This window comes from Myotis daubentonii, chromosome 11, assembly GCF_963259705.1.
Source record: "Myotis daubentonii chromosome 11, mMyoDau2.1, whole genome shotgun sequence".
Classification (NCBI taxonomy): domain Eukaryota; kingdom Metazoa; phylum Chordata; class Mammalia; order Chiroptera; family Vespertilionidae; genus Myotis; species Myotis daubentonii.
The window spans coordinates 6,729,152-6,855,708 of record NC_081850.1 but is presented as its reverse complement, the minus strand read 5'-3'; the positions used below and the strand labels follow the sequence as shown (position 1 = coordinate 6,855,708).

Genomic DNA, 126,557 nt, shown 5'->3' with positions numbered 1-126,557 from the left:
GGCAGCTGGCCAAGGCCACCCAAAAGCTAGTGTCAACTGAAGAAACTGACCACCGATGCTCGTGGCGAAAGAACAGGGGGTTCAGGTAACCCCCTCCAACCTTTCTGTTGCTATGCTGGCGCTTGTCAGCTGCCAGGTAGGTATGGCTGCAGCAGAAACTTACTGGACTTATGTTCCAGACCCCCCTGTGGTCAATCCAGCCATCTGGACCGGAGAATCAGTGCCAATGTTTACTAAGAACACCAATATGGTCGGGGGGCAGCTCCGACAGGCATAGAACTCCTTCTTCCCAAGGTGATTACTCTTATAATGGCTTCAGCGGGGAGCTCCCTATTTGTTTATCTAAAAGGGGGACTTCAGGATGTTTGCAGCTTGGCCAAGAAAATAAGACGTCCTATGGAGGCACAAACATTGCTAACATTGCAGGCCCTTGGGATATGGGAAAATATGTTCAGACAGTTACTACACTAGGATTTCCTAAGGCCACCCGATGGCTGTCTGATCAGCATCCCCCGCTCCCCTCCTGCCCTAATAGCACCACTACTGAGCTGGGAGCATTTCCTCAATGGCAAGATTGTGCCAACCCTGTGCCAGTGAGACATATTTCTGGCTCTGACTTGTATGTATTGGATTGGACCCACAGGCTTGATGCTAAATATCCCTATCACCAGCCTATGTCACCAGGAGGTTTTGTAGGTAACGCCCTGGCCACGAAAACAGGTTTGCAGAAAGATCTGTGGCGTGTAGCCGCTGCCCTTGACTTTCTTAATTTTACTGGCTCTTTCTTAGCTACTACTACAGGAGCATGTACATCGAGCCCTTGCTATGGCTCACGAGCCTGTGTCCAGTCCCCATATGTATTGATAACTGGAAATGTGAACATCACCAGATTGGACACCCATTATGTTGTCCAATGCCATTACTGTAACCTTACCAGCTGTGTTTCCAGGCATAACTTGAATGAAGATATATTAATTTTAAAGCACCCTTCTTTTATTATGCTTCCTACCAACATAAGAGGAAAATGGTATCATGATGCAGGCCTTCAGGCATTGCAGGAATTACACAATCAGCTGTCCCGGGAAAAGGATGCTTTGGGACTTATTATTTTTGGTATTGTTACCATAGTTACTGTCACTGCATCTGCTGTAACTGCATCTTTTGCATTGACCCAAAGCATCCAGAACGCAAAGTTTGTCAATAAATTGGCTCAGAACACCTCGGCTACATTTCATGATCAAGAAGATATAGACAAAAGGCTAGAAACAAAGCTAAATGCTTTGGAAGCTGTAGTGATAGGACGAGGTAATCAATGAGAAATTATCAAGATTAGACAGCAGCTGCAATGCCATGCTGCTTTTACATATATTTGTGTGACTTCAGCCCGCTATAACAGTTCTCTATGGGATTGGAATAAAATCAAGATGCACCTACAGGGAATATGGCATCATAATAATATCAGTATAGACCTAGCGCAGCTACACAAACGTGCAAGCCATTCAGAATAGTCATGATGAAATTATATCTCTGGCAAAACTGGCGAAAGAACTGCTGGATGATTTAAAAGAATTTAATCCATGGAATATGTTAAAAAACACTGCCTGGTACCTAATTGGATTCCTTTGTGTACTACTAATCTTATCCTGCTTTTTTTCAGTCATCAGCAAGCTCCTGCGATCTCAAGCCCGAAGGCTCCAACTAGATGTCCACAAGCTACATTTAAAAATGAAAACGGGGGAAATATCAATCACAACAGGAGCTCCTTTGTCTTCCTGCTGTATGCTTCCTAGCTACGTTAAATAAAAGTCCAACAAGTTTTCACAGGTTTCCTTGTGCTTTTAAAATATTAGCGATCCTTTGAGTTATTTGGCTAAATGAACACAATGATTACACTGTAATCATAATATCTGCAGGATTTCAGAAGTGTCCGTACCGCTACGCTCCGTTAAAGACAAGAACACCCAAGAGGAGTACATTAAAACCGGGCTGCATGCTATCTTCCAGAAACACACCCAAAACATAAGGTTGAAACTGAAATGAGAAAAAACATTGCATATATCTATGGAACACCAACCAAAAGAAAAAAGGCACAGCTTTATCAATATCAATCACAACAGGCATTAAAGCACATTAGTATTACTAGAAATATAGATTAGTCCGTTCATCAGGAAGATACAGCAGTTCTAACCCTGGATGACCCATAAAACAGGGTTACATAGGCCTGCACAGGCAGCTGAGAAACACACCATCAGAATTGGCCAACAATTTTTAACTTCTTTTAAAGGTTTTCATTTTTAATTGTATTAGAAATGTGAAATTTAAAAATAAAAATAAAGAACATGCCGAGACCGGTTTGGCTCAGTGGATAGAGCGTCGGCCTGCAGACTGAGGGGTCCCAGGTTCGATTCCGGTCGGGGGCATGTACCTGGGTTGTGGGCACATCCCCACTGGGGGATGTGCAGGAGGTGGCTGATCCATGTTTCTCTCTCATCGATGTTTCTGACTCTCTATCTCTCTCCCTTCCTCTCTGTAAAAACTCAATAAAATATAAAAAAATAAAAATAAATAAATAAAAATAAATAGAACAAAAAATTAAAAAATTAGTAGAAAAGCTGAAGAATAAAATTAATGAAATCCTTTTGTAAACAGGAAAGTCAAAGAAATAGAAATTATGAGGGGGAAAAAAGCTAATAGGGGATGAATAATAGAAGTTCCAGAAATAATATTACCCAACATCTGAATAATTAGAGTTCCGAAAGAAGAGAGTAAATGGAGGAGGAATGTGAACTTCCTGGGAGGGGCGACTCCACTGTGTCCCCCACCACTCAGCCTCTCGGTATTTCTGCTCATTTTCAGATATAGCTGCTGCCCCTTCCCAGTGATTTTGTGAACTAGATGGTAAGCATTGATAAATGTGTTTCGTGCTAAAGTTTTCTTTTTTAATATATTTTTATTGATTTTAGAGAGGAAAGGCGAGGGAGAGAGAGATAGAAACATCAATGATGAGATAGAATCATTGATCAGCTGCCCTCTACTGGGAATTGAGCCTACAACCCAGGCATGTGCCCTTGACCATAATTGAACCAGCAACCCTTCAGTCTGCAGGCAATGCTCTATCCACTGAGCCAAACCGGCTAGGACCGTGCTAAATTTTTTAAACATAGTAAGAGAATGTTTAAAAAAAAAAAAAAAGTATGTAGAACACATCTGAAAACATAGGGAGTGGGAGAAGGGTCCCACTGAGTTCTTTTTCCCCACGGCTTATAAAGGCTGCAGTTCCTGTGTCCCGATATCCCGACTGGTCAATGTTCCCCTTCGAATTGGTTACTACAGTGATTCCTAAGGCCCTCCTTCCTCAGAGTCCTTCCATTCCTCTGGGCTTCTAGAATAGATGGCCTATTAGAATATTGAGTCCTTCTAGAGGCTCAGGGTTGAGAGGATAGTGTTTCTGATGTGAAGTGGTGGTAAGTGCATGGTCCACCTGTCCATCTTGTCTGCGACTGCTCGCGGACCTTGTGTAGGTCACCTATACAAGGATGGCAGGCATCCTTGCATGTTTTTTACTTTTTTATACTTATTTCAGATGGGAAGTGTTTTCTACACTACAAAAAGACAGTCCATTAGGATGTATCCTCAAGAATTGGGATAAGTTTGACCCACAAACCTTAAAAAGAAAACGCCTGATTTTTTTCTGCACTATAGAAGGTCTCAAATTTAGTAAAATAAAGCCTGTTAACTACTCTAAATTAACCACCATTAAACAAGGGGATAACAAAACCCCTCGGCCTTTTTGGAAGGCTCACGAAGGCTTTTGGAAAGGTGAGCCACTTCTCATAAATTAAGGGGTGCTTCTGGGACTTTCTGTACCGTGTAGAGGAAAGACTAGTTCAAGGGGAGGCGCCCCACCTCACCTTAGGTGGCCCTTGGCCTGAGCCCACCTCTTCATGGATGCTGTAGAATGGCCCTGAGACAGTTTTTCTTTGAAAAATGGTGAAAATGACACAAGGAGAATGCAAGACAATCGGGCAAGCCACATGGCCAAAATGGTCCATTGGAAAATGCTAAGGTTCTGGGGAGGGCCAGTCCCAAACCTGGGACAAGAGACATTGCTTTTAATGGAGTGCTTTGCAGAGTGTCTGTGGATTGTGCACACCTGTAAATATTGTGTCTGAGAGTGTTTCTGTTAATGTTTCATGTTGATGTTTGAATCAGCCTGTTTAAAGACGGGGAACATCCCAATTTGCCGGGGCTCAGCTGCTTGTGGACAGGAGGAACACATGGCGGGGTTTGAACGTGAGCATCTCTTTATCTGCTGCGACGTACCTAGGCTGCCAGCTAGGTACGAAGATGGCTCTTCGGCGTCTTTATGAAGATAGAAAGCTCTCTGCCTCTGCACTGTGTAGGGCTGTGTGTCACTCAGAACCAAAGGTTGTTCTGCTGGGTTAACATTTGAAGATTCTGAAGCTAATTTGAAAGTGTAAGTTTGTGAATGTGAGGCTTTTTGCAGGATCAGGAAGCCATGGGAAAGGAACCACTTACCCCAGCTGCGCCCTAAAGGCTGAGAAAAAGATCTCTTTCTTGGCTTCCCAGGCATGCCTGTAACAGCTTCAGCCTCTGCGGATGGTTTGCCAAGGTTTGGGAGGAGTACACGGAAGGTGGCTCCAGCATCGAGCAGGAAATTAATTTCCTTGCCCCCCAACTGTCAGGCTTACCCAGGGCTCCTGGGTGGAGGTGGCGGTCCTCTGATGAACCAAATTGAGAGACCCCGAGTCCCATCAGTCCTGTTGAGCCAACTGGTCGTCAGCCCCGCCCCAAGGGACCTCAGTCTCCAGGGGTGGTCCGACTTCCAGTGGTTTCCTTGGCAGGCAGGACACGGCTTCAGGAGTCCACCACGCCCCTTGGGCAACTCCGGCGCATAAGTCCAACCTGTCTACAGTTGTAGCAGGTGACCGGGACTGACCCTTTGCCTCTGGGCTCTGACTGGGGGTCCTTGCCTTGCCTAAGCGTGGCACTAAGAGCCTTGGCTTTAGCCTGGCTTCCCATTTCTCCTTTTTCCCCATTCTGGTCTCTATTATAGAACACAGAGGTGGTAACTTTCGGGAGATTTTTAAAGTACTCGGGACCAATAGCCAATTCTTGCAACCTCCTGATGTCTGGGATAGCCTGAGTGATACATTTGTCCTTTAAAATTAGTTGTCCCAATTCTGAATCTGTGGTAATGTTGGTGCGCTTAACCAAAAGCCTTTCCAAATTTCAAATGGAATGGGAAATAAAATCTGGCGAAAATGAGACTTTTCAGAATGTTCCCGAGAGGGTGCGAGCATTTTACAGAATCACAATGAAGGCGAGAAGCGAGGTACCCAGTAATTAATGAGATAACTTAACAGCTTGTCTGGCTCTAATGCTGAATTCTCTGAAAAGGCTAAAACTTCTACAGGGTGGAAAACAGTTAGTTGGCTCTCCTTTCTTAACTCTTGCCTAGGAATTTTTTTCCCCAGGACCCTTACCATAAGGGCGTGTACAAATGGTGACTTAGGATCTTAAGCTTAGTGGGTCCTGGACCGCGGAGGCAGCGGTCTTGGCTGGATACTATTTGACCTGACTGAGATAGCAAGCAGAAGAAAAGGCAGATGATTCTCCAATTAAAACCTGCTTGGGATCTGGGCCAGAGGAGTCGACATATGTAGTGGGTCAGAAATGTGCTGTTCTTGGAACCATATCTCAGTTTCTCTCCCAGCTGTCTCAGACAGCCGCGAGGACCAAGGATGCTGGGTGACCAAACCTTGTATGCATCCCCTGGACGGGGCAGACTTTAATTACATGTGTTGTTAAAACCCTATTGAGGCGGTCTGCACACCATGGAGAGATTCGCTCCCAGCACCTCCGCTGTGGTTCTTACGTAAGAACATCCGAGAATCCCAGACCGGTGGTAGAATCGCCTCTCTGATCCTCGGAGCTGGGCAGAGACCCAAGCACTCATTTAGTCTATGGCCGGGCTTTGACTTGCAACTGGCGGAAGCATAATGCTCTAACCCGACGGGGCACCAGTGTATCCTTTCATAGGAGGCTTTCTCTTCTAGCGGCAATTGTCCTAGTGACCTTTACTTGACTGACCCATGCCCGCTTTGGTTTTGGCCCTGGAGAATTCATCCAGAAAGAAGCAGTGAGAGCCCGAACTGGTTTTGCTCAGTGGATAGAGCATCGGCCTGCAGATTCAAGGGTCCCGGGTTCGATTCTGGTCAAGGGCTTGTACCAGGGTTGCGGGCACATCCCTAGTAGGGGGTGTGCACGAGGCAGCTGATCGATGTTTCTCTCTCGTTGATGTTTCTAACTCTCTATCCCTTTCCCTTCCTCTCTGTAAAAAAGCAATAAAATATATTTTTAAAAAAAGCAGTGAGAGAGATGTCTGCTTTTTAGACGGCAGCCAAGTTTAAGTTACTGGTGGGCGGCCTTCTGCCTCCAAAATCATGCCAGAAACAGAAAAGAGACAGAATCCGTGGCTACTCACCATTCGAAGTGAAGAGTGTTGACTGACTTAGGGAGAAATCCCCAGCCAACACGCCATCTGATACCGAATTTTTGGACTGGAACCCGGATTCTTTGTCCACCGGAATCAAAGAATGAGTCCACAGACAGAAAGTGGTATAGCAAAGATGGAAATTTATTGAAGAACAAGTACAGACTCCCTGTAGGGAGGGGGGGAAAGGGTCCCAATAAGTCCCTTTTCTCTATGGCTTATAAAGGCTGCAGTTCCGGTGTCCCGATATCCCGACTGGTCAATGTTCCTCTTCAAATTGGTTACTACAGTGATTCCTAAGGCCCTCCTTCCTCAGAGTCCTTCCATTCCTCTGGGCTTCTAGAATAGATGGCCTATTAGAATATTGAGTCCTTCTAGAGGTTCAGGGTTGAGAGGATAGTGTTTCTGATGTGAAGTGGTGGTAAGTGCATGGTCCACCTGTCCATCTTGTCTGCGACTGCTCGCGGACCTTGTGTAGGTCACCTATACAAGGATGGCAGGCATCCTTGCATGTTTTTTATTTTTTTTATACTTATTTCAGATGGGAAGTGTTTTCTACACTACAAAAAGACAGTCCATTAGGATGTATCCTCAAGAATTGGGATAAGTTTGACCCACAAACCTTAAAAAGAAAACGCCTGATTTTTTTCTGCACTATAGAAGGTCTCAAATTTAGTAAAATAAAGCCTGTTAACTACTCTAAATTAACCACCATTAAACAAGGGGATAACAAAACCCCTCGGCCTTTTTGGAAGGCTCACGAAGGCTTTTGGAAAGGTGAGCCACTTCTCATAAATTAAGGGGTGCTTCTGGGACTTTCTGTACCGTGTAGAGGAAAGACTAGTTCAAGGGGAGGCGCCCCACCTCACCTTAGGTGGCCCTTGGCCTGAGCCCACCTCTTCATGGATGCTGTAGAATGGCCCTGAGACGGTTTTTCTTTGAAAAATAGTGAAAATGACACAAGGAGAATGCAAGACAATCGGGCAAGCCACATGGCCAAAATGGTCCATTGGAAAATGCTAAGGTTCTGGGGAGGGCCAGTCCCAAACCTGGGACAAGAGACATTGCTTTTAATGGAGTGCTTTGCAGAGTGTCTGTGGATTGTGCACACCTGTAAATATTGTGTCTGAGAGTGTTTCTGTTAATGTTTCATGTTGATGTTTGAATCAGCCTGTTTAAAGACGGGGAACATCCCAATTTGCCGGGGCTCAGCTGCTTGTGGACAGGAGGAACACATGGCGGGGTTTGAACGTGAGCGTCTCTTTATCTGCTGCGACGTACCTAGGCTGCCAGCTTGGATGGCTCTTCGGCGTCTTTATGAAGATAGAAAGCTCTCTGCCTCTGCACCGTGTAGGGCTGTGTGTCACTCAGAACCAAAGGTTGTTCTGCTGGGTTAACATTTAAAGATTCTGAAGCTAATTTGAAAGTGTAAGTTTGTGAATGTGAGGCTTTTTGCAGGATCAGGAAGCCATGGGAAAGGAACCACTTACCCCAGCTGCGCCCTAAAGGCTGAGAAAAAGATCTCTTTCTTGGCTTCCCAGGCATGCCTGTAACAGCTTCAGCCTCTGCGGATGGTTTGCCAAGGTTTGGGAGGAGTACACGGAAGGTGGCTCCAGCATCGAGCAGGAAATTAATTTCCTTGCCCCCCAACTGTCAGGCTTACCCAGGGCTCCTGGGTGGAGGTGGCGGTCCTCTGATGAACCAAATTGAGAGACCCCGAGCCCCATCAGTCCTGTTGAGCCAACTGGTCATCAGCCCTGCCCCAAAGGACCTCAGTCTCCAGGGGTGGTCTGACTTCCAGTGGTTTCCTTGGCAGGCAGGACAGGGCTTCAGGAGTCCACCACGCCCCTTGGGCAACTCCGGCGCATAAGTCCAACCTGTCTACAGTTGTAGCAGGTGACCGGGACTGACCCTTTGCCTCTGGGCTCTGACTGGGGGTCCTTGCCTTGCCTAAGCGTGGCACTAAGAGCCTTGGCTTTAGCCTGGCTTCCCATTTCTCCTTTTTCCCCATTCTGGTCTCTATTATAGAACACAGAGGTGGTAACTTTCGGGAGATTTTTAAAGTACTCGGGACCAATAGCCAATTCTTGCAACCTCCTGATGTCTGGGATAGCCTGAGTGATACATTTGTCCTTTAAAATTAGTTGTCCCAATTCTGAATCTGTGGTAATGTTGGTGCGCTTAACCAAAAGCCTTTCCAAATTTCAAATGGAATGGGAAATAAAATCTGGCGAAAATGAGACTTTTCAGAATGTTCCCGAGAGGGTGCGAGCATTTTACAGAATCACAATGAAGGCGAGAAGCGAGGTACCCAGTAATTAATGAGATAACTTAACAGCTTGTCTGGCTCTAATGCTGAATTCTCTGAAAAGGCTAAAACTTCTACAGGGTGGAAAACAGTTAGTTGGCTCTCCTTTCTTAACTCTTGCCTAGGAATTTTTTTCCCCAGGACCCTTACCATAAGGGCGTGTACAAATGGTGACTTAGGATCTTAAGCTTAGTGGGTCCTGGACCGCGGAGGCAGCGGTCTTGGCTGGATACTATTTGACCTGACTGAGATAGCAAGCAGAAGAAAAGGCAGATGATTCTCCAATTAAAACCTGCTTGGGATCTGGGCCAGAGGAGTCGACATATGTAGTGGGTCAGAAATGTGCTGTTCTTGGAACCATATCTCAGTTTCTCTCCCAGCTGTCTCAGACAGCCGCGAGGACCAAGGATGCTGGGTGACCAAACCTTGTATGCATCCCCTGGACGGGGCAGACTTTAATTACATGTGTTGTTAAAACCCTATTGAGGCGGTCTGCACACCATGGAGAGATTCGCTCCCAGCACCTCCGCTGTGGTTCTTACGTAAGAACATCCGAGAATCCCAGACCGGGGGTAGAATCGCCTCTCTGATCCTCGGAGCTGGGCAGAGACCCAAGCACTCATTTAGTCTATGGCCGGGCTTTGACTTGCAACTGGCGGAAGCATAATGCTCTAACCCGACGGGGCACCAGTGTATCCTTTCATAGGAGGCTTTTTCTTCTAGCGGCAATTGTCCTAGTGACCTTTACTTGACTGACCCATGCCCGCTTTGGTTTTGGCCCTGGAGAATTCATCCAGAAAGAAGCAGTGAGAGCCCGAACTGGTTTGGCTCAGTGGATAGAGCATCGGCCTGCAGATTCAAGGGTCCCGGGTTCGATTCTGGTCAAGGGCTTGTACCAGGGTTGCGGGCACATCCCTAGTAGGGGGTGTGCACGAGGCAGCTGATCGATGTTTCTCTCTCATTGATGTTTCTAACTCTCTATCCCTTTCCCTTCCTCTCTGTAAAAAATCAATAAAATATATTTTTAAAAAAAGAAGCAGTGAGAGAGATGTCTGCTTTTTAGACGGCAGCCAAGTTTAAGTTACTGGTGGGCGGCCTTCTGCCTCCAAAATCATACCAGAAACAGAAAAGAGACAGAATCCGTGGCTACTCACCATTCGAAGTGAAGAGTGTTGACTGACTTAGGGAGAAATCCCCAGCCAACACACCATCTGATACCGAATTTTTGGACCGGAACCCGGATTCTTTGTCCACCGGAATCAAAGAATGAGTCCACAGACAGAAAGTGGTATAGCAAAGATGGAAATTTATTGAAGAACAAGTACAGACTCCCTGTAGGGAGGGGGGGAAAGGGTCCCAATAAGTCCCTTTTCTCTATGGCTTATAAAGGCTGCAGTTCCTGTGTCCCGATATCCCCTCTGATTGGTCAATATTCCCCTTCGAATTGGTTACTATACTGGTTGCTAACCAGCCGTGGGCAAACTACCGCCCCGGGGCCGGATCCTGCCCGTTTGAAATGAATAAAACTAAAAAAAAACCCAAACCGTACCCTTTTATGTAATGATGTTTACTTTGAATTTATATTAGTTCACACAAACACTCCACCCATGCTTTTGTTCCGGCCCTCCGGTCCAGTTTAAGAACCCATTGTGGCCCTCGAGTCAAAAAGTTTGCCCACCCCTGGCTAAGGCCCTCCTTCCTCACAGTCCTTCCATTCCTCTGGGCTTTCTTCTTTTCCATCTGAATGAAGGGCTTCCTTCTGTTTATTTTGTAAATATAGACCTTTAACTGGCTACTTCCAGGTCCCTTGTCTTATGTAAATGCCAATGTTGCTCCCCTGTCTTATGGACGTGTGACTGCACCTGCTTCCTTGTTATGGAAATGTACCTTCTCCCAGTCTGCAGCCCCGCGCTTTTCCATGGACCCCAATTCTAAAAAACCCTACGCTTGCCTCTGTTCCCCCCAAATTCCTGCTTCAATAGCAGGGCTGGCGGGGCCCAGGCAGGGGGGCGGGGCTCCGGCCTCGGGGGCTGGGCCGCGGGGAGGGGGGGGCCGCGGGCGCCGCCGGGAGGGGACCGGAGTCCGGAGTGCGATCCGGTGCCCCCACGGGTGAGGGTCCGGGAGGGGGTCGGGAGCTGGGCGGCGCTAAGGGGAGGGACCCGACGGTCGGATAGGACTGTCTAGACCCCCGTGAAAGGGGCGGGCTGTCCGGGGCGGGGTCAGAGGTTGCAAGTCTGGGGGTGCATCCGGCCGCCGGTCGAGAGTCGGGTGTCGAGGCCACGGACACCTGAGCAACACGAAGAACCCGAGGAAGCGGCGGAAGGCGGGCGGGAAGAGCCGCGAGGAGGCGACTGCCATCTTAACCAAGGGCGCGGGCAAGAGCCGGTCGCACACGTGGATGAGCGGCTGGGGTTTGGGCTGCGGGTGCGGGGCCCGCGCGCGGGGGCAGGGCCGCCGCTGGGTCCGGGCGTCGCGCCCTCCCGGCCCGCGGGCCCCCGAAGGCGCCTCCCGGCCGCCACCGGCGTCCTCTCCGCCGCCGCCATCCGCCTCCGCCGCCCGGCTGACGCCAGCGAGTCGCAGCGCCGGTGAGGGCGGCCCTTCTCCGCCCGCGAGGAGCGTGGGAATGAGGCGGGGGGGGGGGGGTGAGGAGGCTGCGTCTGCCCGGTGTTTTGCATACTGCACCCACAATACCCCGCGGCTCTAGGACGTGCTTGGACGTTAAAACTAGTCAATAGATGAGGGATTTACGTGATGAAAGACGCCTGAAGTAAGCGCAACGGTAGGAGATGTTCTCTGATGTGGCGCCGTAAGAAGCCAGGTCAAATGGAAGCGTAAACTATTATCGCTGTAACTGTAAAGGGAATTTAACTTTTGGTCTTTAAATGCTGTGCGTGCGGAGACGCTGCTGTGCTCTGTACAAATCTGGTCGGGTGCCTGGCGACAGCGATGCTTTCTCTAAGCTCACAGGCTCATTGGCCATGGCTAGGTGAGGGGCACACATGCCGTCGCACGTTGTCGCGGCCCCGCCTCCTCCCTCGTGGCTTGATTTGGACGGAGAGTGGCTTGGTTTGCACTGAAGGTGAGGGCAGCCCGGCCTGAGGGTAGGTAGGGTGGTTTGCTGAGCCGAATTTTGGAGTTTTCTCATCTGTGACACCTGCCTTTATTTCTCCCAAGGGATTTTTTTATTTTCGTCATCCTCCCCAACAGCCCCCTCCACACTCAAGATTGGCTGTGAAAGGCGGACCGCCCGCCTCTCCGGGCGCTGCGGGAGGAGGAGTCTGGCCGCTGGGCTCTGGAATCCCTCCGCGCCCGGGGTAGGGCCTGGCTGCGTGGCCAGCAGCGGGCGGAGGGGTGGGGCCGGGCGGCAACCGACCCGGGGGAGGTCGTGGGAGCGGAAGGCCTCACCGCCTGGCTCTTTCCTCCTTTCCCCGTGGTCTGGTGGTCGGCTCCCCACCGGCGCTGGGGCCGGGGATCCATCCGGCCCGGGCCGGTCAGGGGGGCGGGGCCTGCGTCGGCCCGCCGCTGGCCCCATGAGGCACGCCCGGCAGTGCTGCTGGCGGCCTCGGGCATCGGCTCCCTGGCCCACAGTGGGTGCCCAGCGCAGGCTGCCACCCGCCCGCTGCCCCCCGGGCCGGGCCCACGTGGGCCGCGTGGACCCCCGGCCCCAGTGCGGCAGCGGCGGCAGCGGAGTGGGGCGCATGCCCTAGCCCGGGGAGGCCGCCTTGCTGCAGTGCGCCGGCCTCGTGGGCCGGGCCTGCTCCGAGCGGATGCTGCTCTTCCGGAGCTGGGCCGCCCATAGGCCGGCTGCGAGTGCTGTGCGGAAGGGCCATCCTGCCTTGCGGCGTGTTCCAGCGACAGCAGCGGGAGCCCTGCGAGGACTGCGCCCTCCATCTTGCCTTGGGTCCTCCATTTTGGGACAGAGCCATGTGCTTCTTCCCAGAAGACACCGCTGCTAGCCACACCCAGGATTTCTCTGGACTAACCAATAATAATCGAGGGAAGTGCACGCCATCACTATGACCACATCCTGTACCGACTCGCGCCTGGCCAACCGGCGGGGCCCACAGTGCCCTCTCCTGCCCTCACTCCCCCCCCCCCATAAAACCCCCTGTCCCATCAGGCCTCCCTCTCTCGGCCACTGGACTTTCCGCTGTGTCGGTGGGTCTGGTGAACGGGGAGCGCAAACCGGCTTGCATTAAAAGGACTCTTTGCTTTTGCATCGGACTGATTGGCTCCCTGGGGGTCTTGGGAACCTTGAAATCTGGGCACAACAGCTGCATGGACCCTCAGCAGCCGCCCTGAAGGAGGACACCTCCGTCTGCTGAAAATGGCTCTAGGGAAATGAGCACACAAGGGGGCGTCTGCTCTGCTTCCTCATGTTGAGCGCCCAGCCTCAGGGAGGCACATGGGGCCTCCGACAAAGGCCAGGACATGGCAGCTTGTGGGGCGGCTGTTCTCAGGGAATCGTGTGCTAAGGGAGGAGACTTCAGCTGGCACCCACAGGTTGAGGAAAGCCTTCCACACCTACCTGTCGGGTGTCATAATCCTGGAGCCCCACAGACCCACACCTGCGCTCCCACAACCAGGAGGCTACAGTCCTTCTCTTCCTGTGCTCTGCGTGGTGCCTGCATTCAGTAGGTGCTCAAAAATGCACTCTCTTGGAATTATTATGGATCACCTCCCCCATCCCGACGACCCCCAGATCACTTGTTAGTTGCAAAGGGGGAAAAATAAAATTTTCCAATGGAGAGGCCAGGCCCACTTTATCCCCTTGCCCTGGGGCAGGCGCTGGGGGTCTCTGATATGTCCAGCAAGGCCCAATGCGCATGGGCTCCTGAGCAGGGACATTTAGCCAGTCTGGCCAAGAAGGAGAATGTTAAACTCAGTTTATTGTTATTAATATAACGTACGCTGTAAAAGCCCCACGTGCCGGCGGCTGCTGGATCCAGCAGCGCAGTCTAGAGCTCACGCCCACTTAATAGACACACGAGACCCATGATGCCAGTGCAACTTCACCAGGAGTGAAAACGGTGGCCGGCCTCTGGACAGCGCCTGGCCGCCTTGGAGAGTCGCCGTCAAGAAAAAGAACAAGTGGGGAAAGACGGTTCTAACCCTAAACCACAAGAGATGGAGGAGGATTGAAGGCCTCGCCGTCCTGGGAACAGCAGGGAAGTTAGAAGCTTGGCTGGATTTGGGAGGATGCTGGGGGGCTGTGTGTAGGTGGGGGGCGTGGGGGTGTAGCTGGTTTGGGGCATGTTGAGAGGTAAACTGGGACTGGAGAGGGGGCACTGAGCTGATGGCCCTCCAGCAGGGGCTGGAAGGACAACAGTGCAGGAACCAGGTGGAGAATGTCAGGCAGAGGGCAGAGCTGAAGCAAAGGCCCTGCGGCAGAGCCAGGAGAAGGCCCGCTGCCCTGAGCAGAGCAGGTGGCCTAGCGGACGCCTTGTTGGGGGTCAGTGGGGCTCTGAGGCGCATTGTGAGCAACAGAGGGTCCTGACCCAGTTAACAGGCTGAGATTGTTACTTTTGTCGTTTCTGCTGCATCATGCTTGTGTTGTCTGAAGTGTCCAGAGGCACATAATGCCTTTTTGCAGAGAGCAAGGGGAGCGCCTGAACCCCCAGGAGGCGCCCACAGCCTCTGCTGAAGGGCCCAGTCCTGGGTCGCACCCTGACCCCCTGGGGTCCGGCTAGGAGCCCAGACACTGCAGGGAGAGGATTGCCATAAGGGGGCTGCCGGAAAGGGGCGCCAGGGCCATCTGCTCCTGCAGCCCCCCCCCCCCCCCCACCTCGTGCCAGACACCAAGACCCTGGGCTCTCACCCGGCTGCGTGGCTCAGTGGTTGAGAGTCAACGTATGAGCCAGGAGGTCAGTGTTCGATTCCCGGTCAGGGCACATGCCCAGGTTTCAAGCTGGATCCCCAGTGTGGGGCTCGCAGGAGGCAGCCAATCAATGATTCTCTCTCATCATTGATGTTTCTCTCTCTCTCCTACTCTCTTCCACTCTGAAATCAATACAAATATATATTTTAAAAATATCTCTGGGTTCAGACTCCTGCCCAGGACCTGAGACCCCTGCAACCACTGGTCCTCCAGCCCCTGCAGTCTCCCCAGGGGTCAGCCTGGTTCGATCAGTGAGTGCTGTGGGCTCAGGGCACAGAGTAGTTGCAGAAGCTGGAGACCTCCCGGCCAGGTTCCCTGACTGAGGCCAAAATCCCTAAGGTTTTGACCTGTGTTCCCTCAACAGCCTTTACCTCAGGGTGACCCAGATGAATTGGCAGATGTCAGCCCGAAGGGAGTAGGCGCTTTACAGACGGGAGAGGGAGGCACGGAAAGGTGGGGCATGATTGTGGAAGGCCACACAGCCAGGTGGGCAGTCATACTGGGGACCCGGCTCCAAGGCTGGGACACTGAAGTCAGAGAACTAACTACACAGAATCATGTAATTCTATCTGTATGAAAAAAAAAAAAAATTTAAATTAAATGAATAAAATGCTACATACATATAAATTAGTAAATAGAACTTCAAGCAGTTACCCAGTGAAACTGACATTCTCATCCTAACCGGTTTGGCTCGGTGGATAGAGCGTTGGCCTGCGGATTAAAGGGTCCCAGGTGCGATTCCAGTCAAGGGCATGTATCTTGGTTGCCAGCACATCCCCAGTAGGGGATGTGCAGGAGGCAGCTGATTGATGTTTCTCTCTCATCGATGTTTCTAACCTTCTATCCCTCTCCCTTCCTCTCTGTAAGAAAATCAATAAGATATATTTTTAAAAAAGAAACTGGCATTCTCTTTCATGCATTAGTGGTGGTAGATTAAACTGGCAAAACTTGGTTAAGATGCACAGCATGCAAGCAGGTGAGTGCTGAGGGCTGGGGATAGAAGTGGAGGTTGACTACAAATGGAATGAGGGGTTGTTGGGGGGGGGTGATGGAAAGGCTCTAAAACTGGATTGTGGTGATGGTTGCATGACTCTAAAAATTCACCAAAAAATCATTAAATTATACACTTTACAACTGGAACATTTTATAGTATTTTAATAAAACCTCAATAACTCTGTTTGTTTGTTTGAATTGGGAGGCTTGGATGTAAACCCAGTCCATCTGAGGCCAGAAGGTACCATCACAACAGAAGAGTACACCACAGTTAGAAAATCCCCATCATCTAGGCCAGTGGTCATCAAACTGCGGCTCGCGAGCCACATGCGGCTCTTTGGCCCCTTGAGTGTGGCTCTTCCACAAAATACCACATGCGGGCGTGCACGTACAGTGCAATCGAAACTTCATGGCCCATGTGCAGAAGTCGGTATTTTGTGAAAGAGCCACACTCAAGGGGCCAAAGAGCCGTGTGTGGCTCGCGAGCCGCAGTTTGCCGACCACTGATCTAGGCCGTAGCAATATCCTCGGTTGGTTTCCCAGATAAAATACACACGTACTGCCGGGGTTCTTGTCTCAGCATCAAGAAGGGTTCAGGAATCTGGAAAAGGGGTTGTGCGTAGATGACATAGGAATCTAGGGACTAATGAAGAGTCCGGAGACGAGATATAATTTTGAAAGGCATTGGGGGTCAGAGGACCTTCAGCTAAAGGAACTGAAGAATCCCTCCTTGTCTAGGACCCTTGCTTTTATTAACACAATTTGTTCTAAGGCAAGGTGGAGATAATAATACACCTCAAAGGGTAAGGTTTCAAAGGGTACAGGGTCCATTGTCAGGGGAATAGCCTACAGCTGTTCAGGTGTTTGGCCAGTAGGAGGCAATAACATGTAGGTTAAGATGCCCTTTAACTGTCTGGCAGCCACAGTTTCCTATTCAGGTTTGGGGAAATGCCTTTAGCCGTTCCCAATAGGTGACTACATGTGTGACTCAACCCTGTTGAGTCCCCAAGTCTCATCAACCTTTTGATGAAACTCTTGAAATGATGACATGCTGGGACTGGTCTCCGGCAAAGTACTAGACCATCCCATTCAAAACTACATCCACGGGAACACTACCCACCCCCATCTCTTCAGGCCAATACCCCAAGTCTGAGAGGAAAATGCACAAGGACTCAGCCGAAAGGGCTTGTCCTAAACAAAAATCCCCAAGTCCCTGGGAACGTCTTTACAATTCACCCTCAAGTAATTTTTAGTACCACAAAAGCCAACTTTCCGGAACAGTCTTCCATCAGCACACCATGAGGGCTGAGAGCGCAGAGAGAGGCGCCTGAGGAAGTACCTCATTGGAGCTGCCAGTGCTCTCTCCATGGAGTCAGGACACGTGACTTCCCCTGCACCGAGATGTGAGCATAGGCATGGAGTCCCGACAAGGGACACCCACCCAGACCTCGGTGTTCAGAGTGGTTATCCTATCACCTCGTTCTACATCATGGCTCCATTACAGAGGCGTGACTGATGCCCAGTGGCGACCTCAAGTCTCCAGCACCCCCAGGCATCACCCATTGCACCCACCCTACACCACAGTATGGGTCTTTCGGGTGTGGTCAGACCACATACAGGTAAGGCTGGCCCCCATCTCAAATCACATTGTTAGACTCTCCGGTATGACCCACAGTCCCCAAGCAAACAATGACATTTCATCAGGCCTAACATGCCAAGGGATTAGGATTATCTCCCAGAAGCCCAGGGCCAAGCCAGACATCTTTTTGGATAAGAGGTTAAATTCTTTACTGCACAGACTGCACCTTCTGGGAAAAGCCTCTGACCTGCTCCTGTATGTGCCAGGCTGGGTAGCAGCCTCGCCTGGTCTTGTCTGCTTGCCTCTCCCCAGCATGGAGCCTCTGCCCTACCATCAAGTTGGGGTGAGGCCCTAGCCGGCTTGGCTCAGTGGATAAAGCGTTGCCCTGCGGACTCAAGGGTCAAGGGCATATGCCTGGGTTACGGGCTCGATCCCCAGTGGGGGGTGTGCAGGAGGCAGCCAATCAATGATTCTCTATCATCATTAATGTTTCTATCTCTCTCTTCCTCTCTGAAATCAATAAAAATATATATAAAAAAACGTTGGAGTGAGGGTGACTGGGAACCCAGTATTCTTGGCCTCCGGCCCCTGGGGGAGAGCCTCCATCCTATGGGCAGGGCTTGGTGGAGGGTGGCCCTATCCTTAAGCGCACGCACCAGTAATTGATCCTCTTCAATGTGAAAATGAGAGATGCTGGTGGCCTGCCCTCCTACTCAGCTATGGTGACACTCCATTGGGAGCTGGGAAGAGAGTGAGCCCCGCCTTCTTGGCCACACCCACCTGGGATGGAGCGTCCATCAAGCTGGGTAGGGGCTGGGGCAAGACTCAAATGCCACAGCCTCTCACTCTTCTTACCGAGTTTTACCAGGTTTTCTTTTTCTTTTTTTAAATGTTTTTTTTTTCCCTGCATCTTTTTAAATAAAATATATTTTATTGATTTTTTACAGAGAGGAAGGGAGAGGGATAGAGAGTTAGAAACATTGATGAGAGAGAAACATCAATCAGTTGCCTCCTGCACACCCCCTACTGGGGATGTGCCGGCAACCAAGGTACATGCCCTTGACCGGAATCGCACCTGGGACCCTTCAGTCCACAGGCTGATGCTCTGTCCCTTGAGCCAAACTGGTTAGGGCATGGTTTTTTTGAATCAATGTCCTCCATTTGCTACCTTAGGACAATTTCAAGAGACTAAATTTTTTATAGTCATCTTTGGTTTTGCTGGTTTCCCTGGGAAGTGGGTTCACAGAGCTCCTCATGCAGTCATCCCACTCCCATCGACTCGTAGCTTACGCTCCAGGCAGCAGGCGCAGAACCTGAAGGATCAAGTTCTGTGCAGTGACACTGAGGATCCACATCTCTGTTCTGATCTCTGAACGAGGAGGCAGTGGAGCCTACCTGCTCTGATGGCAGTGCTGAAAGCTTCGGGAAGCTTATGGTGAACACGCTCCATCTCAAGATACTTGTGAACACTGGTTTAAATGCTTTAAAAGTGATGGTTTCGATGTGAAAGACAAAGAACATCCAGGTCAACCGAAAAAGTTTGAAGACCAACAATTATAAGCATTATTGGATGAAGATGAGTGTCAAACTCAAAAACAACTTGCAGAAAGATTAAACGTTGCTCAGCAAACAATTTATGATCATTTACAAGCAATGGGAAAGATTTTAAAGGAAGGAAAATGGGTGCCACATCAACTGAACCAAAGACAAATGGAAAACCAAAAAGTCATCAGTAAAATGTTGCTTCAACAGCACAAAAGAAAGTCTTTTTTTGCATCGAATTGTGACTGGCAATGAAAGTGGATTTATTTTGACAATCCCAAATGCACAAAATCATGGGTTGATCCAGGTCAACCATCAACATCGACTGCAAGGCCAAATCGCTTCAGAAAGAAGACAGTGCTCTGTGTTTGGTGGGGTCAGGAAGGTGTAGTGTATTATGAGCTTCTAAAACCAGGTGAAACCGTTAATAGTGATCACTACCAACAACAAATAATCAATTTAATCCACGCTTTGATTGTGAAACAACCAGAATGGGCCAGAAGACATGGCAAAGTAATTTTGCTTCATGATGACACACCATCATACACTTCAAAACCAGTTAAAGACTCGTTAAAAGATCTTGCCTGGGAAGTATGAACCCACCCGCTGTATTCACCAGACCTTGCTCCTTCAGATTACCACTTGTTCGGATCGATGGCACATGCACTTTCTGAGCAGCACTTCAGAACGTACGAAGAGGGACTAAAGAGAAACACTACAGCACAGAAGATTGGGATCTTAAGCCAGCCAAAGGAACACTTCACTTTTTCATTTTTATTTTATTTTTTATTACTTGGTTATCTCTTTTTTGTTTGTTTGTTTTGTTTTTTTTGTTCCTGTTTTTGTTTGTTGCTTTATTTTCTATTTCTTTTCACATTATCTTTCCACCACTCTATTTTATTTTATTTTTATTTGCTATTTTTATACCATTTTTGAAATCAAATTTTTTATAAATTTATTATTATTTTTTCTCATTCTCTTTCCTATTATCCATCCATCCCCTTTCTACTTTCTCTATACTGAACTGAGATCCTCCCCATATTCATTCAACTTTTAACCTTATCTTCTATATATGAGCTCAGCATCTACAGATTCTGCCCCCTCCTCTTTCCTGGGGGTTTGGTGTTTGTATTTTTTTATTTTTACTTTTTATTTTTAGTATTACTATTATTTTTGTTTGTTTTGTTTGTTTGTTTATGTATTGGTTCTGTGGTGCTATATATATATATATATATATATATATATATATATATATATATGATATCCTTTTCTTCCTTCTTCTTTTCTCTTCTATCTTTTTCACTCTCTTCGATATCACTTATGTTCTCTTTTCTCGCCCCAATCCTCTTTCCTCAGGTGGTCACTGATAATAGGGTTATTATTGTTGTGAGTGCATTCGTGCTTTGGTCCCTTTGTGTTGTGTCTTGTCAAAGTGAATTTTATCCTGTCTGGCCAGATGTTAGAGAGTCAGCTCATAACCAGACACCTGGAGAGGAAACTCCATCCACAAACGGGTCAATAACACCTCAGACCCAACTACAGAGGCAGGAAGAAGGTGGCAGTGAGGGAGAGAGTGAGAGTCAGTGAGGGACCAAAAGAGGAGTGTGTGGTCATGTGGGATGTGTATGTGTGTATGTGAGTGAGGCACAGCTAGATCCCGCAGGACCTTCGGGGTCAGGCTAAACGGGCTCGCCTAACTAGGCAGCCTCTGCTACCGTGTAAGCAGTTCCAGGAGGCTGGTTCGTCCTCAGAAGCCTAGTGTTTATAAAGGGAGAGCTGCTGTAACTGGGAGCCAGGCCCCACCCCCACCCAGGGTGCCCTCAGATAACACCTGGGACTCTACAGACACCCCTGCCAGGGACCTGCTACCTCAGCTGGGGTCCCACGATCAACGAATCTCCAGCCACCCTGGGCGCAGGCTCCTGTGAGTTCTGAAGCGTGCTCCCCCCTGACCAGCCCAACGCCTTAGCCCGGGGCACTGCAACCATGCAAGCAGCAGACACGTGAGCAGCCCACTCCAGTCCAAGGAGCAGCACCCCATGAGCAGCCTGTCCCAGGCCTAAGAGCAGAAGCCTCACGTGGCCTACCCCAGTCCAAGGAGCAGCAGCTGTCAGCTGTGTGAGCAGCCCACTCCGTCATCCAAGGAGCAGCAACCACGTGAACATCCTGCCCCGTCTGAGGAGCGGCAGCCACACGAGCAGCCTGCCCACAATTGAGGAGCGGCAGCCCCACGCAGCCCGCCCCCATCCGAGGAGCAACAGCTGCACGAACAGACAGACCGACCACACCTGAGGAGCAGCAGCCCTGCGCAGCCTACACTGGTCCAAGGAGCAGCAGCCACATGCAATCTGCACCTGTCCGACGAGCAGCAGCTGGGTGAGCATCCCTCCCCCATCTGAGGAGCAGCAGCCACACGTGCAGCTCACTCCCACCTGAGGAGCAGCAGCCATGCAAGCGGCCCTCCCCACATCTGAGAAGCAACAGCTGCACGAGCAGCCCGCACTCATATGAGGAGCAGCAGCCCTGTAAGCAACCTGCCCCTGTCCAAAGAGCGGCAGCCTCACGAGCAGCCTGCCCCATCTGAGGAACAGCAGCAGCATGCAGCCAGCCCCGATCCAAGGAGCAGAAGCCACGTGAACAGCCCGCTCCTGTCTAAGGAGCAGCAGCCATGCTCAGCCCACCCGACCTGAATAGCAGCAGCCTCGTGATCAGCCCACCCCTGTCCAAGGAACAGCAGCTGTGCGAGCAGTCTCACCTACCAGCCAGAGGAGACACCACTGCTGCGAACAGCACCCACCAGAGGAGCCACTGCCAACTGAGGAACAGCCACTACTGCAACAACCAGAGGGGAAACTGCAGCCCAAGGAACCACTGCCACCCAAGGAGCAGCCCCTGCATGACTTGACATCTAGATCAGTGGGTGAGACCAAAAATGGGTTGACAAAGAAACCCCTAAAGGAAAGAAAATGAGAAATTGTCAGAAAAGTGGCTAAGTAAAACAGAGGCATGCAATATGTCAGAAAAAGAATTCAGAATAAGGGTCCTAGGGTGCATAAACCGGTTGGAGGAAAAAATCAACATCATATGTAAGAATCAAGAAGAAATGGATGAAAAAAATCAATAACTTATGTAAGAATCAAGAAGAAATAAAGAGTGATATAGCTGCAATAAAAAACACCATGGAAAGTTTCAAAAGTAGGCTAGGAGAAGCAGAGGACCGAATTAGAAGACAGGGAAGTAAAACACACCCAAACTGAACTGCAATTGGAAAAAAAAATTAAAAGACAGGAGGAGAGCCTAAGGGAGCTATGGAACAACATGAAACGAAGCAACATACAAATAATAGAGGTGCCAGAACAGGAAGAGGAACAAGGATTAGAAAACCTATTTGAAGAAATAATATCAGAAAACTTCCCTGATGTGGGGAAGAAAAAGTAACACAAGCACAGAGAGTCCTAAGCAAGATGAACCCGAAAAGACCCACACCAAAACACATCATAATTACCATGGCAAATATTCAGGACAAAGAGAGAATCTTAAAGGCTGCAAGAGAGAGACAGAAAGTTACATACAAGGGATCTCCCATTAGATTATCAAACGATTTCTCAACAGAAACACATCAGGCCAGAAAAGAATGGACGGAAATTTACAAAGTGTTGCAAAGCAAAGGACTGAATCCAAGAATACTCTATCCAGCAAGGCTATCATTCAAAATTGGATGGGAAATAAGAAGCTTCACAAACAAAAAAAGGTTAAGGGAGTTTATCACCACCAAGCCAGCAATGCAAGAAATGCTAAAGGGACTGGTGTAAAAAGAAGAAATAAAAAGCTAAGAAAGAAAACAGCCACAAAAAATAGAAATGGCTACAAACAAGTACCTTTCAATAATAACTTTAAGTGTAAATGGACTAAATGCTCCAATCAAAAGACATCGAGTGGCTGAATGGATAAAAAAACATGACCCATATTATTTGCTGTCTACAAGAGACCCACCTCAGAACAAAGGACTAACACAGACTGAAAGTGAAGGGATAGAAAAGTATCTTTCAGGCAAATGGAAATGAAAAAAAAAAAAGCTGGGGTAGCAATACTTATATCGGGCAAAATAGACCTCTAAGTGAAGGCCATAACAAGAGATAAAGAAGGCCACTTCATAATACTAAAGGGATCAATACAACAAGAGGATATAACTCTGATAAACATATATGCACCCAATGTAAGAGCACCCAAATACATAAAAAAACTCCTGGAAGATAGCAAGGGAGAGATCAACAACAATACTATCATAGTAGGGGACTATAATACACCACTGACATCACTGGATAAATCCTCTCGACAAAAATTTGGCAAAGAAACAGCAATCCTAAATGACTCACTAGATCAGATGGACTTAATTGACATCTTCAGAACATTTCACCCCAAAGCCACGGAATATACGTTCTTCTCAAGTGCACATGGGACATTTTCAAAAATAGATCACATATTGGGTCACAAGCAAAGTCTCCCCAAACTCAAGAAGATTGAAATCATACCAAGCATCTTCTCAGACCACAATGGCATAGTATTAGAAATAAACTACAGTAAAAACAATTGGAAACACTCAAACACTTGGAAGCTAAATAGCATGTTATTAAATATTGATTGGGTTACCAACGAGGTCAAAGAAGAAATTAAAAACATCCTGGAAACTAATGACAATGAAAACACAACAATCCAAAACCTATGGGACACAATGAAAGCAGTCCTGAGAGGGAAGTTTATAGCTCTACAGGCCTACCTCAAAAAACAAGAAAAAAATGGTAGTAAATCATCTAACTCTACAACTCAAAGAATTAGAAAGAGAGCAACAAGAAAAGCCCAGAGTGTGCAGAAGGAAGGAGATAATAAAGATCACAGCAGAAATAAATGACATAGAGACAAAAAAAAAACAAACAACAATACATAAGATCAATGAAACTGAGAGCTGGTTCTTTGAGAGGATAAACAAGATTGATGAACCTCTAGCCAGGCTCACCAAGAAGCAAAGAGAGAGGACCCAAATAAACAAAATCAGAAATGACAGAGGTGAAATAACAACAGACCCCACAGAAATGCAACTGATTGTTAAAAAATACTATGAACAACTCTACTCCAACAAACCAGAAAACCTGGAGGAAATGGACATATTCCTAGAAAAATACAACCTTCCAAAACTCAATCGGGAAGAATCTAACAATCTCAATTGGCTGATAACTATGGAAGAAATTGAAGCAGTCATCAAAAAGCTTCCAGCAAACAAAAGCCCAGGACCAGACGGCTTCACAGGGGAGTTTTACCAAACATTCAAGGAAGAACTAAAACCTATCTTCCTCAGACTATTCCAAAAAATTCAAGAGGAAGGAACACTTCCAAGCTCATTCTATGAAGCCAGCATCACCCTCATACCAAAACCAGATAAAGACAACACAATGAAAGAGAATTACAGGCCAATATCCCTTATGAACATAGATGCCAAAATCCTCAACAAAATCTTAGCAAATCGGATCCAGCAGTACATCAGAAAGATCATACACCATGACCAAGTAGGATTTATCCCAGGGATGCAAGGATGGTACAATATGCGCAAATCAATAAACGTGATACATCACATAAACAAATTGAAAGAAAAAAAACACATGGTCATATCAATTGATGCAGAAAAAGCACTTGACAAAATCCAACACCCATTTCTGATAAAAACTCTCAGCAAGGTGGGCATAGAAGGATCATACCTCAACATAATAAAAGCCATATATGACAAAGCCAAGAGACATATGAAAACATGCTCAATGTCACTAATCATCTGAGAGATGCAAATCAAAACAACAATGAGGTATCATCTCACACCTGTCAGAATGGCTATCATCAACAAATCATCAAATGACAAGTGCTGGAGAGGATGCGGAGAAAAGAGAACACTCATGCACTGCTGGTTGGAATGCAGACTGGTGCAGCCACTATGGAAAATGGGGGGTAGGGGAGGCTGGGGGAATGTGGGGGGGGGGGAGGAGATATTGGTAATACTTTTTGTAATACTTTAAGCAATTAAAATAATAATAATAATAAAATAATAATAATATTGAATGTAAACTATAATTGAAAAATAAAATAGAATCCTGCAAAAAAAAAAAAAAAGTACTAAGTCGAAAATTGGGTCTCTGAATGGTTTGCCTCAAAACAAGAAAAGTTCTATTGGGACGGTATCCACAAGTTACCTGAAAGATGGGGGAAATGTGTAGCTAGCAATGGACATTACTTTGAATAAAGCACTGTTGATATTTTTCTTGAAATTATCATGTTTTGATTACAAAATCCACATTACTAACCGATACACCTGGTAATTTCATGCAACTAAAGCTTTCTCCTGTGGGAGCCTCCAGAAATTTTTTTCCAAAGGTACCCTAAACGAAGGAGAAAGGCAATCCATGCATTTCTCTGATAACAATATCTATGCTGACGTTTTTCACAGTAAATTACGTTCACTCTAACGAATGACCTTCAGCCATAAAATATTGTTACAAGTCCCTGACCGGGAATATGCACAGTCAGGTTTCACTTTATAAAAAGACTAGAGGCCCAGTGCACAAATTCGTACACATCAAAAGGAAATTAATTAGAAGAAATATTTTACATGCCAGGGAGGGCCCACGGGAGGTTGGCTCCAGGGCACGTTTAGCCTGTCTCACCCAGTCCCGATCAGCGGGACCCCAGCAGAACCTAACCTACAGGTTGGAGCGTCTGCCCCCTGGTGGTCAGTGTGCGTCACAGCGACTGGTCGAGCAAAGGATTCAACAGTCTACCACAGGGGTGGGCAAACTTTTTGACTTGAGGGCCACAATGGGTTCTTAAACTGGACTGGAGGGCTGGAACAAAAGCATGGATGGAGTGTTTGTGTGAACTAATATAAATTCAAAGTAAACATCATTACATAAAAGGGTACGGTCTTTTTTTTTTTTAGTTTTACTCAAACTATTTTTTAGTTTGCCCACGTCTGGTCTACCAAATGGTTGGACACTTAGCATATTAGGCTTTTATATATATATATAAACTAGAGGCCCAGTGCACAAAATTCGTGCAATGGAGCGAGGGGGTCCCTCACCCTGGTCGGCACCCTCTCCAATCTGGGACCCCTCGGGGCTGCTGGCACCTAACCGCTCACCTGCCTGCTGGCCTGATCCCCCTAACTGCTTTCCCCTGTTGGCCTGATTTCTCTAACTGCTCTCCCCTGATGGTCTGATCCCCCTAACTGCTCTCCCCTGCCATCCTGATCCTCCTAACTGCTCTTCCCTGCCTGCCTGATCCTCCTAACTGCTCTCCCCTGCCATCCTGATCCTCCTAACTGCTCTCCCCTGCCATCCTGATCCTCCTAACTGCTCTCCCCTGCCTGCCTGATCACCTCTAACCGCCTCTGCCTCAGCCCTGCCACTATGGCTTTGTCTGGAAGGATGTCCGGAATGTCGTCTGAAAGATGTTCAGTCTAATTATCATATTACCTTTTTATTAGTATAGACTAGGGGCCCGGTGCACGAAATTCGTGCACTGGGTGTGTGTATGTGGGGGGGGGGGGAGTGTCCCTCAGCCCAGCCTGCCCCCTCTCACAAACTGGGAGCCCTCAGGCGTTGACCCCCATCACCCTCCGATCGCCTGATCGGCCCCTTGCCCAGGCCTGACGCCTCCGCCAGAGGTGTCAGGCTTGGACAGGGGACCCCCATCTCCCCCTGATCACTGGCTCTGGCCCCCGCCCAGGCCTGAGGCCTCTGGCCCAGGAATCATGCCTGGGCAGGGGACCCCCATCTCCCTTTGATCGCTTGCTCCACCCCCCGCCCAAGCCTGACGCCTCTGACCCAGGCTTCAGGCCTGGGCAAGGGGACCATCATATCCCCCCAATCCCCGGCTCCGCCCCCCGCCCAGGCCTGATGCCTCGGCCAGAGGAGTTGACCCTCATCACCCTCCGATCACCAATCACCGGATCGGCCCCTTGACCAGGCCTGAGGCCTCTGGCAGAGGTGTCAGGCCTGGGCAGGGGACCCCCAGCTCCCCGCGGTTGAAGGCTCCGCCCCTCCCCAGGCCTAATGCCTCTGGCCTAGGCGTCCAGCCCGGGCAGCGGGGACCCGCAGCTGCAGCAGCCCCATGATCGTGGGCTCCGCTTTAGGCCCAGGCAAGGGACCCCTAGCTCCTGGGACTGCCAGCTTCGACTGTGCCCAGCTCCCATCGCTGGCTCCACCCCTACTTCCTGCTATCACTGGCCAGGGCGGAAAAGGCACCTGATTCTCCGATCATGGCTGGGGGGCAGGGCAAAGGCGGCCCCAGGGCCGCCTTTGTCCTGTCCCCCAGCTCTTAGCTCCCCCCTGGGTTTCCGATCACTGTCAGTGGCAGGGGGCTTCTTCCTGCTTTCCCTTTCACCTCCCTGCATTGTGCCTACATATGCAAATTAACCGCCATCTTGTTGGCAGTTAACTGCCAATCTTAGTTGGCAGTTAACTGCCAATCTTAGTTGGCAGTTAATTTGCATATAGTCCTGATTAGCCAATGAAAAGGGTATCGTCGTACGCCAATTACCATTTTTCTCTTTTATTAGATAGGATGCCACCTTGCCTAAAAATGCAGGTTGTTAGCAGGTTTTCCTATCATGAAAGGGGAGCCCGCAGTAGCATCCTGGGTTCTGACTAGGGCTTATGCACTAATGCTTTATCTCAGCAGATGAGATTCCTAGAAGAAGACTCTTGGATGTACCTTGAACATTTCTATCGATTTTGCCAAATCATCCTCCAAAAATGTTGAACCACTTTAAACTCCCACCAGCACCCATGCGTGTGCCCTCTGTCCTACTTTGATGCCAGTATCATTGATTTCCCCCTAGAAGCATCCCTCCCCTCAGCTGGGACTGCTTGGCACTTGAGCCAAACTCACTGTTCAGCCCGGGACTTGATTTCCAGAGACAGAATTATGGAGGAGGAAAAATAGTTTTCCTCTACCCTTCTGAGTTCTTGGCGGAGGCCCTTGTCATGAAAGACAGATTACCAAGAGAAAAACCAAAGTTCATTAACATGTGTACCTCGTGTATATGTGGGAGATCCCAGAGAAAAATGAATAACTTCCCAAAGTGGCTTAGAATCCAGATTTAAATACCTTCTTTCTAGGGAGAGGGGACGGGAGATGTAGGCCTCTTAGAGGAGAGTACATGATTTTTAGGAAAGATGAATGGGGGGGGCGGGGGGGGGGAGAGAGTTTGTAACAAAGTTTGGGTGTGATGTCAACTTCTAGTCTCCTGTCCTGTGACAGGAGTCAGTCTTCACTGGCTGATGGCACTTTTCCCATCAAGGGAACCTTTTGGGGGGGTCCGATTTTAGGCAGAGCAGGAGACCAGTGAAAACCTCTCCTTGCATTTGCTGTTTTTCAAGCATCGGCAGGTCAAGATCATCAATATAACAACATGGCATATGTTGGGGTGGCCTGTTCTCTGACCTTCAGAATAAACCCCACAAAAGCCTCTCCGCCGCCGCCATCCGCCTCCGCCGCCGGCTTACGCCAGCGAGTCGCAGCGCCGGCAAGAGCGGCCCTTCTCCGCCCACCCGCCAGGAGCGTGGGGATGCGGCGGGGGGCGGGGCTGCGTCTGCCCGGTGTTTTGCATACTGCACCCACAATGCCCCGCGGCTCTAGGACGTGCTTGGACGGTAAAACTAGTCTATAGATGAGGGATTTACGTGATGAAAGACACCTGAAGTAAGCGCAACGGTAGGAGATGTTGTATGATGTGGCGCCGTAAGAAGCCAGGTCAAATAGAAGCGTAAACTATATCGCTGTAACTTTAAAGGGAACGTTTCTCTTCGCTTTTAAATCCGTAGCCTAGCGCAAACTGGAGTCAGTGCTCTTTGCAAATCTTTGCGGGTTCCGCCCGGCGCTCCCTGACGCCTCATGACCGTGGCCAGCTTGGCCAGGCCCATTGGTGCGCGCATGGGCCCCATCTGGCGTCATAGGGTGTCGTGGCGCCCCGCCTCTCCCCTCAAAGCTTGATTTGGCGTTAGGGCGGCTATGCCAGGTGCCAGGGGTGCCAGGCTCGGAACCAGCAACTCGCCGGCTGGGGACGGTCACTCTGAACCCCGGCGCGAGGGAAGAGTGGTTTGCTGAGCCGCGATTTTCTTCTCGTCTTTAGGTTTTTGCCATCCCTCCCGGCTGTCTCCTTCCTCTATAAAGCGTGCTATGTACTGAAGCTGGGTCGGCGTAGCCATGGCGGCTCGTGTCCTTTCCTCCTGTGTCCGCCGCCTGCCCGCGGCCTTGGCGTCGCTGCCCCGGCTTCCCGCGCTGGCCGCCGCCCGGCCGCTCAGCACCACGCTGCGCCCCGCGGAGACCCAGTCGAGGCCCCGTGCTCCGGGCTCGGCGCTCGCGCAGGGTTTGAAATTCCTGATATAGATGCGGAGAAATTGATGTGTCCACAAGAAATTGTAGATTACATTGCAGATAAGAAGGATGTGTATAAATAAAGTATCAGACCCCTTTTCTTCACCAAGAAGACAGAGGCGAGTGTCTGGCCGAGAAAACCAGTTTTGGCATCATTGCTGACATCAACAGAGCAATTCTGTTTAAACTTGTATTTAAATTGTCTAAGTTTCTGTGCCCTTTGAAAATAAATCTACAAAACAAAAAAAAGAAAAAAAAAAGTGTGCTATGTACTTAGCATGCCTACACCCCAACATTCATTCTATGCCACGCGCTTCCACTGCCCCCACACGCTCCAACATTCTAGGCAGGGCCTGGCCGCATGGAGCGCACCAGGCAGGAGCCGAGACAGGGGCCATGGGGCCAGGACCCTCAGCAGCCGCCCTGAAGGACGATGGACACCTCCGTCTGCTGGAAATGAGCACACAGTGCCAGTGCTGGTCACACAGGCAGGGTCCCTGCCCTCACAGAACTTGGGCACCAGCATGGACACGGGCTAACACGCAAGGGGGCGTCTGCTCTGCTTCCTCATGTTGAGCGCCCAGCCTCAGGGAGGCACATGGGGCCTCCGACAAAGGCCAGGACATGGCAGCTTGTGGGGCGGCTGTTCTCAATGAATCGTGTGCTAAGGGAGGAGACTTCAGCTGGCACCCACAGGTTGAGGAAAGCCTTCCACACCTACCTGTCGGGTGTCATAATCCTGGAGCCCCACAGCCTGAGTGGGCATACAGACCCACACCTGCGCTCCCACAACCAGGAGGCTACAGTCCTTCTCTTCCTGTGCTCTGCGTGGTGCCTGCATTCAGTAGGTGCTCAAAAATGAACTCTCTTGAAATTATTATGGACCACCTCCCCCTCCCCATGACCCCCAGATCACTTGTTAGTTGCAAAGGGGGAAAAATAAAATTTTCCAATGGAGAGGCCAGGCCCACTTTATCCCCTTGCCCTGGGGCAGGCGCTGGGGGTCTCTGATATGTCCAGCAAGGCCCAATGCGCATGGGCTCCTGAGCAGGGACATTTAGCCAGTCTGGCCAAGAAGGAGAATGTTAAACTCACTTTATTGTTATTAATATAACGTACGCTGGATCCAGCAGCGCAGTCTAGAGCTCACTCCCACTTAATAGACACACGAGACCCGTGATGCCAGTGCAACTTCACCAGGAGTGAAAACGGTGGCCGGCCTCTGGACAGCGCCTGGCCGCCTTGGAGAGTCGCCGTCAAGAAAAAGAACAAGTGGGGAAAGACGGTTCTAACCCTAAACCACAAGAGATGGAGGAGGATTGAAGGCCTCGCCGTCCTGGGAACAGCAGGGAAATTAGAAGCTTGGCTGGATTTGGGAGGATGCTGGGGGGCTGTGTGTAGGTGGGGGGCGTGGGGGTGTAGCTGGTTTGGGGTACCGGGAACCAATTCCAGCATGTTCAGCATGGCTGCATCTGGGAATGGCTTAAGGCATTTCCCCAAACTTGAATAGGAAACTGATTGTGGCTGACAGACAGCTAAAAGGCATCTTAATCTACATGTTATTGCCTCCTACTGGCCAAACACCTGAACAGCCGTAGGCTAATTTCCCCATTCTGACCATGGACCCTGTACCCTTTGAAGTGTATATCTCTGCCTCGCCTCAGGACAAATTGTGTTAATAAAAAGCATAGGGAGAACCTAAGACCTTAGACTTAAGACCTTAGAACTTAGCTCCTTTAGCTAAGCTCCTCTGACCCCCAATGCCTTTCAAAATTATATTTCGTCTCTGGACTCTTTTTATATATATATATATATATATATATATATATATATATATATATATATATATATATATATATATTTTATTGATTTTTTACAGAGAGAAAGGGAGAGAGATAGAGAGCTAGAAACATCGATGAGAGAGAAACATCGATCAGCTGCCTCCTGCACATCTCCTACTGGGGATGTGACCGCAACCCAGGTACATGCCCTTGACCGGAATCGAACCTGGGACCTTTCAGTCCGCAGGCCGACGCTCCATCCACTGAGCCAAACCGGTTCTGGCTCTGGACTCTTTATTAGTCTCCGGATTCCTATGTCATCTACGCAGAACCCATTCTCCAAATTCCTGAACCCTTCGTGGTGCTGGGACAAGAACCCCGGCATTGGGGCATGTTGAGAAGTAAACTGGGACTGGAGAGGGGGCACTGAGCCGATGGCCCTCCAGCAGGGGCTGGGAGGAGGACAGTGCAGGAACCAGGTGGAGAATGTCAGGCAGAGGGCAGAGCTGAAGCAAAGGCCCTGCGGCAGAGCCAGGAGAAGGCCCACTGCCCTGAGCAGAGCAGGTGGCCTAGCGGACGCCTTGTGGGGGGTCAGTGGGGCTCTGGGGCGCACTGTGAGCAACAGAGGGTCCTGACCCAGTTAACAGGCTGAGATTGTTACTTTTGTCGTTTCTGCTGCATCATGCTTGTGTTGTCTGAAGTGTCCAGAGGCACATAATGCCTTTTTGCAGAGAGCAAGGGGAGCGCCTGAACCCCCAGGAGGCGCCCACAGCCTCTGCTGAAGGGCCCAGTCCTGGGTCGCACCCTGACCCTCTGGGGTCCGGCTAGGAGCCCAGACACTGCAGGGAGAGGATTGCCATAGAGGGGGCTGCCGGAAAGGGGCGCCAAGCCATCTGCTCCTGCAGCCTCCCCCCCCACACACACACACCTCGTGCCAGACACCAAGACCCCTGGGCTCTTGTTGCTCAGACTGAGGCCTGCCCTGCACCCCGACCCCAGCTTGTGATGGAAGAATAATAATAACTCACATCCACTAGGGGGCCTTCCCACACCCCGGGCCGGCAGCCAGACAGGCTTAGGGAAGGAAACAGGCCTCTGGTTAAAGTGCACATGGTCTGACTGTCACCGCCCCTGAACACGCCTGGGGGGAGACGAGGAGAGAGGTGACCCAGTGAGACATCACAGGGCACGCGAGATCTTGTGGTGTGTTCCACCGGGTTGTTCTGTACCTTTCCCCAGCACAGGCCTTAAAAGGAAGGTCACCCCCCAGGCAGAGTGAAGAACTGACCCTTTTCCTGCCTGCCCACCGTAATGTCACACAGAGCAGGAGGCGTGCGTATGGATTATTGTTTATTTCACTTTGACGATTGGGAAAACACCAACATGGAAGACGGAATCGAAGCTAACAGGTGTCTGTACCGGCAGTTAATTGGGTAATTTTGTGAAAATAAAGATGCGCCTGTTTAAACCGAACAGCACTCAGTCACCGCCTGGGCTGGGACCTTGGCCATGAAGGCCGAGGTGCTGGTGAGAAAGCCATCGCCCTCCCAGCACCTTGCACCTCGCAGGCACCTGCAGCCCCGGGGCAGCAGAGCGGCCGCACCCCGTGGGACAGCCGGTTACCCACTGGCTTATTCCGAGATTCCCTTTCGGCCGGCGAGGCTTTGCCGGGACGCAGTTCTCCGGCCACGTGGCTCGCTTGGCAGCGCGCGAGGTAGGTTCTCTTTGCGTTTTGCAGATGTTCCTCTCCTTGCTTTGACCAGAGGCCAGCCCACGTCCAAGGTCGGAACAACCCCTCAGCCGCCAGGCTGCCGGAGTCTAACTCTTCAAATCCGGGGGGATGTTTTCTTCGTCCACAGGCTGTTTCGGCTTCAACTGGCTGCTCAGGGTTAAGAAGGAGTAGCGCAGGCCCCCCGCCATGCTGAGAGGAGGAGAGAGGGGACGATAAAGAACCCCGGCAGCTGCCCCACCTCTGTACGCAGTCAGCTTCCTCGGAAGGGAGCTAGCGAGCCCGGTGTTATCCCTGTTTGTAGGTTACTTGGTGAGAATTACCCCTCTTATTTCAGAAATCTTTGAGGGCAGAAAAAAAAAAAGAGCAGATCAAATCTAACACAGAACTTGGTTGAGAAAATAAGCACTTGGTTATTACTGAATAAACTATACATTCTTATCCTAAAATAGCGCCCCATGTCTGGGACCCCAAAATGCCCTTTAAAAGTATTTTGGTCTTCCCTCCCGCTATCCTCAGCATGTGGCGCTTTGACGTGCACGAGTTTAACGAGGCCACTGCACCAGAGGGAGACAGACGGGGGCTCTTCCTGTAGGAAGGCACGTGGATTAAAGCTGACCTCAGCCCTGGAATGTTCATTACTCCTGACACACGAGGGGAAACAGATGAACTGAGTGGTTTAAGTGAAATTATCTTAGAAATGGGCATGTCAAAACACTACTCCTTCACTTATAACACACTAGAGGCCCAGTGCACAAAATTCATGCATGGGCGGGGGGAGGGGGTGTCCCTCAGCTCGGCCTGTGCCCTCTCGCAATCCAAGACCCCTCGGGTAGGGTCCCTAGACCTGGCTGGCATCAGGGCCTATCGGGGCTTTCCTCCCCCCGGTTGCTGGCAGCTGGCCCTGCCTCCACCACTGCCACTGCCTGCTATCTGTGCGGTGCTGCATGCCCCTCCCCACCATTGGTCGCCTCCCTCTCTGGGCAAAAGGCGTGGTGTGCAATCGCTTGGCTGGCCTGGGCCTCCCTCTGTGGGGCAATTGCTGGCTGGCCCCACACACCCACCACAGTGTTGCTGGCCGGTAGCCTGGGCCTCCCTCTGTGGGGCAATAGATCACGGGGCTCTGCGATCGATTGCCCAGCAGCGGGAGGCCGCACCCACTCAGCCGTGGATCCGCGATTGATGGCTGCACAGAGGGTGGCCTGGGCCTCCCTCTGCGGGGCGATCGTGAGGCGATGGTGGGGCCCCTCAACCAATCACATCACATCCACCTTGGCTGGCCTGGAGCCAGTGCGTGTCATAGCGTGGTCGTCCAGACGGTCGTTCTGCTGTTCAGTCGTTCGGTCAATTTGCATATTATGCTTTTATTATTATATATTAGTCAGACTTTTACAAATTCATATTTTGCAAAAATGAGTTCACTTAAAAACCCCACTTACCAAATATTTAACCCTATGAAGTTTAACACAGAGAAAACGTAGTCTCCACCGACTAACATCCCAATGTAGGCAATGGATACGTTCTGCAGGGAAAGAGACAGTCAGTCATTTTTAAAGTGAAGAATTTAGGGGGAAAATACATGGGGAAATGTCCATGGTGAAATCTGAAACTAAGTCTTTTAGTTGCTTTGCACATAGTAGGTGCTCACAGAATGTTGGATGAATGAATAAAAATCCATTGCAGATAAAAAAAAAAATGAAGTGAACTATGGCATGGCAATCACAGAAGATGGCATTAATCATGCTTCACACACAGGAAGCAGAGGTAAGAGTTGGGTAATAACCAACTTTCCAGACCCCATCTCTCTACCATCACTGGGTCGTGAACTTTCATTATATCGACCCTAAACTTGAACGGAGCAGAGACGTCTCATCAATTCCAGGCCGCGCTCTGCCCCGCGTATCCCAGGAGGCCTCTGGGCAGCCTGCGGACAGCCTCCCAGGCCCAGGCAGCTTCCCCACCTAGTCCACGTGAGTAGGAAGACAAAGCAACGTGGAAGCGAACGCAGACCCCTGCCCACTTCATCCATGTGTGCCCTCAGCTGCCTGCACACACACACACACACACACACACACACACACACACACACACACACACGCCCAGGGCCCACGTGAGCGGGGCAACTTGTCACTGAGCAGCCCTCTTCACAAGGGTTCCCTTTCTTCGCCGGCAGATCCTCCCAGGAAACCAACGTGAAGATGGCAGGGCGTCTCGGTGAGCACGGGAGGTTGGCCATGTTTCAGCTTTTGACTCCATTTCCCAGACCATGCCCCTGCACGACCCCCAATTAAAACATCATAATGTGCCCTAGCCGGTTTGGCTCAGTGGATAGAGCGTCGGCCTGTGGACTCAGGGGTCCCAAGTTCGATTCTGGTTAAGGGCATGTACCTTGGTTGCGGGCACATACCCAGTGGGGAGTGTGCAGAAGGCAGCTGATCGATGTTTCTCTCTCATCGATGTTTCTGACTCTCTATCCCTCTCCCTTCCTCTCTGTAAAAAATCAATAAAATATATATATATATTTTTTAAATATATTTTATTGATTTTTCACAGAGAGGAAGGGAGAGAGATAGAGAGAGTTAGAAACATCGATGAGAGAGAAACATCGATCAGCTGCCTCTTGCACATCCCCCACCGGGGATGTGCCCGCAACCCAGGTACATGCCCTTGACCGGAATCGAACCCGGGACCTCTCAGTCCACAGGCTGACGCTCTATCCACTGAGCCAAACCGGTTTTGGCAATAAAATATATTTTTTTAAAAAAATAAAACATCATAATGTGCCTCCCCTTTTCCAATGAACTAGTCCTCCCTCCGTTTTCTGGGTTAGAAGACGGAGGAAGTGATCGCCCAGGCACAGGTGGAAATGTCACAGCCTCCCTTCTTACTCCATTAATAACAATAAAATCAAACTCGGTTTCGACGGCGAAGACTGGGCTCCCGGGAAGTCCCGATTCCACTCCACATCCCCGGCTTCACCCCTTACCTTGATGGCTCCCACCACGGCGGTGGTCAGCGCCGAGTTGTAGTGGCTGCACAGCACGGTGGAGTACATCAGCAGGAACCTGCGAGGGAGCGACACCTGAGCACTGAGAACCACGGGCTGCCTCAGTCGGCGAGTGACCCCGCGGGCACTTTAATGGGCTTTAGAACCTACATATTAAAACGTCTTTTTAACTCTGCCCTTTCACAGGAGAAGGGTCCATCATGCATTTGCCAGACTTCCTACCTTAAGTGCCTTTTTCATGTTGTCTGTCTCTTTCCCACTCGTTTCCTCAGAAAGGGGGTAAGAACAAGGAGATTTTTTTAAACGATCTGAAATCTTTTGTTTGCCAGCTACACTACAGCACTGGGCTTTAATCCCCTCTGTGCATCAGAATCACCTGGTGCACTTTTTTGTTGTTGTTAAGCCTCACCCGAGGATATTTTTTCCATTGATTTGTTGTTTTAGAGAGAGTAGAAGGGAGGAAGGGAGAGAGAGGGAGAGAGAGGGAGAGAGAGAGACAGAGAGATAGAAACATCGATGTGAGAGAGACACATTGATTAGCTGCCTCCTGCACATGCCCCGACCGGGGCAGGGATAGAACCTGCAACCCAGGCATGTGCCCTTGACTGGGAATTGAACCTGAGCGCCTCCAGTGCACAGCCCGCACTCTAACCCCTGGCCGCCAGCCAGGCACCTGGTGCCCTTTTCCACACAGTGGTGCCTGGCAGAGCCCTCCTTCCAGTGGGGCGGGGGGCCCGCAGGCAGTCTCGGCTCCGTGAGGAAGCCCACCAGCAGCCAGCGCTGAGAAGCACAGGTGTCAGGAGGGAAAATCGGCAAGTAGCTGCTGGCTTTGGACAAAGGCGATGGACCTGAATGGGTGTCCATGTCAGTGACGCCCCTGCGCCTGTTACCAAAGTTAACGCGACAGGCAGTCGACCCTGTCAGTACTTCATACCCACTTGTCAATAAAATGACCACAGACTGTGCCCAGGCACCAGACAGGAGAATATATCCGCCCAGGAGAGAATCTACAACCCAGCCACAGGGACAGGAAGAAAGAGATTTGTTTCAACCAAGGAGTCAAGGAAACTGGCTTCAACCCAAGTGGGGTGCAACATACCACCCACTTGAATTGGGTGATTAAATGCTGACAGAGATCACAATCAACATGGGGCGGGGGTTGGGGGGAGAGAACAACACTGGATTTTAAAGCCAAATCCCAGTTGGAAGGCAGGAGCAGAGGGAACCCTAAGACAGGACTCAGCCAGTGCGCCTGGAGGATAAATCCTGCGGGAAGTCAGCGCTCAGTCTCCAGTCCAGGCCCAGATCTCTCACTGCTAGTGAGAATCAGAACAGTAATGGCGTTTGGCCTGAGATGTTTATTATTTTACTAGAGGCCCACTCACAAAAATTTGTGCACTCAGGGGAGTCCCTCAGCCCAGCCTATGCCCTATTGCAGTCTGGGACCCCTCAGAGGATGTCCATCTGCTGGCTTAGGCCTGCTCCCTGGGGAATTGGGCCTGAGCTGGCAGTCAGACATCCCTCTGGCAGCCCGGCAGACCTCGGGGGATGTCCACTTGCCAGCGGGGAGCAGACCTAAGCTGCAGTCAGACATCCTTAGTGCTGCTGAGGAGACGGGAGAGGCTCCCACCACCACTGCTGTACTGGCAGCCATCAGCCTGGCTTGTGGCTGAGCAAAGCTTCCCCTGTGGGAGTGCACTGACCACCAGGGGACAGCTCCTGCATTGAGCATCTGCCCCCTGGTGGTCAGTGTGTGTCATAGTGACCAGTCATTCCCAGTTGTTCTGCTGTCAGGGTCAGTTTGCATATTACCCTTTTATTATATAGGATAGAGGACTGGTGCACGTGTGGGGGCCAGCTGGTTTGCCCTGAAGGGTGTCCCGGATCAGGGTAGGGGTCCCGCTGGGGTGCCTGGCCAGCCTGGGTGAGGGGCTGAGGGCTGTTTGCAGGCTGGCCACACATTCTTTAGGGCGAGGGGTCCCCACTGGGGTGCCTGGCCAGTCTGGATGAGGGGCTGAGGGCCGTTTTCAGGCTGGCCAAGCCCCCTGGCGACAGAAGCTCCCAGCCTCTCCTTTTTTTCTTTTCTTTTTTTATTCTGGAATTTATTTACCTTCTATAATTGAAACTTTGTAGCCTTGAGTAGAGCTCAGAGCCAGCCAGGGCAGGCAGGAAGCTTGGCTTCCTCCATCACTGGGGCAACCAGGCCTCCTGCTTGCTCCAGCTCCGTGGCTGCCAGCCGCCATCTTGGTTGGGTTAATTTGCATATAGTCACTCTGATTGGCTGGTGGGCGTGGCTTAAGGCATAGCAGACGTAAGGTCAATTTGCATGTTTGTCTTTTATTAGTGTAGATTAGCAGGGGTGGTAGAGAACAAAGATTAAAGTACATCACGCGTTAACATAAGGCTGAGGAACAGACGCAATTACAATCTTCAATTTTGTAATTCTCAGGAAAATGTCTGTTATCGAGGTAATTGCAATAATTTCACAAGTGAGAGAAGCTGCCATCTTGGCCTGTGTGGCTTTAATTTGAAATGTGCAGCTGACAGACTTGCAGGTTTCATCTGAAAGGAGTCGGGGAATCTGAGTAAATTGGTACGCGCTACTCGCATGTTGAAAAGAAGCTGATTTACGACATTTTCGACTTTGGTTTCTCAGGTTTCAAAGGGCTGCTTTGCTGTGCAAAGCCACCAGGTCCGTCAGCTTTGCCAGGGCCGCATTAGGGCCTGAAAGTACTGGGGGGAAATCAGGTAAAGCAGATTGTAAATGCAGTTCTAAAAGGTTAAATACCTTTTAATTCACTAAGTTGTAAATGGAACTAATTTACAGTAAATTGTTTAGGAGATTTGAATCAGTTAAACTTTAGAAAACAAACCATTAATCAAATAATGAAAGTAAAATTATGTTCATGCAGAAATTACTGGCTTTATAAATAGAGCAGCAGTATTTATATATGAAAGGCTTAACGAAATCTCCGTTTTAATTTTTACATTTTTAATAAATTCAGCATTTAATGTAGAGCCCTGAGGAACTGTGAATAATACTGCTCATGCATAAAATGAAAAGATTAAAAAGCGCAGCCTTTGTGAGTGGCGGCTCTGCTGGGCCCGGGGGTAAGAGACAGTGCCCCCAGCACCTGCTCTGCAGGAGCTCGGAGTCTGCATCAGAGAGAGCAGCCCAGGGCAGGGGACCACCCCACTCGGACACAGGAAAGCGTCCGGCAGGCTTCCGCACCGGCACTGCGGCCTCACACCAGGGCCAGCATGGACGTCCTTTAGTTTTATTTTCACTTTGGTTCCTACCCCAGGGGTCTGGTCGCGCATTTTCTCCATCCCACATCTTAGTGAAACCACCTGGGCTGTGTTCAGAATCACGGACACCTTGGAGCTAAGACTCCAACGTCCATCTACCACGAGTGTGGGCAACCAGGATACTCACTGGCCAGCTGGGGAGGAGCCCCCTCGCTAACATCCTGGGCATTGGCGGGGGTGGGGGGGGTGGGGGAATGGAGGGGTGGGGGAATGGAGGGGTGGGGGGGTGGGGGGGGCCTGAATTAGCCAGCAGATCTTGGTAACAGATGGCATCTCCACAGAAAGGCTGCACTTCTTAGTGTAACCACTAGGTGTCCCCAAAGAGGATAAATATAAAACCACTGAGATCAAAGTAGTGTTGTTTTTTTTCCTAAGAAGCATAATGTATTTCTATATGCAAATAAGTACCTGTGCAATCCTTTGGTAAAGACCCAGGTTCTAAACTAAAAGAACTTCTATTAATTCAGTCCAAAGGAAACCACACCACTTTTAACACCAAAAAGCCGACCTGCATATGACAGTTTTGATTTGGGCACCTGTGGATGAATAAAATGCAAAGATATTGAAAAGCACTGCAAATACTCAGCAGCTTTTTCCCATTCTGCATTTTTTAAATTGCATATCATCTGTGTCCATTTGAAAAATAATAGCAGATCTATACTAATAAAAGGGTAATATGCTAATTAGACTGGGAGACCTTCCCGGAGACCTTCCAGACAAAGCCATGGTGGCGGGGCTGAGGCAGAGGAGGCTAGGGGCAATCAGGCCAGGAAGGGAGGGCAGTTGGAGGTGATCAGGCTGGTCGGGGGTGGGGGGGGGCAGTTGGGGGCAAGCAGGCTGGCGGGGGGGGGGGGCAGTTGGGGGCAAGCAGGCCAGTGGGAGGGGGCAGTTGGAGGTGAGAAGGCCAGTAGGGGAGGAAGTTGGGGGTGAGCAGGCTATCAGGCAGAGTGGTTAGGGGCAATCAGGCAGGCAGGCAGGTGAGCGGTTAGGAACCAGCAGTCCCTGATTGCAAGAGGGATGTCTGACTGCCAGCAGTCAGACATCCCCCAAGGGTTCCCAGATTGGAGAGGGTGCAGGCCAGGCTGAGGGACCCCCGCCCCCCCCCCCCCCCCCGCACGAATTTCATGCACCAGTCACTAGTATATGATATACATCTATTTAGATAGCAGATGCCAGCTATGCCCAGGGGATAGAGGTGCCCATGTGGACAATCCTGGACCAGAACCCCTGCTCAAAGGTTTCTTCCTGTTTCTGCAAATGACACACATACACAAATATTTACCCAAGCCTGCCTGGCACGCTGGCGGCAGTCACAAACAGAACTTAAATGGCCTCATTTACAACCTGCTCTGGTTACCATCCCATGCACAAGCGTATATAGAAATTCAAAACAGATGTTCAGATACTAAAAGGCACTTGAACACTCCTGCACCGACCACAATGGTACCCAGAACATTGCTGTTCTATAATTCCAGGTTTCAAAGAATGTCAACAATTCTCATCTTGCCATCTCTGGTAGGACTCTCCAACCCCAGGCTTCCGTGATGTGTGAGGACGCTGGTCATGGGATGAATAGGGCCCGTCTTCCTAGGGCAGTGATGGCGAACCTTTTGAGCTCGGCGTGTCAGCATTTTGAAAAACCCTAACTTAACTCTGGTGCCGTGTCACATGTAGAAATTTTTGATATTTGCAACCATAGTAAAACAAAGATGTATATTTTTGATATTTATTTTATATATTTAAATGCCATTCAACAAAGAAAAATCAACCAAAAAAATGAGTACGCGTGTCATAGGTTCGCCATCACTGTAGAGCATCGATCATACACTAAGATTTGTTTGCTGGGGAATTATGTCAATATCTGCAAACCTCAAAGCTCTGTCATCCCTTCGCCCAGCAATCCACAGTGTCCTGTTTCTCTCGTGTGCCGCATCTCGCCAGTATCAATGACGGTTCAAAGAACAGAATACTTTTTATCCCCCGAGTAGGGAAACTTGATGCTTTTGTGTTTTTATTAAGGAATACATTACTGCTTCCGTGGGATTAAAGGGCCTGTTACTGGGGCAGAAACATATTAGGATAATTGTCCTCGGGCCTGGGGGCGGGTGCCCGTGGCTGGTATCAATGAATCGGGACCTGTCATTTCTCAGCGAGATTAAGAAGACCGGCAGGACCAGCTGTTAAAACCCAGCTCCTCAGCTCACTTCCCATCTGTGTTTTACCAACTTCGCGCCCACAGCCCGCTTATCTTCCTGACACACCTTCACTCCGTCACACGCTTTGTTCACAAACTCCTGATTACAAACAGCATTTCTTAACGCTGAGTCCTTCACCACTTCGCCAAAGAAAAGCCCCTCTTCTTCACCATTCCATTGGCTTTCAAATCACATTTTTAAAGTGTTATAATTTTTTAAATTTATTTTCAACTTGGAATAGAGGCTCGGTGGTTGAAAAGTTTGAAATGCAAACTTGAAAGCAGTGACTATACGTAGGAGGCTGAGGGTCTGAGGCCTCTGGGGTCTGGGGTGGACGCCCCTTGAGCAGGGACCTGAGAGAAGGGACAGCCCGAGCCCAGCGCCAGTTGTTCTGAAACCCAAGGACGTTCTCAGAGCTCACACTGGTTGCTACTACAGCGAAGAAGCAATGGGCCCATCCCAGTGTCCTTTAAATGGGAAACTGCAGAAAGTTCTGGAAAACCCTCCAGGCCAAAATAGAAGCTTCTCTCTAGAGCAGCTTCAGAATGAACACTGAACCCTGGAGTAAAGTGTACACCACAGAAGAAAACTCTCAAATCCATGCTAAGGTGGACCCAAATCTATCCGGAATGAACAAAGGACAGCAAGCCCTGGCCACGTGGTGCAGTTGGTTGGAGCGTCGTCCCATAGGTTGCAGGTCTGATTTCTGGGCAGGACACCTACCTAGGTTGTGGGTTTGATCCCCGGTTGGGGTGGGTACAGGAGGCAACCGATCGATATTTCTCTCTCTTTCCTTTCCTCTCTCTAAAATCAATAAAAATATATTCTCAGGTGAGAATTAGAGAGAGAGAGAGAGAGAGAGAGAGAGAGAGAGGGAGGACAGCCAAACTGAACAGGCTGGCCTCAAGAAACAGAAATATTAACAATATATAATACATATTGAGCATTTCTATATGTGTCTAGCACTGCTCTAAGTGCTCTTTGCTCATTCAGTTCACAGAAGCCCACCTTATAAATCAGATACTTTAGCAGCTAAAGTTTAGCTCATTGTTCCCAGTTTAGAGGTAAGAAAACTGAGGCTCAACAAGGTTAAATAATTTAACCAAGAACCATCCTATATAATAAAAGCCTAGGTGGTGTCATGTGCAATGTCATCACAAGATGGCCACCGCAAGATGGCTGGCAGGGGAGGGCAGTTGGGGGCAACCAGGCCTGTAGGGGAGAGCAGTTGGGTGTGACCAGGCCAGCAGGGGAGGACAGTTGGGGGTGAGATCAGGCCAACAGGGGAGGGCAATTAGGGGTGACCAGGCCTGCAGGAAAGGGCAGTTGGGGGAGATCAGGCTGGCAAGGGAGGGCAGTAGGGGGCAATCAGGCCAGCAGGGGAGGGCAGTTGGGGATGATCGGGATGGCAGGGGAGCAGTTAGGTGTCAACCAGGCCAGCAGGGGAGCAGTTAGGGGGCAATCAGGCTGGCAGGCAGAAGTGGTTAGGGGCAATCAGGCAGGCAAGCGAGAGGTTAGGAGCCAGCAATCGCAGATTGTGAGAGGGATGTCCAACTGCTGGTTTAGGCCCGATCCCTGGTATTGGGCCTAAACCAGCAATAGGACATCCCCTAAGGGGTCCCAGATTGGAGAGGGTGCAGGCCGGGCTGAGAACACCCTTCCCCCACCCCGTGCATGAATTTTGTGCACCAGGCCTCTAGTTGATAATAAGTGGCAAAGCCACAACTGAAACACAGACCATCTGATTCCACAGTTCAGACACTTAGCTGGTGGAATGATGTGATGATTTTAGTGTCCTCAAAAGACCTACTTAAAAAACTGAGACCTGGAAACCAAGATGGTGGCATAGGTAAACACCGGAGTTTGCTGCCTCGAACAACCACTTCAAAAATACAACTAAAAGACGGAATGGACATCATCCAGAACCACAGGAAGACTGGCTGAATGGAAATTCTACAACTAGAAGGAAAGAGAAAAGCATACCGAGACTCAGAGGAAGCGCAGTGCGGAAGTAAAATACTAAGATGCGGAGGTGCATGCGGAGCTGGCTGGTGGCTGAAGGCGTGGTTGTCGTTTTCAATCGGGAGGGAGTCTCAGGCTCTGAGCTCCAGTTCCAGGTGAGTCTCTAGGGACCCAGACTCATACGGGAGAAGCAGGACTGTCTGGCATCGGTCGGAACTCGAGGGCAGCTTTCTCTCGAAGGGGCTTGCAGCAATTGCCGAGACACTGAGAAGGGGGGGTCTCTGAGAGCAGCCATAACTGCTAGCCCTGCCCTGTTGATCCCATGGGACCCGTCCCACCCAAGCCCTGCAGGGAGGCTTTTGCTGGATAGCCTCAGGCAGAGGCTAGATAAGCACCTCCCTAGAGATCCAGAAGCCAGTGTACCCAGAGGTCAGAGTGGGACCATTCAGTTTGCAACTCCGTGGAACCATAAAGGACACACTCAGGGGGCAGACTCAGTGAGCACCAAAGCCCCATTGAAGCAAGTCTTGCCCCATAAGGGTGTCTCCAGCACAGAAGTTCTCCCACTGCAGACACAGCTGATTCTCACAGCCAATTGGCCTGGAGGTCAATTCCTCCCAGTGATACCTACAACAATCAAGGCTTAACTACAACAAGACTGTGCACAAAGATCACAAGGGGATGCACCAAAAGTGTCCTCCTCAGGTAATTGGGGGGCTGAACCACTGGGCCCTAGAGAACACTTAGCACAGAAAACCACTTTATCAACACAGGGAAGCATAAAAAATGCATAGACAAAGAAAAAGGACACAAATGACAGAAATGGAGGAAAGCAAACTACTGGATATAGAGTTCAAAACCACACTTTTAAGGTTTTTCAAGAATTTTCTAGAAACTGCCGATAAACTTAATGAGACCTACAAGAAATCTAATGAGACCCTGGAGGTTGTGATATAGGACCAACTGGAAATTAAGCATGCACTGACTGAAATAAAGAATATTATATAGACTCCCAACAGCAGACTAGAGGATCGCAAGAATCAAGTCAATGATTTGAAATACGAAGAAGCAAAAAACACCCAACCAGAAAAGCAAAATGAAAAAAGAATCCAAAAATACAAAGATAGTGTAAGGAGCCTCTGGGACAGCTTCAAGTGTATCAACATCAGAATTATAGGGGTGCCAGAAGAAGAGAGAGGGCAAGATATTGAAAACCTATTTGAAGAAATAATGACAGAAAACTTCCCCTACCTGGTGAAAGAAATAGACTTACAAGTCCAGGAAGCGCAGAGAACCCCAAACAAAAGGAATCCAAAGAGGACCACACCAAGACACATCATCATTAAAATGCCAAGAGCAAAAGACAAAGAGAGAATCTTAAAAGCAGCAAGAGAAAGAAAGTCAGTTACCTACAAGGGAGTACCCATATGACTGTCAGCTGATTTCTCTACAGAAACTTTGCAGGCCAGAAGGGAGTGGTAAGAAATATTCAAAGTGATGAATGCCAAGAACCTACAACCAAGATTACTTTATCTAGCAAAGCTATCATTCAGAATGAAGGGCAGATAAAGAGCTTCACAGATAAGGAAAAGCTAAAGGAGTTCATCACCACCAAACCAGGATTATATGAAATGCTGAAAGGTATCCTTTAAGAAGAGGAAGAAGAAGAAAAAGGTAAAGATACAAATTATGAACAACAAATACACATCTATCAACAAGTGAATCTGAAAATCAAGTGAATAATCTGATGAACAGAATGAACTGGTGATTATAATAGAATCAGGGGCATAGAAAGGGAATGGACTGGCTATTCTTGAGGGGGAAAGGAATGAGGGAGATGCGGGATGAGACTGGACAACAATCGTGCACCTATGGATGAGGACAGTGGGTGGGGAGTGAGGGCGGAGGGTGGGGTGGGAACTGGGTGGAGGGGAGTTATGGGGGGTAAAAGGAGGAACAAATGTAATAATCTGAACAATAAAGATTTAATTAAATTAAAAAAAAACCTGAGACCTACCAAGTTTTCATCCTTAAAGTTGGGTGAAATCCAAAATGTTAATGATTTCATCATTTTTACTAATTTATTTATAATTACTATGCTTTAGGACATTTCATTTGCAAAGTGAGTACTGATAAAATAGTATATTAAAAACTTTTAACAGGAGAGTATTTGTTTTCTAAAAAGCACATTATTAAATGGGGGGGGGGGTATATGGAACTGTACACAGATGGGGTCAAGCCCCAGAGAGTGACAGCTCCCACCCAGCTCCACAGGCCACAGCACTTACAGGACAGCTCCCCCCGAGGGCTCACTTCTTGATTCCCTTCATGGAATGGTTACATAGTAAAGTTCAAGTGAAAAAAAGTCTCTCTTCAAGTTTATAATAACACTAGAAGCCCAGTGCATGACATTCGTGCACAGGGGGAGGGGAGGGTGCCCCAGCCCGGTCTGCGCCCTCTTGCAGTCCAGGACCCCTTGGGGGATGTCCAACTGCTGGCTTCATGTCAAACTAAGTGTCGGAAATCAATAGGCAACATCATGTTTGGAATAGAATGTGGCATGTGACATGGGTCCCAGTCCACCCCTCTGCTACAGGGGTCCTTTCCAGAGAAAAGTGGAGAAGCCCAAACAAAGGAATTTTGACAGAACAGAGAGAATGTATATTTTTTTATATTACCTGTCAAGAGATGCCATAGACCAAAGCTTGTACTTATCTATGATTTCTTACCCCAAAAAACAGGAAAGAAGAAACTGTATGATAAATAGGACATTCTTCCATTGGTTGAATTCAGTAGCCTGAAGGAAACGAATGATGAGATTAATAACATTACAGTTTAGAGCTACTGGTTTTACCAAATCATTCATTTTATTTATTACAGGAATCAATTTCCCGAAGAGAAAATTTGTATTTTTTTAAATCCTAGGCAGTACCAATTATGTGAGATTGGGCAAAATACTTTTCTTCTCTAAAACCTCAGGTTCATTTTACAAAATAAGGATTATTTTCTTAAAACTTCCTCAAAAAATCGACCTGAGGATTTAATAAAATTGTTTAGAACCTTGCGGGTGACAAGAACAAAATGGTAGCTATGTTGCTATGGTTATCATTAAATCCACTAAAATTGTAGTCACAAAATCAGGTTAGGTTTGCTTTCTATAAAATAACCTTAGAAGAAAGTTTATTATAAAATTAATAATACTGGCATTAGCCCTAATCGGTTTGGCTCAGTGGATAGAGCGTCAGCCTGCAGACTGAAAGGTCCCAGGTTCGATTCCAGTCAAGGGCATGTACCTTGGTTGCGGGCACATCCCCAGTAGGGAGTGTGCAGGAGGCAGCTGATGGACATTTCTCTCTCATCGATGTTTCTGACTCTCCATCCCTATCCCTTCCTCTCTGTAAAAAATCAATAAAATATATTTAAAAAAATAATACTGGCATTAATTATTAATTATGAACTTAAGAAAACTTTAAGTTTTCAAGAACTTGCAAATACTTAGGAAGTATCATAAACAAGTAAACAATTATTTGCTATTTATGAAGCAATAAATAGCTTTGGTGGAGGAGCCAGTAGACAGAGAAGTTTAGGACTCGCTTTCTGCTCTTAGTCCCTAGCTGAGAAAATAAAATCAAACCTCTTGAAATGACAGGTGACAATAAAAAGGAGTATTTATTCATGATTTGTCTCTTGCCCGCCTCCCAAAATAATTTTAAGGTGACTCAAGACTATACGTAAGTATTGCTGAATAACATGATTAAATGTAAGTTCTATTCACTTTCTGTTAAGCAATACTGTTAGCCAAGTTCTAATAATTTTATGTTCAAAATTATTTAAATCCTTAAGTTTATAATTCAAATTGTTTAAACCAATTAAGTAGAATTCTCTCCTCTGATTACTACAACCTTGTCATACTTCACTGTCATCATTTCATTAGTGGTGCTTTGCCCACCTCTTTTATCAAAAAGACACATACACTCTGGCCCGTTTGGCTCAGCAGTTAGCACTTCAGCGTGAGGACCAAGGATCGGGAGTTTGATTCCTGGTCAAGGGCATGTACCAGGTTGCAGGGTTCCCAGCCACAGTCAGTGCACGATCAATGTCTCTCTCAAGTCAATGTCTTTCTCTCTCCTCCCCCCATCCAACCCCCGCCTTCCCCTCTCTTTCACTGTCTCTGGAAATCAATGGAAAAGATATCCTTGGGTGAGGATTAAAAAAAAAAAAAAAGACACACATTAAATGTTGATAATTTCTGAAACTGGTTGCTGGGTACATGGGGATTGTTACACTGTTCTCTCTCCTTCTGCATAGGTTGGAAAGTCTCCATCTTAAAACTTTTTTCAAAAAACAAAAATGCTTACTTGTGAAAGAAAAGTATGCAATGAGTACAAACCTGTCATACTGACTGGCAAGCCCCAGGCCAATCAAGGGGCAGGAGCATCCCCATGGCTGACGCCAGGACTAAGGTCAAAACCAAACAGAAACCACGGGAGGCTCTGTGTCTGAAAGTCAGATAAATGGGGAGCAGGAGGAAGCCACACTCCCCCAACTGAAGCACTGACCTCCCCGAAGATGGCAGGCGTGTGCGAACAGTGAGTGGAAGCTCTCTGTTCCTGACGCCACTTAACCAGGGGCGACGGGGGAAGGTTCCTGAGTCACGAGGCGGGGTGCTTTGCCCCTGGAAGTTGGACAGGCTTTAGCTTTGTCTCTCATGATGACGAGGCCGTGTGGGTGGCATTTAAAAAAAATAAGGTAGCATGACGTTTATTTAAACACAGAAAATAATTCAGGAGTAACAATAGAGCACTTCTTCCTTTATACTTATTACTAGAGGCCCGGTGCACAAAAATTTGTGCACTCGGGGGGGGGGGGTCCCCTCAGCCCGGACTGTGCCCTCTCGCAGTCTGGGACCCCTCGGGAGATAATGACCTGCTGGCTTAGGCCTGCTCCCGGGTGGCAGAGGGCAGGCCCAATCCCTAGGTGCAGCCCCTGGTCGGGCTCAGAGCAGGGCCGATTGGGGAGTTGGGGCGCCACCCCCTGTCATGCACAGAGCATGGCGGATCGGGAGGTTGTGATGCCACCCTCAGTCACGCTCAGGGTAGGGCCGATTGGGGGGTTGGGGCACCGCCCCCTGTCACACTCAAGGTAGGGTCGATGGGGAGGTTGCGGTGCCACCCCCTGTCACACACAGAGCAGGGCCAATCAGAGGGCTGGGGCGCTGCCCCCTGTCACGCACAGAGCAGGGCCAATCAGGGGGTTGGGGAGCTCCCCCCTGTCACGCACAGAGCAGGGTCGATCAGGGGGTTGGGGAGCTCCCCCCTGTCACGCATAGAGCAGGCCCATCAGGGGGTTGGGGAGCTCCCCCGTGTCACGCACAGAGCAGGGCGGATCAGGGGGTTAGGGCACCACCCTCTATCACCCACAGAGCAGGGCTGATCAGGGGGTTGGGGCGCCGCCACTGTCACACTCAGGGCAGGGCCGATGGGGAGGTTGGGGCGCTGCAGCCTGTCACACACAGAGCTGCAGGGTGATCAGGGGGTTGGGGAGCTCCCCCCTATCAGGCACAGAGCAGGGCTGATCAGGGGGTTGGGGCGCCTTCCCCTATTATGAACAGAGCAGGGCGGATAGGGAGGTTGTGGCCCCGCCCCCTGTCACACACAGAGCCGCAGGGCAATCAGGGAGTTTGGGCACTGCCCCCTGTCATGCTGATCCGGGTGCCAGGAGGCCTCGCGGCTCCGCTGATCCCAGTGCTGGGAGGCATATTACCCTTTTACTATATAGAATAGAGGCCTGGTGCATGGGTGGGGGCTAGCTGGTTTGCCCTGAAGGGTGTCCTGGATCAGGGTGGGGGTCCCCACTGGGGTGCCTGGCCAGCCTGGATGAGGGGCTGAGGGCTGTTTTCAGGCTGGGACTGAAGCTCCCAACTGCTCCATTTTTTCTTTTTTTCTTTTTTATTCTGGGCCAGCTTTAGCCTGGCTCCAGCTCTGAGGCTTCAGCTGCTGAAAGCAGGTATCTGGTTTGTTTGCGTTCTATAATCGAAACAATGTATAACTCCAGCTCTGAGATCCTGGCCGGCTGAAAGCTGGTTTCTGGGGTTTTGTTTAGCTTCTATATTTGTTACAATGTTTCTTAAACTGCAGGCTCAGAGGCCAGCAAGGCAGGCGGGGAACGTTGGAGTCCTCCGTCACTGAAGCAAGCAAGCCTCATGTTCATTTTAAGCTGCCTGGCTGCCAGCTGCCATCTTGGCTGGCAGTTAATTTGCATATCACCCTGATTAGCCAATGGGAAGGGTAGCGGTCGTATGCCAATTACCATGTTTCTCTTTTATTAGATAGGAGGATTACTGTAAAAATGTGTTGGTGTATGAATCCTTTCCATTTTGCATTTAAGGACTTTCTAATCATAAAAAAGGCATACTTGTAGTTCATCAACTGTAACACACTCAATGTTCTTTGGCACATTGCCAGGCATAGAAACAGCCGCAGGAATGTGAATTACAGCCTGGGGAATATAGTCAATAATACTGTGATCACTACATATGGTGTCAGGGTCACGGATGCCGGAGTTACCCAGGTGATCACTTCTTAAGTCATATCAACGTAAGTGTCTGATCAATACACTGTACGCCTGAAACTAATACAACACTGTGTGTCAACTAGGATTTTAAATTTTTAAAATAATTTTTAAAAATAAATAAGTACTTTGACTCAAATGACTAAAGAAAGTTCACCCACTGAGTGTTTTCACAGAGGCCCCATCTGTGAGCAATCGCTGCTATTGGCAGACCAGCTGCCTGTGAAGTGCGGCCCAGGAGGGACCCCCACGCAGCGGCTCCCCCCACACACACACACCACTGCCCCCCTCCAGTCAGCCAGGAAAACCGACTCCGCAAGGGCTCCTGCCACCAACAACAGAAGCTGACATTTAGTCTGATTCACGAATCGACTCCTGGTGCAAACCACACTTGGCCAGCGAAGCGCAGTGCCCTACTGCAGACTAACACCTCTGCACAGAAAGTGCTTCTCCCTGGTGTCTGGTGCACAATCTGACACGGAGGCAGCCCCGGTGAAGATGACCCCTGGGGAGAAGCTGTCCTGATTCAACTGTGGGCGAGGAAAAGGCCCTCCACCCGCAAGGCCCTTCCGGGGGCTCCTGATCACACGGACGGAGGCGGGCGGGCAGGAGGAAGTGGCGTGTCATCACATGCTGTTTAGCCGGTTTGCTCACGGGTACCTAAAATTCCGTGTCTGGTCACCATGCCATTCATGACATTGTTCCCACGGGAAGTATGCTTTTAGTTTCAATCAGCTGTTGAACGAGTTTCTAGGAATTTCTAGATTTCTACTTCAAGGAAGAAACCCAGGCCTTATCTGCAACAGCCCTGAAACGCCACCTGTCAGCACAGGGGGACTCAGGGACTTCGAAGGAAAACTCAGTCCCGTGGCGATGACATGGGACAAGCGGTGAGGGCACTGCACCGAGGCTCATAGTCTCGCCTTGTCCGTGGCTCCAAGCCTGCGGATGGCGCTGAAGAGGGACTGCTTTCAGCCGTCCTGCCTGCTCCTCCGAGGGGGTGCGTGCTGGCACCCACACTGAGCCCCGCATGAAAGCTGGTGCTGCTGGGCAGTTCTCCATAGAAAACACGGACGCGGCTGTTGACTCCAGGGGCGCCGCTGCCAAGCCCACCTGCTGCCCCCTGGTTTTCCGAGAGGAATTGTGCAAGTGAGACAGTTCAGCTTCAGAAACAACGATCAGCCCTGCATCAGCCCAGGAGGCCCCGGAGCCGCAGCCTTCAAACCCGGGAAGGACAGCAGATGGGGCTGCCTCAGCCTGAGTGCTCCCCACCGCGCTGACCCCAACTCCAGGATCGCTGCCCGGCCGCTCGGACGCCCAGGCCCAGCAGCGCGAGGGTTGACGCCGCAGCAGGGCGTGGCACCTAGTGTTCCACTTGAACTTAAACATCTGCCTAAGATGCCAGCAACGGTCCTGGAGGCGGCGTGGCTGGCAGGGCGGCATTCCTGCGCTGCTGGTGCCCACACGCCCCCCAAGAGCCGGCCCCCACTCTCTCCAGCTGGGCCCCCTGCATTCCCACTGACCCACCCCGTGTTTGTCCCTCGCTGGTGCGCAGCGCCTACGGGAGGGGGCAGGGCCGACAGCGAAAGAAAAGTACCTTCTCAAGATTTACACACAGAGCCTGGGGTAAGGGGACAAAGGGCTCGATGTCTGGAACTTGCTTTAAAACATTCCAGGGGTGGGAGTGGGGCACAGGGGCGGGGCGCCAGGTGAATGGAAAGGGGCCAGCAGCGTGGAAGCTGGGCGGGCCCGGAGTTCACTGAGTTATTCTCTCTCCTTTGTCCAGGTTTTAAAATGCCCATGACCAAGGTAATACATAAATAAGCTCACTTTTAACGCCAAAATTCCCTTCCCCAGGCGCCCCACACCAGCAGGGGCAGCGAGACCCACCCTCGGACTCTCGTGGGGCTTCCCCCAAAGCCTCCAGCCACCTGCCGGGCCCAGGAAAGGGCATGACTGGGATGCCGGCCATCCCGCGCTCATGGAATCCCGCAAGCTGTCCCCTTTGACTTCAGCGGCACCGGAGGCTCCACACGGACACCGCCGGCGGGGGGCTCACCTGCCGGAGGTCCCCGGTGGAGGCGCTGAGGATGAGGGCCGGGACGATCATGAAGCAGGCGTTGTAGAAGAGCACTCCGTACTGGCCCAGCTCCTGCGGCAACGGAAACTCCGCTCAGCAGCCGGCCCATCGCTACCGCGAGCCTGTGCGGTTAGCAGGTGCACCCTGACCAGCTCTGGAGCGGACTATTTCCAGCACATTTCTGACATAAAGTGCTCCCCTTCAAGTGCACGTCATCTCAGAATAAACATTTGTTTCACACGAAAAGGACAAATAAAACGGAGGGAGATGGATGACCTCCAAGGTTCCACCCTTCTCTGACATTCCAACTTTTTTTAAAGCAAGCTATTAAAAATTGGAACTCGGGCCCTAACCGGTTTGGCTCAGCCGATAGAGCGTGGGCCTGCGGACTCAAGGATCCCAGGTTCGATTCCCGTCAGGGGCATGTACCTTGGTTGCAGGCACATCCCCAGTGGGGGGCGTACAAGAGGCAGCTGATCGATGTTTCTAACTCTCTATCCCTCTTCCCTCCTCTCTGTAAAAAATCAATAAAACATATTAAAAAAAAAAAGGAACTCTGGGGCAAAATAAAGAACATTAAAAAATGTTAATATATTGCCCTAGCCAGTTTGGCTCAGTGAATAAAGCATCGGCCTGCGGACTGAAGGGTCCCGGATTCGATTCCGGTCAGGGGCACATGCCCGGGTTGCTGGCTCGATCCCTAGTAAGGGGCGTGCAGGAGGCAGCCAATCAATGATTCTCTCTCATCATTGATGTTTCTATCTCTCTCTCCTCCCTTCCTCTCTGAAATCAATAAGAAAGGAGGGAGGGAAGGAAGGAAGGAATGAAGGAAGGGAGGGAGGGAAAAAGAAAGAAAGAAAGAGAGAGAGAGAGAGAGAGAGAGAGAGAGAGAGAGAGAGAGAGAAAATTGTTCCAGCTTTGGCCCTGTGAGCTCTTAAAAAAAAAAAAAGTTAATATAAACAGAACTCCTTAGAAACATCTGTTCTTCCCATTGAAGAACCGCAGGTTAAGATACCAGGTATCTCATGTCCCAATCTCCCATAAATTTACTTCATTAAAGTGGCTCCACCACTTCTCCACCACTTTCCATACAGGGTGACATACTGTGATTCTCAAAAGGCAGCAAGCCTGCTTTGTAAAACTGCCACCATCAGCTGTGCAGAGAAAGGCAGTGCCGTGAACACAGCCCGCGAATGAGCCTGTCATCAGAGCAGCCCCCTCCCGCGACACAAAGAACTTGGAACAAAGGAACGCATGTCTGGCTCATCCTCAGAGTTTCCAGAACAGCTGGGTGGGGAGAGCGCTGGGGCCTCCACGGGGGCAGCAACTCAGAAGAAAAGCTCATCTGCCCACCCGCCCCTCGGGACTGCGGACAGGACTTAGCCACTGCCTCGCCCACAGAGGAGGGAACGGAGGTTTGAGGAAGTTAGGCTGGTAGTCACAATGGCCCGGGAAGCAGCAGGCTTCACTGTGGCCCTCATCCCAGACTCTCCCGCTGGAGGTGCTCTCAGTCTCCCTGTCGCAGAGGATGATGGGGAAAAGCTGCTTTTAACTTCAATTTGCCTTTCAAAACAATCCCTTTTATATATTCTGACTTTGCTTCAAAAGAGTGGCATCTTTTCCTGTCCAATCTAATTTTCAACCAGAACTTTGCAAGGCGATGAGTCACAAGAAACTATATGGACAAGATCACTGAAAAGAAATGAGGGACATTGTGTAAATTACATTACTTGCCAACTTTACAACTCATTTTCTGTTTTCACGTAAGGTCAGGGGCCAGATGACCCAGCCTGAGACGCAGGAGGGAGAGACGGTACCTGCGGGTCCATTTTCTGCTTCGTGTAGACCCCATTGGCTGCCGTGAAGATGTCATTCAGGAGCACAAACACGTAGCCTTCCAAGTTAAAGGCCAGGTCGGAACTGGGAGGGAGAGAGAGGAGGGTGGTTCAGAAGCTCACAGCTTGGCCCCCACGGCCGCCTGGTCCATCTTTCCCTGACAGATCCGCGGTGATGCTAGGAATTACCCCCCTCCCCCGCCCCCCGCGGTGAACGCCCACTGCTCTGCTTGGCCTCCAGACAAACAAACCCAGGCCATCAGGCGGCTTCGCCTCCATCGCGAATGGCTTACACCCAGAGGACATTAACGGTCCTGTAACTGCAAAGCCCTTTCTTTTGCTGACGGACCAGCTGGCATGTCTGCTGAGCCCAGCTTTTCTAAGGGGAATGACTCTCCCACACACCCAGCGGCCGTGGCTTATGGTAGCGAACAGGCCCATCCCTGGGTCCAGCCGTGGGGACAGCTGGGCAGTGACTGGGGCAAGAGGAGTCGCTGGAGAAACTGACGCCTCCATCTGGTGCCCAGTCACACACCGCACCCCCAGCACCTTGTCCGTCCAAAAGGCCAAGCAGGGGCCCATGCTCTCTCTGCGGCTCCTCTGAGGCCCCCCCTCCTCCCACTCGTTTGAAGATCTTCTCCTTCATTCCCACTTTAAATAGGTGAGACGAGCATGAAAATGTGTGGGGGCGTGTGGCGTAGGGAAGAGAGAACAGCAGCTCAGCCAGGCTGCCATTTGTCCCGCTGCCCTGGACCTTGCAGGCGGCATCAGACCCATTCCTAAGTCACAGACAGACACTGCCCAGGAGGCCCTCTGCCCTCTCACGGTCGGTGACTGGGGCCTGCGAATGTGACTGGCAATGGACAGGTGAGCAGCAGAACTGGGTATGCAAATTGTAGTCATATTTTATGTGTACAGAGTCCACAGAGACGAAGTAGAAGTCCATGAAGCTGTGGACTCGGGGGCTTATAAAGCATTTAAACAAAGAAGAGGGTTTGGGTTTGGAGGAACAAACACATTGCAGGAAAGGGACCGGGCCACCCCTGGGGAAGCTGAGGAGGAGCAGGGTTGGTTATTGAGGGAGGTCTGTCATGCTGACTCCTCACTGCCCGAGGCAATAACTGCCTTCCTGTTCCTGGGGGAGGACCGGGCACCCCACCAGGAAACGTGTAGGCAGAAAGGGGAGGGCAGAGAATTCCTACACCTGTTGACTCTCCACCGCCTTCCGCTCAAAATAATGCTTATGCCAAAGTGGCCTACTTTGGAGCAGCATACCCTGATGCCCTCCAACATCAAAACAAGATGATTTCTAACCAAAGAGGAGGGAGAAGAGAGGGGCCAAAACTGCACCAACATACGAACACAAATTAAACTAGATTTTGCTTGAAGCTTCCACTGGCATTAGCATCTACAAATATATTTGTGAGAAAGTAAATTCATTTTAGATCACCGTAAATCAGAATTCTCTGGCTCAGTCACAGAAATAGTCTCTCTCAAAATAAGGGTTCAAACCTCCCGCCTGCGCACATTTGGCTCAGTGTTTAAAAGGTGGCCGTTCCCTAACTTGGCAGAGTTGAATGAGCAAAAAGCCAGGCTTCTCCGAGGGAGGGAGGGAGGGAGGGAGGGAGGGAGGGAGGGAGGGAGGAAGGGAGGGAGGGAGGTGGAGCTCAGGTCCTCAGGAGCTGAGGGATCCCCGGAGTTCTCAGATCTCTCGGGGACTGGGGGTGGGGGCGTAGTTCCGAACGTCATCTGTTTAGGCCAGTAGTAAAAGCACAGAGGTTTGAGAAGAATTTACTTGTTTATAAATGCGCAGATTCATGGTTAACCCTTGTGGCTCATGTAGGGCTGTTCACACACATTCTATTTCAACTTCTTCTGGACATGTGCCTCGATTTGGCAAATAAAATGTCAGAGGAATTAACTCATCACTGTGGGCCAAAGTGTGCAGAGTTGGTGCACCGTCCCCCACGGGCCCTCTCCTGGCCCAGGGGAGGCAGGGTCCCTCAACCTGGATCCCTGAAGCTACATTGAGCAGAGCACACACAGCATGAACTGGTGTTGGTTCGCAGCGTGCGGGAGCAGACTCTGTGAGGGATGCTAAACCACCGATCTGAGATGTGGGGACTGTTTGTTACAGCAGCATGAGTTGGCTGATCCAACTACATCCATCCTAGGATTACTTGCATTTGGATGAGTTAATCTCAGTGAGAGGGAGAAGGTGGGGTCTCAGCTGGCCTACAGCTCAGAACTGCACTTGTCACCCACCAGGATGGTATCCAGCCTGCGGGTGCTGAGAAGGGGGGAAATCGAGACTCATGTTCCCAGCTGGCTCCCAGGTTGTGTTGGACATTTGGGAAGCACGCCACCCTTCCCGCTCATTAGGGTGCCACGCAGATTAACGATGAGCTGAATTTCCACAAAGTGGTTCTGGAATGTGCTTCCCTGCATGCAGCACCCGAAGTGCCATTCCTCACCACGGGCTCACAGACATTCTTACAAACCAGTTTCTGTAAAAGTCTTCCACTGGCTCTAGGTCAGCGGTTTCACACCGAGCTCTGAGACCCAGAAAGGGAGGCTGCGTGGAGACCCCGGAGCACTGTGGGAGGAGGGCACGCTAACAGAGCACACCCCTTTCTTAGCTACTTGACTCGTCTTATTTTGTTTGAGCAAAAGTCTTCACAATTAAGATGGGCTTTCAAATGCCAACGTGGAGTTCTCACTCCTGGTCTTGCATATCAGGGAGTGAGATCGGAGGCATGCCTGGCACTGGCTCCGGTCTCAAACATACCTAAGCTTTTCATGAGAGGTTCTGCCCTTGGAATACTGACTCCTCAGGCAACACAGCACTCAAGGGCTTTATGAATCGGCTATTCTTCTTGATCAAATGCCCAAGTTTTCAAGTAAAATTTTATACTGAAGACAAATACTCAGTAATGAAAGTAAACAGCTCAGTCCTTTTTATGAAGGAAAGCTGCATTAATGTCGTATAACGCTCTCTTTGGACAGCCTCGGGCATGTTCTGGCCCACATGGAATCCAGCTTGGCTTTCACAGGAACACACGGGGTCCCCCTGACATCAACGGATCTGTCTCTTGGCTGCTCAGCCAGATGGGAAATAAAAGTGAGAGCGGGCTGGGCCTATTGTCAAAGACACAAAGAAGTTACTGAGCAGAAACTGCCCAAAGTCTTACCCAGCTGCTATGAAAGCACCGAGAACGATGGCAAAGACGCTGATGATGATGTTCAAGGGATACTGTTTCCTGTCACAGATAAATAGATGGTTAGCTAGACAGACAGACAGACCAAGGAAAGAAGGAGCGTGAAAACATATGGATTCTATTTTTAAAACAAACTGACAATAGACATTGTTAACCGTTTTATAGCTAAAATCTAAGGAATACTGCTTTACCTAGAGAAAGCATTGGAAAAGTGTCTTTAAGGAGATGAGTACGTCAAACCAAATTTACTGTGTTTCTTAAGCAACTGCCTTAATCTGGTTATGAGTGTCTTTCTCTGTTCTCACTGGAGAGATGCTGAGACAAAATGCAGGACAGCTCGTGCCGGTAGGGCTAGTCGGTATGTACTTTATCAAGCACCCAAAGGGTAAGATAAAATTCAACAGCAGGACTTAAAGCACTGGGCCACCACCCAAATTTCATGGCTAAATAATCTTCACGGCAAATCAGGAATGGCCTTTGTGAATGTCAACCTGAGTATCCTTATGAGAAATTTCTAAACCAGCATTATAAAAATCAACGTCCTCTGATTATGTCACATCATAATCTCTGCATCAGAATGGGTATCCCAGCTCACCTCCCTCCTACCCTAACAGTTTGGTGTGGACAACTGTTCCTCTGTATTCCAAAATCAGTGTACATTCCCTCTGGATCAGGAAACAGATTTACATCTATTTGGTGGTGGTGGTGGCTTTTTATAAAAATCTACCACAAACATTCATTATTTTTCTCATGTAAAACTACAATAAAAAAAATCACTCATGACTTGGTTAGTGTGGCAAAGTTGGTTGGACGTCATCCCATACACCAAAGGTTGTGGGCTCCATCCCTAGTTGGGGATGCATTTGGGAGGCAATCCATCAATGTTTCGCTCTCTCTTTCCCTTCCTCTCTCTCTCTTAAATCAATAAAAACATATCCTCAGGTGAGGATTTTTCTCAAAATCACTCGCCCTAGCCAGTTTGGCTCAGTGTATGGAGTGTTGGCCCTCAGACTGAAGAGTCCCAGGTTCAATTCCTGGTCAAGATCAGGTACCTGGGTTTCAGGCTCAATCCCCAGTCCCCGTCAGGGTGCGTGTGGGCGGCAACCAACTGACTTATCTCGTTCACATCGATGTTTCTCTCTCTGTCTCTCCCCCTCACTTCCACTCTCTGTGGGACAATCAATGGCAAAAATACCCTCTGGTGAAGATTAATAAAACAAAACAAATCATTCATTAAGTTGGTAGGGAATCATGAAAACAGGAGACTGCTTTTAAGTTAAACTATTTGTCCTTAAGTTACAGCTACTAGTAATTCAAATCCACTGTTTGGAAAGAGGACGGGATGTTGAGGATTTGCTAGGGAAAAAGACCACAGGGAAGGGAGGGCGGAGTCGGAGGAACCGAGGAAAAAGCAATCACCCGAGTACGATGGTTTCCAGGAGTAAAGTCAGCGGGATGGTAAACTTCCTGAGCACGGTGAACATCGGCAAGCTGTCAGGAAAGATGAAGCAGAATCCCATCAGACACCAAAAAAGGTTTCACGTGTTTCACATTTTTATTTAAGGCACCGATTTTCCAAATGAATATGAGGAATTAATCTAATTCTCACATACACTACTACTAACAAATCACATTAAATAATTCTAAAAATGGAGGTGAAATACTTCATGCCACTTTCACTCATTAGCTATTTAAAACATCATAACATCCAACTACTACAAAACTGTGCTAAAGCTAGTATACAATGTGAAGAACCAATGGACCCTTTGGCAAAGCAAACTGGGACTATCTATCAGGAGTCATTAAATGGGCCCTGGCAGGTGACTCAATTGGTTGGAGCATCTGGTAGACCTAGAGTTGTGGCTTCCATTCCTGATCAGGGCACATACCTAGGTTGTGGGTTTGATCCCTGGTTGGGGCGCCTATGGGAGGCAATCTCTCTCTCTCTCTCTCTCTCACTCTCTCCCTCTCTCTCTCTCAAGTCAATAAACATACCCTCAGGTGAGGATTTAAAAAAGTATTAATGAAAGAAAAGCAGTAAGGTACACTTAATGATCAAAAGTTAAATGTTTTCCCCCTAATATTAAGAATAAAACCAGGAGGTTCTCTCTCACCACTACGTCTATTCGCTATTATAGAAGTCCTAAAGAGGGCAATTAGGCAAAAAGAAAGACAGGGAAGGGGAAAAAAGCATACAGTTTTGAAAAGAAGAAAGAAACTTATCTTTATTTGCAGAGAATATATATTTAGAAAAGCCCAAGGAACTCATTTAATAATTATTACAACTAATGAACTAAGCAAGTATGCAAGAAACAAAATGAATCTACAAAAGTCAATTGTATTTATATTCACTCTCAATGAACAATCCAAAAGAAAATTAAAACATTCCACTAGGATAGCATCAAAAAGAACAAAATTCTTAGGAATAATTTTTTTAAAATATATTTTTATTGATTTCAGAGAGGAAGGGAGAGGGAGAGAGAGACAGAAACATCAATGATGAGAGAGAATGCCGGGAGCCGGTCCATCCTTGCTGTTTCAAGGGACCTGGCATATATGGCATACTGTTCTTAATATGTTTGCTCACCTTCTTGGCACTATGTGTTTTAACCAAGGTCTCTGAGAAAGGTTGTTTTCCCCAGGTAGGGATTTTCCCCTGAAGGTAGGGAGGGAATAAAACCCCTCAACTAAGTGCCAGGCGGGTAATTAATCACTTTAACTACGAACAATCATGCTTAAGCTACATAATCTTTACTCCCTGGAATGGAGATAAGAAACGCCCTAACCTTTGGAATAGAAATTGATGGGATTGAATCAACTGGTATAAATACAGATGCAACAAGACAGCTGGAGACAGAACTCAGAACACAGAACTCAGGAGACAGAGCTTAGAAGAGAATTCAGAAGACAGAACCTACACGGAGCCTGGAGACAGAAGAACTTCACTGGAGAGAACATGGCAGGGGATCCTGGACTGAACCTGACTGCGGAGATTGGCAGGAGAGCCTGACTAGAACCTGGTGACTGAACCTGACTGGAGAACCTGAGCAGAACCTCTCTGGAGATCGAGACCAGAACTTGGCTGGAGATCTGGGCTAGAGATCCTGGCTAGGCTGCTGATCAACTGAACGCTGTCTCCGTGTCCTTCCTCCTTCACCGACTCCGTCCACACCTTTGGGGACCCCTGGACCCGCTGGGGTTGGACCCCGGCAAGAGAATCATTGATAGGCTGCTTCCTGCACACCCCCAACGGGGGATCGAGCCCGCAACCCGGGCATATGCCCTTGACTGGAATCGAACCTGGGACCCTTCAGTCCGCAGTCCAACACTCTATCTATCCACTGAGCCAAACTAGCTAGGGCAGGAATAAACTTAACAACAGAAGTGTAAGACTTCTACACTAAAAACTACAAAATAGCCCTGGCTGGTGTGGCTCAGTTGGTTGGCGTGCCATCCCATACATCAAAAGGTTGCTGGTTCAATTCCCAGTCAGGAAATTGAAGTTTGCAGGTTTGAGCCCTGGCCGGGATGCATACCAGAGGCAACAGATTGATGTTTTTCTCTCTTCTTCTCTCTCTAAAAAATCATTAAAAACATATCCTCAGGTAAGAATTACAAAAAAGAAAAAAGGAAAAAAAACTACAAAATATTGCTGAAAGATAAAAGATGATTAAATAGAAAGACACTTCATGTTTATGGATCAGAAGGCTTATTGTTGTTAAAATGGAAATACTCCCCCAAATGGATCTATGGATGCAACACACTCCCTATCAAAACCTCAGCTGGCATTTTCCCCCAAGAAATTGACAAGCTGATTCTAAAATTAACATGGAAAAGCAAGAAAGCTAGAAAGCCAAAACAATATTTTAAAAAGAACAGAATTGGTGGACTGAACTTCAAAACTTACTAAAAACCTACAATAATCAGTACTCATTTAAGGATAGACATATAACCAATGGAATAGGATCAATAATCAATCAATAAATCCTTGAGGGTGTGTGTGGGAGGCAACCTCTCACATGGATTTATATTCTCTCTCCCTTTCTCTCTCTCTAAAAATCAGTTTTTAAAAAAAGTATTTAGGAGAAGCGTCCCTAGCAACAGTCCAATAAAGAGAGGACTTGGGTGCCAGAGCACCCCCTTGGGAATTGTTTTGGAAGTGAGTCGAGCTGTTGGTCGCTGCCATGGAGTCTTGAGAAGCTCAGCATCAGACTGGAATTAAAGATGGTGACAGAGTAAGTGGGTGCTACACGGACATGCTCCCAGGAACAAACTGGAATTACAACTAAAATACAGAAAATTTTCCTGAATAATCCATGGAAGATTCACAGGTCCCTGATACCGCATAGGGACTGGTAGGAGGGGTGGAGGTGCAAAAGGGCTGGCCGGGCACTCCAGACAGCAACTGAAGTTCTGAAGAGATATCTCAGCTGTGGGGGGAGCCGCTGAGAACTCTGGGGTCTAATCCCCAAGCTGGGATCCCCAGCAGAGAGCACCACAACTGAGAAGGGTGCCCACACAACATCTGGTCGTGAAAAGCAGCAGGGTGGCCGTCTGCCAGGGAGAGAGCTGGAAATACAGGCACCCTCTTAAAGGACCAACACACAAAATTCCCTGTGGAGCCACCCACCTTGTGCTCTGGCAGAGTGGACTGGAGCAGTGTCAGCAGAAGCCAGGATTGGGGACTTGGGGTTAGAGCTCAGAAGGCAGACACCCCCAGTCTCCTGGGGGAGTCATTCCCTCATGCAGAGGAGGACATCTTTCCCACATAGACATCTGCCTTGCTTGGGGGGAAGATAGTCGACACACCCTATTGGAAAACACCTTGCCCGAGGCCATTTAAGAGATTAAAAGTAACAATTAGCCTCCGGGCAGAAGCAACTGCCCCACCCTGTTGAAAAAAAGTCTCGCCACACCTGAGGATGATTGCCTGGGGCAATTCAAGTCGGCATCCTATTAGTCTGTAGGCAGAGGCGGTCTCTGGAGGCTTTGAGTCTTTGCCTGATCCAAGTAGTCAGAAACAGCCTTTGATACTGTCCTGCACTAGAGAGTGACAGGCGTGGAGGACCTACCTAATACATAGCCACAAACCAAAACAAACAGCCAAAATGAGGAGACAAAGAAACGACCCCCAAATGAAAGAACATGAGAATTCTCCAGAAGAGATAAATGAAGCAGAGATAAGAAATTTATCTGAAATAGAGTTCAGAATAATGATAGTAAAGGTGCTCAACAGCACGAAAAAAGATATAGTAACTATGAAAAAATGACATAAATCCGCACAATTATGGTCAATTATTTCCAACAAAGGTCCCAAGACAATACAACAGGGAGAGAACAGTGTTTTGAACAAATGACGCTGGGACAAGTAAACACCAATTTTTCACCTAATGGTGATTTATCATCTTGATCAGCGGTTCTCAACTGTGGGTCGCGACCCCTTTGGCAGTCGAACGACCCTTTCACAGGGGTCGCCTAAGACCACCCTGCATATCAGATATTTACATTACGATTCATAACAGTAGCAACATTAGTTATGAAGTAGCAACAAAAATGATTTTATGGTTGGGTCACAACGTGAGGAACTGTATTTAAAGGGCCAGAAGGTTGAGAACCACTGATCTAGACCCATTATTTCCACTCCAAATTGCAAAATGGTGACTTTCTAACCGTATCACACCTTCTGCATTTTCTGTCTAAACTTCTCCAATAAATACAAATTTTCACCATTTCACACAGGAAAGACAGGATAAAAGCATCATGTATAAAGGTTCAGAGTCATAATAGTGTTCTGTCACCTTCATTGGTAACCAGTGAGAGTTGTTTTTGCTGTCATTATGAACTCACAAATTTTCATTTACTTGATATAAGTCCTTTATCAGATATGTGCTTGCAAGTATTTTCTCTCAGCCTGTGGCATGTCATTCTCTTAACACTGTCTTTCAGAGCAAGTGCTTTAACTTTTAATGAAGTTCTGCTTTCATTTTTTTCTTTAATGGACTGTACTTTCGGTGTTGTATTTAAAAACTCATTGCCAAACCCAAGGCCATCTAGATTTTCTCTTAAGTTTTCTTCCAGAAGCTTTATAGCTTACATTTCACATTTAGGTGTACGATCATTTTGAAGTTAATTCTGGGAAAGGTGTAAGGCCTGTGTCTAAATCCAATTTCCTGTGTGTAGATGTCCAGTTGTTTGAGCACTAATTGTTGAAAAGACACTCTTTTCTGCTGGTGGGAATGTAAACTGGTACAGTATGAAGGTTCCTCAAAAAATTAAAAATAGAGCTATCATAAGACCCACAATCCCTCTTCTGGGTATCTACCCCCAAAAAAGAAGATGTGGTCCATATATACAATGAAATAATACTCAGCCATGAAAACAAAGATAAAATACTGCCATTTACAACAACATGGAAAGTTCTTAAGTAAAATAAGTAAGATGGGAAAGGATAAGAACCATGTGGTTTCACTCATATATTCAATATAAAACAAAAAAGCAACAAATGAAGAAACAAAACAAATTAAAAAAGAAAAAGGCTCACAGATAGAGACAACAGAATGGTGGTTACCAGAGGGGAAAGGAGCTGAGGGGAGGATACAGAGGGTAAAGGGGGTCAAATACAGGTGGGGCAAAAGTGGATTTACAGCTGCAAGTATGCAAAACACAGAGTTCATTCTTGTATTATTATTTTTTTAGTCTTTGTATTATTTTCCATATGAACAACTGTAAACCTACTTTTGCCCCACCCTGTATATGGTAACAAAAGGAGACTAGAAGTCAGCTAGTAAGCACACAACACAGTATATGGATGTTGTATTATAAAGTTATAAAGTTGTACACCCAAAATTTATATCATGCTATTAAGCAATGTTACCCAACAAATTTTTTTTTTTTTTTAAAAGATGTTTCCACTAGGATCACTAAAAAAAGAAGCCCTCATCTGGGAGGCGGAGCCTCCGAATGTGAGAGGTGGCAGCTGTCAGCTAGCTGAGGGCTCCCCCAGAGCTGAAGGTAAACTCAGAGGAAGCCGAAGAGGACACATGTTAAGACAGCAAAAACACCCACCTTAGGGAGCTCTAAAACAAATTTGAGACAATTAAGGAAAAATGATTGCCCTGATCCCAGAAGGAAACAACAAACAAACTAAAATGTATAACGGAAGCCCTGCCACCGTGGCTCAGTGGTTGAGTGTCAACCTATGAACCAGGAGGTCATGGTTCCATTCCCGATCAGGGCACATGCCTGGGTTGTGGGCTCGATCCCAGTGTGGGGTGTGCAGGAGGCAGCCCATCAGTGATTCTCTCTCATCAGTGATGTTTCTAACTCTCTCTCCTTCTCCCTTCCTCTCAGGAATCAATACAAATATATTTTGAAAAATAAAATAATAAAATGTATATCTGAAAACAGTATTTCATGCTTTATTTTTTTGTGTTTTTTTTTGTTTTGTTTTTAAACCTCACCTAAGGATATTTTTTCCATTGATTTTTCAGAGAGAGTGGAAAGGAGAGGGTATGAGGGAGAGAGAGAAGGGAGAGAGAGAGAAATCATGTGAAAGAGACACATCGATTGGTTATCTCCCAAACATGCCCTGCCCAGGGACTGGGGATCAAACTGCAACCCAGGTACATGCCCTTGACCAGGAATCAAACCCTCCACCCTTTGATGGAGGCCGGCGCTCTAACCACTGAACCATGCTGGCCAGGGCACTTTTTTTTTTTTTCATGACCACACCTGTCCTTTCCAAACAAGAGTGAAAGGTAACAGTTCTAATTTCACAATTCTTCGTTTAATATGTCCTTTTCCTTCTGATCTACCTCCCATCTGCCTCGTTTCCTCTTACTATACAGGCAGGTTTTCCTCCATTTTAAAATATGTTTTTATTGAGTTTTTAGAGAGAGAGAAAAGGAGAGTGACAGAGAGATAGAAACGTTAATAAGAGAGAAACATCATCGATTGGCTGCCTCCTGCACGCCCCCAACTAGAGATTGAGCCTGCAACCAAGACACATGCCCTGACCAGGGAATCAAACTGGGGACCTCTTGGTTCATGAGCTGATGCTCAACCACTGAGCCACACCGGCTGGACATTTTCCTCCATTTTTTTTTCACCCTTTGCACAAACTTAATTATTTACATCTCTGTCACAAGATTAGTGACTATGATGTGTTCATTAGGCCACATATTTCACACCCGGTTTCCTCATTTATATGATGACTGGCTCTTTCTACACTTCCATCCTTACTTTTTATAGTGACTTTTAACAATAGTAGAGTCAATCAATGGGCCCTAAAATAAATATAAATGCAAATTTCAGAAGTGTATAGCACATACTTGAAAATAATGCCTGTTATTTCATTCTCCCTGTACCAAGCCTGACCTGTACCAAATCGAAGAGAATGTTTCGACGTCTATAAAACTGATGAAACCAAAAGTTACACAGAAATGGCTCTTCCTGAATAAGTCACCCCCTTATCTTGCTTCTAGAGATCTCACTTTCTATGTTCAGACTTGAACATAAACCAAAAAAAAAAAAAAAATCAGCTTTTGAACATTTATAAAAGCATTAACAAATTAAAGTCAAAACTCCACCTTATTTTCTGCAATTATTAAATAACATTATGTAGCACAAGCAACATCTTAAAAATCAAACTTGGTCTTTGCACCATTAGAGGCCAACAAGTGAAGAACCTCCCATCAACCAATGCCCTGCACTCTACCTTAACTTGCTGGTGCTTGATAATCCACTGATGTGGTTCCCAACGTAGAGGAGAGGCAGGGGAAACAGCTTCGATGAAAAAGAATGGATATTTGGTTAGAACCCCAATTACATATTTTCCTGTAGGTATAAAAACGGTGACATTCACTCCCCAGCAGGGTAAGCAAGTACTTCTGAGTTCCCTTCCCTGCAATGCATGTGAACTGTCCAGAACCCAAAATACATTCACAAGTTTCTCCATGTGATCAAAACGGTTAGGTGGACACTGACACCCATACTCATGAGGGAGCTGGATAGAAACAGAACTCTTGACCTTGTCCATATTAATAGACTATGCTTCTAAAGGAAGGCGCTGGACTAAAAACTCTCCTGAGTAGAGGCCTCTGGTTGGTGAGTTAAGGATGGGTGTTTACAGCTTATGCATCAAGTTCAAAAGGCTGTGAAAAGGTGTGCAAACTTCTGTTATCTGTGCTTACATTCACTCTTCTGGACAAAGGCAAAGGTGGTTTATATCTCTCACTGGAATGTCACAAGATTGGTGACCCCTTCAAAAAATGTGTATCCCAGCCACATTACTTTGTTTTAAAAGCCTAAAATAATTATTTATCTAAATCAAACAACACACCTTGTACTTGAATTAGGTTTACTGAACCCTGAGCTCCTGAATTATTTTCTGATTGTCAAGAGATACTAGTATATTGTGACAGAGGAACCAAGATGGTGGCACAGGTAAACAATGGCACTCACCTCCGCCAGCAAGCACATCAATATTAAAACTAAAATACAGAACAACCGTCTTTCATAACTGCCTCAAATCTGGCTGAATGGAAGTTCTACAACTAGAGAATTCAAGAAGAAGGCACATGGAGACTGATAGGAGTGGCAGAGACATGGAATGGACTGGTCCCACACCCACGTGTGGTGTGTGGTTTTTTTGTTTACTTTTTATTGATTAAGGTATTACATATGTGTTCTTATCCTCCCATTACCCCCTGTACCCAACCCCCGCTCATACCCTCACCCCTCTGGTGTCTGTGTCCATTGGTTATGCTTACTAGTATATACATTCATACAAGTCCTTTGGTTGATCTCTCCCTCTTACCCCCACCCTCCCCTACCTCCCCTCTGAGGTTTGACAGTCTGATCGATGCTTCTCTGTCTCTGGATCTGTTTTTGTTCATTAGTTTATGTTGTTCATTATATTCCACAAATGAGTGAGATCATGTGATATTTATCTTTCTCTGACTGGCTTATTTCACTTAGCATAAAGCTCTCCAGTTCCATCCATGCTGTTGCAAATGGTAAAAATTCCTTATTTTTTTTTTTTTTACCACAGTATAGTATTCCATCGTGTAGATGTACCATAGTTTTCTAATTCACTCATTTGCTGATGGGCACTTAGGCTGTTTCCAGATCTTAGCTATGGTGAATTGTGCTGCTATGAACATAGGGGTGCATTTGTCCTTTCTGATTGGTGTTTCTGGTTTCTTGGGATATAGTCCTAGAAGTTGGATCACTGGGTCAAATGGGAGTTTCATTTTTATCTTTTTGAGGAAACTCCATACTGTCTTCCACAGTGGCTGCGCCAGTCTGCATTCCCACCAGCAGTGCAGGAGGGTTCCTTTTTCTCTGCATCCTCTCCAGCACTTGTCATTTGTTGATGATAGCCATTCAGACAGATGTGAGGTGGTACCTCATTGTCGTTTTGATTTGCATCTCTCAGATGATTAGTGACTTTGAGCATGTTTTCATATGTCTCTTGGTTTTCTGAATGTGCTCTTTTGAAAAGTGTCTATTTAGGTCCTTTGTCCATTTTTTTGATTGGATTGTTTATCTTCCTTTTGTTAAGTTGTATGAGTTCCCTGTAAATGTTGGAGATTAAACCCTTATCGGTGATAACATTGGCAAATATGTTCTCCCATGCAGTGGGCTTTCTTGTTGTTTTGTTGATGGTTTCTTTTGCTGTGCAGAAGCTTTTTATTTTGATGTAGTCCCATTTGTTTTCTCTTTAGTTTCCATTGCCCTAGGAGCTGTATCAGTGAAGTAGTTGCTTCGGCATATGTCTGAGATTTTGCTGCCTGTGAATTCCTCTAATATTTCTATGGTTTCCCATCTTATGTTTAAGTCCTTTATCCATTTTGAGTTTATTTTTGTGTATGGTGTAAGTTGGTGATCTAGTTTCATTTTTTTTTCATGTATCTGTCCAATTTTCCCAACACCATTTATTGAAGAGACTGTCTTGACTCCATTCTATGCTCTTGCCTCCTTTGTCAAATATTAATTGAGCATAGTGGTTTGGGTTGATTTCTGGGTTCTCTATTCTATTCTATTGATCTACATGTCTGTTCTTGTGCCAGTACCAGGCAGTTTTGAGAACAGTGGCTTTGTAATACAGCTTGATATCTGGGATTGAGATCCCTCCTACTTTGTTCTTCTTTCTCAGGATTGCTGCAGCTATTCGAGGTCTTTTTTAATTCCAGATGAATTTTCAGAGAGTTTGTTCTAGGTCTGTGAAATATGCCATTGGTATTTTAATGGGGAGTGCACTGAATCTATAGGTTGCTTTTGGTAGGATGGACATTTTAATGATGTTGATTCTACCAATCCATGAACATGGTATGTTCTTCCATCTGTTTATGCCTTCCTCTATCTCTTTTTTCAATGTCCTGTAGTTTTCTGAGTAGAGGTCTTTTACCTCTTTAGTTAAGTTTCTTCCTAGGTATCTTAATTTTTTTGGTGCGATGGTAAATGGGATTTTTTTCAGTCTCTCTTTCTGAAAGTTCACTATTGGTGTATAGAAATGCAATAGATTTCTTGGCATTAATTTTGTTTCCTGATACATTGCCAAATTCATTTATCAAGTCTAATAGGTTTTTGATGGAGTCTTTAGGGTTTTTTATGTACAGTATCATGTCATCTGCGAATAATGACAGTTTTACATCTTCTTTTCCAATTTGGATACCTTTTATTTCTTCTTCTTGTCTAATTGCTATGGCTAGCACTTCCAGAACTATGTTGAACAGAAGTGGTGAAAGTGGGCATCTCTGTCTCGTTCCTGTTCTTAAGGGAAATGAGTTTAGGTTTTGCCCATTGAGTATGATGCTGGCTGTAGGTTTGTCATATAAGACTTTTATTATGTTGAGGTATGATCCCTCTATTCCCATTTTGCTGAGGGTTTTTATCAAGAAAGCATGTTGGATTTTGTCAAATGCTTTTTCTGCATCAATTGATATGACTATGTGATTTTTATCTCTCAATTTTTTTATGTGATGTATCACGTTTATTGATTTGCGGATATTGTACTATCCTTGCATCCCTGGGATAAATCCTATTTGGTCATGGTGTATGATCTTTCTGATGTACTGCTGGATCCGATTTGCTAAGATTTTGTTGAGGATTTTGGCATCTATGTTCATGAGGGATATTGGCCTGTAATTCTCTTTCATTGTGTTGTCTTTCTGGTTTTGGTATTAGGGTAATGCTGGCTTCATAGAATGAGCTGGGAAGTGTTCCTTCCTTTTGAATTTTTTGTAGTAGTCTGAGGAGGATAGGTTTTAGTTCTTCCTTGAATGTTTGGTAAAACTCCCCTGTGAAGCCATCTGGCCCCGGGCTTTTGTTTGCTGGAAGCTTTTTGATGACTGTGTCAATTTCTTCCATAGTTATTGGCCTATTGAGATTTTTAGATTCTTCCTGATTGAGTTTTGGAAGGTTGTATTTTTCTAGGAATATGTCCATTTCCCGCAGGTTGGAGTAGAGTTGTTCATAGTATTTTTTAACAATCCTTTGTATTTCCGTGGGGTCTGTTGTTATTTTGTAATTTGTTTATTGTTAGTCTATTAAGCATGGCTTTAATTTATCTTCATAGAAAAGAAACTGTAGGTGACCAGGCCATTACTAAATTTCCCCAGAGCAAACAGGATGTGGGGGTGGGGAAAGATAGAATACAAGCGGTAGAAGTGGCTGATAACACAGATCCTAGGAAAATTCCCTAGACAAAGAGAGGTAAATAAAAAAGGCCAAGCCCATTAAGTACTAAGTCTCTTGGTGATCCTGCCAAATGGATGCCCGCTCTTGGGGGCGTTCTTAAAAATCTCATTTTCACCATGTTTTTATTTCCCAGTCCGTCATTTGACATTTGGATAGATGAGACATTTCTCACAATTTAGGGATGCTATCTGGGACTTCTACACCACTGAAGAGAAAAAGGCTAGCTTAAGGGGCAGGCGCCCCACCCGATTTTGGGTGGCCTCTTGGCCTAAGCCCCATCTCTTCACGGATGGTATAAAGTAGACCCCAGACTCTATTTCTTTGGAAGATGGCGAAAATGAAACAAGGAAAATATACAGGCTGTGTTTGGGCAACAAGATCAGTGTTTCCATAATAATGGGTAGTTCCTGAATAATAATAGACTGCATTCCAAGGTTACCTCCCGGGTCCTGGGGGCACTCCTGTTTTTATAAAGGAAAATAAAATAAAGTAATACTTTAACATTAAAGCCACTGTAAGTCAGTAAGTTATCTCTGTTACAGAATTTGCCAAGGAAAATGCCTTGGGTAATAATAATTGACTTTAAAATCTCACCCTACCTGGCTTGGCTCAGTGGATAGAGCATTGGCCTGCGGACTGAAGGGTCCTGAGTTCGATTCCAGTCAAGGGCACATACCCAGGTATCAGGCTCGATCGCCAGTGTGGGGCATGCAAGAGGCAGCCAATCCATGATTCTCTCTCATCATTGATGTTTCTATCTCTCTCTCTCCTTTCCTCTCTAAAGTCAATAAAAATATATTTTAAAAATAAAAATAAAAAAACAAAATCTCAAAGTTGTTAAGGCAAAACATCCTATATAATAAGAGAGAAACATGTAAATTGACCATCCCTCCACTATGCTCACCAGCCAATCAGGAGTGAGTATGCAAATTAACCCAACAAAGGTGGCTGGTTAAGTTGCATACACAGGCACTGGGTGGAGAGCAGAGCGGGAGAGCCGACGGCTTGGGGGGACGTGGCTCCCAAGCCACCAGGCGGAGAGCAGAGCGGGAGAGCAGGTGGACAGTGGAGTGGCTTGGGGTTCCCCAAGCTGCCAGATGGACAGCAGAGTGGGAGAGCTGGTGGCTTGGAGGACTTGGCAGAGTGAGAGGCCATGGGACAGAGACAGAGCAGGAAGGGAAAACCAAGAGCGGGGGAGCACCAGGAATTCTGGGAATAGTAGTTCTGGTGGCAGCCCCAGGACCAGAAGTGGAAGCCCAGAATGTGGGGAGCCCCAGGAATGCTGGATCTCTTTACATCTGCCTCTTAGCATAACCACTATTGTCTGTCTCAATCTTGTTCTTATGTGTTTAATTCTAGTCTGCAGACACGGAATGAAGAGTCTTAAAAGGACTTGAGCCCTGCAGATGGCATACACCTTTCAAGATTTATTAAGAAAACAAAAAGGGGGAGATTCAGGTAGCCACCACTTGCCAATATTGTCATGAGAGTGCATCAAGGAACGTGGAAGGCCGTTGGACCTTAGGCGTTAGTAGGGCTGATGCTAAGCACCAATTGTTAGATTGTTCGTGTTGAGATAGTGGTGACTCAAGGCAATTCCCTAACCTGATAATCCTTTTACTATTTACCAAACTTTACCTTTGATATGCCTGTATGCATTGCTAGAGGGCAAGATGTGTATCTAAAATTGAATAAAAAGCAGACAGGATCGAGTCTTGGTGTATCTCTACAAGAAAGAGGCTCCGCCTGGCCTCCAATGCCTTCTAAATTCATATTATAGTATTTTAATGTATAGTATTTTCATTTGTGCGTCAGTCCCGCCTTCAGATCCTGAACCCCACTGCAAAGGTCACGGCCATTATGTAATATTTTCACATCTTCCATCAGAGCTATATGTCCTTTTACTCACATACCTTTACAGGAATTTTCTTGTCAAAATCAGGGAAGTGAATTATTTTATTTAGCTTGGACACATACAGTATCATTATGGTAGCCGCCATCTAAAAAAGGGGGGGAAAGAAACTTCAGCAAAACATGTGGACTGTTTGAGGTACAAAGACATCAGAAGAAAACAGATTCATCAAAAAGCAATATAGCTGCCATAGCTGGTTTGCTCAGTGAATAGAGCACCAGCCTGCAGACTGAAGCATCATAGGTTCAATTCCAGTCAAAGGCACATGCCTGGGTTGCAGGCTTGATTCCCAATACGGGAGAGGAGGCAGTGATTCTCTCTCATCGTTGATGTTTCTATATTTCTCTCCCTCTCCCTTCATCTCTGAAATCAATAAAAATATTTTTTAAAAAATGGACGCCAAAACCGGTTTGGCTCAGTGGATAGAGCGTCGGCCTGCGGACTGAAAGGTCCCAGGTTCGATTCCGGTCAAGGGCATGTACCTGGGTTGCGGGCATATCCCCAGTAGGAGATGTGCAGGAGGCAGCTGATCGATGTTTCTCTCTCATCGATGTTTCTAACTCTCTATCTCTCTCCCTTCCTCTCTGTAAAAAATCAATAAAATATATTTTAAAAATAAAATAAAATAAAATAAAATAAAAAATGGATAAGAGAGAATCATTGATCGGCTGCCTCCTGCACAGCCCCTACTGGGGATCGGACCTGAAACCCAGACATGTGCCCTTGACCAGAATCGAACCTGGAATGCTTCAGTATGCAGGCCCATGCTCTATCCACTGAGCTAAACCAGCTAGGACTAGGATGCAAAAATTTAAAGACTCCTTCAACATGGTCATAATCCTAAACCTTGATCCCAATAAGTTTACAAACTTAATACTTATGATAGATTCATATAACTGGAACCCATGCTGAATTATAACTGTGGTTTGTATTTATGAGTTACTTTATAATTCTTACAGAAATATACTAACACTTATTTAAAATATTCTGTAATTCAGACTTTTAAAAATAGGTCTGCTGGCCTCTTCCCCCAACATTAAAAATCAAAAAGCCTTTATTTACCTTGAGTACAGCAGTGGTTTTATTTGCCTCAGGGATTACAAAGGACAGCTTATCGCTAATCTTTTAAATGCTTCTTTGTACGTATTTTCACAATGAAATATAAAGATGACATATTTTTTCACCTTAAGGAAATATATTGTTTGTTTTTATCCCTAACATGATGTTTCAAAGAGTACCTTATTTGCAAAACATGGAACCAGAACAATGTTTAATCATATAAATGACAGCTTTTCCAGATTCACAATTACAGTTAACAAGATATAATTTCCATAATTTTAATTTTTTTCTCCCTATAAGTTAAAGCAAAGCAGGAAAAATAAAACCTCTGATGCCTGTTACCACTTGTCTATGGAAATCACCAGCCTATGACCAAAAGAATAAACAATTCACAAATTAATATTAATGGAAAATTTCAGAAACAGCCAAGCAGGTTAGTCCGAAACATTTTCCAGGTCAACCTTATACCTGAGAACAAAAATCACAAACCACAGGAAGCAAACATGTTCTGTTTGGCCCATCGAGAGTCTTGTGAAATTGGATCCAATGCTGGCATTTACCAACGGGAGATCTGACATAAAAACTCAAACACCTGCTTCTCTTGAAAAAACTCTGGAGTTCTGATAATCAGGGCCCCGTGGGCCGTACTCGTCTCCGCACCCTTTTCCTCTCTGGCACACCAGCTTCAACCGAGTCGCAGGTGCACATCTCAATGGTAATTATGTTCCCGGTACCACCCCCGGCCCCAGCCATTCCTTTGTTACCCGCCAGACAGACCTTGGAGCCTGCAGTCTTCTGCCCCCTTGTTTTAAAGTAATTCAATTCCATTAAGGAAATTAAAATCAGTACTTGTTTTTCCTACAGATACACTGTTCCTAAATTCTAGAATGATATAAAATATGTGTTATTTCATATTACTTCACCAAAAGTACCATGATCAGATGAATACATTTGTAAACCACAGTCATCAGTCATACACAAAAGCACTGAAAACTGCACCAAGTGTACTGACTAATTAAGAGGTTGACTTTTTTTTCCACTTACCTGTCCAATTCCAAGAATAATTGGTGATGGGAAACTATAAAACAAAACAAAACATAGAATAACAAGTGATTTTAGCAACTCATAAAAATTTGAGGGCAGTCTATAATACACAGTGATAGGCGTTATTTAAAAAGTCTTCAACTTTTTTTCCACCTTAGATGAAATCTTAACATCAAATTCGTTCACTTTTTATCTGTTGGTTTCTCTTTTACTTTTTAAACGGATGGTTGCAAAACCTGGCAAACTTTATTGCCCCTTGAGCTGGACTGTCCTTATATTAACAAACATCACGATTGTGTACATAGGAAGCCAAGGGAAAAATTATCAGAAGTAATGAATACTTGGGCAAGATTATTGGATACAAGACCAACATATAAAAAATATCTCTATACCAGGAAGTCACAAAGAAAATGAAAATCTTAAAGATATCATTTACACTAGCACCAAAAAACACCAACTAACGCTAACTGGGTATTTTATGGTGCAAGGAATTATTTCTACATTTTCAGGTACAAAATGACGTTGGGCGTTTTGTTTTATGGGCAGCAGCCGCTCGTGACATCTCTAGCAGCCGGAGAGGAGGGTCACCTGCCTGGTGCTGCACTGGACCCGCCCTGCGAGGGCCGCCCACGCAGCCCCCGGAGCCACACCCCACACTGCGGGCGAGGCCGGCGGTGTTGCACCCCAACTTGAGGTTAGGGAGGAAAAACCATCAGCAGAGGCAAACCCTCAGCAAGGCTTTGTCTGTCAGCAGTTGGGGAGGAAGGGGTTCCTGCAGGGCTGACCCGTGTTCCGCTGGCCCCATGGAGAGGCCCACGCTCGCGCGGTGGTCGCAGGCAGAGACCCCCATCCCCCCCCCCCAGGAAAGTGGCCGGTCGCTCGGACTTTGAGGCTTTGTGTTCACTTTGCCCTCAGCCCCTTCTCCATCGGCATCCCCCGTCCTTCCCGCAGAGCTTGAGGCCGAGGGCTCTCCGTCTTGCCCAGAGCCCGGTTAGGGCCGGACTGTCCACTCTCATAGTCCATGACGACCTGAGTCTTTTCAGTGATTTCTGCTGCCAGGTCCTTCTGGTCAGCCCTGGCCCCAGCCTGCTGGGCCCTTGCCCACCCCTGGCTCTCCGTCCACTAGGCTGCTTGGCGTGAATGACCAGTGGCCCACTCCTCAGAAGTCTCCGTGCCTCCTGGTGTCAGAGCTGAGCGGGCCTGTGTGGGCATGGCCTGCATGGCCTCCTCCGCAGCCTTCCCCGTGGGCCCCACACCCCCGTGGTGCGGGCAGGTCTGGCAGCTTCAAGGCCAGGAGAAGCAACGTCGCCTCCTCGCCTTGGGTGATGTTTTTTTTTTTAAACAAGAGTCCTTCTTATGTCTTAGAAAACATATTGAAATGCCTATAATGATATCTACACTAATAAAAGACAAGCATGCAAATTGACTGTACCTTTGTTACACCTTAAGCCATGCCCACCAGCCAATCAGAGCGACTATATGCAAATTAACCCAACCAAGATGGCAGCCGGCAGCCACGGAGCTGGAGCAAGCAGGAGGCTTCCCTCCTGCCCACCCTGGCCAGCTCTGAGCTCCACTCAAGGCTACAAAGTTTCAATTATAGAAGGTAAATAAATCCAAGAATAAAAGAAAAAAGAAAAAAAGGAGAGGCTGGGAGCTTCTGCCGCCGGGGGGCTTGGCCAGCCTAAAACCAGCCCTCAGTCCCTCACCCAGACTGGCCTGGCACCCCAGTGGGGACCCCTCACCCTAAAGAATCTGTGGTCAGCCTGAAAACAGCCATCAGCCCCTCACCCAGGCTGGCCAGGCACCCCAGCGGGACCCCCACCCTGATCCAGGACACCCTTCAGGGCAAACCAGCCGGCCCCCGCCCATGTACCAGGCCTCTATCCTATATAATAAAAGGGTAACATGCAAACTGACCCTAACAGCAGAAGGACTGGTAATCACTGGTCACTATGACACACACTGACCACCAGGGGGCAGACGCTCAATGCAGGAGCTGCCTTCTGGTGGTCAGTGCGCTCCCACAGGGGGAGCTCTGCTCAGCCACAAGCCAGGCTGATGGCTGCCAGTACAGCAGTGGTGATGGGAGCCTCTCCCGCCTCCTCAGCAGCGCTAAGGATGTCCGACTGCAGCTTAGGCCTCCTCCCCGCTGGCAAGTGGACATCCCCCAAGGGCTGCCGGGCTGCCAGAGGGATGTCTGACTGCCAGCTTGGGCCCGGTCCCTGAGGGAGCGGGCCTAAGCCAGCAGGTGGACATCCTCCGAGGGTTCCCAGACTGCAAGAGGGTTGAGAGACCCCCTCCCCCGAGTGCACACATTTTTGTGCACCAGGCCTCTAGTATATATATATTTAAATATATTTTTATTGATTTCAAAGAGGAAGGAAGAGGGAGAGAGAAACATCAATGATGAGAGAGAATCATTGATTGGCTGCTTCCTGCACACCTCCTACTGGGGATGGAGCCCACAACCCAGGCATGTGCCCTTGGCAGGAATTGAACCCAGGACCCTTCAGTCCGCAGGCCGATGCTCTATCCACTGGTCCTAACCGGCTGGAGCAATATATTTTTAAATTTGCTTCCAAATAAGCTGGGAGGAAATGGTGGGATTGAGCAAAGGAGAGATATAAATGCAACAAAGCCATTGAAACTGAGTGATGGCTACATGGTGATTCATTACATTATTTTGGATGTGTTTTTTTAAATAATATACCCAGGTATAAAACTAATAAAATATTTCCAAGAAACACCTCTACATAGAAAACTGTAAGTCAATATTTTAAAAAATAAGAAGCCCTAATAACGCTCTCAGGTTGGAAACCCACTTGTAGCAAGGACCATCATGCCCAACCTGAGCCCCACAATCCACGCGATCTCCGTACACACATCAGCAGGTGCTCTGTGGAAACTGACAAGTGATCCTAAAGCTGGATAGAAAGGCAAGGAGCGCAAAGGTTGCCCAAGATAGTCTTCAAGAAGAAATGACTCTACTGGATGTCAGCATCCATCGTAAACTTACAAGAAATGAGACGGGTGCTATCCGGACAATGACAGTCCAACAGGCCAATGGCAGAGAACGGAGATGGGCAGACACAGACATATACTGACTCGTGACAAAGGTGACAGTGCAGAGCAATGGGGAGAAGATGTCTTTCCACAAATGGCTCTGGGCAATGTAGATGCATAACCCTGACCCCCACCTCACACCATCCTGAAGGCAGCCCACCACCTCACCGGGCTCACCCACTGTCCGACCCTCCACTGGCTCCCAACCTACAAAAATAGGGGGAAATTAAAAAAACAAACCACCTCACCCTCGATCTGCCTATCAGAAGGAAACACACCTATTTCAGACAGGTAAGAAGAGAATGAAAAATCAGAAAAATATCTGGACAATACCACGTGAGAATAAAATTGACTCTAACGGATGGACGCTGGGTTTGGTGCCAACCAGATATCTACCCTCTTCTGAACTGCAGCTTCATTCCCTAGGAGCCCACATGCATCCTCAGGTGAAAAATGCTGCCTTGCCCATGGCACACGCCCTCTCTGAGAGCAGCCTGCATTCCAACCGCTGGTCTGTGCAGAGGTAGAAAGGCTACGGCCTCTCGCCCCAACTCAGGACAACTCTGTCACAGTGGGATCAGCTTTGTGGTGAGCACAGCACCTCCCTCTGCCTAACCCTGCTTCCCTCATCCCCTGCGCTGGAGCGGATCCCAGAGTGCCATCAGATACATCCCCCCAATCTCAGAGTCTGCCTGCTGCAGATTACAACCTGGGACAGCAAACAAAATAAAAGACAACAATATAAACAGAGAGTAAAACAACAACAACAAAAGGCTTTCAGGAGGGAGACAAAGAGCCCAGCCTAGAAGAAAATATAACACATGGAGAGAAGGAACTCTTCATAATTGCTTCCAGCTAAAGAACACCTTAATAAGAAAATGATGACGCCCTGGCTGGTGTGGCTCACTGGTTGGAGCAACAGCCTACACATAGAAGGGTCGAGGGTTCGATTCCCAGTCAAGGGCACGGACCTGGGTCGCAGGTTCGCTCTCCCCCCACCGGGGAACCTGTGCCGGGGAACCTGAGGCTGCCCCCCCCCACCCGGCAGGGCTTGACGCGGGACCTGAGACTGTATGCCCTGCCTGCCGGGGCTTGATGGGGGTGGGGCTGGCTGGGGCTGGGTCTTGCGGATTTCGAGGCGCATGCGGCTGGGGAGGAACTTGACTCTGGGTCCCGAGGCGTGCCCCAGACTCTGACCGGAGGGAGATTTTCATATACATTTTATTAATTTTCTTTTATCTCTGACACTTCTATTATAGAGGAAAGGCAAATAGCAATATTAAAATATTTCCTCTAATTAATTCCCTTTTAATGTGCACGAATTTTGTGTACCCAGCCACTAGTTTAAAGATAAAAGAAAGTCATTTATATGGCATAAAGAAAATAAATAAACTGAGTCTTCAGATCTAAAGGCACACCTGTTGCAGAAAAATCTGTTAAGAATGCTGAACATGATTAACACAGCAGCCATGAACTCTCCATAAAAAAACTACCTGACAAGGGAATGCACCCATTAGGAGTCAAATCAACATGAAGAACCCTGGAACGGAGACATTGTGGTAAAGTTATTGATCACTGTATCCATCTAACAGAACAGAGTCAAACAACTTGGGATTATAATTACAGCACCGGATGCTACATTATAAAGAAGTTTTAGAGGAGGGGGTGGAGGGAGAAGTGTGCAGGAGTCACCTTTCACAGCAGAGAGTTTATACATATTATCAAAGATTGAAACGTGTTTATAAATTAACATAATCACTTCAACTTCTTAATGTTTTTCATGACCTCTAAATCTTAGAGGGGTCTTATAAGAAATATTAACTCTTGTAGTGAAGAAATATATACTTGAAAGTCAACAATTCTTTTAGTTGAACTTTCTCTTTTCTCCATTCAAATCAGTTAGAAGTAAATTTCATACTTACATGCAACTTGCATTCTCCACCTTAATTAAGACTTCAAATGCAGGCAGCATGATTAATGGGAGACAACCCTGATAAGATGTAACAGGAAGTTCACAGGGTCAGCAATGAAGTCGTGTTGCCAAGAATGTTTAATCTGCCTGTAATCAAGTCTTTAGATCTAACTTCCAGGGAGGGAATAGAGGAAAATAAACTCAGTGAGACTTAAGGAAATAAATCAGGAAATCCAGACCATGGGGCATTTTACACACAGCTGGCCAAGGGGTGGAATGAGGCCCTTTTCCAGATGGAAATAAACTGAAGACATAGCTCAATGCAGTGCATGAAGCTGGATTGGATTTTCATTCCAATCAACTTAAAAACTTCATAAAAACAACTATAAAAACTTCTTGGGGACAATAGGAATAAGTATAAAGTTGGTATTAGATTATTTTTGGAAATTGCTGCTAAATTTAACAGAAAAAATGATAACTACGTAGAAGAATATCCACATTTCAGGAGAGGCATGTTGAGGTATTTCAGGGTGAATATCATGATGTTTGCAACTTACTTTCAATGGTTCTGAGAAAAAAATGCAATTGGCAACATGTTAACCCTTGCATCTCAGTGGTGTGCATATGGGTGTTCATTGTACTTTGCTTTCCATTTTTCTGTACGCTTAAAACTTTTCATCATAAAAAGTGATGGGGAGGATGTAGGTGATCCTCAAAAAAATTTAGTAATTAAGTGAAAGTCCCCTTCCCAACTCCTTTTTGGATTCAGGAAAACTATTTATAAATAAACTAGAGGCCCCGTGCAAGAGTAGGCCTTCCTTCCCCCAGCTGCCGGCACCAGCTTCCCTCTGGGACCCAGGACCCGGCTTCCCTCACAGCCCCGGCTTCGTCCACAAGGACGTCCGGTCTAATTAGCATGTTACACTTTTATTATTATAGACTAGAGGCCCGGTGCACAAAAATTTGTGCACTCGGGAGGGAGGGGGGGCGTCCCTCAGCCCGGCCTGTGCCCTCTCGCAGTCTGGGACCCCTCGGGAGATAACGACCTGCTGGCTTAGGCCTGCTCCCGGGTGGCAGAGGGCAGGCCCAATCCCTAGGTGCAGCCCCTGGTCGGGCTCAGAGCAGGGCCAATTGGAGAGTTGGGGCGCCGCCCCCTGTCATGCACAGAGCAGGGCGGATTGGGAGGTTGCGATGCCACCCTCAGTCACGCTCAGGGTAGGGCCGATTGGGGGGTTGGGGCACCGCCCCCTGTCACACTCAAGGTAGGGTCGATGGGGAGGTTGCAGTGCCACCCCCGTCACGCACAGAGCAGGGCCAATCAGAGGGTTGGGGCGCTGCCCCCTGTCACGCACAGAGCAGGGCTCATCAGGGGAGTTGGGGCTCCGTACCCTGTCATGCACAGAGCAGGGCCCATCAGGGGGTTGAGGAGCTCCTCCCTGTCACGCACAGAGTAGGGCCGATAGGGGAGTTGGGGCACCATCCCCTGTCACACACAGAGCAGGGCGGATCAGCGGGTTGGGGCGCCGCCCTCTATCACCCACAGAGCAGGGCCAATCAGGGGACTGGGGCGTCGCCACTGTCACTCTCAGGGCAGGGCTGATGGGGAGGTTATGGCTCTACCCCGTCACACACAGAGCAGGGCCCGTGGGGGTGGCGGGGGGGGCACTGCCCTCTATCACCCATAGAGCAGGGGCCGTGGGGGAGCGGGGGGGTTGGGGTGCCACCACTCTATCACCCACAGAGCAGGGCGGATCAGGGGGTTGGGACACCGCCACTCTCACACTCAGGGCAGGGCCGATGGGGAGGTTATGGCTCTACCCCGTCACACACAGAGCAGGGCCTGTGGTGGGGGGGCGTTGGGGAGCTCCCCCCTATCAGGCACAGAGCAGGGCCGATCAGGGGGTTGGGGCGCCTTCCCCTGTCACGAACAGAGCAGGGTGGATAGGGAGGTTGTGGCCCCGCCCCCTGTCACACACAGAGCCGCAGGGCGATCAGGGGGTTTGGGCGCTGCCCCCTGTCACGCTGATCCCGGTGCCGGGAGGCATATTACCCTTTTACTATATTGGGTAGAGGCCTGGTGCATGGGTGGGGCTGGCTGGTTTGCCCTGAAGGGTGTCCTGGATCAGGGTGGGAGTCCCCACTGGGGTGCCTGGCCTGTCTGGGTGAGGGGCTGAGGGCTGTTTTCAGGCTGGGGGTGACTGAAGCTCCCAAACGTTCCTTTTTTCCTTTTTTTTTTTTTTTTTTTTATTCTGGGCCAGCTTTAGCTTGAGGCTTGGCTCCAGCTCTTAGGCCTCCGGCTGAAAGTAGGTTTCTGGCCTTTGCATACAATGTTGCGAATCTGCTGGCTGAAGTCCGGTGGTATTTGTTACAATGTTTCTTAAACTGCCCGCTCAGAGGCAGCGGCAGGCGGGGAACGCTGGTTTCCTCCGTCACTGAAGCAACCAAGCCTCATGTTAGTTTCAAGCTGCCTGGCTGCCGGCCGCCATCTTGGCTGACAGTTAATTTGCATATCTCGCTGATTAGCCAATGAAAAGGGTAGCGGTCGTACACCAATTACCATGTTTCTCTTTTATTAGTGTAGGTGAGTAACTATGTGACACTTACAGTGTGGACCCGTTTATATAAAAAGTAATTCAATCTATGCATCTGTCCTCAATCCATCCATCTAAAGAGCAGGAGGAGGACAGGGGTGTGGAGGTGTCACATCAAGAGCAAGGCCTGGAAGAGCCATTTCTGGGACAAGGAGGGCTGTTTGAGGTTCCTGATCAACAATTCAGCGTCCAACCCACCAGCCCCGCGGTTTTTCTCTGGGGACAGCCGGAGCTGCCCAAGCTCTGAAGGAAGGAGGCAGATGAAAGGAGGCGGCGGTGCTGGACACGACAGCCCAGGTGGGGGCCTGACGGCAGTCACTGGCTTCCAGGGCTGGCCCTGTGGACGCTGGAGGCTGGAGCAGTGGCCCTGGGAGCCGCACGGGCAGGGGCATGGGACCAGCCGCCATGGCTCCGGGTGCTGCACGTGCACGCTGCAGCCAGGGGGTGACCAGGCCTCTCCACTCCGAGTCACGGGGCTCGGGTCCCATCACTGGGAGCAGGAAAGTGCTGGGGGGTGGGGGGGCGGGGGGCGGGGAGGAGTCGCTAGGGAGCCTGTGCAGGGGCGGGAGGGGGAGCCACCGACCCCTCCGCCGCTCTGGCCCCTGGCTGGGAGCAGCGTCTTCCGGAGAGTCACGTTTTCATCAGAGTTCTGAGAAAATTGAGAACTGGTTTCGTTCCTTACCGCCGACTTCCCATTCCCCCCCGGATGCCGTCTGCCGCTCTTGCTGGTGTAGACACCTCACATCACCGGGCGGGTGTGGGACCCGCTGCTGGGCGAGCCCCACGCCCCGGGAGGCAGAAAGAGAGACACACAGCCGTGCTTGTGAGCTGGATGCCATTTAGCTCTGTGTTTTTAAAGCATCATTTCTACGTTTCCATGTCATAAAGCAGTGGTTCTTGACCTCTGGCCCTTTAAATACAGTTCCTCATGTTGTGACCCAACCATAAAATTATTTTCGTTGCTACTTCATCACTGTCATGTTGCTACTGTGATGAATCGTCATGTAAATATCTGATATGCAGGACGGTCTTAGGCGACCCCTGTGAAAGGATCATTCGACCGCCAAAGGGGTCGCGACCCACAGGTTGAGAACCGCTGTTAAAAAATAGCATTAAAACGGCAACAAAACAGCTGACCACCTGCACAGCCACCATGAATCTGAAAGCCTTGCTTTCCCCGCTCATCCCAGCACCCGCTGACAGTTCCAGGCCGCCAGCGACCTCTGTCCAACCGGGAAAAGATAGCATGATGTTGAACTAAAACCAAATAAAATAACTACAACAAATAACTAAGACCACCATCCGCCTTGTACCCCAACCACAATCTGCTCAAAATCAGAGAAAAAACGTCCCCTGAGCTACAGCTCCCTGACCTGTGAAGGTGGTGAGGACTGAGGTCGTCCTGTACAACCTACAACAGGACATCGCCCGAGCAGCTAATGCTCAGATCAGATGTCTATGGTTATTGCCAGAACCAAATCACACCAACCCTCCTCCCCCCAAACCTGCTCCTGAAGCGTGCTGAGACGAGAGAATGGACCGTGTTATCTGAACAGGGTTCTCCCATTGCATAACACACTGCATTACAGAAATGTGAACCGATTACACAGGAGGGTTCCAAGGGTTTTGTCTCCCTGAGACAAAAACTCTAGTTTCTCCTTCAATCGTGGAACTCGAAACGCTAAAGATGGAAAGGCGGGAGCATGGGCTGTCTCCGTAATCCTCTTCCTGGCTGGGCACTGCCCTTCATCTTCCAAGCGCTCCCGCGGTGCTTACTGCTCCCTCTTCCAACAAGAAGGCCCGTGTTGGAGGCACTGACTACCGGGCCAGAAAGTACACCTGCTCACTCGGGTTCAGAACGCGGGGCTGAGCTGCTCGTGTCGTCTGGCACAACGCCCAACCACTCCCAAACACGCCCACGAACAGGGATCTCTCGTGTTGTACCCTAGGCGTTCACGTGTTTTTTTTCATTGGCTTCCACTGCATGTGTTAGATGACCCAGGTTTAGCCATTGGGCTATTCTGATTTCTTCAAAGCGGGGTCTGTGTTTCCCATGGACACCAGCAAGCACGCTGCAACTCTGGGAGAGACCTGGTAGCAGTATCAACAGCCAAAGACCCACCAAAAAATACCCAAAATCTATTGCTCCCCCATACCCCATGCTAACCCTACCCCAGTCCAAGCAATCTCGTAGAATTATCTAGAATACTGCAGTTGCTTCCTAGCTCTTCTCCCTGCTCCCAATATCATTACTTCTCCACCCACCCATCAGCCAAAGAAATCTTAAAAACACGTTATGTCATAGCATTCCCTTTGTAAAACCTTCCCAGGGACTTGCAATTGCATTCAGACTACAATTAAAATAATTTGTTTGGTTTGAAGGTCTCCCTGCTTCTACCCTTGTCCTCCAATATCTGATCTCAACACAGCAGGCAGAGTGATTTAGACCCTGCTATTCCTCTGCTCCTCCCAGTGGCTCCCAACCAGCTCAGAGCCCCCACAGTGGCCGCAAAGGCCCTACACAACCTACCAACCCATCACCTGGGACCCATCTAGTACCATTCGTTCCCACCCAAGCTCCTTACTCATCTCACTTAAGTCTTGGCTCAAATGTCACTTCCTTGGTGAGGCTTCACTGACCGTGACAACACGGAGTGCTTTCCCATGCCCACACTCCCTACCTCATTCTGTTTCCTGCCTGATTTTTTTCCTCTTGACTGCACAGCCACATCTGCCATGACATAAATTCTAGCAGTTTATTTCTTAATTAGAGGCCCAGTGCACAAATTTGTGCACCAGTGGGGTCCCTCGGCCGAAACTGTGGGATCGGGCCAAAACTGGCTCTCCGACATCCCCCGAGGGGTCCTAGATTGCCAGAGGATGCAGGGAGACTGAGGGACCCCACCAATGCACAATCAGGGACAGGAAGGGACGCGGGAGGTTGGCCAGCCAGAGAGGGACCGCAGGAGGACTACAGGGCATGTCCAGCCCATCTCGCTCAGTCCCTATTGGCCAGACCCCAGCAGCAAGCTAACCTACTGGTTGGAGCATCTGCCCTGTGGTGGTCACTGGGTGTCATAGCAACTGGTCGACCAGTGGACTGTCTGCCCCCTGGTAGTGATCAGCCTTAGCATATCATTAGCATATTATGCTTTGATTGGTTGAATGGATGATCAGACGACCGGACACATAGCATATTAGGCTTTTATTATATAGGATTCACTAGAAAGCTCCATGTAAGCTCTGGGAGGATGGATGTACGCTCTATGACACTTGGGATGTTGATCTGCTTTACTCACTTCTGTATCCCAAGTGCCTAGAACAGTCCTTGGCACAAAACAGTTGCTTCATTAATATTATTGAATGAAGGAGCTGATCCTGCCTTCCCTGCCCACCTCCCAGACATCTCTCCTCCTCCCACTTGCTCATTCAGCTCCAGTCACAGCCCCTGTCTCTGTTCCCGCAGCAGGCCACGCCCAGGCCCCTTCAACACCTTCCCCGCTGTCTGGAATGCTGCAGCACCAACCCATCCACCCGGACACTCACATTTCACACCTGGAACCATCTTGCTGATTCGTGAACCCACGTGTTTATTTTCTGTCTCCACCACTAACTGGGACCTCCCAGCAGAGGCTTTGTGTTGCTCACAGCTGCTTCCCTGGTGCCTGCAACTGCTTGGCGCATAGTAGGTGCTGCTCAGTAAGTATGTGGCCGGTGTAACCAGCCAGCTCATGTGGGCGTCCACTTTCTCAAGTATTATAAGAAGGTTGACGATGCTCTGGCATCTCCTTGTGCTCTTTATAAAATGCTGATTTACAGTCTGTAGCAAGTATAGTTTACGAAGAGCCTCACTTATGACAGGTCCTGCGAAGCTCTGGGAGGCAACTTACAGGGTTGTAATTACCCAGCTTTTGCATCTGAGAAAACTGTTAACTGTTAACTGTCCCAGGAGGGACAGCCACTACACGGTGGAGGTGGAGCTGGGTCTGAATTCACAGCTTTCAACGCTGCTCCTGTGACAGCAGAATTAAACAGGTTTTTCTAGTCCTTACAAGAAGGTTCAAGGAACCGCAAATCTGCTGGTTTAGCACACACTCAATCCAAGACAGTGATCATGGGAACTTGGCATTGTTTTCCCCAGCTGTCCGGTCGGTTGAGAAAGATCACACAGTACAAATGAGCTTATCCGCTCAGGACTGACATGCTTACTGAGTATCTTCTAGATACATATTTAAACGTGTTCACTTGTTCAGCTCATGGGTGCACCTAGGAGCACTGGGACGAAGTTTCCCGCAGCACAGCGTCGCGAGCTGCCCCGCGGGAGGAAGCAGTGGCCAGGCCGTCCCGCACGAGGGAGGGGGACTTGGCGAGGCGTGGCTGGGCTCCCAGAAGGTCCGGGCTTGTGAAACCCGGTCAAGGTGCGGAGCACAGCCGCCCGTGGGCACTGGGACTCCGCTTTCCGGCCCCGCCCGCCCGCCCGCCCGGCCTGAGCGCCCCGAGGGCAACCGCGGCCCCGCCACTCCCGGCCCCGCGGGACCTCGCGGGTCGCGCCCATCCCCGCCGGCGGCGCGGACAGTGCGGGCTCGGGTCGCCGCTGAGCGCCCCCCCGGACCCCGCCGGACCCCTGGCGCCCGCCTCACCCGTAGGTGGTCAGCAGCGCCTTGTTGACCAGCACGATGAGGAAGGAGCAGGTCCCGTAGAAGAGCGCCGACAGCAGCTGGGCCATCCCGGGGGGCAGCCGGCCGGGGGCGGGGTCCGCGCCCGCGCCATTGGCCTGGCGGGTCATGCCCGCGCCGCGCCCGCCGCCCGCCGCCCGCCTCGGCCCCACTCCGGGCCGCCCCGCCCCAGTTCCGTCTCCGCCCCGTCGCCCCGAGAGGGCGCAGTCCAAACAGGAAGGGGCCCAGCGAACCCCAGTGTCGGCGCGGCCGGCCGGCGCCCCAAAGCTGCGGGCGCGGAGGAGCCGCGCGGCGGGAGCTGGTCCGGGAGCCCGCGCGGGGCACCTGTTGGGGGCGGGGAGGCGGGGGGCAGAGCGGGCTTGGGGGAGCCCTGCCTTCCTCCGCACCTCCTCTGGGGAGAAACGCTGCAGTTAAGTTTTAGGGTTGGTTTTGCTTTTTCTCTGCAATACTTTTTAAAGGTACAATTTACACAAAATGGAATGCAGATTCTATGAGTCACAGTGTGTTGTTTTTGACAAATGCATACACCATGTCACCACCCAGACAGAGCCCCCCCCCCCCGGGGCCCTTTTTGCCGGATGAAGTCCATCAGAAGTTACTCTATTGCCATGGGTTAGAGTTGCCTTTTCTAGAAATTCCTGTGTCCTCTTTTAAGGCTTTCCCCCCTCTTTTCGTTTTGGCGACTCACCCACGTTTCTTTTCACTGAGTAGCACTACAATATGTCCACTCGCCAGCTGGTGGGCATGCGGGTTGTTTCCAGTTTAGGGCGATTCTAAAAAAACGTTTCCACAAACATTCGTGTGTGTGTGTGTGTGTGTGTGTGTGTGTGTGTGTGTGTGTGTTCATTTCCGTTCGGGAGGCCCGGGAGTGGGAGGGCTGGTGCGTGAGCGCGGGCTCAGGCTCCCTCGCTTCTGCGGGCTTTCTGCAGTTGCCTCTCGCCGCGCCCACGCCCCCCCCCCCCTCTCTCTCTCTCTCTCTCTCTCTCTCTCTCTCTCTCTCTCTCTCTCTCTCTCTCTCGACAGCAACCAAGCATGTGTGCTGGTGACGTTAACTGAAGGCGAGCCTCCCAGAACCGCCCGCTCTGACCAGAGTCCACCTGCTTTGGCAATTTTTAGTGTCCCATATTTTCACTGTAAATAATTAACTTTAAAAATCTGAAATCTTAGCTTTTCAGAAAAGCTAAATATTTCAACTTAGATGTTTGAGCCTAATTATATCCATGCCATACAATTGGTTTTCCATTGTAGGCACTGAACAACCAAGAATCTTTTCAACACTGATAAGAACTAAAGCAGAACTTTTGACAAATGACTAGCACTAAAAAAGGCAGGAAGAGTCCACATTACCCAAAACAAGAAAAAACACACAAGACCATTTTAAAATAGAAAATGAATTCATATGTAGAGGGCTGCCTGGGAGGCACCTAGGCATTTTCTTATAATTATTGTCAATTGAACTCAGAGCACAGGCAGAGCCACGCCCTGGGAACATGCTTCCCCAATAAGGGTAGACATGTTAATCAGGCAGGGGCGGAACTAGATATGTAAATCTAGGCCTTTAAAATAAACCTGCTGTGTGGCTCAGCCCGCTTTTTGCCGCCTCTCCATCAGAGAGGATGGCGCCCACCTGGCCCCAGCTTAAAATCTATTTCTGCGTCTTGGTCTTTCTTTAATTTCTTAATCCCCAGCTCCTCCACTCAGCAAATGGACTGTTTCCTTTTCCATGCGGGACATGGAGAAGAGAGAAACAGCCCCCCACATTCATAGGCAAGTTGAATAAAATCATCTGAACTTGAAGTCATTTTGGTTAATTTCCTAAAAAATCAATGAAGTTTCCAGTGAGTCTCAAATAAGTTTTGACTGCAAAACATGAAGTCACTTTTAATGACAGCCTTAATATTTGCATTTAATTTGTTTCTATGTCCATACTTCCAAGACCATATCGCTGTTAAAATCTCATCCTTACTCAGTTGACGTCAGAAGTGGAGTTGCAATTCTTTTGCAAAGCCCCAGGTTGCACCTTGCCATTTCCAGTGCAGAACTAAAGATAAACCAAAAATAAGTCATGAAAAATGCAAAGATCTGCTTGACTCAGGTGCCCCCAGATACAACACATCTTGAACAGAAGTAAAATGAAATCCCATTCCTGATTTACCTAATGTAAGATCTGCCATAGGGCTGGCAACACTATGTACACCAGTGTACTTTTAACACTATTAATGAACCAGATGAGAAAGTTAAATGAATATCTATAACCTAAAAGGCCATCATTTTAAAGTAAGAAAAAGCAACTCATACTATGGTTCCAACTATTCTAAAAAGATGACTGGAATGAGACCAGAATCAACACTAATAAAAGAGAAAAATGGTAATTGGCGTACGAGCTACCCTTTTCATTGGCTAATCAGGGCTATATGCAAATTAACTGCCAACTAAGATTGGCAGTTAACTGCCAACAAGATGGCGGTTAATTTGCATATGTAGGCACAATGCAGGGAGGCGAAAGGGAAAGCAGGAAGCAGCCCCCTGCCACTGACAGTGATTGGAAACCCAGGGGGGAGCTAAGAGCTGGGGGGCAGGGCAAAGGCGGCCCTGGGGCCGCCTTTGCCCTGCCCCCCAGCCATGATCGGAGAATCAGGTGCCTTTTCCACCCTGGCCAGTGATAGCAGGAAGCGATGGGAGCTGGGCACGGTCAAAGCTGGCAGTCCCAGGAGCTAGGGGTCCCTTGCCTGGGCCTAAAGCGAAGCCCACGATCGTGGGGCCGCTGCAGCTGCGGGTCCCCGCTGCCTGGGCCGGACGCCTAGGCCAGAGGCGTCAGGCCTGGGCAAGGGGCCGATCCTGCAATTGGAGGGTGATGGGGGTCAACGCCTGAGGGCTCCAAGTATGTGAGAGGGGGCAGGCTGGGCTGAGGGACACTACCCCCCCCCCCACGCACACCCAGTGCACGAATTTCATGCACCGGGCCCCTAGTCTACACTAATAAAAGAGAAACATGCAAATTGGTATCACTCCACTACACTCAGCCAATCAGGATGCGTATGCAAATTAACCCAACAAAGATGGCGGCTAACTTGCATATGCAGAAGGAAGAGGCTTGCCTTCTCCACTGTGGCCAGAGCGAAGGCCTGGGTCCCGGGTGCCGGAGGAAAACGGGTGCTGGCAGCCAGGGGAAGGAAGGCCTCTAGTGAAATGTAAAATGTATCAAAATAATAAAAGAAGCCTGTAGAGCCACAGGTGACATTTCTTTCTAAATCTTAATTTTTTAAATCATGGTTGTTATATTTTTGTTAGGAAAACAAATTATAAAGGGTTCAAGAATGAGCATGTACTTTAAACTGTAAATTAAAATTTTATTCAAAGCATCTTTTCAAATTACAGCATGTTTATTTCTTATGCTGTTAATTCTGCCAAACTATAGCTTAGCCATATGAAGCATAAAACACTTCAAAAATTTGAATGTAAACCACATTTTTAAAACAAAAAGCAGTCCTAACACACCTCAGATTTTAAATGCCAATGTATTTTGTCCAAGTATATAGCTTATATCAAAAAAAACCCTTAGCTTATGCCCAAGAATCTACTTTTGAAGTATATTTTAAATATTTCTATAGTAAATAGTTGTAATAATTTCTGAAACTTTCAATTATACAAATAAAGAATGTGAATATAACTATTATAGTTGACAAAAGCTGACCAGAGAAACAAAAGCCCTTACTTTTGAAGGCCTTAAATTGTATTATTTTTGAATTGGCAAGTATTTGTATTTTTTAAATTCTTACCATCTTCCTTCTTTATGTAATTTCACCAAATTTTAGATTTCCCAAGACTGATAAGTGTTGCTTTTTATAATTCATTTAAATCATACTTGAAAGGAAAAATCTAGAGAAAAATGCTGACAGCTAAACCAAGAAAATTCAATGCTATAGTCTCTTTTACTGTGCCTATAAGTGCTCCAAGTTAAAATTCTATATATCAGATTACAAACAAAATTCTTAGACCATTACAAATATAAATTTTCTTATTTAAAAAATCCTTCAAGATCTGTAATTTACTGTACTGAGGATTACATTTGTAAAGTATGTCCTCATCATATACATTATTTGTTATCATCTTTCACACTTTTGTTCCTTTTCAAGGCATTTAATCCCTCTCCTCCCCACAGCTACATGTGAAACTGTGACTGCAACACACTGGGATTTGGGGAGAAAGAAGCATATATTTTAGATAATGTTTAACCATATCTGTCAGCTACAAAGTAAAAAGCGCTGGAGAGCCATGTTTCCCTCTATTATTCTGAGGTTTACTCCAATTAAGCAATCTATAAAAATTTCTGTTGTTCATGTTAGTTTCTACTTAAAACAGAGGCTAAAATGATCGAGGCTTTTGCCTACATACAGGAGGTGAACTGCTCAGCTCTTGATTTTCCTGTTCATGCTTCATTACATAAAGTGGTGTTTAAAAATGGCATCTATTTGGAAAAATGGTTTAAAACCACCACACAAGTTAACACACATGCAGTTAAAACTATCCCAGAAGCCTACTTATTTGAGTAGCTAATCTTTTCTGCAGTGTTTAACTGATACTTGAATTTAGTGAGCACAAATAGTTTGGCATGTTATTCTGAAAAGCAAGAAGGTGGCTTTATGCACTGAAAATATAAATAGAAGGCTTTCATTTGCTAATAATTCTAAACAAGCAGTACAACTGAAATTTAGTGTTTGCTAACAAAAGATCTAAAACAGTTCACTACAAAACAACCCTGTAGATGTCCCTTTTATTAATAAAAATCCAAGTGCCAAATCTCAGTACAGGGCCCATATTAAAAAAAATTACCAGGTTACCTAGACTTTGCAAGATTAACCACTCAATTTCAGCAAATGAGAAATATGAAATGTGCAAAAGTTCCCAAGTTAAGAGGGATAACAAGTGCTTTTCAAAACTAAACATCATAGTAAGTTGTAAAGCCTCAGAAAGATAGAATAAGACCAATTTTACTCCAATTTTAAAAATTCTGAACTATTATGCATCTTACCAAGATCCTCAAATATCTACTTTTCTTTCAAAATCCGTAACTTAGGACATCTTCTGAAATAGGCAGTTTTCCATTTCTCTAGTCTTATTAGTCACACTATTTTGCAATTTAAAAATATCTTTCACACATCTTCCACTTTCTCACTTACTTCAGTGTTGACAGTATTGTTAAACGTACTAGTACAAATTGTTAAAAATGATCTTATAAATAATCTCTCCTAACCTTCTTTGGCTACATGTCCCATTCTGCTTTTGTTTTTTTTCTCTAAAAGTGTCTTATTCTGAAAGTGCTTCCTGTGAAAACTGCTTCCAATGAATGCATTAAACTTGCAAAATCTAGCTTCCCACAATACGTAGTTTCCTACCCTGTACTAGAAGTCCCATATTTACAAAATATTTTAAACTTTACAACAATCCATTACCATATAAAAAAAAGTGCAATTCTCTCTCACCCCATATTTTGGGGCAATAACATTCTTCATCAATTTCTACAGAATAGCAGCCTATGGTAAGCAAATAAGGTGCTTAGCTTATGCCCAAGGATCTACTTTTGAAGTATGCTGGGCAGTACTTTTGTACAGTGGGAGTCAGTGTGCAGGCTACTGGCGGAGCGGCGCGCCGGTCAGGTTGGCGAGCTCGATGAGCGCCAGGGCTCCGTGCAGGCGCTCGCGCTGCTCCTGCAGCCGCCGTTGGGCCCCGCTCTTCTCGTCGTCCTCCTCGTCCGACTGCAGGTATTCCAGAGGGTCCTGCTGCTCCTGGTCCGCCTTCTGCGCGAGCTTTCCCTTCAAGGTGGGGGTGCGCTGCTCTTTTGTTTCCCAATACCTACGGGACATGCAACCGCGTGAATTAGAGGGTATAGCTGACATCCTCAAAGGTTTACTTTGCTTGTTTAAAAAAGTGTTCTTTACCGCGGTATTCAATGCGTTTTAGTTCCCAAAGTTACAGAATGATTTCACATTTCTCATTACAGAGGAAACAATACAAGTTCAAGAAGTTGAGGGACTTTCTCAGATTTTCAAAAACTGGCAGTTCTGGGTCTCATACTCAACTCTCTAATCATGTGTTTTTGCCATTAAACTATGCCTTAAAGATCATATGTAAAATGCACTAAGGTATAGAAATAGTAGAACAAATAAACATTAAAAACCTATTTATACAATCCACAGAGGGATGGTGACTTCTGACTGAGTTAACTAAGAGAAACTTAAAACTTACAAAATATGATTTACAGATTAATATCTGTAACACATAGAACTTATTCAAAAATTTAAGAACACCACCATTATTCTATGACATGGCCAAATGGTGATTCACAAGAGAAAATGCAAACTTGGTAAATTAAAGAAATAAATGACAGTATCATTACATCCAAAAATGCCCCTACAAAAACTTGTATATTAATGTTTATAACAGCCTTATTTATACCCTGCAATAACCCAATGTCCGTCAACAGATGACTGAATAAACAAATTGAAGTATATCCACACAATGGATTACTACTCAGTGATAAAAAAGAATGAACTATTGACACATGGATGAATCTCAAAATAATTGAGTTAAAGAAGCCAGACAAACAGGGAGTGCATACTGCATGGCTTCACTTGTATGAAACACTAGAAAATGCAAACTAATGCATAGTAACAGGAGTAGGTCAGTGTTGTTCAGGTCAAAGTGGGAGGGAGGGATTCTGAAAGGGCTTGAGGAAATGCTGGGAGTGATGAATATGTTCATGATCTTGATGGGTGATGATTTCACAGATGCAAACGTGTCTAAATGTGTGAAATTGCACACTTTAAATATTTACAATTTACTGTATGTCCATTATACCTCAGCAAACCTGTTTTTAAAATTAGATACAAAAAAAAGGACAACTACTAGATGTCAGGAAATCCAGGCTACTCAAACTGGAAAAGTTGTGGCAATACTCAGAGGTATAAAAAAAGAAATGCAAACAGTTCGGTCTGACTTGAAGGACAACTAGAAAAGGAGAGTGGCAAAAGGTAAGTTTAACTGGGTCGGCAGGGACCAGGTACGGAAGAGCTTTGAATGCCATAACAGAGTTTAGGCTTCGTACTGAGGGTCACACAGCATTTTACAAAGATCCCGTGGAAGCAGCAGGGAGAATGGGTTGAGAGGGATGATGTAGCTGAATGTGACTTGTTAAGGAAGTAGATGGGAGAGAGGATAAAGACAGGATGACTGAAAAGTTTCTGGCTTGGGCCAAATGAGAGAGAAGGGGGCAGTGGAGGCCAGCCAGGAGGAGGGAGTGGGGGTAGGAAGTGATGCAGTAGCAAGGCAGCCACAGCCCTGCCCTGTGGAGCTCAGTGCAGCAGGGGAGCCGGACACTGAGTGCCATGGAAGTCTTGAAAGGGAAAATACAGTGTGTTATAAAAGTATCTATTAAGGAGTCTAACCTGTGTTTGGGGTTGGTGATCCCCGAAGTGAGGTTTAACCTGAGCAAGAAATGAAGGCTAAGTCCCGTGGCTGAATGAAGAGGGAAGCAGCACACCTGCAGAGGCAGCAGTGAGCACGGCACTGCAGAGGGAGGCAGAGCTCAGCAGCACTCAGGGGCTTAGACTGTCCCAAGGGCAGAGGAAGCCCAGAGAGCGAGAGAGTGGCACCGTCAGCAGCTGGCGGTTTGTGTAGAAGAGATGACTCCTTACGTCAAAATACCCTTAGGGAACATTTTTTATACTGCCCCCCCCCTCGCTGCCATTAAAAAAAATTAAACTGGGTGATTCTTGGAACATCTCTCTCTATATAGCTCTACCCATATACGTATATCTGTATCTACAGATATGGGGAAATATGGATATACATATATCCCCACAATAACAGCACAGATCTAATTCTAATATAAGAAAATGAAGAGGCGTTGCACTAACAAATGAAATATGCATTAAATATCCTTTTTAAATGAGGGAAAACTCTTGCTTTTAAAATACATTGTGGTACAGACAATTAATTACTCAAGAGTAATTAATATCATATAGTTTTCTATCACACACAGGTCCTAATAACACTCCTGTGGTTAAAGAGATAAAGCACCATTTCAAGTTATTTCATAGAATGTGTATAGAAGCAACTTATTTAAAACGAGAGAACTTCGGCAGTCCCGTCAGCCCACGCGCGGGGTGGCCGTGGTCCAGGGGAGCCTTACTTTGCCAACCACTCGGCAGCAGCCTGGTTGTCCACCGCCTGGTGCTTGCTGAGAGCGTCGGTGGGCTCCTCCCGCTTCAGCCTGGCGTAAGGGTGCTTGGGGCAGTGGCGGTTGGCGTGGGTGAATCTGCTCAGGCAGCCTGCAACGCACAGAGGGAAACACCCATTAGCATCGGGACTGCGGCCCACATGGGAAACGCTCAGAAAAGTAAGTAAGACCATGAGACAGCATTCTCTAACGTGGAGGAGGAAATAAAACCCTAAGCACAGTATTTATCAATGCTCATGAGGGGGGCGGCAATGGTCTTTCACCTCTCGGTCACTGCGTTATAAATGCACGCCACCCCCCTGGGAAGTGATTCATTTGCATGAGTCATAAATATGGTCAAACCCTCCGACCCTGGGATTCTATTCTCAGGCTCTCTCATAAGGCAACATCCCAAAAGATGAACAAAGCTTGAACAAAGTTTAAGTAGGAAAACGTGACCTTTAGCTTTGTTGGTAACAAACAATTTTTAAAGCAAATTAAATATTCAATATCAATAAGGCAATCAGTGTACAGCTGACTCTTGAACAATGTGGGGTTAGGGCAGAAATCCAGATATAACTAGTATATGCTTCAGCAAATTCACTAGATAAAAAGCCTGAAGACATCTGTAACTGACAATAATAAGAAAACCACAGAGCTACAAAACAGAACTGCGTTGAATTTTAATTATAACTGCCAAAAATGTGCACAAGAAAAACATCTTAAGAAACTGTGAGAAGAGGTTAAGAAAATCACTTCAGAAAAGTGACAAGAAATTACTAACAGTGGCGTGTTAAAATGGAAAAGTTTCGCCCTAACCGGTTTGGCTCAGTGGATAGAGCATCAGCCTGCAGACTGAAGGGTCCCAGGTTCGATTCCGGTCAAGGGCATGTACCTTGGTTGCGGGCACATCCCCAGTAGGGGGTGTGCAGGAGGCAGCTGATTGATGTTTCTCTCTCATCGATGTTTCTAACTCTCTATCCCTCTTCCTTGCTCTCTGTAAAAAGTCAATAAAATATACTTTAAAAAAATAAATAAATAAAATGGAAAAGTTTCCCCCTTCACTGAAAATGCAGACAACATGCTTTCTTGAGTTTAACAGATAAAATGTTTAAAATCAACATAAAAGCCTACTCTAAAGGCTGTATTTGCTTTCATAGATTTTTCTACTGCCTACAACTGAATATAGTATTTTTATTTGCCTTTTAAGATTTTCACCTAAAAATATTTTAAAAATCAATCTTTCCTCAGAAATTGAACATGTTTTCTAAAATCTTGATTTAAAAAATCTCTCCTCCCAAAAAATTCAAGCAAAAGTTATTTTTTAACTACTAACTCACTACTAGTTATTACATAAACTTAACTCCTAACATCATACCATTTTCTGAACAAACGAAAGGTTTCTCTCCCGTGTGAAGGCGCTGGTGCGTTTTGAGCTGTCCGCTTTGAACAAAGGCTTTGCCACAGTCAGGATAGTCACACAGGTAGGGTCTCTCACCTGTGTAGACAGATGGGATATATTATTTCCGAGAAAATAAGGTTAGAAGAGGGGCAGGGGGAGAGAATCAACCTCTATACAGATCAGGGTGGGGAACCTTTTTTCTGCCAAGGGCCATTTGGTTACTTATAATATAATTCACTTAACATATATTTATGTTGCTATGAAAAAAGCGCCTAGATTTATTGAATTTCGAGTCCTGCCTGCGGTTGCCTTGGCAGGGCCAGACCAAATCATTTCTCGGGCCTTATACAGCCCATGGGCCGGACGCTCCCCACCCCTGATAAGGGTCAGGATGCCAAACAACAATAAAACACATCAGCCTCTATAGAACTGCAAGTGAAAATGCTAGGCAGCACTTCCATGCTCTGAAGCAGCTGTCCACTGGGAGCACAGTATTTTCCTTAGGCCTTGAGCTTTTAGGTTCCCAGGTTCAAATCCTTGAAGCTATCATCTTCAGCTTAGCCCATATTTTCTCCTCCCCATAATCCAAATCACCTCTTGCAGATTCTTTACAATGTCTCCCACTCCTACTCCCCCTGCAACTTGCCTTGGTCGACTGGCAGCCCCTCCACCTTGAACAAGCCCTGGCTGTCCTCTAGTCACTCCACCTGCACAGTACTTCCAAAACAGCTGGCACAGAAATCCTGCCTTTGTCATAGCAACTACCTCCTAACTCACCCCAAAACCGACTACACTCCTTGGACAAATAAAAATTATCTACTGAGCCCTAGCCAGTTTGGCTCAGTGGATAAAGGGTAGGCCTGTGTACTGAGGGGTCCCGGGTTCAATTCTGGTCAAGGGCATGTACTTCAGTTGCAGGCTCATCAGGGCACTTGTGGGGGGCAACCAATTGATGTGTCTCTCTCACGGAGATGTTTCTCTCTCTGTCTCTCCCCCTCCCTTGCCCTCGCTCTAAAAAAAAATAAAAATAAAAAATCAATGGAAAAATGTCCTTGAGTGAGGATTAACCAAAAATAAATAAATAAATAATTATCTGTTGACTTCTAATTGGTCCCCGAAGATGCGCAATGTAGCTACTGGGTTAAGGGGCAGGGCTTATCTTTACTTCACCCGAGATTCATTCCAGCTAGGACAGTTCCTCATCTTGCTCTACTCCTTGCAAATCCTATCTTCTCTGCCCATTCAGACCTTCTCAATCCTGTAGGCTCTCAGTGAAACTCCTCCTACCTCCAAATAAGGAAGCTCTGTATCCTTTCACTTGGTATCCTGTGTTGCTCGTGGGTCATGGAACTCTCCTTATACAAAGACGCACAACACCTCATACTCCCTTTAATTCCCATACTCAACACAGTGCTAGGCTGGAGGAAGTGCTCAACAATGTTGTTCAGTCATAATTAAATAATTATTTCTTGAAAAATTATTCTTTGATCAACAATTATATTCTGGTTCTTCCAATACAACTCAAAGACCAGGAACCAGTCCTCCCTAAATTTCTCATTATTTAGAAATGTACTAAATGGTTGTGATAGTTGGACACAAGGTAATAAAACACAGGAGATAGGAGGATTATTTAAAATAGTAAGAGAGAAGCTCTTTATAAAGTATATATTATTAGATCTTAACTATTCCATGATCTTGGGCTCAATTTCCTGACATACAGCATAGCAGACCGATACCTGGAAGTATCAGGTGACACACAGTGGATTAATGATCAGGACTGGGACTCAGAGATCTTTTCATTATACCACATGGTCTTGAATCTTATCTACACTGGCAACATGTACTCCACAGCCTGCAAACCAATTACTTGGGGTATTTCAAATTAATTAGATTTTTCTTCCAGATTTTTATTAATTTCAAGAAAAGCGATTTAAAATACAATAATGTTACATAAACCATAATGTTTCAAGAAAAACGATCTTAAATATAATAATGTTACATGTAATAAACATCTCAAGAAAAATGATTTTAAATGTTACATGCAATAAACATTAATATTTCAAGAATAAAAGGATTTTAAGTATAATATTACCAAAACTATACTAACATATTATGATATCACAAAAGTTGTAGGAAATATTAAAAATCTGCAAATAACAGGATTACTTCTATTATGCTTCTAGAATATCTTTTCCCTCTGGCTCTATTTTTGTTCTGTTTATGTTGTTCCTTATATTCCACAAATGAGTGAGATCATATGATATTCATCTTTCTCCGACTGGCTTATTTTGCTTAGCATGATGCTTTTAAAGGCTATTTTGTCAGATATGAGTATTGCTACTCCAGCTTTTGTTTTTCTTTTCCATTTGCATGGGAAATTTTTTTCTCATCCCTGCACTTTCACCCTGTGTCTGTCTTTTATTTTGAGGTGGGTCTCTTGTACACAGCATATAGTTGGGTCATGTTTTTGTATCCATTCAGCTACCCTACACCTTTTGATTGGAGCATTTAATCCAGTTACATTTAGGATTATTGAGAGGTACTTATTTATAGCCATTTGAATTCGGTATGACTAGGTTTCTCTCTCTGTTTCTTCTTCTCAGCAATTCCTTACAGCAATCCCTTTAGTATTTCTTGTAATGTTGGCTTGGTGGTGATGAACTCCTTTAGCCTTTTTTTTGTCTGGGAAACTCTTTGTTTGACAGTCTATTTTGAATGATAGTCTTGCTGGATATAGTAATCTTGGTCTCAGATCCTTGTTTTCCATCACCTTGAGTACTTCATGCCATTCCCTTCTGGCCTGTAGAGTTTCTGGTGAGAAATCAGGTGTTAGCCTTATGGGAACTCCTTTGTAGGTAACAGTTTTCTTTTCTCTTGCTGCCTTTAAGATTCTCTCTCTGTCTTTAACTTTTGGCATTTTAATTATGATGTGTCTGGGTGTGCATCTTTTTGGGTTCTTCTTGTTTGGGGTTCTCTGTGCCTCCTGAACTTGTGTGACTTTTTCCTTTACCAAGTTAGGGAAGTTTTCTACCATTATTTCTTCAAACACCTTCTCTATTCCTTTCTCCCTTTCTCCCTCTTCTGACACACCTACTATTCTAATATTGTTACGTTTCACATTGTCTCACAGCTCCCTTAAGCTTTCCCCCTTTTTTTAAATTGTTTTTTCTTTTTGGTTCTCTGAGTGATATTTTCAACTGTCTTCTAATTCACTAATTCGATCCTCAGCTTCCCCTAATCTGCTGTGTATTCTTTCCAATGTTTCTTTATTTGTGTTATGTCATTCTTTATGTCAGACTGTTATTTTTTCATAGTTACTATATCTTTTTTCATACTGTTGAGTATTTTTTAAAAAATATACTTTATTGATTTTCCACAGAGAGGAAGGGAGAGGGACAGAAAGTCAGAAACATCGATGAGAGAAACATCGATTCAGCTGCCTCCTGCATGCCCCCGACTGGGGATGTGCCCACAACCAAGGTACATGCCCTTGACCGGAATCGAACCTGGGACCCTTCAGTCCTCAGGCTGAGGCTCCATCCACTAAGCCAAACCGGTCAGGGCCTGTTGAATATTTTTAACATCATTTCTTTGAACTCTATTTCAGATAATTTCTTATCTCTATTTCACTTATCTCTTCTTCTGGAGAATTCGCTAGCTCTTTCATTTGGGGGTTGTTTCTTTGTTTCTCATTTTGGTTGTCTGGGTTTGTGACTATGTATTAGGTAGGTCCTCTACACCTCTCAATCTCTAGCACAGGTCAGTGTTAAAAGCTGTTTCTGTCTAGTTGGATCAGGCAAAGACGAAAAGCCTGCAAAGCCTCCAGAGACCGCCTCTGCCTACAGACTAATAGGATTCTGGCTTGAATTGCCCCCAGGCAATCATCCTCAGGTGTGCCGAGAGTTTTTTTTCAACAGGGTGGGGCAGTTGCTTCTGCCTGGAGGCTAACTGTTACTTTTAAACTCTTAAGTGGCCTCAGGGCAAGGTGTTTTACAATAGGGTGTGTTGACTGTCTTCCCCCCAGGCGAGGCAGACGGGTATGTAGGGAAAGATGTCCTCCGCTCTATGAGAGAATGACTCAGCCCAGGAAACTTGAGGTGTCTGCCTTCTGAGCTCTATCCCCCGAGTCCCCAGGCCTGGGTTCTGCTCTCACAGTTCCAGTCCATTTCACCCTCCCTCTGCCAGAGCACAAGGTGCATTGGCCCTTTAAGAGGGTGCCGGAACTTCCAGCTGCCACTCCCTGGCAGACAGCACCCAACTGCTTTTCACAGTCAGTTGTTATGTGAGTACCTTCCTCAGTTTGGTGCTCTCTGCTGGGGAAGCCCATCTTCGGGATTAGATTCCTGAGTTCTCAATGGCTCCCCCCCACAACTGAAATATCTCTCCCGGACTTCAGTTGCCGTCTGTGGGTGCCCGGCCAGCCCTTTCACGCCTCCACCCCTCCTACCAATCTCTATGTGGTCTCCACCTTCGGTCCCTGGGAACCAGGGTCCTCCACTGCGAGTTTTCCGTTGATTATTCCAGAAGCCTTTCCGTATTTCAGTTGTAATTCCAGCTTGTTCCTGGGAGCATGTCCGTGCTACATCCTCCTACTCTGCCACCATTTTTCAGATTTTTTAAAAATACAAAAATTCTGTTCTGGCCAGGGCAGAATTTTGTCATAGCAACTACCTCCTGGTGGCTCAGTTGGTTGGAGCGTTGTCCCACACACCAAAAGGTTGGGAGTTCGATTCCCAGTCAGGGCACATACCTAGGTTTCAGGTTCAGTCACAGGTGGGGCGCTTATGGGAGGCAACAGATTAATGTTTCTCTCTCACATCAATATTTCCTCTCTTCTCTCACACTTCTCTCTGCCCCCCCCCTTTCTTTCCCTCTTAAAAAAATCAATGAAAACATATCTTCAGGTGAAAATTTTTTTAAAAATTCTCAAAATCAGATATTCACTAAATAATTGTTTTAATGAATGGTTCATAGTCAAAACTTCTTGGACACCATAGTCTATGATTCAAAATTCAAATTTTACCCTTTTTTAGGAATTTAGCTAAGGATTTAGCTGTATTCTAGATAACATTAAAATATGTTCAAAAACTAAAAAAGAAATAGGTGATGACCATAGTGGGAAAAATAGGGGACTAAGAGTTAAAAACCCAAATGCCAGACCAGTAGTGCCCAACAGAAATAAAGTATAAACTACTTCTAGTAGCCACATTAAAAAGGAAAAACAGGTTAAATTAATTTTGATAGTGTATTTTATTTAACCCATTGTATCTAACATATTATCATTTCAGTATGTACTCGGTATCAGAAAGTATTAAGGACATCATTTACTCTCTTTTTATCATTCAAGTGTACTTCACACACACTGCCCATTTTCAGATTAGTCGAGGCACATGTGCTACTCCAGGGGCCAGCAGACTTCAGGGAAGGAGAGGGTGTAAGCAGTGGTATTTGCCTTTTGGTACCTCAGTCTCCTCAACTGTGAACAATTAGATGCCATGACTAGAACCATAAGGCTCCTTCTGAGGCCACCTTTCTCTGTGGAAAGAGCAAGGACGCTATATTTTTTGCTCTCTTTCTATATGGTATTTTAATTGCCAGTATCATTTCTCTACACAACACAAATAGCGATGTATGATAGTCTTGAAATAGCTGCATATAATACATTAATTCTGAAAAGTTATGCTTCACCTTGGATTTGATGGCTAGGTGAAACACTTGCACGGCACACTGAGGGCTCTGGAAATTTTATTAAAAATTTGACAATTACTATTTTAGTATATGGCCTACAAGTCTGTTTAAACAATTATATAGACAAGGGCCTATCAAGTGAAACTCAACGAGGTAGAAGGATAACATGAAATGTAGTAATAACATTCCTCTGACTTCTAGATTAATTGCCCTATAACTTCAGAAGTCATGTGGTTCAGAAAGCCATCACTTTCCACCAAAAAATAAACAGACTACCTGTAAGAGTGAAATGCTTCCTCTCTCTTTTGGCCTTCACCTAACAGCTCCTGCTATAGGTATGATCATTACCTAGAGGTATTCTGCTTGCAGTATTGGGTGCTTTTTTTAAATTTTTATTTATTGATTTGAGAGAGAGAGAGAAACATTGATTTGTTGCTCCACTTGATTCTTGGATGTGCCCTGACCGGCAACCAAGCCCACAAGCTTGGCATAGCGAGGACTATGCTCTAACCAACTGAGCTAGAGTTTCTGCAAGAGCAGCCCCTGCCACAGAGGGTGCTGCCCCGCACCCCCAAGAGGTAGGAAATATGTACAATTCCCAGGAGCCTCCGTAACTGGACTCAGATCTCAGATCAGTGGGGTCGGGGAGGGGTGGGTGTCAATGGACCAAGACCAACTGGGAACAAAGGGATTGGGAAATTTTACTCTTCCTTGGATCCCTTTCAACACCTACCTGCCTACACCCATCCCTGCCTTGCCCCTCCTCCCTTCCCTTAACAATAAAAGATGCCCGAATTCCAGATTCTTCTTAAAATGGATTTGATAATTAGTTCATCTTCTCAAGCCAGGCTTTCTCATTCAATGAACCTTTCCTTACTTCAAAACTCTGATCCATTGAATATTGGCCTTTCTTTTGAAGTATCAGGCCCACAAACCTTGGACCTGTAACTTACACAGTGCCTGTTTAAAAAAAAACTACAATGAGAAAATATAAGGCAATTAAAAAAATTAATTGATAAGCCCAAACATCAAATCAGCTTTCAGTTAGGTATTATTTTTGACATTCTCTAAAATTGGCTCAACTTACCTGTGTGAGTCCTTTTGTGAGCCTGGAGCGATTTCTCCCGTGGAAACACCCTGTTACAGATGTTACAACGAATTCTGCTGGACGAATGCTCTCCTTCATTTATTAAATCCCGGACAGTATCTGCTCTGGGTCGACCACGCCGGATTCCATCCTGTAAACAATTTGTATAAACACTATTATATTTCTTGGACTCCACTCATTATAGCAAAATATCATAATAAATGACTTTTTAAACTCCTTCTTGAGTGACATCACCAACAATGGTAGAGTAGATAGTTTCAAGGACCCATCCCTCCCCAGATCACTGAAAAATCGAGTTGTCACAAACAGCTGTCACAACTCCAGGAAATCACAGCAACTCAGTGAACACTGAGTAAAGAAAAAAGCAACTTGAAATAGTAGGAAAGCTTTACAGCGTTTTGCACTTGCCCTTGCCCCTCTCCTTACCACACAGTGGTCTTGAAGCAGCAGCCTTCACTCTCAGCATGGGAACCTAGTCCCTGGCTCCAGAGAGAGCAGAGCACAGCAGAGCAGACATTATTATGAAAGAATTGTGTCTGTTTGACCTGAAGGACTGATGCAGGGTGTCTTTGATCTAACTTAGAATTCTCCAGGGTATAACAGTGCTACTCAAAACCTCTGTGAGGCAACTGACAATGTGCTGCCACCTGGGGCAAAAGAATTCAACTGAGGCAAACAAATATGCCAAAAGCCTGGGAGGAAACACTGGGGAGAGAGTGTCTTTGGGAAATTAGGGCATTGGGAAGTGCCCTTGAAGCCTAAGGACAGGAATTGAGAAAGCCACACACTTGCCCAGGATGGGAAGCATGGCCAGAAAAGACCTAAAAAGGCAGGAAGCTTTCACCTTCGGCTGATGTTAGGCTCAACACAGCGGGAAATGAAGACTAAGGCAGAGAAAAAGAGCTAAGGCACAGAGCCATTCTGCAACAATTACAAGGTTTTTTCCCTTTCTTTTTTTGACTCCCGGCATTCAAGATCTCTCTCAAAGGATGAGCTGATCACAAGCTAAAGAAACAGGCTTTAGAGAACAAACATAACAAAGTAGAGTTTACAAAAACAGTCTAGAAAACCTGCCAGACAACTAGAATCCACAGCAAACAATAAAAACAAATTCTAAGAGAGAAGAATCTGATTTTCAGAGTTACCACATTATAATATTTAAAACATCCAGTTTTCAACAAAATATTATAAAGCATGCAAAGAAACGAAAGCATGGTTCATATAGAGAAAAAATTAATAGAAACATACATTGGCATTACTAGACAAAAACTTTAAATGAATAAGGGATAACAAAAAATCAGGAGAACACTCTTTCAACAAATAGAGAATATCAATAAAGAAACAAATTATTTTTTTAAAGAAATTCTGGAACTAAAAGTTACAATAACTAAAATGAAAATTTTGACTAGAGATCACTAATGGCAGATTTAAAAGGGCAAAAAGAAAAAGTTAGCAAGTTTGAAGATAAGTCAACTTAAATTATCTAGTTAGAGCAGGGATGGGAACATCTGGTCCACAGGCAGTATAAACCCACCAGATCATTTGGTCTGGCCCTACCAAGACATTAGGGTGAGTTAATTAAATGTATGACCAAAAATAGTGGGCTAATTTTTAAGTTGATACTTTTATATGGCCTGTGAATGATCTCTATAATAAAAGCATAATATGCTAATTAGACCGGACAGCTGAACGACCTTCCGGACGAAGCCGGGGCTGTGAGGGCCGAGGCAAGCTGCCACCACTGCGAGGACCAAGCCTCTTGCACGAATTTTGTGCATCGGGCCTCTAGTCCTAAAGTCTAATATGCAAATTGACCGAATGGCCGATCACTATGATGCGCATTGAGACCACTAAGGGGCAGATGCTCAACGCAGGAGCTGCCCCCCAGCCCGCAGGCCCCGACTGGCAGCAGCAGGGCCAGCGAGCGGGCAGTGCCAGCCAGCCAAGGTGGGTGCCAGTGAGGGCCCCTGATCGCCCCGCCAGTTGCCCCACAGATCGGCCCTGATCACTGGCCAGGCCTAAGGAGATTACCCATGCACGAATTTCGTGCCCCAGGCCTCTAGTGTTATAAATATTCAAATGGCCCTTGGCAGATTCCCCACCACTGAGTTAGGGAAATAGAAACAGAAAATAATGAGCCTAAGACACCTGTAGGACATCAAGTGTTTTAGTCCTTTCAGGCCGCTATGATGAAATACCAGACTGGGTAACTACAAACACAGACATTTCTTTCTCACAGTTCTGGAAGCTGGGAAGTCCAATGTCAAGGTGCCAGCATGATCAGGTAGGGCCCTCTTCCTGGTTCCTAGCCAGCGCCTTCTCACTGTGTCCTCACACGTGGGAGAAGGAGAAAGGGTTCTCCCAGAACCTCTTTGATGAAGGCACTAATCCCATTAATGAGGGCTCCCACCACCTAAACACCTCCCAAAGCACTCCCCAACACCACCATCTTTGTGGGTCAGGATCTGAACACACAATTCTTCAGGGGAGGACACAAACATTGAGACCAAGTATACCAACATAATTGAAGACCCAGGGGCAAGAGGGAAAGGAGCAGAAAGCATATTTGGTGAAATAATGGCTGCAAAGTTCCTAAGTTTGATAAGACACAAGTCTAAAGATGCAAGAAGCTCAATGAACTTTAAGAAGAATACCAGGTAAACAGATACACAGAGACACATTACATCAAACTATCAAAAGACAACTACAAAGAGAGAATCTTGAAAGCAGCAAGAGAGAAGCAGTTCATCACATACAAGGGGTCCACAAATAAGATTAATAACTGATTTCCCAGGAGAAACTAGTGAAAGCAGTGAGAAGACATGCTTAAAGTGTTGAAAGAAAAAACAAAAGTCACCAATAATCTATCCTTCAAAAATGAAGAAATCAAGCATTCCTACATAAACAAATGCTAAGAGAGTTTGTTGCTAGGAGACCTGCCCTACAATAAATCTAAAGGGGGTTCTTCAGGCAGAAATAAAAGGATATAGAAAACAACTCAAAGCTGCACTCGAACACGAGTAAATGTAACAACACAAGTCAGAATTATTGTATTTTTGGCTTGTACCTCCTCTTTTCTTGCCTATATAATTTGAAAGACAAATGCCAAAAGTATAAAAAATTTTTAATCTATATTAATGGGAACACAATATAATGTAATTTGCAACTACAATAACAGAAAGGGGGTAAGAGCTGTATAGGAACAGAGTTTTTTATACTACAGAAGCTAAGGTTGTATGAATGAAAATGTTACACTACAAAAAAATAAGTTAAACAAAAAGAAGGTAGTAATGGAGGAATTGAGAAACAAAATAGGTCTAGACATATAGAAAATAACAAAATGGCAGAAGTAAATTCTTCCATATCAGCCATCACTTTGAATGTAAACAGAGTAAATTCTTCAATTAAAAGATAGAGATTGGCAGAATGGATTAAAAAAAAACACATAATCCAACTATATGCTGTCTATAAGAGACTCACTTTAGATTCAAAAATACAGATAGGTTAAAAGTGAAAAATGGAAAAAGAGATAATAGTTATAAACACATACATACCTAATAAGAGTCCCCAAACTGTATGAAGGAAAAGTAGCAGAACTGAAGGTAGAAAGCGATAGTTCAAAAATAGCTGGAGATTTTCACTGTTAATTAATGGACAGGACAACTAGATAAGTCAACAAAGTTATGGGAGACTTAATACTTAACAGACATACACAGAACATCCCACACAAAAACAGCAAAATACACATTTTTCTCTAGTGCACATAGAACATTTCCCAGGACACACCATATCAGACCACAAAGCAACTATCAATAAATTTTTAAAAACTGAAATCATACAAAGTATCTACTTTGACACATATGGAATAAAACTATAAATCTGTAACAGAAGGAAAAACTGGAAAATTCACAAACATGTGGAAATTGGACAACACACTGAAACAGCCAATGGATCAAAGAGGAAATCACAGGGAAATTAGAAAATACTTTTGACATGACCGAAAACAAAAATACAACATATCAAAACTTGTGAGATACAGTTCTTGGATCCAAAGGCTTAAGATAAGACAGCAATTGCTGCCCAAAGCCATCTAGAGAGTCAATGCAATCCCTATCAAAATTCTAAAGACCTTTTTTGCAGATATGGGAAAAGCAATCCTCAGCTCATATGGAAATGCAAGAGGCTCCAACAGCCAAAACAATTTAAAAAGAACAAAAAAAAGAAGGACTCACACTTCCCTATTATAAAGCAACAACAATCAAGACAGTGTGGTGTTGGCATAAGGAAAGACATATAGACCAATAAAATAGAATTGAAAGTCAACAAATAAACCCCTATCTATGACCAATTAATTTTCAACAAGGGGGCCAAGAACACTCAATGGGGAAAGAACGACGAATGGTTCTAAAATAACTCCATTTCTACTTGTAAAAGAATGAAGTTGAACCCCTGTTCATACAATATATAAATAATTAACTCAAAATGTATCACACATCGAAGTGGCAGAGCTAAAAACTAAAAGAGCTCTTAAAAAGACAGAAATAACAATATGTAATATGTTAATCAATAAAGAAATTAAAAAAAAAAAGAAGACAGAAATAAATCTTCCTGACCTTGTATTTGGCAATGGATTCTCAGATATGGCATCCAAAGCATGAGCGACAAAAAGAATAGGATTGATATTCACATATCTAATAAGGGTCTAGAAACGAGCACACATAATGAACTTTTACAACTCAACAAAAAGACAACCCAATTAAAATATGAATAAAGGACATACACATTTCTCCATAGTAGTTATACAAATGGCCAGCAAGCCCATCATCATTAGTCATTAGGGAAATGCAAATCAAAACTACAATGAGGCCCTAGCTGTTGGCTCAGTGGATAGAGCATCGGCCTGCGAACTGTAGGGTCCCAGGTTCGATTCCGGTCAAGGGCATGTACCGTGGTTGCAGGCACATCCCCAGTAGGGGGTATGCAGGAGGCAGCTGATTGATGTTTCTGATTCTCTGTCCCTCTCCCTTCCTCTCTGTAAAAAAAAATCAATAAAAAATATATTTTTTAAAAAATTTGGAATGTTAACACCTTACCAGGTGTATTGGTGAATATGTTCTCCCATTCAGTGCACTGTCTTTTCATTTTCTTTATGGTTTCCTTTGCTGTGCAAAAACTTTTTAGTTTCATGTACTCCCATTTGTTCATTTTTTTTCTTTTGTTTTGTCCAAGAAGGCATATCAGAAAAAATTATTGCTATGAGAAATAGCTGAGATATTACTGCCTATGTTTTCTAGGAATTTTATGATTTTGAGTCTAACATTTAAGTCTAATCCATTTTTAATTTATTCTTGTGTATTGTGTAAGAATGTAAAGGGTTCAGTCACAGTGGAAAAGTTTAACAGGTGGTACAATGTCTTGTTTCAATTTTTTGCACGTATCTGTACAATTTTTCTAACACCATTTGTTGAATAAACTATCTTTACCCCATTCTTTGTTCTTACCTCCTTTGTCAAATATTGACCATAAAGGCATGGGTTTATTTTAGAGCTCTCTATTCTGTTCCATTGATCTACGTCTTTTTTTTTTTTAATGCCAGTACCATGCTGGCTTAAGATATTCTTTATATGTTTTTATTGATTTCAGAGAGAGGAAGGAAGAGGGACAGATAGAAACATCAATCATGAGAGAGAATCACTGATCAGCTGCCTTCTGCACACCCTCTACTGAGTATGGAGCCCATAACCTGGGCATGTGCCCCAACCAGGAATTGAACAATGACCTCCTGGCTGATGCTCAACCATTGAGCAACACCAGCTGAGCAGTAGCATGCTGTTTTGATTACTATGGCCTTGTAGTATAGTTTGATATCAGATAGCATAATTCCTCCAACTTTATTCTTCTTTCTCAAGGTCACTGCCTATTCGGGGTCTTTTTGGTTCCATGTAAGTTTTTGGAATATTTTTTCTAGTCTTGTTATCTTGATACAGATTGTGTTGACTCTGTAGATTGCTTTGGGTGGTATGGACAATAAAATGATGTTAATTCTTCCTATCCATGAACACGTGGTATATGCTTCCACATTATTTGTATCTTCATCAGTTTCTTTCTTCACTGTCTTATAATTTTTCCCAAGTACAGGTCTTTTACATCCTTAATTTTACTTGTCGGTATTTTACTCTTTTTGAAGCAGTTGTGAATGGGATTGTTTTCTTAGTTTTCCTTTTGAACATCCATTATTGCTGTATAAAAATGCAACTGTGTTTTTTTTTCTATTTATTTTGTATCCTAATACTTTACTGAATTCATTTATCAGTTCTTAGCTTTTTGGTGGAATCTTTAGGGTTCTCTATATACAGTATCATGTCAACTACAGATAATGAGTTGTACTTCTGCCTTTCCATTTGGATGCCTCTTATTTCTTGTCTGATTGCTCTCTTGGACTTCCCGTACTATATTAAACAAGAGTGGTGGAAGCGGACCTCCCTATCTTGCTGCTGATCTTAAGGACATGGTGGTAGTTTTAGCCCATTGAGTATAATGTTTTCTGGGGGTGTGTCATATATGGCCTTTATTACCTTGCCGTATGTTTCCTCTATGCCTACTTTGTTAAGAGTTTTTGTGATACATGGGAGCTGGATTTTATCAAATGCAATGCCTTTTCTGCATCTATTGTCATGATCATGTGGATTTTATCCTTCATTTTGTTTATGTGGTGTGTCACTTGTATTGATTTGTAGACACTGTACCAACCTTGCATCCCCAGAATAAATCCCACTTGATCATGGTGCATGATCTTTTTAATGTATTGCTGGATCCAACTGCCTAATCTTTTGTTGAGGATTTTAGCATCTATGCTCATCAGAGATACTGGCCAATAATTTTCTCTCTTTCTAGTGTCATTAACTGATTTTGGAATTAGGCTAATGCTGGCCTTGTAAAATGAAGTTGGGAGCCTTCCCTCTTCTTGAACTTTTTGGAATTGAGGATAGGCGTCAGTTCCTCTTGGAATATTTAATAAAATTCACCTGTGAAGCCATCCAGTCCAGGACTTTGGCTTGTTGGGAGTTTTCTTTTTTTTATTACTGCTTCAGTTTCACTAATTGTAATCTGTCTATTCGGATTCTCTGATTCAGTTTTGGAAAATTTTATGTTTCTAGAAGTTTACCCATTTCTTCCAAATTGTCCAATTTGTTGGCATATAGTTGTTCATAATAACCTCTTATAATCCTTTGTATTTCTTTGGTGTCAGTTGTTAGTTCTTCTCTTTCATTACAACGGAATGTTATTAAGCCATAGAAATGATACATGCTACAAGGTAGATGATCCTCAAAAACAGTATGCGAAGTGAAAGAAGCCAGACACAAAAGGCTACACATTGTATCACTCCATGTGATGAAGCATCCAGACTAGGTAGGTCCAGACACAAAAACAGATGGGTGCTTTCCAGAGACTAACTGTAGAGGGGGTAGGGAGTGGCTACTTAAGGGATGCAGGGCTTTCTTTAGAGTGAGGAAGCTGTTGTGGAACTTGATATAGGTGGTGACTGCATAACACTGTGATTTATTAAATGTTACTGAATTACACTTTATAAACATTTACTTGAAAAGCTCAATCTCAACATGGATGAGTTACCTTACAGAATAAATCACATTTAAATTTTTCTTTAGATATTAAAATCTATTTCCACAACAACCTAAGTGTGCACTGACAGACGGATGGATAAGTATATGGTGTATACAATGGGATTCAGCCTTGAAAAAGGCAATCCCGCCATATGTTACACATGGATGAACCTTGACATTATGCTCAGGTAAATAAGCCAGTCACAAAAAGACAAATTTTACATGATTCCACTTACATGACGTAGCTAAAGTAGTCAAACATTTAGAAACAGAAAGTGGAATGGTGGTTGCCAAGGGTTGTGGGCAGGGAGAAAAGAGTTCAGTGGGTATACTAGTAATGTTGCAGTTTTACAAGATAAAAAAAGTTTTAGAGATCTACTAGGCAACAATACGTATAGTTAACACTGAAAAATGGTTAAGATGATACATTTTATGTTGTATTTTTTGCCACAATTTTTAAAAAAAGGAATGTGCAAAGGCACAGTGGCAGATTATATTATAAAAATACTAGAGGCCCAATGAACAAAAATTTGTGCAAGAGTAGGCCTCCCTTCCCCCGACTGCCAGCACCGGCATCCCTGCTCTGACCGCCCACAGGCACCTGGGACCCACTCTGCTTCCCTCCTCCAGCCACCCATAGGTGCCTGGGACCCAGGCTGGCTTCCCTTGGGCCCGACTTTGTAAGGAAGGACGTCTGGTCTTTTATTATTATAGACTGGGGGCCCGGTGCACGAAATTCGTGCACTGGGTGGGTGGGGGGGGGGGAGTGTCCCTCAGCCCAGCCTGCCCCCTCTCACATACTGGGAGCCCTCAGGCGTTGACCCCCATCACCCTCCAATCGCAGGATCGGCCCCTTGCCCAGGCCTGACGCCTCTGACAGAGGCGTCAGGCCTGGGCAGGGAACCCTCATTTCCCCCCATCACTGGTTCTGCCCCCAGCCCAGGACTGATGCCTCAGCCAGAGGTGTAGACCCCCATCACCCTCCGATCACCTGATCGGCCCCTTGCCCAGGCCTGACGCCTCCGCCAGAGGTGTCAGGCTTGGACAGGGGACCCCCATCTCCCCCCGATCACTGGCTCTGGCCCCCGCCCAGGCCTGAGGCCTCTGGCCCAGGAATCATGCCTGAGCAGGGGACCCCCATCTCCCTCTGATCGCTTGCTCCACCCCCCGCCCAAGCCTGATGCCTCTGACCCAGGCTTCAGGCCTGGGCAAGGGGACCATCATATCCCCCCAATCCCCGGCTCAGCCCCCCGCCCAGGCCTGATGCCTCGGCCAGAGGAGTTGACCCTCATCACCCTCCGATCACCAATCACCGGATCGGCCCCTTGACCAGGCCTGAGGCCTCCGGCAGAGGTGTCAGGCCTGGGCAGGGGACCCCCAGCTCCCCGTGGTTGCAGGCTTTGCCCCTGCCCCTGCAGGAAGCCTCTGGCTGAGGCGTCCGGCCCGGGCAGCGGGGACCCGCAGCTGCAGCGGCCCTGTGATCGTGGGCTCCGCTTTAGGCCCAGGCAAGGGACCCCTAGCTCCCAGGACTGCCAGCTTCGACCGTGTCCAGCTCCCATCGCTGGCTCCACCCCTACTTCCTGCTATCACTGGCCAGGGCAGCAAAGGCACCTGATTCTCCGATCATGGCTGGGGGGCAGCTCTTAGCTGCCCCCCGGGTTTCTGATCACTGTCAGTGGCAGGGGGCTTCTTCCTGCTTTCCCTTTCGCCTCCCTGCATTGTGCCTACATATGCAAATTAACCACCATCTTGTTGGCAGTTAACTGCCAATCACAGTTGGCAGTTAATTTGCATATAGCCCTGATTAGCCAATGAAAAGGGTATCGTCGTACGCCAATTACCATTTTTCTCTTTTATTGGTGTTGATTCACTGCCCTCTCTTGCTGTGGGCCCCAATAAGGCCAACCTGGCCACATAACTCGCTTTGGCTAATAACATGAGAGGGCAAATTACTTGTGTGACCTCTGAGCACAAGCTTCAAAAAGCCACCACATGGTTTCCATTTATAATGAAACTCAGAATTGGCAACGTCCTAAATGGAACTTGACTTACTTATGTTTAAGTCCAAATTAGCAAATCAATTTGACAATTATTGCTGATTATCAAATATTTTCATCTTCATCTTCTTTACTCCTTGGCTATAATCCTCACTATAGCTACAAGCAGCACTAGTCTTTCTTGATAAAATTGTTCATCCAGAATCAGCAAAGGGAGATCGGAATAAAATTAGAGAATCTGTTGCCATCATTTATTGAGCCGCAATAATTGTAAGATTGTTGCTGGTTATGGTCAAATCATGAATAATTGTTTTAAATATTGTTTTTAAAATGCTAAAAAAATAAATGTAACATATATGATGCATAAAAAAGGTGATTCTGTTAAGAAATTGAACATGAAATCAGGTTAATTAAAACCCTTAGTGATACAACTCCTCTGCTTGAAAGAATCCCTTTCCTAATATATGTATTTATTGAGAGAAAGGGGAGAGATGGAGAGAAGGATAGGGAGGGAGGGAAACTTCAATTTGCTGTTCCACTTATATATGTATTCATTGATTGATTTGAACATTGCGCTGAATCGGGATTGAGCTCATAACCTTGGTGAATTGGAAGATGCTCTAATCAATTGAGCTATCCAGGCAGGGTTCCTAATATTGTTTAAATACCAAAAAAATATATTGTTGACTATTATAATTATTTTATTTTTTCATTTTAAGAACTAAAAAACAAATGTGTTTATTGAGGCAAGAAGATACAAGCAATATTAAAATCAAAAGCTCCTCTAGCTTTAATTGGCATTTCCTTCTCCTGTCAAATGGGGGTGGGATTTTATTTGTACACTAGAGGCCCGGTGCACGGATTCGTGCAGCAGTGGGGTCCCTCCGTCTGCCCTGAACTCTCTCGCAATCCGGGACCCCTCGGGGGATGTTGGACTGCCAGTTTTGGCCCAATCCCCACAGGCCAGGCCGAGGGATTCCACCGGTGCATGAATCTGTGCACCGGGCCTCTAGTGTGCATATGAGATGCTTGGTTAATCTCCTCTCACCCCCCCACCTCCCCCTTCCCTCTGAGATTCAGCAGTCTGTTACATGTTTCCATGCCTGTGCTTTGAGTATCTACCCCCTGGTGGTCAGTGTGCAGCATAGCTACCGGTCGAATGGTCAGACACTTAGCATATTAGCCTTTTATATATGTAGATTTCCTAAGGATCCCAATCTGCTCATCAAAGCCTTACACAGGGGGAAGCTGTGGAGCAGAAATTCCTTAAGCAACCCACTGGGAGAACTCTTATCAGGGCGGAGAACTGCTCAGTGCTGCCTGCTTCTTTCTCTTCTGCTTCTTGTATTCTACAAACAGTCCCTGCAACGATGGCAGCCTAGCAGTTAAGTGAAGAGGGGCTCAGGAAGCCACTCTGCCGTCTCGGCACTGGCCCAGTCCTTCGTTATTTTGTCCACAGCCTCACGGCCTTTCTGATTTTCCAAAAACCCAGGGAACTCCTTTCTCACGAGTACTCTCTGATCCTCCTTTGTTAAAGAGCCTTTATCCCCAGCAAATTTGTGAGAGGCAAACATCATGGTTCCCATGGAGTGTTCTATTTGAAATGGCATTTTGGTAAGGCCCTGGCCAAAGGCACGGCAGGACCACAGGGCTGGCTGGGATGTGCAGCCGGTTATTACAATTTCAAATAACTGATCAGTTCATCAATATAAAAATTTTAAATCACCCATTTCTATTTTCAATGTTTCTGGTAAAAAAAAATAAATAAACAAGCATGTTTAGTAAGGAGAGAGATATACTTTTAAAAGTTAATCATTTGGCTGCTTTCAGCAACTCTTTAAGATCTTGTTTCACCTACAAACCATGCATGTATATTTTCCAGATGAGAAATAGATAGCTAAAAAAATACAATACAACATCTTAGCCATATACAAGTAAGACTCCACCAAGTGCATTCTTTGAACTAAGAAAATTAGGCCAGGCAAGTAAGTAATGATCTAATGCCCTAAAATCAATAGCTAAAGAGCATCTTGTAAATACATATAAAAATAAGCAGTGCAAAAAAAAAATAAAAAATAAAAAATAAGCAGTGCTACTTAAAAAGGACCACTTTCATTTTGGCCTTAGCAATAAGAAAACGTTTCCAGGTACATTTTGACAATAATAGTCTCATCAGCAACCAAACATACCTGTAGCCTAAGAGAGAAATCTTGTTGAGACTGCTTGATTTGCAAGGAAAGGTTAACAAATTCCAAGACACCCCATTGTTATTATGTAGCAAGTGCAGCAAAAGAAGCTACAAGAAAGAAGCAAGATGATTAAATTGCCAAAAATGTTTCGTACTTCAGTAAATTTTTTAAATAGAATCTCAATACCTCCAGAGGTAGATTAATGACTTTTGAAAGTGTTTTCTAAACTATTTCATGATAAATGTTTTGAGTTCTCAACATCAATAACTAACTTTAAAATTATTTAATAAAATTTGGGTTATTTCTCAACCCACTTAACATAATGTACACATTTACTTAGGCTTTAGAAAATGTTATATTAAGCCCTAGCTGGTTTGGCTCAGTGGATAGAGCGTCAGCCTGAGGACTGAAGGGTTCGAGGTTCAATTCTGGTCAAGGGCACATGCCTGGGCTGTAGGTTCAATCCCCAGTGGGGGGCATGCAGGAGGCAGCTGATCAATGATTCTCTTTCATCAATGATGTTTTTATCTCTCTCCCTCTCCCTTCCTTTCTGAAATCAATAAAAATATTTTTAAAAGATAAAGTTGTATTAAAACTTGGTATTCATGTAATTACTAAAGAACTAAAAGTCTTTGACGCATTTTTATACAAAGTAAAATTCAAATCAAGTACTCAAGTAACATAGAAGGAAAAGGAAAATCAGTCTCAGAGAGGCGTATGTACATTGACAAGAAAGAGAAAATGTAAAATTTATCATATTTCCCTTTTCGAAATCAGATTTAGATACAAATTTCCTATGGCTCCCATACCTGCATCCTAACTCTATCCCCCACCTTGACCTATCTGCAAAACTTTCCAAGTCTTAATTTGAATGTGTCTGTACCCTCATAAAGCATCTCCATTAAGATATAGACAGGTATCGATAGTATGTGTACAGTCTCCTTGCATTAGCTTAATATTAGAAATATAATAAACCCCTAAAGTCAATTCATACATGTTATACATGGGAGCATTATCATGTAGGGATTAAGTACAAGGGCTGTGGAGGGTCCCAATCAGTTCTGCCACTTACTATAGGATATTAACTTAATCTTAACCTTGGGGACTCTTTTCTCTAATTCCTCCTTCATCAGGTAAACAAGGTAAATTGGGAAAGGAATTCAAAACATTCAACACAGAGCCTAGCTACTACGTTAACATGTTGTTTGTGTGTGTGTGTGTGTGTGTGTGTGTGTGTGTGTTTTAAATATTGAATGCATTGGGGTGATATTCGTTAATAAAATGACATGTTTCAGCTGTACAATTCTATGATACATCATCTGTATATTGTATTGTGTGTTCACTATCCCAAGTCAAGTTTCCTTCCAACACCATTTATCCTCCCTTTACCCTCTTCTACCTCCCTAATCTTCCTTTCCCTCTGGTAATCACCATACTGTTTTTTTTTTGTGTGTGTGTGTCTATTAGCTTTTTCTTTTCTGTTAATTTTGTTTTATTGCTTAAAGTATTACAAAGAGTATTATATATGTCTCCTTTTTTTTTCTCCCCTTGACCTTCCCCTGGCCTCCCCTACCCCCCAGTGTCTTGTGTCCATTGGCTATGCTCGTATGCATGCATACAAGTCTTTAGGTTGATCTCTTACACACCCCCCCCCCAAACCCTCCCCAGCCTTCCCGCTGTAGTTTGAGTCTGTTCGATGTTGCTCTGCCTCTGTATCTATTTTTGTTCATCAGTTTATAATGGTCTTAACTATCCATAAATGAGTGAGGTCATGTGGTATTTTTCTTTCACTGACTGGCTTATTTCACTTAGCATAATGCTCTCCAGCTCCATCCATGCTGTTGCAAATGGTAAGAATTCTATCTTTTTTACAGCAGCATAGTATTCCATCGTGTAGATGTACCACAGTTTTCCAATTCATTCATCTGCTGATGGGCACTTAGGCTGTTTCCAGATCTTCGCTATGGTAAATTGTGCTGCTATGAACATAGGGATGCATATATCCTTTCTGATTGGTGTTTCTGTTTTCTTGGGATATGTTCCTAGAAGTGGGATCACTGGGTCAAATGGGAGTTCCATTTTTAACACATTTCGTACCGCTCAGGAGTTTTCTCGTGTTTCGTGCGCCATCTGTTAAGGACCGTTCACGAGTGTTCTCGTTTTTCACGCCCATGGAAAAAGGCGCAAATCTAGATACTTATGTAAATTTTGTTTGGTCCCTCTTCATAGAGGAAAATGTTTTACGCAGTACCATACGTTAAAAAAGTACTAGGAACTTTAATTGTTTTTGTAAATAAAAATGTTGTAATTATTGAAAAACAACACCTAAAGTGCATTATGATGATTTAAGTAACGTGCAGTTTGCCCAAAAACGTGCGGTCCCTGGCGTATGTCTTAGAAATTTCTATGCGGTACGCAATGTGTTAACATGTTGTGTTTAATATGGAAGTAATTGCTCTGTACTAATCAGCTATCAGATGGTTGAAGAGTTCATGGGATGATAGAAAGGGGAAGCAGGATAGGCAGCTGGCAGGTCCTGAAGGGTGAATGGTATCTGAGGCTAAGCACGAAGAAGCCAGTGAAGTAACCTCATTAATGCGGTTGGGGAGAGGGTACAAGGGCACAAGGTGGGGAGGCTTGGAATACCTTATGGCAAAGGGAAATCAGACCTGCCCTTCCCTCCCAAAATTCTATAGAAGATAATGCTAATATGTAATTAGACCCACAAAAGTGCTAAGCAATCTTGTGTTTAGGGGCCAAAATAAGTGGCTAGACCAGTGGTTCTCAACCTGTGGGGCGCGACCCCTTTGGGGGGGTCGAACGACCCTTTCACAGGGGTCGCCTAAGACCATTGGAAAAACACATATATAATTACATATTGTTTTTGTGATTAATCACTATGCTTTAATTATGTTCAATTTGTAACAATGAAAATACATCCTGCATATCAGATATTTACATTACCATTCATAACAGTAGCAAAATTACAGTTATGAAGTAGCAACGAAAATAACTATGGCTGGAGGTCACCACAACATGAGGAACTGTACTAAAGGGTCGCGGCATTAGGAAGGTTGAGAACCACTGGGCTAGACGATGAATTTCTTCCCACAGGCAGGGGAAGAACAAACGGAACAAGTAGAAGCTATACCAGGAGTGCAGGACTCAGGCACCTCCCTTGGGAGCAGCAGCAACAGACAACCAACAAACACAAATGTTCTCATACCCACAGCTGCTGCTGCCTCTAACCTGCATACTGAGGAGGAGGTAGCAGGGAGTGTGCTACTAGCACCAGCTTTATTGCAAACTTGTGTCCCATCTTCCCCAAAGTAAGCAGATTCAGTCAGTATGCTTCACCATGAGCATGTGGCGATGAAGAACTACCATATAAGTACTTTCAGTGAAGGAAAACAAAGGGGACGGCCACCCTGTTTTTAGAAGATACGATCACAAATCATACTAGGTGACTTCCTTAAATAAAGGCATATTCCAGACTCCCCCACCCTGCCCCAACTACCCCAACCCTGCAAGGTGAGGAAGCTTAAATGAGTGAAGTTTTGGAGTTGTATTTGGATTGTTCATTGATGAAAGGGCAAGTTAGAATCAATTCATCTAATAATTTATCAAACAGTTACAATATGAAAGATTGAGGAAATATAAAACAGCCTTTTCACTTTTACACATTCTTCATAACTGCCAGTATATTTTAGCTCTGAAAAGAGGTGGACAAAGTGGAAATAAAATCCAAACCTGTGTGAGCAACTTTTATAAAAGGTTTGTGTGAAAATAAGTCTGTTTTAGGCCAAAAGAAACATATATATACAGATTTCATTTGCCTAGGATAACATTAATCTTCTTGGGTAATCCCAAATTAGATTATAATTAATGAAATAATTCCAAAACCTTCCACAAGTATTTGTGCATGTATGCCTTTATGTTGCTCAACTATATAACATGTTTTTTAAAAAGGCCTAAACACCAGAAAAAAAATAAATATATATATATATATATGATATCTATCCATCTTACGAAGGGGTACCTAGAGATAGCCAAGAGTGATTGGTTCCTTCACAAACTCACTTAGCACTGTTGTGAACATTTATACTGCTTGTTCGAACTTTTACTGAAGTGCAGCTTCAAGCGTTGAAGTGTGTCAAAGCTCCTAGTTTTGTAACTTTATAGCTCTTTAATAACAATGACATTAGAAACACAAAGTGTATCAATTTCCTTGGGGCTCAAACAACACGGCGTTTCAACATCTTTGCTACTGAGTGTAAAATGATCAAACTTGTTTCAATTTATAAATACAGTATTTGCCAATACAGATGTAGTTACCCACGAGGTAATTTACTTGTTTTATCTTTGGCAAGATGCTTATCTTATAGAGTCAGTTAACACACAGACTCTGAACAGTGACTTATAGTAGCACCACTCATTCATTCCATAACTACTTCCCGAGCACCTTTACTCCACATTTACAGTGTGTCAGGTACTCGGTCTACCAGAGAGAAATGATGCGGCCCCCCTGGAGCTGACAGTCTACAGAGCTGAGTACATGTACGCAGAGAGGCAGCCGGAACACAGGCTTCAGGACCAGGGGCCACAGAAACCCAGCCCCAGGCCCAGCTCCAGCTCTCCACTGCCCAGCTGAGCGCCCGTGGGGAGGTCCCTTCGCCAGGCTCCAGCTCAGCCTCAACTGCCCAATCCGTAAACTGTAGGTCTGCACCAGGCAGGCACACCCTTCCCAGCGCTAAACAGTCCCGGAGCCGATCAATCCGAGGTCAGCGGCTACAGCGTCGCAGGCCACTGTGCTTCAGCGCCTAGCAGAGGAGGTCGCTGGATGCACGGGGGGCGGCGAGGGCCCGACTTCCGCGGCCGAAGATTCCCCGACGCGCCTTCTCACTCGTCGGCTGCCTCCGCAGGCCTCTGTGGCGGGGTCGGGGCCGGGATCTGCGGTGATGGAGCAGAGGCTGCGCAGCCCCTTCCCTCCCGCACCCCGAGAAGCTCCAGGGGGCAGCTCCTTCCCTCCCTCCCAGGCCAGCGGACTCTGCGGTCGGCTTCCGCGACCCGGGCCGCGCGCCGGTCCCTGCACCTGCTGGCGGCCGCCCGCCTCCCCCCGCGTCCGCGCCGCCGCCCCGCCACCCCCCGCAGGGGCCCGTTTTTTGGCGCGCGGCAGTGACGTCAGTGTCCGGTCCCCCGCCCCCGCCCCCGCAACTTCGCGTTTTAAACTCGGCCCCGCCCCACCCGCCGCGTCCGCGGGCGCTGCCAGCTCCCGGCCGCGCCGTTAACCGCCCCGCGGCCCCGCGCCCCGCCCGCCCCGCTCACCTTGAGGTGGCCGCTGTCCGGGCTGCTCGCTTCCTCCTCTTCCTCGCCCCCCGAGGCGGCGGGCTGGGGCGCGCCCCGGCCGCGGAGCCCCGGGCGCTGGGCGGCGGCGGCGGGCTGGGCGGCCGAGGCGGCGCCCCCCGCGGCACCCGGGCTGAGCGTCACGTTGTGCGCGTTCTCGCCCCAGCGCCACGGGTACACCATGAAGTCGCTGAAGCCGGGGCTGGTGGGGATGAGCGGCGGCGGCGGCTCCGGCTCCCCTCCGCCGCCGCACGTGGCCTTGATCGGGGTCGTCCTGATGACCGACACCAGCACCCGCTTCGGGGAGTCGTGGCAGAAGATGACGGGTGGCGGCGGCGGCGGGTGGTCCGCCATCGGCACTTCCACACCCCGGATCATCGCCCTTCCCCGATTCGCAGCTCCGCCAGCCGCTGGCCCTTCGCTCCCGTTGCCCGCGCTGCTCCGAGTCGCTGGCTCTCAGTCCCGCGGGCTCATGGCCGCGGACGTTTCCCGGAATCCTCCTGTGCGGCGGCCAGCGATGGAGCCGGGCAGCTCAGCGGGCACCGGGGTCAGGGCGGACCCCAGCCCCGGGACCAGCCCGCCCTCCTCTCTTCACACGCAGGCGGCAGAGGCGGGAAGAGCGGGCGGCCCGGCCGGCGGGGACAGGAAAGCAAAACTCACGCCGCCGAACCCCCAAAATAACAACCTGCTGCTGCGGTCCCCACTCGGACTTTTCCCGCGTTACATTTCGCGCCTGGGCGGGACCAATCACAGCGAGGCGCCTGCCCACTGGCCGCAGCGAGGAGTGACAGGTCCCGCGAACCAATGGTCGGATCGGCATTTCTTTCCAGCCGAGAGAGGCGGGGCCGGCGCCGCGCGCGGGTTCTTCCTAGCCGGCCATTGGCCGCCGCTGGTGTTTTTTCTGGCCCGGAGGCCAACTGCGTTCGAAACTCCCGGGGAGCGTGGACGTCAGCGCTCGCCCCGGCACCCCGCCGGGGGCCCCGCCTCCGCCGGCCCGGGGAGGATCGTAGGGGCGGAGGCGCGCGGGGACAGGGACGGGCGGGGGCGGGAGGCAAGAGAGTTGCTGATTGGACAAGCGTTGGGCGAGAGGCGGGCCCGGGGCGGTGGTTGGCTGGCGACCCGCCTGCGGCTGTTGGGCTGTGGTTCCCGCGCGCCCCGAGTTTAAAGGTCTGGGGCCCCCGGACCGGCGCGTCCTCCCGGCGCTCGGCTCCCGCCGCTGGCTCTGCGGGTCCGAAGCCTTCCCGCTGCACGAGCTTTCGCCACACGCCCAGTGGTGCTGCGTCTCTTAACCGGTGTCCGTCTGCCCAGCGGTGAGCTCGCTGCCAACGGACCCTGTCCTCGCCCCTGACTGCCCCCAGGCTTAGCTGGGCATCCGTCCCGACCTCGTGAGCGGGGCCGTGGAGCCCATCTTTGTGGGGTTTTAGGAATTGGGCTCCCAGGTCCCCGTGCGCTGCTTGCGGGCGGAGGGACACGAACTCGGGCGTGTCCGCTCGCGTCTGGGACCGAGGCCCCAAAGTCGCCTGAGGACCCCCGCCGGCGGTGTCCCCCAGTCTCCAGGCCTCTGGCTCATCCCTGCGTCTGGATCCACGCGGACTCCGGGCTCCCCACAGGGTTCCCGCTGTCCAGACTCCTGTCGCCCGCCCTCGCCTCTGGACCACACCCCGAGCCAGAGGGATGCGGGACAACCACGCAGGTCCGAGCCTGACAGTGGCCCCCCAGGGCCAGGGTAGGCTGAGGCACCACACAGAGTGGAATGTCCAGCTCGTAGTCACTAGAACGGGGAAAAGTGACTGTGTCATTTGCTCTTGGCTGTATTGCCAGAGCCTAGCCTGACTCGCGATAAGCCTTCAAAAAATATCTGTTGAATGAATTAATAAAATGAATGTATGAATGAATATCCAGTAGTCAAGGGTTAGAATTGGCAATTAGAGCACGTTAGCTCTCTCACTCGCGCACTTTCTCTCTCTCTCTCTCTCTCTCTCTCTCTCTCTCTCTCTCACACACACACACACACACACACACACACACACGCTGATACACAGCTATGTCTAATTTAGTCACAATTATTAAAAAATGTTACTGATATGAACAACCTCTAAGATACAGTTTAAGTGATAAAAAGGAAAAATGTGAATTAGTAAGATTTCGTTCATGTGTTTTAAAAAATAGGGAAAGAATATACATTTTTGCTTTTAGTTAAGCAGAATAGCAAGATACACAAGAAAATGATACATCTGTTGACTCCAAGGAGAATTATGTGGCTGGAAAAGATTTCAAAAGATACAGCATATAACTCTGTATCTTTTGAACTTTGAACCAAGTAAAAGTATCTTTCAATAAATAAAATAGTAGGTAGCTAACATTTCCTGGAGGCCTACAATAATAAAATGGATGCTTCACTTACATTCTAATATCAACTGTTCTGTGAGGCAGATGTTATTATTCCCATTTTACATACGAGAAAACTTGAGGCTAACCCAAATCACGTAACTTGATAAATCCTTTGGAAGGATGCCTCTGAAAACTGCCGACGGATTATACCTCACATCTGCTGAACAAAAAGAAGAGGCTAAAAAATGGGGTCCCTACGTTTCTTAGTCACATTCCTCATATTCCAAAACTTTCAGGTTTTAGGGCTTAAATCCAATTTGATACTTTAATAGTTGATGTGGAAAGCTGAAAGTTCACCTCTCATTCCACTTAATTTAATAAACATTCATTTTGTTTTCACTAATACCAAAGGATTGCGCCGTTTACTTCTGAATCAGCTGGAAGGAAAATATAATCCATCTCTTTCATACTTAAAGTAAAAAAAGAAAAAGTGAGCACTCAAATTATGGGTTGAACAAGATCTAACAGATTAAGCACCAACTGATAGTTAACTGTTTAACATTCACATGCCCCAGAGTGCAAGATGAATCATTCAGAACAGAACACTGACTTTCTGTTTCTAAAAATGACTCTTCACCAACCGTAACCTGGCAACTCCATGTGCCCTCTGCCACCAGAGAATAAAAGGCACGCCAGGAGCCTGTGAAGCGGGCAGAGGGTGATCGCAGGAGCAAAGCTGAGGTCATGCAGCTCGCTTGGCTCCATTTTATTGCAACTAGAAAGCTGTCTGAAGTGTGTGTGGATCACCATATTCCTGGTGTCTGTTCCGCCCCAGACCTGGCCACCAGCCCGTAGTATATACGGACTCTGAAGAATACTAAGACCCATCTCAGAACACTTACTACATTGTTACAATAGTTTTTCCTATTGTTAAAATGTAGGCCTCTTCTGGGAAAGCTATATACCTCAAACCCTCTTTTTTAAATGGACTTCAAAGTTTCGAAATAAAATCTTGAAACAAAACAAAATTATTTTTTCACTTTGGAAATACACTGTCAATAAGAGCATTTGAAGCTGCCTGGTTGCTTTTATCCTAGTTAGCGTAGGAGTCTGAGCATAACATAAATCCTTTTCAATAATTTGTCTCCACAGCTACGAGTGCAGATAAGACAACTTTACAAATACACATAGGTGAAATAGGATAAAAATGTCTGATCAGTTGTTTTGAGATTCACAGGAAGATATTTTACCATTAAAATTCTCCAAAATAATTTTCTCAATGTTCTGTTTGGCAGATATGAACAATAAAATGGCAATAAATGCATATCTACCAAAAATTTAATCTAAAAACAAAATGAATAAGCAGAACAGAAACAGAGTCATAGACACACAGAGACCTTTTTGTTGGTTGCCAGATGGGAGGGGGTTTGGGGGAGCAGCAAAAAAGGTGAAGGGATTCAGAAGTACATATTGGTTGCCCTGGCCGCCTCGGCTCAGTGGATAGAGCATTGGCCTGTGGACTGAAGGATCTCAGATTCAGTTCCGGCCAAGGGCACATGCCCAGGTTGTGGGCTCGGATCCCCATTAGGGGGCGTGCAGGAGGCAGCCAATCAATGATTCTCATCATTGATGTTTCTATCCCTCTTCCTTTCTGAAATCAATAAAAATGTATTTTAAAAAAAGAAGTACACCTCGACACAAGGGTTTATAAGAACAACAAAGGAGAACAAAAGGACAAAAAGACAAAACAAAACAAAAAAGTACAAGTTGGTTGCTACAGAAGAAACGAATATAGTGATGTATGTAAACGGTAATAAAAAAAACTTACTGAGAATTTGAAGTTTGGCTTAAGTAGGTCTTTCAATGCAGACCTGATTCGAATTGGGTAAGGATCAGGTAGAACACTTGAGGATTGGTGGGATGAAGCACATTATGTGTAGAGAGTCCCTAGAGGGTTCGATGACCAGTTCCAGGTTCTAATCTTGGCTTTGAATTTATTAGACAACCCTGTTTCCTTTTATTAATTCTGTCTTTGTTTTCTCACCTGGTCTGACAGGCTTGCAACCCAAGTTAGATCTACTTGAAACCAAAAGAGCTATTTGTAAGAAAAGTAGCAATACCGTCATTGCTCATTAAGAGATATTTGGGTATTTGTGACATTTAAATGCTTCAATTTTTCTAATATTTGAAAGATTGATGCCATGAACATTCTTAGTTATACCATCTTAGGTGCATGTGCAAAATGTTGCTGGGTTGGAAAATTACTGGGTTGAATGCTATAGAACTTTTTAACTGATAGGTATAGCCAAATTGCCTTTCTAAAATGCTGTGATTTTATATTTATATTTCTGCCAATAGTGTAAATCAGTTCCTATTTTCTCACATTCACTTTAATCCTGAGTATATAAATATTTTTTATTGTTGCAAAACTGATGGGCAAAAATAATTTATTATTTAAATTTGCACTTCTTTGATTATGTTGTATTGCTAGCTATTCGATTTTTTTAAAGAGTTATTTCTTTTTTTAATATATTTTATTTATTTTTTACAGAGAGGAAGGGAGAGGGATAGTTAGAAACATTGATGAGAGAGAAACATCAATTCAGCTGCCTCCTGCACACCCCCTACTGGGGATGTGCCCGCAACCAAGGTACATGCCGTTGACCAGAATCGAACCTGGGACCCTTCAGTGTGCAGGCCGACCCTCTATCCACTGAGCCAAATCGGGTAGGGCAGCTATTCGATTTTTTCTTCAGAAAATTCCCTGTCCATGTCATTGATGTATTTTTCCATTGAGTTGTCTTTTTCTCAAAGATTTCTAAATATTTGTATATTATATATATTTATCTATTGTTGAGTATAAATATAGTGATGTATGTGAACTGTATTAAGAAAAGGAAGTAGCCCTATCCGGATTGGCTCAGTGGATAGAGCGTCAGCCTGCGGACTGAAGGGTCCTGGGTTCGATTCCAGCCAGGGGCAACATGCCTGGGTTGCGGGCTCCATCCCCAATGGGGGGTGTGCAGGAGGTAGCCGATCAATGATTCTCTCTCATCATTGATGTTTCTATCTCTCTCCTTCTCCCTTTCTCTCTGAAATCAATAAAGAAATATATTTTTTAAAAAAGAAAAAAGAAAAGTAAACTATTACTTCCTTTACATTGTTTACAGTATCTTTTGTTGTTCAGATATTTTTAGTTTTCATGCAGTTAAATCTGACAATCTTTTCCTTGATAGCTTCTGGGTTCTGTGATTTGTTAAGGACCTTTCCAACCCCAAGATTATTAAAAATATTTTGTTCTGCCTCTTTCATAGTTGACTTTGGTGTTAGCTTATTAACCCACCTTAAATTTATCATGGATAGAATATGAAGTCCAAATCTAGCTTATTTTTGAAACCTCAGTGGGTAACTGTGGCAGAGATGGCTAGATGCTCACCCACACAGGTCTTCCTCTTCCTGGGCACATGGCAACTTCCCTTTCTCAGCCTTCTTTGCAGTGGAGTGTGACCATGTGACTAAGCTCTAGTGACGTAATGTGGGTAGAAATTATGGACCTCATTTAGGCCTGGCCCATAAATACTCCCATTCCCATCCTCCACACTCGTTCCCCTTCTGGGTGATGCAATTGAGCACACACCCTTGCAAACCATATTTTGAAAGTGGAAATATCCTAATATTGAAGAAATCTTCATCCCTACAGTATTATTTGGAGGAGAAGCCCCCACCAGTCAGGAACACCCATGTTGGACTGTAAGTGAGAAAGAAGTAATATTTTATACTAGAGGCCCAGTGCACAAAAATTTGTGCACTGGGGGTGGGGGGGGGGGGTTCCTCAGCCTGGCCTGTGCCTTCTCACAGTCTGGTACCCCTCAGGGGATGACCACCTGCTGGCTTAGGCCTGCTCCCTGGGGGATTGGGCCTAAGCTGGCAATCAGACATCCCTCTAACAGCCCAGCAGCCCTCGGGGGATGTCCACTTGCCAGCGGAGAGCAGGCCTAAGCTGCAGTCGGACATCCTTAGCACTGCTGAGGAGGCAGGAGAGGCTCCCACCACCACCACTGTACTGGCAGCCATCAGCCTGGCTTGTGGCTGAGCGCAATGACCACCAGAGGGCAGCTCCTGCATTGAGCATCTGCCCCCTGGTGGTCAGTGTGTGTCATAGTGACCAGTCATTCCCAGTCTTTCTGCTGTTTGCATATTACCCTTTTATTATATAGGATAGAGGCCTGGTGCATGGATGGGGGCTGGCTGGTTTGCCCTGAAGGGTGTCCTGGATCAGGATGGGGGTCCCACTGGGGTGCCTGACCAGCCTGGGTGAGGGGCTGATGGCTGTTTGCAGCTGGTTACACCTCCTTCAGGGTGGGGGTCCCCACTGGGGTGCCTGGCCAGTCTGGGTGAGGGGCTGAGGGCCGTTTTCAGGCTGGCCTGCAACTGAAGCTCCCAGCCTCTTCTTTTTTTTCTTTTTTTTTTAATTCTGGGATTTATTTATTTACCTTCTAGAATTGAAACTCTGTTGCCGTCACTGGCGCTCCCAGCTCTGAGGCTGAGGCTGGCTGAAAGCAGGTAGTTGGGGTTTGTTTGGCTTCTATAATTGAAACATTGTTGCTTTCGAAGCTCAGAGCCGGGCCACGGCAGGCAGGGAACCTTGGCTTCCTCCATCACTGGAGCAAGCAAGCCTCCTGCTTGCTTCAGCTGCGTGGCTGCCGGCCGCCATCTTGGTTGGCAGTTAATTTGCATATCTCGCTGCTTAGCCAATGGGAAGCGTAGTGGAGGTATGG

General features: G+C 46.7%; 2 protein-coding genes across 4 annotated transcripts; both read right to left on the bottom strand.

Moving 5' to 3' along the window:
• Positions 1-32,351: 32,351 nt before the first annotated feature.
• SLC35D2 (solute carrier family 35 member D2) lies at positions 32,352-86,068 on the bottom strand. 3 transcript variants are annotated; one of them, XM_059656404.1, is made up of 12 exons: positions 85,846-86,065; positions 73,637-73,670; positions 71,535-71,621; positions 65,636-65,703; positions 58,339-58,410; positions 56,893-56,961; positions 53,684-53,786; positions 51,846-51,938; positions 45,946-46,013; positions 35,730-35,808; positions 34,183-34,265; positions 32,691-32,935 (listed from the first exon to the last, which is right to left on the bottom strand). In XM_059656404.1, the coding sequence occupies exons 1-12, from the start codon at positions 85,989-85,991 to the stop codon at positions 32,833-32,835; spliced, it is 1,005 nt and encodes a 334-aa protein (XP_059512387.1). In that variant the 5' UTR covers positions 85,992-86,065; the 3' UTR covers positions 32,691-32,832. The 3 variants fall into 3 exon arrangements, with proteins under 3 accessions (XP_059512385.1, XP_059512386.1, XP_059512387.1); XM_059656402.1 differs by lacking the exon at positions 45,946-46,013 and having other exon boundaries at positions 32,352-32,935; positions 85,846-86,067; XM_059656403.1 differs by lacking the exons at positions 45,946-46,013; positions 51,846-51,938 and having other exon boundaries at positions 32,352-32,935; positions 85,846-86,068.
• A 3,149-nt stretch (positions 86,069-89,217) lies between these two features.
• ZNF367 (zinc finger protein 367) lies at positions 89,218-120,370 on the bottom strand. The gene is made up of 5 exons (XM_059656401.1): positions 119,431-120,370; positions 102,277-102,427; positions 95,478-95,597; positions 94,073-94,211; positions 89,218-91,734 (listed from the first exon to the last, which is right to left on the bottom strand). Exons 1-5 carry the CDS (start codon positions 119,824-119,826, stop codon positions 91,512-91,514), a joined length of 1,029 nt encoding a protein of 342 aa, XP_059512384.1. The 5' UTR covers positions 119,827-120,370; the 3' UTR covers positions 89,218-91,511.
• Positions 120,371-126,557: the final 6,187 nt, after the last annotated feature.

Excerpts from the sequence above, each read along its gene's own strand:
- SLC35D2 (XM_059656402.1), bottom strand. The coding sequence starts at position 85,991 with ATGACCCGCCAGGCCAATGGCGCGGGCGCGGACCCCGCCCCCGGCCGG. Across the intron at positions 73,671-85,845 it reads GCGCTGCTGACCACCTACGG|TTTCCCATCACCAATTATTC; the intron begins GTGAGGCGGGCG and ends TTTGTTTTATAG. Across the intron at positions 35,809-51,845 it reads CCACCGGGGACCTCCGGCAG|GTTCCTGCTGATGTACTCCA; the intron begins GTGAGCCCCCCG and ends GCTCCCTCGCAG.
- ZNF367 (XM_059656401.1), bottom strand. The coding sequence starts at position 119,826 with ATGATCCGGGGTGTGGAAGTGCCGATGGCGGACCACCCGCCGCCGCCG. Across the intron at positions 102,428-119,430 it reads CGGACAGCGGCCACCTCAAG|GATGGAATCCGGCGTGGTCG; the intron begins GTGAGCGGGGCG and ends AATTGTTTACAG. Across the intron at positions 91,735-94,072 it reads GCTGCCGAGTGGTTGGCAAA|GTATTGGGAAACAAAAGAGC; the intron begins GTAAGGCTCCCC and ends CATGTCCCGTAG.